This window comes from Herpailurus yagouaroundi, unplaced genomic scaffold (assembly GCF_014898765.1).
Source record: "Herpailurus yagouaroundi ecotype Mexico unplaced genomic scaffold, PumYag 205, whole genome shotgun sequence".
NCBI classification, from domain to species: Eukaryota; Metazoa; Chordata; class Mammalia; order Carnivora; family Felidae; genus Herpailurus; species Herpailurus yagouaroundi.
In genome coordinates this window covers 8,751,754-8,869,687 of record NW_024412436.1, presented here as the reverse complement: position 1 = coordinate 8,869,687, position 117,934 = coordinate 8,751,754, and the positions used below count along the sequence as shown (strand labels likewise).

Here is a 117,934-nt window from a genome sequence, read left to right as displayed (position 1 = left end):
TGAAAAAAAAATTAAAAAAAAAAAAGTGCATTGTTGGGGCGCCTGGGTGGCTCAGTCAGTTAAGCGTCAGACTTCGGCTCAGGTCATGATCTCACGGTCCGTGAGTTCGAGCCCCGCATCAGGCTCTGGGCTGATGGCTCAGAGCCTGGAGCCTGCTTCCGATTCTGTGTCTCCCTCTCTCTCTGCCCCTCCCCTGTTCATGCTCTGTCTCTCTCTGTCCCAAAAATAAATAAACGTTGAAAAAAAATTTTTTTTAAAAATAAAAAAATAAATAAAAAGTCAATGAGTCAACGTACTGAAGAAAAGAGGAATGCTGATTAGAAGTGCCCCCTCGCCAGCCTCACAAAAAGTAATGGCCAAATCTAATGTGTCAATTTCTAATTGGATGCTGGTTAGAACAAAACAAATAACATTTTGGGGGGACAAGTTGGGATATTTGAATATACATGGGAATTTAAATGGTATTATGGAATACTATCTTAGATATGATATTAATATTGTGGTTAAATGGGAGGAGAATGTTCTTATTTCTAAGAGAAGTAGCTGAGTTATTTTAGGGACTTTTAGTGTAGTGATACCTGCTGCTTTCAAGTTGTTTGACAATCTCTTTCTCTCTCTCTCTCACTCACACAGATGCACACACAGTTATAAAGCAAGAAACAGCAGATGTTAGATTTTTAATAGAGGTGATGAATATGAGTGCTCAGTATACATTATCCTTCAGCTTTGGAGACCGCTGACATTTTCATAACAAAAAGTTGGAAAGAAGGGAGCTTACAAGTACCGTCACTTTTTAGCTTCATCGCCCAATCCGACTGCAAACCCCGGAGGTCTAGGGCCCGCCTTGTACCTGCTTAGTCCCTGTAACAAGCCCAGGGCCCAGCACCTTGAAGGTTTCCAGCGATAATGCCTCAATACAGATGTCTAGTCATTAATCAGGAAGCCAGAGAGAAACTCGTACAGACTAGCAATTCCAAGTGTCACTGCAGTGGAAGGAGACACTGACATCCTTCACTCTTTATAGCCTTAGTTTGGAAGATGAGTGGGTGGTAATTGCAGTCATGTTCCCAATGCCTGCCAGGAAAAACAAACTTTTCTAACTTTGTTCCCAGAGCAGTTAATGCAAAAGAAAACAGAAATCAACCAGCATCCCAATTAGCATCACTCATGTTGATTGCTGCTTCTGCCCAAGGTGAAGCTAGTCAGCTAAGTAAGATCTTGAAATAAAATATAACCCCTGGGGTGCTGAACTCTACTTGTCTTAAGAAAGATTCTTGGCAGGTAGGCATTCCATTACGTAGGGGGCATTTTCATAACCAGCCCTGGTGGAGGGTGGTTTCCTGGGAATTTTATAAAATGTTTTTATAAAAATATCAGGGTCGCCTGGACCAAATAAGGGCAATCCTAAGCTAATATCATTGTCAGCTTTCCATGTTCTCCCTGACCTCCACTGCCAGGCGATGGAAAAAAGAATTGTCTTCTGCAAATGCATATTTCTTCATTTCGAAACACAAGTTGAATTACTTTTCCCCCACAGTATTGCTTTTAGGATTATGAGTGAGTGCTAGAAGTATAGCATGTACCTCAGGAGAAATGGAAAAGTAAGTGCTTGAACCAGATAAGCCTGTGTGGCCATTCCTCATTGCAAACCTTTGGGAGATTTCTAATTTCAAATGTTCCATCCTGTTATTCCTGTCAACTGGTAAGATGTCCTGGATATTCTTTTGTTTTGGAATTGAATCTATATTTCTCAGGTGGCTTGTCTCCAACCCCTTGTAATAACAAAATGCCCTTTTAATACACTGGGTCATACTGGTTTTGGGAAAATGTTGTCATTATGGATGTTGAAACACGATAGGCTACTTTCCTGATAGATAACAGCCCTGCTTGCTCAGCACGTCTGACCTCATGCTCTGAACTCCAAGGGCAGTGCCAGTTTCAATATTCTGCACCTCCTTAGCCATGTATCCAGACCCTGTATCCGTTCAATATATGTTGAACTCTTGCTTACAAACACGTGGTGTCCATTGGCTTGCCCACACCCGCAGTTACTGTAACTATAGTTAACTTTGTTAGCAACTACAGTTCATTGGTGTTCATTGGTCTAACCACACTGTAGTTACTTTGTTAGTAACTACAGTTCTGGAATCCAGTTAGTAATAGAATGCAGGCTTTGGAAAGACCATATTGATCATCATTAAGACTTCTAGACAAAACCAATCCCATCACATTTTTCACAGGGGAGAGAAAGCTGTCACAAAAATTAAGTGACTTGTCTCTGGTAGTGTTTCCTACGGTTTGGGTTTGGATCAGAGGAAGAAACCCATGTTCCAACAGATTTGGTAAACTCTAGGCCAGATCCCTTTTTCGGAGAGTCTCAATGCACATTAACATATTGAAAGCTTAGGAAGGCCATGCAAGAAAGAAAACTGTTTAACTGTGTTTAATTCAGTGTTTGCTAAATTTATGAGCCCATGAGATTTTTTTTTTTTTTAAGTTGCATAACATCAATTAATATCTCAGGGAACACACTTTGGAAAATGATGACCTATAGTAACCAAAAGATGAACACAGTATTCAGAAAAACTATGAACGCAATTAGCAAACAGAGTTTGCTCTGTTATTTGAATGCTGATTGAATATTTGATAATATTAATGAGCTGTTACTAATTTTTAAATATAATAATGAGATACAGTTCTGGGGTTTTTTTTTCTTAACTCCTCTTATCGCATGCTGAAATATTTACACGAGTGACTTTGTATCTGAGGTTTGCTTCAAAATGGTCTAGAGCAGAGCACCTTGTAATAGGTAACTTCATGAACCAACATCAGTTGAAAGTGAAGGATTTTTAAAATTTTAATTATTTTAATTAATTTATTTAAAAAATTTTTTAATGTTTATTATTTTTGAGAGGGAGAGACAGACAGACAGACAGAGTGTGAGCAGGTGAGGGGCAGAGACAGGGAAACACAGAATCTGAAGCAGGCTCCAGGCTCTGAGCTGTCAGCACAGAGCCCGACGTGGGGCTTGACCCACAAACCGTGAGATCATGACCTGAGCTGAAGCTGGATGCCCAACCAACTGAGCCACCCAGGCGCCCCTGAAGCTTTTTTTTCAAAGGACACGATCGTGTTCTTACACATTCTTTTCTGACATTGTAGATCTGAGTGTCTGGTTGTTGTGTTGATGGCATGAGGTTGCTTCAGAAAGTGTCTCCAAATAATTTCCAACTTCCACACTAGTTGTAGGATGGCTGTTTCTAAGCAGATGGTGAAGAGCTGACCTAGGAGCACTCCCCAGCACCTGGGAGCTGCAATAAGCACTTGCTCATCAATGAGATTGATGTGGTGGCTGAGCCGGGAGAGCAAGTATCCCAGTTTGCATTTCATTTATCCACATCCTTAATTTCCAAGGGTGGGACTTGCTATGATCCAACAATCTTTTTTTTTTTTTTTATTAAAAAAACACGTTTATTTATTTATTTTGAGGGGGGAAGGGTAAAGAGAGAGAGAGAGAATCCCAAGCAGACACCACACTGTTGGTGCAGAGCCTGACTTGGGGCTTGATGTCAGGAACTGTGAGACAATGACCTGAGCTGAAATCCAAAGTCGTTCACTTAACCAACTGAGCCACCCAGGTGACTCAGAATCCCACAATCTTAAGCTCATCGGCCAAAGATCTCACATAAGAAGTTCCAGCCAGGAGTTCCAGAGACTATCTTCATCATGGTTCCCTCCAGAGACTCAGAGGCATGGTGGAGTAAAGATTCCACTCGGAACTGAAGTTACAATAACGTCTTCTTCATAAAGCTGTTGTGACTGTTGAGTCAGATGATCTCACATGAAGCACTGGGTAAACATTTCACGACGATCCATCGTCGTCGTCGTCCCCATCAGCATCATCTTGCTGACTCCTCAGTGGCAGGGTGAGCTCAGCAAGGTCCCCTGAGCCCTGTGCCCTGACAGAGAGTGGGAAGTGGTTATGAAACCAGCGGAAACACTTTGTTGCCACACACACACGATTGTTTTAAAAAAGCACAAAATTCTTACATTTGTACTTACATTAGGAAATACGTTTTCTCTTTCTCAACAGTCTTCATGTTCAAGTGAGACAATACCATCCTGAACTAATTTATTGAAATAGAAGTTGGGTTAAGTTCTAAATATAAAAGTTGATCAGGAGTGTGTTACATACCATTGCTAATATGGATTATTCTTTAAACAAATTTTAAAGTTATTTATTTTGAGAGAAAAGAGAGAGAACGCACGTGCGTGCACGTGCCAGTGGGGGAGGAGCAGAGAGAGAGAGAGAGAGAGAGAATCCCAAGCAGGTTCCATGCTGTCAGAGCAGAGCCCGGCCTGGGGTTTAGTCTCACAACTGTGAGATTATGACCCAAGCTGAAATACAGAGTTGGACACTAAACCGATTGAGCCACCCAGGTGCCCCTGGATTCTACTGCCTTTAATAACAACTTTCATCATAATTTCAGAAATTTATCATCTCAGGAAAAGCAGTCAAAGATGATGTTGCAGAGAGGAGTTTAGGCACCCCGTTTATGCCTCTCAAGGTGTACGCAATCTTTGTGCATCTTTAATTTCTTGCACAATTCCTTCAAGAATTAAAAGAATCAGTTCAGATGATTTTAGGCAGTTAACATATCCATATGTTTAAAAAAGTTATGTTTTGGGGCGCCTGGGTGGCGCAGTCGGTTAAGCGTCCGACTTCAGCCAGGTCACGATCTCACGGTCCGTGAGTTCGAGCCCCGCGTCAGGCTCTGGGCTGATGGCTCGGAGCCTGGAGCCTGTTTCCGATTCTGTGTCTCCCTCTCTCTCTGCCCCTCCCCTGTTCATGCTCTGTCTCTGTCTGTCCCATAAATAAATAAAAACGTGGAAAAAAAATTAAAAAAAAAAAGTTATGTTTTTCCTTCCCCTGGAATGGACACAGTAATTTCTTAGGATTTGAAAGAATATCTGCCCGAGATATTCAGAGAATTGTAGCAATATAAGCACCGCCTGATTTCCAATCTCATCTAATAAGCAGCAGGAAAAGAGTGATACGATCCGAAGACTAGTCTTTGTGGACTAGTAGGCTTGCAGCTCCCTTTGGCCAAGCTTTGACTTCCTTATCTATAAAACAGTGTTACCTACTGCAGTGGGTGATCAAGAGCTGAAAGGTGCACAGTGTGCGAAGTTTGACGGGCTAAATGCTAGCCATTATCATCAACGTACAACTTTCAAATAACTAATAGACTTCTTAAAAGGTGTTAGCTTGATGGGAAGTTTTGAAATGCTGACTACTAAATCTACGGGTGTTTGTTCTTCTCTCATTTTTTGACAGTTATCTCCACTGCTGGCCTGCCAATGGGAGTGAAATAGTTGTATGGCCCTTTCTCCTTGGAAAAGCATGATTTTAGTTCATTAGGTTACTTTACAACATCTGCTCTCTGATAGACTAAGGAATGCTATTCTTTTTTTTTTTAATTTTATTTTAGAGATAGAGAGGGCTTGTGTGTGTGCACACACGGGTGAGTGAGGAGAGGAGAGAGAGAGAGAGAGAGAGAGAGAGAGAGAGGGAATCCCAAGCAGGCTCCATGCTCAGTGCTGAACCCAAGGCAGGGCTCAGTCTCACAACCCTGGGATCATAACCTGAGCCAAAATCAAGATTTGGACACCTAACCAACTGAGCCACCCGGGCACCCTGAACATTATTCTTTTGTAGACTGTGGCTTGTGGGTAGGAGTGACATTCTCTTGAGATTTTTAAATTCCTAAGCCAGAGAGGATGTCCCCATGGGGCTCCTTTAACACTGCTGAAGCGGCTCCTCCAACCACTGTTGAGACATGGTTCATGGAAAACGATTGTAGACAGCTAAATCGGACCCTTGCCCCCTAGCTGAATCATCTTGAGAACTGAGTGTCTTTAAAGAGGTTCTTTTAAAGGTACCTTTAAAATATATGGGTCAGGTTCTTAACCATTCAGTCTGTGCTTTCTGGTTAGTGAGCAGGTTGTTGGACACATTTCCTTGCAAACTCCAAATGCAGGCATGCTTAGTTATACAAACATGGATGCATCCAAGAAAAAGATGGTCCTGAGGGTCCTGTGATCTGTCAAAGAGGAGTGGGCTTTGCTTCTCTCCCTTTCTTCCCCTTTCTCTTTTATTTGCGGCTAAAACAAAGAAGCACAAACAAAACAACACCCTGAATAAATCAGTCACTCTACTGAAAGCTTCTGTTCCACTCAAAAAAGCAAATGTTAGTAGGTTTGTTTTCCCATTGTACCCTGAAGTTGGCCCACATGGATATAGTTTGTTTTCTCAATTTATAAGCAAACCTTCTTACGTCATAATAAAATGTAAATGGGTGACCAAGTCCACAGACACGCTTATCATCGCCAAAGGAAATTTCTAAGCTTTTAAATCCTTGAGATTGCTAGTTGTCCTGAATATTAAATGTCAGGACATTTATTACACTGTTTTATTACCTTATTATAATGGTATTATATAATTCTGGCCACAGGTATTCTTTTTACCTCTTTGACCTCATTATTCTCCTGAGGTCAGTGATAATGAGAGGAGCATTTAGATTAGAAATAAATACATTTGACTAGTAATTGTGCCCCGCACTCGTTATTAATTCCTCATCTCATACCTTAAAAGGACAGCTCTTTATTCTTACAATTCACTGTTGAGAGTCAGGGTGTGCAGAGTGGAAGTGGGACTTCAAAGTGGTTTACATCTGATGGTTACCATTGTCAGAGCTCACGGGGACAAATAGAGAGTGAATGTCCCAGCTTCTCTCAAGGATCCAATGCTCTCCCCAGGTGTGAGGAACCAACATTCATTCAACTAGCTGAACAAGAGTATGAAATTATTGGAATCAAGGTAGGGTCAGAGAGAGACTGAACCTCTCACTGGTAAAATACTGGGATCAAATGACCAATGAATTGTGGTCATACTCATTCTTCCAGGCTCTAATGGAAATACATTTTTCTCTGGCCCACTGAAGGTCCAAAAATAAAGAGTTCTTGGCCAAGGCAAAGACAGAGCTAAGCTTCCTGGTGATCATTTCTGATCATCACTGGTGATCATCGCTAGCTTAAAAATGAAATAGGTTTGTTTTGTGTTTTGCTTTTTGCTTTTTTTTTTTACTCTTAGTCCAGTCATATAATTAAAGGGGTGTATACATTAGAGAAAGAGAGAGAGAGAGAGAAAAGCCAATGTTGCAAAGAGTGAAGGGAGAAGGCTTAGCAAGTTCCAAAGCAGAGGCAGGCTGAGAGATAGTCCTAGAAAAATAGGATCTACTTGGGGTGCCTGGGTGACTTAGTTGGTTGGATGTCTGACTTCGGCTCAGGTCATGGTCTCACGGTCCGTGAGTTCGAGCCTCGCGTCAGGCTCTGGGCTGACAGCTTGGAGCCTGGAGCCTGTGTCTCCCTCTCTCTCTGACCCTCCCCTGCTCATGCTCTGTCTCTCTCTGTCTCAAAAATAAATAAATGTTAAAAAAAAAATTAAAAAAAAATAGGATCTACTTCATAAGAGCAGGGAAGAGCTGTGGGGTAAACATGGGGCCCAATTAAGAGTGAATCATGATTGTTTAGTGCCAAAGAATCTCCTCATTGCGGGCAACACTCTGGGATAAAAAGTTTCAAACCATGAGGCAATCTGCACCCACTTAATATGAAGGTTTGTTTAAAAAGCAATATCCCACAGGCGCCTGGGTGGCCAGCCGGTTGAGCATCCAACTCTTGATTTCAGCTCAGGTCATGATCCGAGGGTTGGGGATCAAGCTCCGCATTGGGCTCTGAGCTGGGTGTGGACCCTGCTTGGGATTCTCTCCCTCTCCCTCTGCCCTTCCTCCACTCACTCGCTCTCCTTTTCTCTAAAAAAAGAGAAGAAGAAAAGCAATATCCCAGATGAGATTGCCTTTTATCATCCTTTCAGAACTTGCTTGGTATCTTCAAAGGTCCAGAGTACTTTAGAGACCTTCGCTGTTGGCAGAACTCTCCATAACCTTCCAATCATTGGGGAAAGAGCTGCAGTGTGGACACTGACAACAGAAACCAGCCAGGGCAAAGAGTTTGGCAAAATGCCATGCCACTGCTATAGCACTGTAGCCCACACGTCTGGCCCGGTGGCTCCCCTGAGACCTGAGCTGGAAATGGATTCATAGATGCCAGCGAGCATTGGAAAAATCTCAGGAAAGCTGCCATTTAAATAGTTTGGTATGTCTGGCTGCACAGCTGCCTTTATTGTTCTAGTTGGCCTGTATACAGTTCTGGACTGTGATTAAAGGGAAGATAGAATTAATGTCCTTTGGACAACACCACCCAGCCAATAAGACTGGGATATAATTTATTTCTTAAGAGCACTATCAGGGACATCTGGGTGGCTCCATCAGTTAAGCATACGAATCTTGGTTTAGGCTTAGGTCACGATCTCACTGTTTGTGAGATGGAGCTCCACGTCGGGCTCTGTGCTGACAATGCAGATCCTGCTTGGAATTCTCTCTCTCCCTCTCTCTCTCTGCCCCTACCCTGCTCATGTTCTCTCCTTGTCTCTCAACATAAATAAATTAGGGGTGCCTGGGTGGCTCAGTCGGTTAAGCGTCGGACTTCGGCTCAGGTCATGATCTCGCGGTCCGTGAGTTCAAGCCCCGCGTCAGGCTCTGTGCTGACTGCTCAGAGCCTGGAGCCTGTTTCAGATTCTGTGTCTCCCTCTCTCTCTGCCCGTCCCCTGTTCATGCTCTGTCTCTCTCTGTCTCAAAAATAAATAAACGTTAAAAAATATTAAAAAAAAAAAAAGAGTGCTACCAACTTGAGCATGATTTGTGGCTGGCTTTCCAACTGGGCTGTAACCTTCAGGAGAAGTCCCCACCTCACCCTGGCAACAAATACAATCTTTGCCTTAAAGGTTCTTTTTATTTTAATTTTTAAATGTTTATTTTTGAGAGAGAGAGAGAGAGGGAGAGAGAGAGAGAGAGAATGGGAGACACAGAATCCAAAGCAGGCTCCAAGCTGTCAAAACAGAGCCCAATGTGGGGCTCGAACTCATGAACTGTGAGATCATGACCCAAGCTAGAGTCAGATGCTTCACTGACTGAGCCACTTAGGTGCCCTGCCTTAAGGGTTCTAAAACAAGTTTCAACCTAAGGTAGCCAGCAGAAGCTAAAAAGTTCCAGAACCCCCTGTCAGCCAATGAGACTGTTCACAGAGGTATATGGGATGAAAAGCAAGCATCATGATGTACTTACCACTCCATGCCCAGCATCTGGTGCCAAGCCTCGCGTGCAGTAAGCACTCCACAACAACTGATAAATACGTGACTGTAATAAGTGATTGGATGAATGAATTTAAATTGTTTAAGCTTTAGCCTCAAGCTAATTGGCAAGCTTCCTGATCAAGTTCAATCCACATGATTATATTATTCATATTTATCTGTAGCGTTTCCTTGAGCGTAAAGACAAAAACGAGGCATAAGATGGGAAGGGTACGACACCCTTTTTCTATGAAAACAGGCTGTAGTGTTGTCAGAAGGTCAAAAGCAGTGGTTCTTAGACTTAACTAATCCCTAGAAACAGCCAGGGAGATTTAAAAGGATAGATTCCTTAAAACTTCTACATAGTCCTAGTTCATTGGTTGGGGAAAGTGCCTAATTATCTGGATTTTTAAAACATTTGGGGTGCTTGGGTAGCTCAGTTGGTTAAGCTTCCGACTCTTGACTTCAGCTCAGGTCGTGATCTCACAGTTTGTGGGTTCAAACCCTGCCTCTGGCTTCATGCTGACAGTGCAGAGCCTGCTTGGAATTCTCACTCCTTCTCTCTCTGTGTCTTCCCTGCTCACACACTTGCTCACGCACTTGCTCTCATGTGTGCTCTCTCTCTGTCTCTCACAAAAAGATAAACTTAAAAAAAAAAAAACTACCCTAATGTATTCTGTTTGATGAGCGGGTATTGGGAAATATTGGGCCAACATGTTCTACCTTCCTAATGAATGTGAATATGGGCTCAGCACTGTTTCCAGTTTCTTTGCTTTTTCTGGGTAGTGGCACCATCCTGGTATGACTAGGACTAAGGATAAGGGATGATGTTGATTTTATTTATTGTTTATTTTTTAAAAAAAGGTTTACTGATTTATTTTGAGAGAGAGAGAAAGAGGGGGAGGGGAAGAGATCAACTTGTTCCCATCGGAATTATTATGGACCTTCTGGTCAAAATGCCTTCTCTAAGAACTCTCTTCAACTAGGTGCTCCATGAATTCAGGAATCTTATCTCATTTGTTCTGTGTCCTCAACATTTAGCAAAGTGCCTGGCATCTATGAGATGTGCAAGAAACCTTGTTTTCACAAGCAAGGTGATCATCTTGCTTCCTCTCGGACACGCTGGTGACTGACAGCTCATTACTCATTGACATGGCAATTTCCTTACTTAGCATAATGATTGGGACATATAATTTAATACATGTACATTACAACTAACTTACATTATGAGTACAATATTGATTAAAATTATAAGAGGAAATAACCAACTTTTATTTATAGCCTTGGAACTATCTTCTTTCTATTGGTTTTAGCTCTGACCTGTGAAAATAACTTTATCTCTCTTATATGCTCCCTTATTATCTAGTCATCCCATTAACTTTTGGGTCCCTGCAGTAAAGTAGGTAGCAGTGAGCAGATGTCGTGCCTGCCTTCACTTAGGTAGAAGGTAATGATGATCGATGATCTATAAATATCTCTATATTATATTTTTACAAATACATAACCAAAGACTGTGATAAATTTGATGAAGCAAATATATATAAGATGCCACAAAAAAGACCAGCAGAGACATTCTATTTAGAATGAAGACTCAGAGAAAGGAGTTTTGCAAAGGTAACATTTGAACTGAAACGTGATGGGTGAGTAGCCATTGGCTGGAGGTGGGGGGCGGATAAGGAAAAAGAATATTCCATTAAAGGAAGTGGCAGGTGTGGAGGAAGCTGGTTCTATCCCAAGAAGCAGAAGGTCCATGTGGCAGGGGGAGGAGGACTACGTGGGATTGGTCAAGGCTGGTGGTGAGCCAGGGGGTTTATGCATTTCAGATTATCACTAGCATTGTAGAAATGTTTTTGTCCCTGTTGGATAAACTCATCTAATTTTATATATTCCTTGTTGGAAGATGTAGTTTCTGGTCCAGGAGTCTTTTCTGACCCCCTTTGCTGCCAGGTTTGTGCCTGGCTTTAGCTCAAATGGGGCAATCCTTCCAGCAGCCTTAAGAATTCATGTATACATCCCTAAGGAGCTACTCTTGTATGTTCTATATAGAATCTTTGCGTGTGTGTGTAGCTTTCTCACATACGTGATGGGATTCTCAGCTAATAAGAGTACATTTACAACCATGAGAAAGTCAATTCGATGGCTTTGGCTACACCTTTTATGTTCCTTTATTAGTCCCCTGTGCTAACAGAGTTTAATCAGGACTTCACTTTCTACCTCAACTATTATTCCTGGCTATACCTTCACTCTCATCTTAGATTATAACCTTCTTGGGGTAGAATCCAGGGCTGAATCATTCTGTACACCCAGAAGACACTCCCTTAAACTGGGACCTCATCACTTACCTTTTTCTCTTGCTCTCTCCAGGCATTCATCACTGCTGTACAATTGTCAGAGTAAGCATAAGGTGAGTGGTTGGTTTTATCTTAGAAAAACATCCCAACTATGTTTAGTACATATTTTGGCCTTGAGGGGGTTTATTTTACATTATCTTCTGCCTTATTATAAGATATTGAATGGCTTGTGCTATAGGGATCTGGGGAAGGTGTCTTTCCAGTCATGCTTTGGGTTTAAGAAGAAACAGATCAATTAAGGGAGTAATGTGACACTTGGTTTGGAGAATGACAGAGACCATTAGTCTCTATAGAACATTGTTCATAAGTAAGATATACCTGGCATGGGGTTTAACATGTTTTGTAACAGTAATTGCCTTAGTTTATAGTTTTCTTTGGCTTTTTTTTTTTTTAAAGAAATGCATCACTTTTGACAGAGTTGCTGTCTTTTTTGAATTACTGAATTACATTTAGTCCATTGTAAGGAAAAGGATTGTCTTATTCAACACTATGTTCCAACACCGGGCACAGTGCCTGGGACATAGAGACACAGATATTTATTTAGATTATTATGGGATTCTAGGGCATGTAGATGCTTCCTGGAAATGTTTATGTTTATATTTTTGTGCTGGCTACATTGTATTAAAGCTTTTTTCTTTTTTTAAAAAAAATTTGTTTTTAACATTTATTTATTTTTGAGACCGAGAGAGAGCATGAACAGGGAAGGGTCAGAGAGAGAGGGAGACACAGAATCTGAAGCAGGCTCCAGGCTCTGAGCTGTCAGCACAGAGTCCGACGTGGGGCTCGAACCCACGGACTGCGAGATCATGACCTGAGCCGAAGTCGGACGCTTAACCGACTGAGCCACCCAGGCGCCCCAAAGCTTTTTTCTTTTTAAAGATATTATTTTTAAGTAATCTCTATACCCAACGTGGGGCTTGAACTCACAACCCTGAGATCAAGAGTCATGCACTCTACCGACTGAGGCAGCCAGGTGCCCCTGTTTGTATTGAAGCTTTAAGTGCATCTCATTACTTCAGGCTGTCATAAGGTCTCTAGATCCCCTGGTGGCATAAGGAGTTTTATCTGAGAGAAAGTACTCTGTCCTGTGCACTCCACTGGAAGGGAGTTCCTCACTGTTTCTCTTGGAGAACAGAATCTCTTCTTAGTTATATTCATAATAACTCAGCAAAGCCCTTGGCACATAGTAAGTGGTCAACATGTGTATGGATGGCAGAGAATGAAGACATCACTAAAGAAGGAATTGTATTGGCTCCACAGCTGTGACCAGTAGAGCAGTGAATGGTCAACTTTGAGATGTGCTTCCTGTTCTCTGTCAACTTCTAAAGATTCAGTTCTCAGTACTATTGTTGGCCACCAATGATGATATTGTCTGGAACAGTATTGACTCAGAACATTCAATCAATCTGCTAAAGGGGATCATATGGCTGCCTGGGGTTGAACTCTCTTCTCTTTCTTGGATGGGGACAAGTCATGTTCTTTTATGGGGGATGCAGTTTGAAAGGTCCCTCGCTGTCTCAGTGATTTGTGGTAGCCTTGGCCATCCCCAGAATCTGTGGCAGAGATCCGGCTGTCTGGCTTTGAATACAAACAAGTTTCTGCAACCCCTGTGGGAAATCTTTATAGGCAAGGCCAGAACAAGTCATATTTGTAGTAGAAACTGTCAAAATGCTGTGAATAGAGTGATAAAGAAAGCCTTTGGCACTCCCCACACACACAAGTCTACCTCCCCTCTGTCACAGAGTACACTTCTCAGAGACTGAGAAGTCTAAGATGACACATTTGCTAGTTTTCTCAGAGGCAGAAATTATTTTAGGTAATGTACCCTTATTTTTTAGAATCCTGTATTAGATTGAGAGAGTAGATGCCAGTGGAGAGGTAGGGTAGGGATCGGGGACAAAGCTTAGTACTAAAAGAGAGAGGGAAAGAAGACAAAGAGAAAGATAGAAGGAAGAAGAAAAGGAGTGTGTGTGTGTGTGTGTGTGTGCCCACACATGCATGCACGCATATGTGTTTGTGTGTGTGTGTGAGAAGAAAGAGAAGTGGAGAGAGAGGAGAAAGAGAGAGGGAGACAGAGACGGAAAGAGGTCATTTTATGCTAAATGCTAAATGAAGGCCCCAGGAATTGGAATACTAAATTTAATTATGTCCTCACTTCATACTTTTTTTGTTGTTAAATCTTAATATGAGAAAGGGCACAAATAAACTGAATATTCACATTTTAGTTAGCTAAACAAAAAATTGGCAACAATGTTAGAATTTTGAGGGCAGGAGTTTATTTATCACTGTATTCCCAGTGCCTAGAACACTGCCTTGACCCTAGTAGTCCCAGAACAAATATGTATGAGTAAAAAAATGAATTAAACACTACCCAACATTTCCAGAAGGATTAAAACCAAGTCCTTACAAACTTTTCCATAAAATAGAATGGGGAGCACATTTCCCAACTCTTTTGTGAGATCATCCTGATGCTAAAGCACAGACATCACAAGAAAACTGCAGATGAATATCTCTTATGAATATCAGTGCAAGAATCCTCAACAAAATATGAGTGAACCACATCCAGAAACATATACAAAGGATGATATACCATGATGAAATGGTATTTATCTTGGGAATACACAGTTGGTTTAAAATTGGAAATCAACTAATGTAATATCAATAGAATAAAAAACAAAATGCACAAGATCATCTCAATAGAGAAAGAATTGCTTTCTCATGATAAAAACATTCAACAAACAAGGAATAAAAGGAACTTCCTCAACCCAATAAAAGTCATCTATAGAAAATCCACATCATATTTAATGATGAAAGACTGGACGTGTTTTCCCTAGGAAAAAATGTCAAGGGTATCCATTCACACCATTTCTATTTGACAGTGTACTGGAGGTTCTAGTCATGACAATTTGGCAAGAAAATGGAAAAAAGTCATTCAGACTGGAAAAGAAGAATTAAACTATCTCTATTCACAGACAACCTGCTCTTGTACATAGAAGACTTCAAGGAATCCACTAAAAAACAATTAGAAGTAACAAATGAGATCAGCAATGTATCAGAATATAAGATTAATATGTAAATATTAATTGTATTCTTGTATGTTTGCAGTGAACAATCTGAAAATGAAATAAAATAAAAGCAATTATATTTACAAAAGAATAAAACACTTAGACATAAATTTAACAAAAAGTGCAAAGCTTATGTTCTGGAAACTGTAAGACATTGTTGAAATAAATGAAAGATGACCTCAGTAATTTGAAAGATAGTTCATTTTCATGGACTGGGATATTATTAAGGCCGCAAATTGATCTACAGATTCAATGCAATCCCTATCAGTGTTCCAACTGGTTTCTTGGTAGAAACAGACAAGCTGATTCTAAAACTTAATATGGAATTGCAAGGGACCCAGAATAGCCAAAATAGTTCTGCAAAGAACAAAGTAGGAGAATACACACTTTTTAATGTCAAAATTATTACAAACTAATGGTAACCAAGGGCATGGCATAATTATAGGCATGTAGATCAATGAAATAGAACTGAGAGTCCAGAAATAAACCCATGCATCTATGGTCAGTCGATTTTCAACAAGGGTGTCAAGACCATTTAATGAGGAAAGAATAGTCTTCAACACATGGTGCTGGGAAAATTGGATATCCCCAGGCCAAAAAATGAAGATGGCCTCATGCCACATATAACATTAATTCATGATAGATCAACCTAAATGTAAGAACTAATCCTATAAAACTTGTAGAAGAAAACAGAGGTAAATCTTCATAATCTTGGATTTGGCAATAGTTTCTTTTTTTTTTTGTTTTAATTTTTTTTTTCAACGTTTATTTATTTTTGGGACAGAGAGAGACAGAGCATGAAGGGGGGAGGGGCAGAGAGAGAGGGATTCACAGAATCGGAAGCAGGCTCCAGGCTCTGAGCCATCAGCCCAGAGCCTGACGCGGGGCTCGAACTCACGGACCGCGAGATCGTGACCTGGCTGAAGTCGGACGCTTAACCGACTGCGCCACCCAGGCGCCCCAGCAATAGTTTCTTAGATAGATCAAAAACACAAGCAAACAAGGAAAAAATAGACACATTGAACTTCATCAAAATTATAAACTCTTGTGCTCCAAAGAATGCTATCAAGAAACTGAAAAGAAAATCTATAAAATGAGAAAAAATTTTGCAAATCATAAATCTAAATGTCTAAATCTATATATACAACATCTAAATATGTAATATATAAATATATCTATGATATGTAAATAAAAAACCTCTTATAACTCAAGATAAGAAAGCAAATGTCCCAATTAAAAGATGGGCAAAGAATTTGTATAGACACTTTTCCAAAGAAAACATACAAATGTCCAATAGCACATGAAAAGATGCTTGACACCATTGGTTATCCTGGAGATACAAATCAAAATCACAATGAGATAGGCCTTCATACTAACAAGGGTGGCTATAACCAAATAGTCAGGTAAAAACAAGTGTTGGTGAGGATGTGGAGAAATTGGAACTCTCATACACTGCTGGTAGGAATGTGAAATGATGCAGGCACTTTGGAAAACTTTAGGACAAGCTTTCAAAAAGTTAAACCTAATGATACCATATGACCATGTAATTCCAGTTCTAGATATACACCCATGAGAAATGAAATATATATCTACATAAAAACACATACATGACTATTCATAGCATCATTACCCATAATAGCTGAAATAACCAAAAGTGAAAACAACCCAAATATCCATCAGTTGACAAACGAATAGATAAGATGTGGTATGTTCATTCAATGGAATATTATTTGGCCAAGAAAGCTTCATAACAATTAATGATGCCACAACATGAAACATTATGCAAAGTGAGAGATGTGAGTGACAAGAACCACAAATGATGATTCTATTTATATGAAATGTCTAGAATACGTAAATCTATAAGAGACAAAAAGTAGATTGTGGTTGCTTGTAGGTCAGTGCAATGAGTTTGGAGTGATAGCTAAAGGGTACAAGTTTCTTTCTGGAGTGATACAAAACAAAGTTGATTGTGGTGATGTTTGTACAACTCTATGAATATACTAAAAACTATTTCACTGTGCACTTAAATGGGTGAATTATATGGTAAATAAATTGTATCTCTATAAAGCTGTTATAAAAAAAGAGAATGGGTTAATAACTTGAAAGTTTTGAGATTTGAATAGAGCTTTTTATTTTTTTTAATTTTTTTTAATGTTTATTCATTTTTGAGACAGAGAGAGACAGAGCATGAATGGGGGAAGGTCAGAGAGCGAGGGAGACACAGAATCTGAAACAGGCTCCAGGCTCTGAGCTGTCAGCACAGACAAGGCACGAACCCACGGACCGCGAGATCCGCGAGATCATGACCTGAGCTGAAGTCGGCCGCTTAACCAACTGAGCCACCCAGGCGCCCCTGAATAGAGCTTTTTATATAAAGAAATAAATAAATAAAGTTCATACCCAAGTCCTAAAATTAATCAATAAAACCCTTGGAAATCAAAGAAGATTTCTCCTTCATTAAAAAAAATCGGTCTTTGATACAGGATTAGATTTCCTGCCTAACACTCAGACTCTATAGAAATAAATTTTGAGGAGGAGCCTCTTATTCGCCAATGTTGTGGTAAATAAAACAACACGATGCATTTGAAGGCATTTGCAACAGGGCAGAGTAGACTTGGACAAAAGTGTGACAGCCCCCTTAACTCCTAAGTTGAGCTCCCTGGTGGCCCAGGGGCTCAGCGCAGCATGGCATTCTCAGGAGCGCCCCTTGATATCCAACAGTATTTGAAAAGCAATTTCTGGGCACCTGGGTGGCTCAGTCAGTTAAGCCTCTAACTCTTGATTTCAGTTCAGGTCATGATCTCATGGGTTCATGAATTCGAATCCTGCATCCGGCTCTGCGCTGACACTATGGAGCCTGCTTGGGATTCTGTCTTCCTCTCTCTTTGCCTCTCCTTCACTCTCTCTCTCTCTCAAAAATAAATAAATAAACATTAAAAAAAAAAAAAAAGAGGGGCACCTGGGTGGCTCAGTTGGTTAAGCATCCAACTTTGGCTCAGGTCATGATCTTATGGCTCCTGAGTTGGAGCCCTGCATCGGTCTCTGTGCTGTCAGCTCAGAGGCTGGAGCCTGTTTTGGATTCTGTGTCTCAGTCTCTCTCTGCCCCTCCCCCAGTCACGCTTTGTCTCTCTCTCAAAAGTAAATAAACATAAAAAACAAATTTAGGGGTGTCTGGGTGGCTCAGTTGGTTAAGAGTTTAACTTTGGCTCAGGTCATGATCTCACAGTTCATGAACTCGAGCCCCATGTCAGGCTCTGTGCTGATAGCTCAGAGCCTGGAGCCTGCTTTGGATTCTGTATCTCCTTCTCTCTCTGCCCCTACCATCTCTCATGCTCTGTTCTCTGTCTCTCAAAAATAAACATTAAAAAAAAATAAACAGAAAAAAAGAAAAGCAAGTTCAATGTTATGAATAATTCCAAGCCATTCTTAAATACGAAGCAAGCTTACTGAAATCTCTCAGGGCAGGGGTGCCTAGGTGGCTCAGTCGGCTAAGCTTCCTACTTTGGCTCAGGTCATGATCTCACAATTCGTGGGTTCAAGGCCTACATCAGGCTCTGTGCTGACAACTCAGACCCTGGAGCCTGCTTTGGATTCTGTGTCTCTCTCCCTCCCCCCCAACCTTGCCCACTTTCTGTCTCTGTGTTTCAAAAATAAATAAATGTTCAAAAAAATTTTTTAAATCTCTTGGGGCGCCTGGGTGGCTTAGTTGGTTAAGTGTCCAATTTAGGCTCAGGTCATGATCTCATGGTTCATGGGTTCAAACCCTTTGTCAGTTTCTGTGCTGACAGCTCAGAGCCTGAAGTCTGCTCTGGAGTCTCTGTCTCTGTCTCTTTCTCTGTCCCTCCACCGCTCACACTCTGTCTCTCTCTCTCAAAAATAAATAAACATTAAAAAAGTTAAAAAAAAAAATCTCTGTCACTTGCTTCTCAGCAACTCATGAACATGACAGCTACCCCAATAATCCTTTCCTCCATCATCTGTGTTCACCCTCATCTCCCCCCAAGCTCTTTCCAATCCTGTCCCAATGGTTCTTTTTCCCCTCTCCCATCTCGTCTCTGTGTGTCATCTATATTCACTGGTCAATGATTACCTGTCATTTCTAGTGTCAATCAATTCAGCCCATTTTGATGACTTTTAATCCCCTCTCACCCATTACCTGATCCCTATGCAAGAAAGGTCACAAAGATAGAATGCAGTATAAGAGGCATTGGTCACCTTGCCCAAGACATCTAAAAATTAGAGACAATAGGTTAAGACTTGTGGAAAGAGAAGTGGGCCCTGCCCGGTACTTTCTGGAACCTTCTTGTTACCTGGGTGGCCAGGACATCAGCTGGAAGCAGGGGAAGGGGATTCAGTTCTCCTGAGCTCAGTGACTGTCAACCCAGTGTGAAGGCGAAAGTTTTTCAATTTTAAAAGACAAGACTCTTAACATTCACATTCCTCATCTGAGGTGGACTGACCCCAAGCCTTTGAAGTCAAGGAAATTATAAGGCTTCTTAAGGATCTAAAAGAATCCACAATGATGCAATTCTTTCCAACAGAGTTCCTGAGGGGGATGCTTCAAATGCCAAACTGAAGACAGGATGAAAGGGGTTAGAAAATCACCAATTCTGGGAGCATTCAGACTGCTTCTCAAGCTATTTGCTAGCCAATAGCACTGAGTGATTGTCCTCTGTATACCCAGTGCCATTAGCCTGTACATTTCGAGTTCTGTAAAGAGAACCCTCCCTCACCCCTGGGCCAAAGGAAGTGTATTTTTCTCTGCAAACAAACTCCTTCTGGGAGTTCCGCGGCATTCTGCATTCTCTGCACCAGAGTTAGAGGTCTGTGCTCTAATTTCACACAAAAAGAGGAGGCAGACTCTTCTCCTGGACTCCCCTGCGTGTTCTCCTGCAACAGTAAGAATATTTCACTCAGCCGGCACAGCCTAGACTGGCTTTAGAAGGTTCACTTGATTGAAGATGAGTTTCTGATCTGCTATCTCTCGACTTAGGTTGAAATCCTTCCACTGAGGAGAGACAACAGGAATCTCACATAGATCTATGGGTATCACTGTTTGCAATGTGGATTCTCTGAGGGAAGATGCCAGGTAAGGTGCCATCAGTTAATGAGCCAAAAGGCCTTTGGTGTTTATACACATTAGAGAGTAACATTTTAGCGGGGCAAGGAACCAACTACTTTCATTTGAACCCCATCTTCCTGTTTTCTTCTACCAGCCCACCTTTTGGTGGTTGTTTAATTTATTGGCACCAGTGAGATACAGGTTAAGGGAGAGATAAGAACAGTAAATCTCACTTGGTCAAGCTCAGGCAAAACAGTGCTGGGGGAGTGTGATTTAGTACAAGTGTCAGAGTTTTTCAGAAAGTATCCACGGCTCCTAGACTAAGTGTATGGCTGATGCGGGGCAGGGACAAGAAGCCAGATTGAGAAGTCTGACTTCAGTTTGGAGCTCGAGTTCATACATTTAATGGATGAATGATGTTGAGTCTTCCATCTGAAAAGGTAGATGCCATAGAAAATAAGTAGCTGGGCGATTCTGTTTTGATGGCTACAGGAAATTTCTTTACAAAATATGAAGAGGCTAAAAGAAGAGGGTTTTTAAAGTTTAAAAATAAAAAGCTTGCTGGGGCACCTGGGTGGCTCAGTTGGTTGAGCATCGTACCCCGGTTCAGGTCATGATCTTGCGGGTCGTGAGTTCGAGCCCCACATCGGGATCTGTGCTGACAGCTCAGAGCCTGGAACCTGCTTCAGATTCTGTCTCTCTCTCTCTTTCCGCCCCTCCCCTACTCATGCTCTGTCTCTCTGTCTCTCTCTTTTCTCTCTCAAAAATAAATAGACATTAAAAAAATAAGTTAAAAGCTTGTTGACTTCTGACAACTGAACACGATGTGCTGTTGAATTAGGGTGTCTGGGAGGGGTTGCAAGCATCAGTGGAAGGCCAGCAACACTGGGTGACGGGCTGTGTGTGACATTGCCCAGGGCAGGAGTGCCCCTTCCCATTAGTGCGTGTGTTGGAAGATGGGGGAAGGGAGGAGGAGGTAATGAAATGATTGTTGGCCTTCCAAATGTGTGGCTGTGTACTGTGGTTCAAATGTGTGTGGAGCTGTTGGTGACGGAGGATGAGGGCAAAATACAGGTTGGCACGCCACTTGCCAGGTGGAATATGTGATATTCCTCAGACACTCCTGGCTACCCAGGAACAAAGGAAAGGGGTTTAAGTGCTTGCCATGGTGATGTGGGAAACTAAGGCAAATGAAAAATTAAATTCCCTTCCTGCCTGCAGCCCACTGACAAGTCCTTGAAACCTCCCTCTAGGAGCTCAGCTGCCTCTATGATGACACTCTGTTGGGGGCAAAAGAGAACCATGGCTCAACATTGTCCCAACCTCGAGGACCCTGTAAGTCCAGTTTCTTTTTCTCAGCTGTCTCAGGATTTATGCCGGCAATCGTGCTTCAAGCTTATGGTCCCCTGATATGCATCTGAGGGGTCTCATGACTGAGGTTTTATTAAACGGCGATAAATGGTGTTTCCCTAGCAACAGCTAGCCGCTCAAGGTCCTGGAAAGCTTGCTTCCAAAATTCCTTAGAGACTTACTCTATCCCTGACCCTCTCCCAACCCGAGGGTATATAATGAGTTATCTGTCAGGACCCCCGTGCAGGTCTTTTTGCCTGTGGGTCCTGTCCCCATGCTTTAATAAAATCACCTTTTTGCACCAAAGATGCTTTCAAGAATTCTTTCTTGGATCCCACGAACCCTCCATCACCCCCAAACTCTATCACTGCCACGGGGGAAGCTGATCCCTCTGAGACAGACCTCATTGTAGTCTTTTTTTTTTTAAGTTTATTTATTTTTGAGAGAGAGAGTGAGACAGAGCGTGAGCGGGGGAGAGCCAGAGAGAGGGAGACACAGAATCGGAAGCAGGCTCCAGGCTCCGAGCTGTCAGCACAGAGCCCGACGTGGGGCTCGAACCACAAACCGTGAGATCATGACCTGAGCTGAAGTCGAGTGCTCAACCAACTGAGTCACCCAGGCGCCCCAATTTTTTTTAAATGTTCATTTATTTATTTATTTTTTGAGAGGAGAGGCGAGAGAGAGAGAGAGAGAGAGAAAGAGTATGAGCAGTGGAGGGGCAGAGAGAGAGGGAGAGAGAGAGAGAATTTGGAGCTGTCAGCACAGAGCCCAATGCTGGGCTTGAACTCACAGGCTGCAAGATTATGACCTGAGCTGAAGTCAGACACTTAACTGACTGAGTCACTTGGGCGTCAGTCTTCCTTAACATTCTAAAGCAATTTTCAATAAAGTGTACTGTTTCTACAGACGGAATTTTAATTTTCCATTCTATGCCTAGTTCGTGGCTAAGCCTGGTTAATAGCCACTTATTATTGTTAACGAAAGAAATAGTCGACTCTGTATACTACTTTATTTATAGGCTGCCCCGAATTTTATTATTTGCAGTTTTATTATGGCTATTGCCTGGATTCACTGTAGCGATTGATTATTAATGAGTTCTTAAACATTTATTCGGGATATTGCAATGAATAAGCACAGCCTGTGTCCTCAGGAGCTCATAGTCTAGCGGGGGAGGCACCTAAAGAGACAACCAAGCATAAAGCACCACAGTAAACACTGTGCTGGGATGTGGATGGAGGTCTGTTAAAGGGAAAAAGCACAAAGGAGGTGCTTCCCAGTGACCTTTTTCTCTAGACTTAAAAGACTCGTGTTCTCTGTAGGACACAGCCCTGTGGAAATGCCTGGGCCACCAGGGAAGACCATTTCCGCATCATGGTATGGAATGTTAGAATACTAGCTTCATCACAAAGGGCTACCTCAAGGACTCAGGTTTCAGGCCCAGGAGGATCACCAACGTCGCCAAATATTTAGATGCCTGTCTCTTAGGCATAGGAGTCACATCATCACAAGAAGAAGGGGGATGGGTACAGCCCTGCAAGATAGTTTAAGAGAGAGATCATGTCCACATAACTTTTATTACAGCATATTGTGATCATTGTTCTATTTTATTATTACTCGTTGTGGCCAATCTCTTACTGCGCCTCATTTATAAATTCACCTTTATCGCGGTTCTGTACATAAGGGAAACGAACATAGAACCTGTCGTGTTCTGGCTGTCTGCTGGATCAGGACTCCACTGCGGGGTCTTGGAATGTAACCCTCCTGTGAACTGCTTCTCAGGAGGCCTTGTTGACTTTTGGACTTGTTGGGCTTGTAGAATTCTGTGCCCTCACCCAGTACATGCCGCTGACCCAACAACCCCTCACCCCCCAATGCTGACAAACCAAACGCTGCCCCATATCTCAGATTCCCTTGTAAGAGCGGTGACTGAGTCACAATAATGGAAATCCTAGTTAGTAATCAAGTCAAAATTAATAAGTTGGGAAGATAGAGTGACTAGGGGTTCACAGACTAGGGGATGGGAGGCAGCAGAAGGAGGAGGCAGACAGCAGTCCGGTCTAAAAAGCCCAGCTTTAAAAAAACACATGAGTTGGGGCGCCTGGGTGGCGCAGTCGGTTGAGCGTCCGACTTCAGCCAGGTCACGATCACGCGGTCCGTGAGTTCGAGCCCCGCGTCGGGCTCTGGGCTGATGGCTCAGAGCCTGGAGCCTGTTTCCGATTCTGTGTCTCCCTCTCTCTCTCTGCCCGTCCCCCGTTCATGCTTTGTCTCTCTCTGTCCCAAAAATAAATAAACGTTGAAAAAAAAATTAAAAAAAAAAACACATGAGCATATGGGAAGGGGGAAAAAGAGAGAGAAACAAACTACAAGTGACTCTTAGGGACAGAGAACAAATAGGGTTGCTGGAGGGAGGTGAGTGGGGGATGGGTACTAAGGAGGGCACTTGTTGGGATGAGCACTGGGTGTTGTACGTAAGTGATAAATCCCCAAATTCTACTCCTGAAACCAATATTGCGCTGTATGTTAACTAACTGGAATTTAAATTAAAATCTGACAATAAAAAGCTAAATAAAAGTCCGATTCTAAACCCCATCACCGTCTTCTGCCGTCTCTAGAAGAACAAGTGAGGGGAAAGAGGGAGGACAGTGGGAACAGACATCAGGGGCCGAGACGTCCTCTGGGGATGTGGCTGCAGGTGTTGTCCAGGGGACCCTGTCCCTGGCGCGAGTTAAAGGACTCTGCTCGCAGGCTGTTGGCAGAGAGCAGAAGACAGGGAGCCACCCGTGGAGTTGCTAAGAGAAGGCAGGGCTGGGTCTCCGGCTTCAAGTGCTGCCTTCTCAGAGTGAGCAGGGAAGCCCAAAGCCTCGCTCGTGTCAGACGGCTGATCCCTGGGCTCCGTTTAAACGTTTCAGCCCGGGAAGGCCTGTGCATTTGCAACACTCTCCCTAGTCACCTTCTCCCTGGTAGCTTCAGAACCTTCCCGAACAGGGTCTCTGTAGGAATATATTTGAACATGATCTAGTCCCCAAAGTACTTTGGCTTAGGCTCGGCAGCTTTTGTTTTATTTATTTATTTATTTATGGTACAAGGGAAGTTTCACCCCTTTTCCCCAAAAACCCCTTTTCTTACCCCTATCGTGTCATGTATCACACCAGATATTTTGTTATATATTGTTACTTTTTTTTAGTGTTTATTTATTTTTTGAGAGAGGGAGAGAGAGTGCGTGCACACACAAGCCGGGGACGGGCAGAGAGAGGGAGACACAGAGTCCGGACTCTGAGCTGTCAGGACAGAGCCCAAAGTGGGGCTCACACTCATGAACTGTGAGATCATGACCTGAGCCGAAGTCAGATGCTTAACCGACAGAGCCACCCAGGTGCCCCTACATTATTGTCATCTTTGTCACCATGTAATCTTCTCTCCTGGCAGAAAATTGGGAAAAACTTTAAAAATTACAACTAAGAAAATAAAAGCGTCCTGCCATTGCCCCACATAGATAACCACTAACTGTGACCCTGTGGATCCCTCTCCACATGCTGGGACTTCTCGAGTGTAACCAGGACTTTCATCCACAATGCTCCTGTCCCGGGCAGGACACCTGGCCCAGCCCACACTCAATAAATGTTTGCCCAGGCTTTAGCTAGGCGCCTGGTATCGAAGTGAAAACTCTATCCAGAGATGTAAAAAGTAGCTGGCCCACTTAGGCGGAGACGTGAGGAACCTTGGAAACGTCTGCAGGGCAACTTTAAATCTCCAGGCATGCTCTCAAGATCCTGTCAAGACCCTCTGAGAGATCTTGCTCCTTTCCCAGACCTGTTCCTCGGACAGAGTGACATTCCATCTCAGCTGCACCGGAGCAGAGTTGTTCTTCATGCTTCGCTCTCTTCCAGAGTGTTCTTCCCCCAGCCGTGCACTAATCCTTTCTTCTAGTTCTAGCTCCAGTCTGAACTGCCGCCCAGGTGTCCCTGACCACCGGCTTTCCTGCCTCCCTTTCTGCTCCACGTTCTATAGCCCCTGAGCCTGCAGCTGGTGCTTCCCTGTGGCTGGCTTGAACCCTGTACCATAACTGCATCTGGATAGCCCTCCTTCTCCTCACAGAGGACCAGACAGGAGGTAGATGTGCAACAAAGATAGACTTGTATTTTAGAGTGATTACTCAGGACTGTGGCAGACAGCCCATCCCGGGTTTGGGGATGCTTTCTGGGTGATGCTGGAGGTGGGCTATAAGACATGCCCCTTTCAAGGAAATGGAGGTCCAGCTCCTGGCCTTTGGGGTGATTTTTTTTTTTTTTAACGGAGCTTAAAAGAGATACGAAATCCAGGGCTGGGTGTTTGGAACCGGTGAGTTAGCGATCGCTTGCGCCCTGAAATCTGCAGGCCCGTGGCAGGACTGAAGAGGCAAGCCTGCAGTAAGCCTGCGTCTCCCCGATGTAAAGGAGGTGCGAGGAGAGTGCCGTCATGCGACCCATCTGAGGAACCCAGAGCTCAGAAAGCAGCTCCAAGGGGAGCAGGTATTTCATGAGTCGTCTGTGGGCAGGGGAGGTGAGCGGAGCAGGAAAACCCGCCCTGCCATTCGCTGTGTACCGTTGCCCTGGTGCAAACCCACATCCGACCACCAGGGAGAAAGAGCACAGCACTTTTTTGTTCCTCCGTTGTTTGGCAGTTTTGCAATTACCCCCGCAAATAGGTATGCAAATTCAGCAGCAACACGGCGAAGCCACATCAAGGCCGAGCTTCCCCAGACGGCTTTCTGTCAGGCTTTCTGGAACAGGGCCTCTCAGCGACACCCTGGTCCAAGCCCGCTGGCATGGTCCGTGATGGGGTGAGTTAGCAGGTGCCTCGCGCACAAGTGCAGCCGGGGAAAGCCGCAGTGACATCCTGCGGGCCAGCAGGGGGGTGGCTCCTGAGGGTGGGGGTGGGGCACCTGCTGGGTCGCCAGGAGGGGGGCGCCGGGCAGGGCTCTGGAGGCCTGTGAGGTTAGGAAAGCGGTTCCTTGTACCAAACTGGCACCAAGAGAAACTACCAGAGTAAATGCGGTAAATTCCATCGGTCCCACTAGGGGAACACAGATCCTGTCTTCCTTCAGGTTCCTTTTTTGTGCATTTAAATTAGATAACAAATTAACTATTCCTGTGTAGCGAGCGAGTCAGCAGATGACTTATTCATAAGATGCCGTATCCCTGTCTTTGGAAGAAGCTTCCTGAGGCTGGCTGATTCAGAAGACTCAGGCTGCCCTTCCAGCCTGACGGATGGTGCTGGGGCAGAGACTCACTTCTGACATTTTCTCGGAGGCTGTGGTGTGTGTGTTGTTTGAAGCCTCTCAATGCCTGCCTCTCTCAATACATATTTCTTTTTCTCCCCCCTGCTTTATTGAAGTATAATTGACAAATAAAAATTGTGTGTATTTCAGGTGCCCAACGTGACGATTTGCTATGCATACACGGTGTGAAATGATTACCGCAGTCGAGTTAATTAACACATCTATCACCTCACATAGTTATTGCTTCCTTTTTTTGTGGTGAGCACGCTTAACATTTACATTTAGCCAATTTCAAGTACGTGTTATGGTATTATTACCTACGTCCCTATGCTGCACATTAGATGCCCAGGACTTATTTATAATTTGTATTTCTTGTGTTCCAATTGCAAGGCAGTGTCCTGGTGGTGGTGGTATGGTGTGTGTGTGTGTTGGGGTGAGGGTGGGGGAAAGCCCGAGATGTATAAAAAAACCTCTGCACTTGAGAGCTGCCATTAGCAGGGGAGACCGGACATGCCTACCCAGCTCCGTGCCAAGCAGAATCCATTTTATTTATTTATTTATTTATTTATTTATGTATTTTATTTATTTAAAAAAAATTTTTTTTTCAACGTTTATTTATTTTTGGGACAGGGAGAGACAGAGCATGAACGGGGGAGGGGCAGAGAGAGAGGGAGACAGAGAATCGGAAACAGGCTCCAGGCTCTGAGCCGTCAGCCCAGAGCCTGACGCGGGGCTTGAACTCATGGACCGCAAGATCGTGACCTGGCTGAAGTCGGACGCTTAACCGACTGCGCCACCCAGGCGCCCCAAGCAGAATCCATTTTATATGGTTAGAGGTAAAGTGCCGTGGGGGCGTCAGGAGGAGGAGGATCCTGGGGCCTGAGGGACTGGGAAAGGCTTGGCATCTGAGGCCGGTTTTGAAGGATGAGGCGGATTTGCACATTTGGGGGGACTCGGGTGAGCAAATGCAAGCCAAGAAAAGCTCCAAGGTATGAAACCTGGAACAATCAGTAGGTACATGAACATCAGTAGGTAATTTCAAGTACACGTTATGGTATTATTACCTATTGTAATAGGTAATAATTGTAATAATACCTATGGTATTATTACCTCTCTCTATAGAGAGCCAATGAGGACACCATATGGAGTGGTGGGTTAAGAGTTGGATTCCAGAATATGCTGGCTGGTTTCACGTCTGCCTCTACCTTTCTAACTCTGTAACTTTAAGCAAATTACTTAACCTCTCTCAGCTGAAGTACCCCCATTTATTTAAAAAAATTTTTTTTTCAATGTTTATTTATTTTTCGGATAGAGAGAGACAGAGCATGAACGGGGGAGGGGCAGAGAGAGAGGGAGACACAGAATCGGAAACAGGTTCTGAGCCATCAGCCCAGAGCCTGACGCGGGGCTCGAACTCACGGACCGCGAGATCGTGACCTGGCTGAAGTCGGACGCTTAACCGACTGCGCCACCCAGGCGCCCCTGAAGTACCCCCATTTATAAGGAAACTCTCGGTGCTGCCCACAGCATCTTGTGGGTCTTGCCATTTGTGACCAGCGAGGGCACCACCTTGGCCTTGACAGATGGTGGGTACTCTAGCACCCAGATGATGGCCCTTCTTTCCTCATCAAGTCTCAGAGTGTGTGTGGCAGTGCTGGAGAGCCTCTTCTCTCCCCAGCTCTGCCTTTCATCTGTCCTCTTCATTCCACTCTGTCCGCCTCAGGGTCCCGGCTCCTTCTGTGAACAACATTTCTGGCTTCAGATGCTCTGGGTATGAGTGGCCTCACGGCTTTCACATTCTGTAAGTTATAGCGTCTGTAAAACAAGCCAAGTTTTCTCTTGCTCATGTTGGTCAGCTCCTCAGAGACATTAACAAACGCAGTCTGTGGCTATTTATACTAAGTCAGACCTTCTTTCCACTCAGTGGAAGAAGGGGAGGAGGGGCAGGGGTGAAAGGGACCAGAACTGCCTTCTTCCACAGGCAAAATAGAAACAGTGAAAATACTTGCCTCATCGGCAATTCCCCAAATTCAAATGGCAGTAATGGAAGCAAAGCCTCAGCACAGCGCAGGGCACAGAACAATCTTTCAAGAACCATTAGTAGTAGGAGTACTATAGCTGTCTCCTGGGGGCTGGAGGGCCTCGGATGGTTGAGATGCTTCTGTGACAAACTCTTCTAGAATCTCTCTCATAACTGTGCTAGGCCTTTTGTTAGCTGCTTTAGTTAAGCCATTTCTAACAATACTGATGGTAAATATTGCATTTGTCAAGATTTTGTTTTTTTGGTTTGCAAACAACCACTTTCTTAGGCAATCGTAGCAAAAAGAGGAAGGAGTGTGGAATGCCCTGTCCCCCATGGAATCCAAACTGTTGGACCACGAAGATTTGGAAGAGGTCAGAGCCTGGGCATCCCCAGGGGTCTGAGAGGCAGCTCTTTGTGAATCTTCTCCCCACAGCCCCATCTCTGGGCCTCAGTTTCCTCATCTGTTAAATGGAGATGACAACAGTCCTTGTACGTAGATTGGTTCTGAAGATGTAAACAATAATAGCACTTAGAATGGTGTCTGGCACCCAGTAAACCCTATCTGTGTTCGATTTAGTGTTCTTGTTTAGTACTGTTGCTGTACTAAGACACCTGTTGTTGAGCCAGGTGTCACCTGTGTCACCTTGGGATGAGTTGGTTGAGGCAGAGGTGGAAAGGTGACTTGGTACAGGCATGGCTCTTGGGGACCCACAGTGCTGTGTTTGCAGAGAAGGCAGCTACCCCAGGACGTGTTTACTGAGTCACTATTCCCATTGTAGAGATGAGGCAACTAAAATTCAGACACATCAGGTTACATGCTCAAGGGCACATTTTCATCAGTGAGACGCAGAGTTTAGATTAAATGCAAATTTCCAGGGGCACATGGGTGACTCAGTTGGTTAAGCATCAGATTCTTGATTTTGGCTTAGGTCATGATCTCACAGTCATGAGATCGAGCCCCAAGTTGGGCTCTTCGCTTGGCATGGAGCCTGCTTTAGATTCTCTCTCCCTCTCCCTCTGTCCCTCCCCTGCTTGCTCTCTCTCTCTCTCTCTCTCTAAAAATAAAATGAAATAAAATAAAATAAAATAATGTAAATTTCTATGCCTTTTAAAGCCTACCGTCTCTCCAAGTACCATCTACTCTGTTGCCACACCCCACCCCCACCCCGGCCCCTGTGTCAGTCTGGGCACGTGTAAAGGGCTATCTTTGAACCAGACACCGTGATGGGACGGGTTCTTCTCGCTGGAAGGAGCCACCCGTGATAAATGACAGCAAGAACACAATAATATGCTAATACCGACCTCACAGCAAACTGACGAGCGACAACGTGAAGTTCACCCTTACATTTTAAATTAGGTTACACAGGCCATTAAGCCGAATCATAATAGATGTTTAGATCTTTGGACAGAGTGCACAACAGCCAGAACTTATTGTTATGCAAATGAAAACCAGACATTCAAGGTTAAATACCTTGAGTCCAACTTAAAACTAACCTTGTCACCAACGGTGGCTTTGCTGGAAAGTGTGGAAAAGGCTTGTAGGCTTTTATCTTGACTTGTTTTCACCACATACTTATCTCCTAAATGCTTTCTATTTGCAGTGGAAGGAGTTTCTTAAAGTTACAAAGAAAACCATTGTCAGGGAATAGAATTTGTCTTGTTTTTAGAGCTGGTCCTGATGGTGGGTCTTCTCATTACAAAAATCATTATCTCAGTGTAACCCTGTCCCTGTCTTTGAATTTCAGGACACTGTGTAGAACATTCTGCATGTTCTGGGTGTTCATGGGTTCTTTTTAAAATCCTCAAGTTGGCCAGTGTATGTTCTTGAATAAGAAATGACAACAGGAATGAATATATTGCGTGTAGATTTTCATTCTCTAAGCACCTTTTGCCCAATCAGTGTTTCTCAAGGGGAACTGGATTCCAAGAACTTTGGCTTCTATTATTTTAATGGCTCCATACTCAAGAGTAGCCAGGAAGAGCAGATAGGATTATCAATATCCTCGGAGCATGTCAACCGAGGGAGCAAAAAGCCAAGTTACCTGTCCCAAAGTTAAAAAGCCAGTGAATGAAAAAGCAGAGGCTGGCCCTGGGCTCCTGTCTCTGAGCCTGTCCTCATGAGCCTGGGGTCTGTTTCCCCAGCTACCACAGCACGAATTCCATACACGCACGGACCCTCCTCTCCACCCCTAAGGGAATGGATATGAAAAGTTTTAGAAAACTATTGTCTTTAGCTGCTATAAATTCCTTGTGTGAATGTTCCAATATGAAAATATTTCAGAATTGGTAATGAATTAAAAGATATTTGGAGTTGATTTGAAATCATTCTGTTTTCCCCAAACCAAGCCAAACATTTCCTAAATCCACAGTGATTACATTTATTTTCTGTGATATTTTCTTGTCTTTATGAGAAGTCATCAGGCTCATAATTTGTTTATAGTTTCACCGTGATCAATAATCAAGCAACCACACGTTTCCCCTAATCATCTTGTCTGCTGAACCAAATTCTGAAACTTATGACAAGTATGTCCAAACTCCAAGCATTGTCATGATATTTAACAAGTGTTTGCCCTCCCCAATTCGGGTCCCAGCTTCCTGAAATTTTGTATTTCCTCATAGAAATACGTTTCCGATTTTCTTTCCATCTTGATGTTATTTCCTTCCCTAATTCCTCCTAGTCTGGGTATTTGAGGTACAGTCAAGAAGCAGTTGTATATTCTAGAGACAGCTCATACTGGCTTGTTAGAGCCAACTGGTAAGTTGTCAGGAATTTTGCAAGCTGATTTTTAACCCACGACCCTGAGATCTAGACCTGAGCTGAGATCAAGTGGTGGAGGCTTAACTGAAGGAGCAACCAGGCACCCCTGCAAGCTGATTATTGAACATAGCTATTATTAAAACTTAAAACTACTGAAGCTTATAATTAAGTAATATTAAAAACAGGTAATAAATATGTAAAATTTATTACTTTCTAATTATCTTACTACATTTCGGTATTATGCATGCTCTTAAAGTTATTGTTCCATTGGTGGAATGAATACATAATGGTATATGCTACTTGCTCTCCATTTTTCTCTACTCTGTGTTCAGTGATGTCATGAAATAGCCTGAAATAGGCTTTGGTGGGAGCATTTTCACCATGGAAATTGGCAAACTGAACAAAGCAGGGATTTTTCTTCTGTAGAGCCGGTTGTTAGACATTTACTAGCACACCAACGAGTGCAGCATGAGGGTATAGCCTCGGGAGAGCGACAGAGCAGGCTCTCAGTCTCTGGTCAATGGCTGTGTCACCTTGGGTGAGATGCTTAGGGTCTCTGAGCATTATTTCCTCATCTGTAAAGTGGGGTTGTTGTGAGGTTCAGTCAGTGCCGTGCATATGAGACATTTATCACAATTCTTAGCTCAGCTTATGGAATGGGCTTTAGAAATGATGGCTAATACAATTAGCAATAAAATTAATATAATAAACAGTTTCAATCTTCTCTGCTTTCTCTGCATAGTAGGAAGATAGCGTGTCTTTCCAAATATATTGGCCACTGCCTTTGTCCTCTGCAGAAGGACCGTAATTTGTCTCAGGGGTGGGTTTTCCCAGTGGTTGATGGACCCTGAGGGGCCTTGTGTGGGTGGAAAAGCGAAACTTCCTTGACACAGCTTGTTGGGCAACATTAATTACAAGGTAGAACTGAATTCACATGCACAGTAAAGGGAGAGGCATTTTGCGATGTTTTGGCAATCCAGGAAGGAGGTGTGAAAAGGCAGCAGGATTGGACTGAAAGAAACTGCACAGCTCTGAGTAGGGGGAGGAGGTGGAGGTGAGATGAAGCCAGTGACAGGGACTAGCCAAGCACCTGAGCACAACCCCCTCGGGGAGAAAAGCTCTCTGATGAGGGAGGGTGGTACGTCTGATTTTCAAGGTGAAGCTGGTTCTGGGCTTGGCTTGATTTTTGCTCCCTACTACCACACATAAAAGTATGGTACATCACGTTAGGGGTGCTTTGGGGAGTCAAAATGAACCAATTATGAGGGTCTTAGAAAATTCAGTGAAAGGAAAAATCGTGATAATGATGATATCTGCATGTCCCCTGCCTTGGGAATCTATAGAAGAAGTGAGCTCCCTGTGTTTCGCACTGCACATGAGAAGGAAACTTGAACCACCTTTCTTAACTATCACAGTCTTCGAAGACATTTGGGCAGTGGACTGTGGGTTACGGGTAGCAGTCTTGTCCAGGATGCACACAGTTATTGCTCCAATCTATAGCTGACTCTCATCTTTCTCAAGCTTCAGTCTGTCTGTCCAGCTGCCTGGTTAGCCTTTCTACCTGCACCTCAACATTAACAGATGAACACTGAGGTCAATAACTGTCTCCCACAAACATGCATCTCTGGGCTGGTCATTTTATTAACTAACCTTTTCCATCCAAGATGTTTAAACAACCTCTTAAGAACAGCCACCTGCCAGTTCGTGTCTCCCAAAGCCAATACACAGATGAAAAGGGTTGCTACTGATTTATGTGTTCCCTTTTCTGTAAAGGATTCTTGACAGTTTATAAAGCATTTCTCCCCAAACTACCCTCCATGATACAGACAATAATTTTGTAAACCAACCAGTTTCTATGTGTGGTCTTCTAAATGATAATTGGTTGGCCACCAACGATGTACTTGTGATTCTAAACAATCAAAATCATCCTTTTTTTTAATTTTAGAAAGAGAGAGAGTGAGGGGGGAAAGGGGCGGTGGGGGCGGGGAGAGACAGAGAGAGAGAGAGAGAGAGAGAGAGAGAGACAGAGAGAGAATCTTAAGCAGGATCCATGTTCAGCACAGAGTGCAATGTGGGGCTCCATCCCATGACCCTGGGATCATGACCTGAGCTGAAATCAAAAGTCAGATGCTCGATTGCCTGAGCCACCCAGGTGCCTCTAGCAAGAAAACTTTAAAGTGAAGAATCAGGATGCTCTCAGAAATGATTTGTGTTATTTTGAGGTGGAATGGGGGAAAATAAAACCCAGGTGTGCTGGTGGGCTTACAGGTGAGGTACCTCTTTCCTGCATAAATGAAGGGGTTCTTGCAAGGGCAGATCCGTGATTCTCAGTGTACAGGGACTAAGTCAAGTGTAGATTCTTGGCGAGGACCACCTGGGACTTGGTCTGAGGCTGGAATGAAGGGGGCGAGAATGACACCCATAATTATGAGTCATTGTTGGGTCACTTTCCCCTCCAAATCCCCATCTGCTTAACATCTAAGCTTTCTTCAGACCCAGAGCAAATATCATCTTCTCCTACCACCTTCCCCGAGGGGCCCTCCTTGACTCACCCAGGCCGAGCTGGTTTCTCCTTTGCTGTGTTCCCATGGCATCCCATGATACCTCCCTCTTTCACACGGTGTTGTTTTATTTGGGCAGTTTCACAACTGTTTCCCCAGATGGATTCTGGGCTTGGGTGGGCAGAGATGATTCATCTTCATGACCCAGGGACTGCCCGGTGTCTACCACACATGAGGTGCCCAGGAGATGCTTCTTGGAATAACTGGCTAATGAATGGAAGGGTCAGCCGAGCAGGGTGGAAGACGTAGGTAGTAGGAGTGCTTGAAAGAACAGGGTGCAAAGAACTGTGCATATTTCGTTCTGGTTAAGACTTCATCTTGAAAAATGACGTCTTTGAATTGAGAAGAGAGGGGACAGTATCTACAGCCAAATGGCTCTTATGTGCCAAAGACAGTGACTGAAGGCAACTTGAAAACACATTAAACGTAAGAGCTCTTCCGTGGATGTGTTGGACGTGACCTTATTTTGTGCTGGAATAGAAAGATGAGAGAGGTTGGGAAGGAATATCAGGCTTCGTATCCGTTATCCAGACACATGTATCGCACAAGTGACACAGATACTCAGGACCAACTGTCCTGGCATAATTATCTCACAGAAAGATGTGCCTTTATTTGTTGATTTATTTATTTTAATGTTTATTTCTTTTTGAGAGAGAGTGTGCAAGCAGGGGAGGGGCAGAGAGAGAAGAGGACACAGGATCTGAAGTGGGCTCCAGGCTGTCGGCACAGAGCTTGACGCGGGGCTCGAACTCACAAACGGTGAGATCATGCCCTGAGCCAAAGTCGGAGTCTCAACCGACTGAGCCACATGCCCCAACATGTGCCTGGACAGGACGTGGCCAGGAAATCCAGAAATCTAGTCGCAGGCCAATGTGCTGCCCCCAAATAGCCAAGCTGTCAATTTCTCAGGTCTTTAGTGATGTCTCCTCAGAACGTCAGCAGGAGCCTCGCACTAGGTCACACGCTTAACGTCATTCGCCTCACGCCGTCTGATCACATCCGCATTTTACCATCTCACATCGTCACAGTAAGCGTGAGTGCAGTACAGTGAGATAGTCTGAGAGACCCCTGCGGACAGCTCTACCACAGAATATTGTGATAATTGTTTTGTTAGTTGCTGTAGTTCATCTCTTCCTGTGCCTGATTTACAAATTAAACTTTCTCATAGGTATGTACGTACAGGAAACGACACAGTAAATATGGGGGTCAGGACCATCCCCGGTGTCAGGCATCGCTGGGGGTCTTGGAGCGCATCCCCCATGGGGAGGGGAGCATGTGCAAGAGCAGCCCCTGGACACACTGTTCTCCGGCTTCTGTTGGCATCCAGCCGTGCTGAGCAGTCTCTGTCCCTCTCACTGGCCAAGCAGTACATTTCGTTGACACTCCAATTCCCGAGAGAGCAGAAGACATTAAGAAAGGAGCTTTGCTGGGGCCTCACGTTTTAAGCTTCAACAGGTCACTGAAATTTCCTTTGGATGGATTTCTAGTCTTCTCCTGCAGTCCCGCTGGGCCCCGGGAGAGGGACGGGCAGGTGGCTGCACAGAGACAGCAGGGTTACGGAGGTCAAACTGAACTTCCCGATTTGGCTCCGAAGACGGCGAGGTGGTGGCAGTGCGAGCAGTGGCCAGACCTGAGGTCCGTGCCAGTTGTCTGGCCGAGTCTCCTCTGTCCTCAGAGGCTGTGTTAATATCCACCCACAATTTCAGTCTGAGGCATTTGGTTCATCAACCACTCCCTGTGTCCCCTCACATGGAAAGGAGAGAACAGGAAATAGGAAGCAAATTACATCCTTCCTAGTTGAGCGTGTTAGACTCATTTTCAGATGTTTATAGTTACCTCTGCACATAGGAAGAGAAACAGAGGAGAATGTTTTTCATAGACTATCTCTTTTCTCTTAGTTTTCCTCTGGTCTGGAGTCTTCCTTTGTTTTGCAATTCTTTTCTCCCTTCCTTCCTTCCTTTCTTCCTTCCTTCCCTCCTTCCTTCATTTCTTTTTCTTTTAGAAATTTTTTATGTTTATTTATTTTTGAGAGAGGGAGAGAGACAGAGCTCAAGCAGGGGAGAGGGAGAGAGAGAGAGAGAGAGAGAGAGAGAGAGAGAGAATCTGAAGCAGGCTCCAGGCTCAGAGCTGTCAGCACAGAGCCCGACATGGGGCTCGAACTCACAAACTGTGAGATCATGACCTGAACCGAAGTCGGATGCTTAACCAACTGAGCCACTCAGGCACCCCCCTTCCTTCATTTCTTAATTTATTTCTTTTGTTCCCTCTCCCTCCCTCCCTTCATCCCTCCCTCTCCTTCCTTCCTTGCTTCCTTCCTTCCTTAATTTCTTTCTTTTCCTTTCTCTCTCCCTCCGACCCTCCCTCCCTCTCCTTCCTTCCTTTTTTAATTTCTTTCTTTCTTTCAGTCTCTCTCTCCCTCCCTTTCCTTCCTTCCTTCCTCACTTTCTTTCTTATTTCTTAATTTATTTCCCTCTCTCTCTTCCCTCCCTCTCTCTCCTTCTTTTCTTTCTTTCTTTCTTTCTTTCTTTCTTTCTTTCTTTCTTCTTTCTTTCAAATGTTTATTTATTTATTTTGAGAGAGAGAGGAGAGAGAGAATCCCAAGCAGGCTCTGTTCCATCAGCACAGAACTCAACACGGGGCTTGATCCCACAAACTGTAAGATCATGACCTGAACCGATTTCAAAAGTTGCAGGCTTAACCAACTGAGCCACCTAGGCACCCCACCTTATCTTTTTTAAAAAAGTGTATTTACTTATTTTGAGGGGGAGAGAGAGAGAGAGAGAGAGAGAGAGAGAGAGAGAGAGAGAGATGAGGACAGGGGCAGAGAGAGAGGGAGAGAATCCCAAGCAGTTCCACACTGTCAGTGCAGAGTCAGAATCAGTGCGGGGCTTGAACTCACAAACTGTAAAATCAAGACCTAAGCCGAAATTAAGAGTTGGACACTTAACTGACTGAGTCACCCAGGCACCCCTAAAAGTAACCTTATCTTAACAGCAGCTAGCCCCTCAAGGTCCTGAAATCCTTGTTTTCAAATTCCTTAGAAATGTATGCTATCACTAACCCCCACCAACTTGAAAGTGTACCGTCAGTCTCTCCTCACAATCCTGGTGCAGCTCTTTCTGTCCATGGGTCCTGTCCTCGCGCTATAATAAAATCACTTTTTTTTGCACCAAAATGTCTCAAGAATTCTTTCTTAGCTGTCTGCTCATGAACCCCACTTTATAATGTCATCATGTTGACGCCCTTATATGAGGCTTTGAGTCTTTTCATCTGGACCCTGAGCCCCAGAGCAAACTTGGTGATTAATTCCTCTTCTGTTCCCTTACTCTCATTTTGGGGGCTTTTCAAGGAATATGGTCTTATTGGAACACTTTCATGTCGATTGCTCAGGCTGTAATCCTCTAGCCTGCGGCTACTCTACAGGAAAGAGAAAGCCTGCCCTTTGGCTGGAAGGTAGTACCCTGGCCAGAATGGTAGGTAATAAGACTCAGAAACTTAATGCCCTCTCTTTATTCTTATTCTTATTACAAAATTATCTGTCTTGGGCACAGTACAGCCACCTAAGTGCCTCAGACGGCTGCCAATCTTAAAGACTCCTGTGTGAGTTTGCCTCCTCATTGCTCTAATGTGATCCCCTCCACATCTCTCCTCTAGCTGAGACCTCTGCTCAGAACCCGTCAAAAACACTACCTGACTGAATCACAACCCAACTGGGGACCATTTCCAAGGAAAGCTGGCTGTGAAGACTACATGTGTTGGAATGTCGCATAGACCAGGATGGGTTTCTAGCTTTATTATTTTTCATCAGTCCCCCTACTAACTGCTGAAGTTACTTCTTCTGTAGGAAACAAAGCAAATGGACTGAGGTTCCCTATGTCCATCCCTGAGTGGCCCTAAATCAGGACCCTGGTCTAAGAACCTCTTGTAGAATGTGTTTGGCCACTTACCAGGCTGCTACCCTCCCTCCTGATATATTGGATGATTGTCTAAACAGGCGTCCTCCCTAAGGAGCCTTTTCCCCTGTTTATTCTCGCCCTAATACACTTGGTGCCTGTGCTCCTAAACTTGTTCGTGGGTTCCATTCCTCAGCTCCATCAGAATATGATCCTGCATTACAAGATCATGTCACTTTCTTGCTGGAAACCCTCCAGTGGCTCCCCACTGCAAGTCTGATCAACCCAAGGTCCTTGCTGGTTTACAGACTCCTGGGTGCACTGACCTTTGGCTACTTCTCCCTCTCTGCCTTCCATTCTCTCTGGTGCTCGCCATCCTCTAGCTCACAAGCTTGCCAATAGTTTTCCTGCCTCAGGGCTTTGGCACATGCTGTTTCCTTTACCTGGGATGCTCTTTCCCCAGACCCACTGTATGAGGATACCCAGTTTTATGCATATCATCATGTAAACACATTTGTGAATTAAGGCTGGCGTCACCCTTTATTATTTTTTCAAAACATTTGTGACTCTCTGAAATTAATAACTTCATTTACTCGTTTATTTCACCTCTTTTCGCTAGAGTGTAACAGACTTTAATCTGTTTTGTTCATCCCTGTGTATCCTACAATGTTTAAAATAGCACCTGCACAATAGTAGGTACTCAGTATTTATTTGTTGAAAGCATAGGCCCTCTTTATTACTTAAAAAGCAAGAGCAACAATAGGAAACTGGGTTAAGATTTGGGGTGAATAATCCAACAGCTGTCCGTATGGTATCTTAAGCCTTAATTATTTTAAGGACTTATGCTGCTACTTAAGAAACAGAAACAGAGTAAATGCAGTTATGTAACATTATTCTCCAGAAGAACAAATTCATAGCAAAATCAGCCCATCTGAATATATGCTAAGTTATGAGGCTGTGGAGGTTTCTGCCAAAGTCAGTATTTATAAATTCATAATATTTATTTAATATTTAATACTAAAACCAAACTGCAGAAATTTACTGAGATAATAGCTTTCATTCTTTGGGGAATATGGTAAAATCAAGCTATAAAAAGGAGCTTCTCTTTTTATTGTGAGTTTCTGCTTCTGATAAATTTCTGCACTGTCAGTAAATAATAGGTGAATGAGGGGCAAACTTTGTGGCATGAATGAGAAAAATTATGGCTGTAATTCTGAGAGATAACTACTGATTTTCTCTTCTCCGGGAAACAGCACAGCGAGTTACCATTCCATGAAAAAGGTAACACGGTGTTAATAATAACATAAAGAGGGTTTCATGGATGAATTTTATCTTCACTCTCAAGAGTTTTGTCATCAAAATGCTTCCAAAAAAGTCCACCAGGAAGTTTGTTTCTTCCTCCTATTTACAAAATTTCTGCCCCTCACTCATTGCGTACCTTAACTCCTGTAATGTACACAGTGGGGCAGACAGCACAGCTCTTTTCTCATTTAAGAACAAACACAATCTCTATTGCCAAATTGGCATGAAGTTTTCTTCCAGTGGCTTCTGCCACATGAGTTCAGAAAGAGTCATCATCTGGGGAGACAGGGTCGACAGACCCTCTGGAAGGGGCTGAGCAGGTTTGGAACCCATCCCCACTGTGCAGGGGGGGTGTGAGTTACCCTATCACTGTTCTTTTCTTTCTTTCTTTTTTTTTTTTTTTTTTTTTGGTATTGATTTCTTGGAAATAGGTTTGTCAGTCCCCTGGAGGCATTCCCTGTTGAGAAGGGACGTTAGCTGTGTCTACATGAGGTCGCTACAGTTGGTTTCAAAGTGAAACATTCCGTCAATCAGCCTTTATCTTTAGACCAAGGAGCCTAACCTCCCACTTTACTGACTTAGCTCCACTGAGGAAAGTAAAATTCTGCCCGAATCGATGAGTCCATTTAAGACCGAGAAAATTTTGCCCACACTGCAAATCAAAGTACGGTTGGGGCGGGGGTGGGTGGGGGGGGAGGTTGCGGAATGAGCAAGAAGATTGCGTAGCAGGTGTATCGGGAAGAAACTTCGCTTGAGTTTTATTTTATTTATTTATTTTTCCAACGTTTATTTATTTTTGGGACAGAGAGAGACAGAGTATGAATGGGGAGGGGCAGAGAGAGAGGGAGACACAGAATCAGAAACAGGCTCCAGGCTCTGAGCCATCAGCCCAGAGCCTGACGCGGGCCTCGAACTCACGGACCGCGAGATCGTGACCTGGCTGAAGTCGGACGCTTAACCAACTGTGCCACCCAGGCGCCCCGAGTTTTGTTTTAATAGAAAGTAACACACCTCTGAGACTCTGGTACTGCTTCAGGCTTGTGGGGGGCATTGCGTGGCTGGCTCTTTTCCTTGTGACCCAGAGTGGGGCTGTCCTTCACTGTGACCTCCTTGCTCAGCAGCCTGGCTCCTTACTGTCCTGCTGATTGGCCATTCTCATTTCTTCCACCGTGCCTTTGTTTACCCTGAGCCCACCTCCTTTTGTGCAGTACACAGATCATGGGGTCTTGAGAATGTGAAACCAAATTATCAATGTTCTGGTTAGATGAGAAGTCAGCGCTGGAGTCAAATGGGCATCTTTTTTTTTTTTTTTTTAAGGTTTTATTCATTTATTTTGAGAGAGAGAGAGAGAGAGAGAGAGCACAAGTGGCGAGGAGCAGAGAGAGAAGGAGACAGAGAGAACCCCAAGCAGGCTCCATGCTGTTAGCACAGAGCACAGTGTGGGACTCAGTGTCATGAACCATGAGATCATGACCTGAGCTGAAACCGAGTCGGGCACTTAACTGACTGAGCCACCCAGGCACCCTGTAAAGTGGGCATCTTTTAAAGAATTTTCTATGGCTCATGCAAGAGTCTTTTAATTGGAGGACTAGGTTTCTCAAATGAACCTGAAGGTAAAAAAGGCACAGGGCCTATTGAATGTGATTCTGGGAGACTGGGTGAGAGGTGGGGGTGGGGTGGGGTGGGGGTCAGGATCCCATTTTATTTTCTTTATTTTTTAATGTTTATTTTTGAGAGAGAGAGGGAGAGAGAGAGAGGCAGAGCATGGGTGGGAAGGGACAGAGAGAGAGGGAGACACAGAATCTGAAGCAGGCTCCAGGCTCAGAGCTGTCAGCACAGAGCCGGATGCAGGGCCCAAACCCACGAACCATGAGATCATGACCTGAAGTCAGACGCCTAACCGACTGAGCCACCAGGAGCCCCCTCAGGATCCCATTTTAAACAAATATCCCACAGGGGTCTTTAGGCAGACAAGTCTGTCAAACTGAGCTGCAGTGGGAGGTGGATGGTGGGGCGGGAAAGCCAAGATGTTAGTGAGGTGCTTCTATGACTAGCTGGTGAAAGTGCTCAAGGTTATTTCTGGGCAGTGGCTGCCTCAAATCCTCTGTGCTGGGCCATCTAAACCAGCACTTGGGATTGAGGTTAGTCCTATGTCTGGAAGCACAAAGTTTTTATATTGGAAGCCACCTTGAAGCTAATGCTTTGCCTTCAGTTGACAGACAAGGAGACGGAAGCTTCCCCGGGAACTTGCCTGGCCCGCACAAAGCATCGGAGGGAGGAGCCCACGTCTCCAACTCAGGGCTGGTTTCATGGGCTGTGCCCTCCCGCATGCCTCTGGGCTCTAAAGGGCTCTACACCAGGGGTTTAGTGCTCTGCTGTTGTCATTTTAAAATCCTGAGCGATGTTATCTGTGCATGTGTGTTTTGTGAGCGGGCAGGGGTGGGTGATAGACACACGCATGGCTGGAACAGACATGCATGATCCACGGGGCACCTGGGTGGCTCAGTGGGTTAAGTATCTGACTCTTGATTTCTGCTTGGGTTGTGATTCCACAGTTCATGAGTTCAGCACATTGGGCTCTGTGCTGACAGTTGGGAGCCCGATTGGGATTCTCTCTCTCCCTCTCTCTGCCCTTCCCCTGCTCTCTTTCTCTCTCAAAACAAACAAACAAACAAACAAAGAAATGCACAATTCGCTGGCCCACCATTCTGTGTCCCACACGCCCTGCGTATCCTGATCCGCAGAGCAGAGGGTTCCCATACAGCAGGTGCATAGGAGTTCATGAGTCTCCAGGTGCGTATGTGCTAAGTGTGTGGCCGAGGCTGAGTGAACAGGGCACCGAGAGCCCCAAAGGCCAGCTTCTACCCCAGCCACAGTTTGCTTCCAACACAAATGGCTGTTAAGGAACTGGCGTGGCTAAGGAGCCCTATCATTTCCTTTCTTACTGCTGCTACTTCTGTCTGCACTTCCAATGGGCGTTCTGAAAATGAACAAGGTGAGCAGTAAAATGTGTCCTTGCATGTAAAAATTTAATTTCACTTTATTGGGGCGCCTGGATGGCGCAGTCGGTTAAGCGTCCGACTTCAGCTCAGGTCACGATCTCGCGGTCCGGGAGTTCGAGCCCCGCGTCGGGCTCTGGGCTGACGGCTCGGAGCCTGGAGCCTGGTTCCGATTCTGTGTCTCCCTCTCTCTCTCTGCCCCTCCCCCCGTTCATGCTCTGTCTCTCTCTGTCCCCCCCAAAAAATAAATAAAACGTTGACAAAAAATTTTAATAAAAACAAAATTTAATTTCACTTTACTTTAGAGCAACATTCACTCGCAAGTTGAGAGAGACCATGGAAAGGAGGATAGAACTTTCTATGGCGAACTTCCAGGAGGGGTCAGAAGGGCAGTGCCCTGAGGAGGCGGGAGGGAGCCACAAATGTCTCCTCGGCACGATGCTGTCACTCTGCCTTCCACAAGGAAATTCCGTGCAGCTGCTTTACCTCGGTCTCCATGGAAACTGGGAAAGTATTCAAATGCAGAGTTAAAACACCTTTCCGCTGGCTCTCCCTCAGGAAGGAACCTCCCATGACTGAAATATGTTAATAGATGCAGCCTGCTACTGGCCCCTGCCACTGGAAGGGGACATGGTTTTTCGAGCACAGGCTCCCACGAAGAAGTCACCTGTTCCTGTCACTCTCGCGGACACCAGACCATGGCATTGTATCCCGATGAGGATAGGCTTCTCTGAAGACACACAGCTGAGCTGCGGCATAGCCCAACTTTCTGGACCTGCTGTTTGATTTTCTAAGAGTTGGGAGAAGACATCTTCTAGAAGGGTTTCTTTATACTTGGGTTTCAGTCAAGCTTGGAAGACCAAACTCGCTCCCAACGTTGAGTTTCCTGTGGGGAGAAGGAAGGGAGTTTCCAGATTCCCACCTACTGTGAGCTTCAGAGGTGCCTTCCACGATCAAGGAAGAAGGCCACCCAGCGCCACAGGGCCACTGGGTGCTACTAGCTCTGGAAACGTTTTGTTCTCTGTCTGGCTGTGACCCAGAGACTTCACGAGTAGTTCTCCCAAGAGAACATTAGGGAGGACACTGCGGTATGACCAGCCCCCCTCCACGGAAATGCTCAACGAGGCTCTCCTCATGAATTCAGTCAACCTGGCTCCTAATTTTCAAGATGATAATTACCCTAGGGGCACCTGGGTGGCTGAGTCGGTTAAGCATCCGACTCTTGATATTGGTTCAGATCATGATCTCACAGTCGTGGGATTAAGCCACGCATGGGACTCCACACTGGGCATGGAGGCTGCTTGGGATTCTCTCTCTCCCTCTCTCTTTACCCCTCTCCTGCTCATGCTCTCCCTCTTTCTTGCTGTCTCTCAAAATAAATCAATAAACTTAAAAAAAAAAAAGAATGATAATTACTCTATAGCAGAACGGGAAGCTTTCAAAATTATTCATGGTGAGTTTTGGAACTACACAACCCTGGCCTCTGAGATTCAGACAAGCCCTGACGCTCGTCCTGCCCAGTGGAAATACATAAACAAAGAACAGCATCAGGTATGGCTTCACATGAACTCTGCTCTATGTCCACAGCATAAGAAGTGCCGTACAACGAAGCAAAGAGGAACAAAGCAAAATGCCCCTGACCCCCACCCCAGTCTTCCCCCACAACCACATACCCCCGGCTGCTTTGCTATGCACCAGGGGACAGGGGGGGAGAGGGGGCTTACCTGTGTTGCTTCCTGGAGCCCTAATAGTGCATTTCTGTGGAGAGGAGATAAGTGTCCTAATTAGGAAGTCTTCGAAAATGAGTGATTGAGGAATTATTGGATCTGATTTGCAACATCACTGCAGTCTAAAGCCTGAACACATTAAATAGCAATGCATTAGAGTAACGGGTAGACTCGGCAGAAAGAAAGAAATGGAGAAGGTCTATTGGGGAAGAAAATCCTTAATGAGTTTTCTATTGAAATAACTGATGAATGGCTTGTTAGAAATAGGTCAAGAGAAAGTATATATTTATATGTTCACTCACCATCTATCCCTCATGTCCAGCTTGCTGTCTAGAAAGCTTTAATTCTGTGGACTCTTACCATTAGAGCATTAACACAAATAACGGTGCCTGTATATAATGGTTTTCAACATGGCGGAATTTTCCAGAAGTGTGGTGTGCTGGGAACCAGGATGATTTCCTTGTGGGGATCCCTATTTTGTCCTTTAAATCCTTGGTGAGGAAACAACTCCTTTGTGAAGACTGGGCTCTCCTGCTTCTCACTATGCATACCTCTCTTACTTCCCATATCCTAACAGGTTTCAAAAGCTTTTAAAATTATTGTTTATATTATTTTTTGAACTTGCTTCTGTTATTGAAATGAAGTCATGCGGCAGTAGAAAAGGCATGGAGATGTGTTATCAAGCAGGCCTGTATGCAAAGTCCAGCTTTCTCCAATACGAGCCATGCATTTTTGGACCAGACATAACTCTTGATTTCTTCAGCTGTAAAGCAAGGATCAAGACAATGTCTACTTGGACTGTGGTTATAAGATTTTAGTGAAGGGGCATCTGGGTGGCTCAGTCGGTTGAGCATCCAACTGTTGATTTTGGCTTAGGTCAGATCTCACGGTTGTGGAATTGTGCCCCATGCTGGGCTCTGCCAAAGGTATGGAGCCTCCTTGGGATTCTCTCTCTCTCTCTGCTTCTCCCCTGTTCATGCTTGCTTTCCTTCACTCTCTCAAAAAAAATTAAAAAATAAAAAATATTTCAATGAAATGAAATATGTAAAATGCAGAATGTGCATTGTTTAAGAATAAATGTCCAAGATAATTGTTTAGGCATTAGTTCCTTGCACTATTGTGATGGCTTGTGATCCCTGGAACTTGTGAATACATTATCCTACATGGCGAAAGGGATCTTGCAGATGTGGTTAAATTGAGGACCCTGAGATGAGGAGATCAAACCCTGGAACTTGTGAATATGTTTCTCTACGTGGCAAAAGGATCCTACAGATGTAGTTAAGTTGAGGACCTTGAGATGAGGAGATCATCCTGGACTTTTTAGGTGGGTCCAAGGTAATCACATGAGTCCTTAAAAGTGGAAGAAGGAGACAGAAGGGTGTGAATAATGAGATGTGGGGATTGCACTCACCATTGCTATGTCAAAGATGAAGAAAGGGCACCAGGAGCTCAGAAATCCGGGTGGCCTCTAGAAGCCAGAAAAGGCAAGAAAATGGATTGCCCCACAGAGTCTTTCATAAAGGAAGGCAGCACTGCCTACATCCTGATTTTAGCCCAGCAAGACCAGTGTCGAGCTTTTAACCTACGGACCCGTAGGATAATAAATCTGTGTTGTCATAAGCCACCAAATTGTTGGTAGTTTGTTATAGGAGCAATAGGAAAGTAATAGACTCACCTTAAGTATTACTCTCCACCCACAGCCACAGGGAACTTTTGAGAACCTTGGACAGATCATGTTTCTTTTCTGCCCAGGACCTCCAGTGTGTCAGACTCCCAAGTCCAATGACAGTCCTCAAGACCCTATAGGATTGGGTCCTGCCACACCTCCTGGACCTGTGTTTATAAATCTTTGCCCTCTCACTTTTTGGCTGCTCCTGAGACATAGTAAGTTCTCTCCTCACCTCAGGGCGTTTGCCTAACTTTCCTTCCACCTGAGACCCTCCCTCCTCAGGTTGGCGTGGTGGGATTACCCATAGGCTCCGGCCAGCCTGCCTGGGTTTAAACCACACCTCTGCCGCTTGCCAGACAAGACATTTAGCTCTTCTGTGTTTGCAGTTTCCTCATATGCAAAATGAGGCTAATCACATCACCCACAGAATATGATTTTGATGATGATTCAAAGAGTTAATCTGTGTAGAGACTTTACAACTATACCTGTTTTAGCTACACTCCTCGGTAACTGTTCCACTATGTCTATGTGGCTCAGGGCATTTCCTCTGTCTGCTCTGCTTACCACTTGCTATCATTCTCTGTCACTTTATCCTTCTTTTCTTCCCTGCGCTCACCACCACCTGACATATTATGTGTTTATTTGCTAGTTTCTGCTCTCTCCGCTAGACTATGAGCTCCATGGGAGCAGGGCCTTTCTTTTGATCATTATTGAATCCTTAGCCCCTGGAACAGTGTGTGGTTCCAGTAGGCACCCGATGTTTGAGAACGGGTTCATTCCTATTGGGAATGCTGGGCGGGAGCACCTGCAGTGAAGCTGAGGTTGAACCGGCTGAGACCTCTAGGGCTATTTCTGTCTCCAAGATTGAAGATGTTCTCACATTCATAGCAGTAAGTGACAGAACCAGCATCTGAGTCCTGGGTGTATGTTTGGTATCCCAAGCAGTTTGTTATAGCTAGTTTTCATGTCCCTCCTCTCTGATGCCTTTCCCAGTAGGCCCTCCAGTGAGGTTGATGTTCCTTCCTCCGGGAAACATTTTACTTGCTTGAGTCTTTAGGGACCTACATGGTGCCATGTCATAGTTGATAACCATGCCTTCATAAAACCAGTTATAGCCACCAAGGGAGCACGAGGCCCTAAAGGAGCTAAAAATTCCCATGACCTCAGATTACCTCTGAAGCGTTGACAGGGAGGTGAACAGGAAGGAATAGCCCTATAGGAGATTCCTAAAGTCATGCCACGAAGAATTGACATTTGCAGCTCTTATAGTGGGTTACAATTTGTCAGTGGTGCTGTAGAAACTGGTAAGAAGGAAGATGTGGCTGATTTGGAGACGTAAAGTGGTATTGAGTATTGAGAGTAATATTTGAAGACTTTTGTTCCTCGATATTGCCACCTGCAGACTTTGTGCACACAGAAATACTAGATCAGGTATTTTGAATAAGCTGAGTATTCAGCCCATTGATAGATTTTTGAAAAATAAAACAATGACTTATTTAATTGAATTAAGAAAATCAACCTGTTGACTTGTATACCAACCATGGTGTAGGTGCAGATAATAAGCACCATTCTATGTCTCTTTTTTTTTTCTTTTGGTAAAATATGCATATATTAAAATTTGCTATTTTAACTGTCTTCTTTTTTTTTTTTTTTAAGAGATCATATCCTGAGCTGAAACCAAGAGTCAGAGGCTTAACCCACTGAACCACTCAGATGCCCCACTCTTTTAACTATCTTTAAGTGTACAATTCAGTAGCATTAAGTACATTCACAGTGTTGTGCAACCATCTCTACTGTAGATTTCCAGAACTTGTTCATCAGCCTAAATAGACACTCTATACCCACTCAATAATAACTTGGCATTCACTGCAACCAGAAGGACTCTCTTAGCCTTTGAGCAGGGCAGGTTTCATGATAACAGACTCCCTTGGCTTTTGTTTGACTGGGAATGTCTTAGTTTTGTCCTCATGTTCACAGACACTTTTGCAGATGTGGAGTTCTCCTTCAGCACATTAAGTGTATCATCCCCACTGCCTTCTGGTCTAAAAGACTTGTGCTGAGAAATTCACTGATAAATCGTGTGGAGGACTCTCGAGTGTGACCAGTCATGCAACAGTCATCTATTTCCCCAATCCCTAATCCTTTCCTCTACTCTCCACATTCAAACCAAATCCTCTAACTTTGCCTACCCCCATCCCCCACCCCTCCACAAGTCCTCTAATGTCTCCTTCTCTCTATCCTCACTGCCACAAATTTGGCTCATCAACTCTTGTTAGGGTTACAAGGTGCTTCCTAGCAAATATGCTTTTGCTCTTCCCTGAAACATTCTCTTTGTTTCACAAATTTGACTGATCAGAGATAGTTATGAACATGAAGTTCACCTTTTTAAAATTGTTTGTTGGTTCCTTATTGCTTTTAGCCGAGTCCAGACTCCTGTCCATGACACATAAGGCCCTGGGCCTCCCGCTCACCAGTCCCTCTCTGTCTTTGCCCCATTTTCTTAGGCTCGCTCAACTACCAGCAGTTTCATGGCAGGGTTATGGGCATCTTTTGTTACCACTTGCCTGAGAAGTACTTTCTTTTCCTCTTCACTGGGACAATTCCACTCATCACTTAATCCTTGGCCTAGGACAATCTGGAAGCTGCATCACACCAATTTCTCTCCAGCACAGATGAAATATTTTTCATGCTCCCAGAGCCTCTTGTACGTGATTTTGTCACACCACTTAGCTGTCTAGATTGTACATCCTTTTGTCTATGGAAGTGGTTTCCCACTGTACAGTAGGGAAGGGACATTTTTTATTTAATTTCATGTTTTTAATGCCTAGAAAAGCATCGGCTCTATAAATCCTTGTGGAATCAATAAATGAATGAATCGTCACCATCCTTGTTGGTGGAGAACATTTTTAAAAAATCCGTCAGCATTCTTATCTTTCTTTAGAGAAAATAAAAAAAATGAGTTGCCCTATTATTAATTATCCAGTAGGTGAATACATGGGAAGAGTCTGGCTAGTTTCTATGTCTTTCAGGAGAAAGAAATGGAATTAATGTTCTACAGGTAGATTCTTTGTAGACTTTTTCTTTGATGAATAATCCATTCTTCTTTCATTTCTGCAGGGCAATAAACACAAACCATATTTTTCTCTCAGCCAATTAGATGCTTGTACATTTGTACCCATTCACATGTCTCCTACTAAACTATCCTGTTATTCTTTTTTAGAGAGAGAGACAGCACAAGTGGGGGAGGAACGGAGAGAGAGGGAAAGAAAGGGACCCCCGAGGAGTCTCCACACTGTCAGCATAGAGCCCGATGCAGGGCTTGAACTCACAAACTGTGAGATCGTGACCTGAACTGAGATCAAGAGTTGGACACTTAGCTGACTGAGGCACCCAGGTGCCCCCCCTACTAGTATTATTTCCCATTTTCATATCCCCTTCCCAGCCCCCCTCACCAAGTGTAGACCCCAAAGCAGAACTTTCCCTTTACTGAGGGAAGCCTCATGACATTGTACTCTTGTGTCTGTTGAATGTTTCCACAGCTTGCCTTGCATCATTGCTCTTCCTTATGGCTGGGTTGTCTTTCATTTTGGTTGTGATGGCAGTTCATAATCTAATTATTCAGGAGTACAGTGCTGCATTACCTCAGAGCCGGAGAAAGACCAGAGGAAAGGGTGCTAAATCAGATTAGGCCACGTCCTTTGAGAGAGAGAGGCATGCAGCACCCCTACAAGCTGACCGGTCATGTCCACAGTTGTTACTTTTGGGGAGGACAAACAAAATTAGATCCTAGAGAAGTGGCATTGTCTAGATAAAGGGAAAAAGTAGCTTTGAATTTCCATGGGACCAACTGCATACATGTATTCCTTGGAAAACATAGGCCACTACAAACTCTATGCTACATCAGTTTTTCCCATTGAGCTCACTATACTTCAGCTAAGTTGGGCTACTCATTCTTTCCCAGACATCTCCTGAGCATCTCTGTGCTTTTAAATCCTCTCTTTGGTTGCCTTTCCTTGGGAAACAGCCATTAGTGTCCTATTTCTCTGAGGCCTTTCTAGAATACAGCTGCTACATGGAACTTCACAGGTTTTCCACAAACCTGTGGAACCTGTTCCTGCCTCTATGAGCCCAAAGCACTGTCTTCAATCCATTCCTTATTATATACTTTATGTTGAGGTTATTAATTTTTGTATATTACACACCTTGCAGTCCTCTGTCTGTGCCCAGTATGTGCCTTGTGTCTGATAGGTGCTCCATGATTCCGTGTTGTATGGATGCTGTGGAGAGCACCAGGAGAAACTCGGTGTAGGGCAGATGGCATGAGGGATGTCAGAACTGGGGCTGCATTTCCACAACTGAGGTATGGAAGAACAGGGGCTGAGTCAAAAGCTGCATTAGAAACTTCAGGGCTTTGATGTATTCCTGCCCTTTGGGAAGGGAGGAAAGACGTGAGAAAGAGCCAAACTGAAGTCCGGATGTCCTGCTCTGTTCTGCCCTGTTCCGGAACCAAGTTATTTTGGGAAGAGAAAGAATATGACTGAGTCTCAGGGAAGGTGAGGAATCCCAGCAGACAGAGGGTTTTACATTTCCTACATCGAACACATTGACAAAAATGACCTAAGCTTTTTCTATAAGGAGACTTTTGGGTTATTTTGGCAACCCTCAGGGAGCCCCCGGTATTTGGAGAGCGGGTTCAGGTAAAAATAATGTCAGTCATATACACCCAGCTGTCCCAGTGATCTGGGTCTATGTAACATTTGCAATAGCAAAGTTTGATTTGCAAAGTCCACTGTCAGCCCTGGTTTCAACCTTGGACTCTGGGGTCCAGGGCCGTTTTCCGTACCTCAAAAATCACAAAGGAATGTACATGTTTGCCCATGGTGGACTGCTCAGGCTAACTAAAATGTCAGGTGTTTTTACTTTGGACTGGAATTATTTCCACTCTAGGTAGGAACCCTCATGCTAATTTGAAGTTGATTGGTAAAACATGAGCTCGTTTTTAAAAATGCAATTTTTTGGGGCGCCTGGGTGGCGCAGTCGGTTGAGCGTCCGACTTCAGCCAGGTCACGATCTCGCGGTCCGTGACTTCGAGCCCCGCGTCAGGCTCTGGGCTGATGGCTCGGAGCCTGGAGCCTGTTTCTGATTCTGTGTCTCCCTCTCTCTCTGCCCCTCCCCCGTTCATGCTCTGTCTCTCTCTGTCCCAAAAATAAATAAACGTTGAAAGAAAAAATGCAATTTTTGTAGATAGGCTCTTTCAACTATGGGTTTTCCATATTTATCGGAGCCAAGACTTCAAAGTATTTTTTCCCTTTTGTTCTGTTAGGAGATATTTTAACCCTGCAGCTCTGCAGTATCTGCATTCCTCTATATTGTTACTATTTGTACAGGTCTGACTTTCTCTTCTGTTCCTTTCTCTCACTTCACCTGTCTTTTGCATATTTAAATAGCTAATTAGCATCAAACTACTTTTGTAAATGCAAGTTTGCCAACAGTTTCAGGCTTTTGTAATCTGCTAGAGCCATTCATCTAAAGAGACAGTTTACTATTTTCTTCTGACAGTTTAAAACACTTCTGAGGATAAAATACACAAATATGTAAAAAAAAATTGTAGTGATATTTTCATCACTACATCTGTAAGAAGACTATCCCTACATTTATTGTTTCTTCTTGACATTTGAAGTCAAATGATGAGGTAGCAAAAAATGATTTCAGGGAAAAATTGTCTTACATAATTCCACAACCCAAAATGGTTTCATTTCTGCATTTTATCCTTTAGAATTTGTTTATATGATTTATAAGTTTTTTATTTTATTAAAAAAATTTTTTTTCAACGTTTATTTATTTTTAGGACAGAGAGAGACAGAGCATGAACGGGGGAGGGGCAGAGAGAGAGGGAGACACAGAATCGGAAACAGGCTCCAGGCTCTGAGCCATCAGCCCAGAGCCCGACGCGGGGCTCGAACTCACGGACTGCGAGATCGTGACCTACTCACGGACCGCGAGATCGTGACCTGGCTGAAGTCGGACGCTTAACCGACTGTGCCACCCAGGCGCCCCTATAAGTTTTTTAAAAAAATGCTCATTTATTTATCTTAAGAGAGAAAGAGAGAGAGGATGAGTGGAGAAGGGGCAGAGAGAGAGAGGGTGAGAGAGAGACCCAAGCAGGCTCGTGCTGTCAGCTCAGAGCCCAACTCGGGGCTCAAACTCACCAACTGTAAGATCATGACCTGAGCCAATATCAAGAGTTAACTGAGCCACCCAGGCGCCCTGATTTATAAATAATTTTTAGTTGTGTTGTAATCATTGTATGCCAGCCATTTTGTTGGTATTCTTTAACTAAACGTCCCACAGTCTCAAAATAGTCATTTATCTACAACAAACAGGATGAGAAGTCAAGATGATAATGATAGAAAATAGCATGCTGAGAATTGGGGGAGGGGGAAGGCTGATAGATCAAACAAGGAAGAGAGTGGACGAGGTCAATATGTCTAAATTTTTTTATCATTAAACTTTAAATAACAGTTTTTTGATAATTAGGCTTTACATCACAGTTGGTATGTGCATGACAATGTAAATAATATGTATGGAAGCTATCAACGTCAGGATGCAATGAATGCTTGGAGCCCACCACCCAACATGGGATCTTGAACAAGTATCCATCATTTGCTTCTGTGTGTTCTACTCTCATCTCATCCTGCTGCCTACACCCCAAAGACAATTCTTCTCCAGAATTTCATGCTAATTACTTCCTGGCTTAGTTCAAAGTTGAGGTAATTGGTGACGTAGCTTTAGGCATATAACTTAAAGCTAAGTCTATGTAGAACCTAACCCAGACTACAGACCTTTCAAAATCTCAAGGAAAAAAAAAAAAAAATCAAAGCATAAAATAATATAAACAAAAATAAAATACAAAGAAAACAACAAAGAGGACTTAGAAATAGAAAAGAGATATAAAACAAAATACAAAATAAAATGAATAAGAAAACTGAACTTGTTTTCACAGCAGAAGGGAGGGAACTTACCTGCTGAAAGAAAAAGGCTCTGAGAGTGGATTTAAAAACAAGCATCCAGCAATCTGTTGACATAGCGAAAATGAAGTGACTCACACATTGGAAGGAAAATGATGCACAAGAGTTTGATGGAAAAATATAAAGATATTAAATAGCCAGGAGGGTTATTGAGGAAGAGGGTTTGGTCCTCAAGGAGGCTATTAACACAATTCTAAAAACCAAGAGTTTTGGAATACAAAAAGCAGATATCTTTGGAAATGTAAGTGAAAACTGGTAACAGCACAATAATTGTGACAGCTCTTAACATACCTCCCAGTCCTTGATAGATCAAGGAGACAATGGCAAATATAGGATATGAATGACATAATTTTTTAAATGTTTTTATTTATTTTAGAGAGAGAGAGAGAGAAAGCTCATGCAAGTGGGGGAGGGGCAGAGAGAGTGATGGGGGAGCACTGAGGATCCAAAGCAGGCTCTGCACTGACAGCAGAGAGCCTGATGCACTCACAAACTGTGAGATCATGACTTAAGCCGAAGTCGGATGCTTAACCGACTGAGCCACCCAAGGGCCCAAGAATGGCATAATTTTTGATACTAATTTGAATTCATTTTTTTTTAATTTATTTTTTTTAAGTTTTTATTTTAAAGTAATCTCCACACCCACCATGGGGGCTCAAACTCACAACCCTGAGACCAAGATTTGCAGGCTCCAATGGAGCCAGCCAGGTGCCCCTTTGACACTGATTTTAAAGAAATACATCAAATTTTATACATTGCAAACAGAAAATACAAATTATTTCCTACTACTGATTAAATTTTTACATTGACCCTATATTACATTAAGTTAGTTAATTAGTTTTTTTGTATAAAACTGGCACAGGCCACTCTGGGTTTAATTAGTTGGAATTAGAAACACATAGTAAAAGTAGAGTTCACAGCCCCAATAACAAGTTTAACATCCTTTCCTAAAAAAACCTCCTCAGTCAAAAAAGAAAAAAATCACAATTCCAAAAGAGCTAGAAAATAATGAGAATAAGAATACTGCATATGAAAACCCATAGATGTGGTCAAAGGTATAATCAGAAAAAACGCAGAGACTTGAACACTTGTTTGTCAAAAAAGAAAGAGTGGAAGTCAGTTAATTAAGCACTGAAATCATAAATTAAGAGAAAGACGAACAAACAGTAAAGTAGAAGTAAGAAAATAAAAGATAAATGCAGAAATTAGTGAATTATAAATAAAGAAGCTCACTTAAGAAGTAAACTCAAGAGGAATATAAAGCAACCATAAAAGAAGTTAAAACACCACCTACACCAATCTTAAAGATAAAAAAGGGGCACCTGATGGCTCAGTTAAGCATCCAACTTCTGCTCAGATCATGATCTCACGGTTCACAGGTTTGAGACCCACATTAGCCTCTGTGCTGACAGCTCAGAGCCTGGAGCCTGCTTCAGATTCTGTGTCTGCCTTTCTCTCTGCCCCTCCCTTGCTCATTCTCTGTGTCTCTGTCTCTCTCAAAAACAAATAAAACATTAAAAAATGTTTTTAATAAAAAAATAAAAAAGAGAGAAAACACAAGTACACAAAAGCAGGGATTAGAGAAGCAAGATTGCCATCACAAAAGAAATTATAATTTATAATTATAAGAATTATTATAAGACTAATAATTATAAGAAATAATACTATAATAAATATAATATTTATAAGAATAATTATAAGATAACTATAATATACAATAATATGAAATATTCTGCTCTTACATTTGTAACTGAATGAGAAGGAAGTTTTTTTTATTAAAAAAATTTTTGTTAATGTTTAATTATTTTTGAAAGAGAGACAGAGTGCAAGCAGAGGAGGGGACAAGAGAGAGGGAGACACACAATCCCAAGCAGGTTCCAGGCTCTGAGCTGTTAGCACATAGCCCGACGTGGGGCTCAAACTCACAAACTGTGAGATCATGACCTGATTGATCCACCCAGGCACCCTGAGAATGAAGATATTTGAGGAAATTAGAAACAAGCAAAATTCACTTAAGAAGAAATTCAAAACCAAATATGACAGGCGTTTCCAAGACCAGCTTCAGACCGATCATTTGCTAGAAGAATTCACAGAGCTCAGAAACACTGTTTATTGCAGTGAAAAGACACAGATTGAAATCACAGGAAAACGGTGAATAGGATGAAGCCCAGGAGAAACCACTGCCAGCTTGTCCTCTCCCAGGGACTCCCACAGACAGCAGCTGTGTGGGACCAACACGGGCAGAGTATTGCCAACCAGGGATGTTCACCTGAGCCTTGCTGTCATGTGGGCCTGGGGTGCCCCTGGGTCTGACTTTCATATTTAGTTTCCAGCCCCTTCTGAAGTCAAACTGACACACCATGGTCCAGGACCCCAGATGAACAAAATTAGGCACTCACCATAAATCACATGGTTAGCACAAACTCTGGCATGGCCTGACGCCTCCAGTGTGCAGACATACTCTTCAGGCAGGATAGCAAAAGGACTCAGACATCATGTCCCAGGAGCTGGTAAAGCATCAGTCCTGAAGACCTTTGGAACGTGCAGGGTCTAAACAACGTATTCCCACTGAGTATTCTTCACTGCACACAAAATAAACCAGTTATTGTGTCAAGATCTACCATTCCAGAAAGCACTAGGCGTCTCTATAGCTTTATAATGAAATTCCTTCAAACTTTAAAAGACTATTGTGCTGTGATTCAACCCTTTCCAGAGTTTATAGGAGAAAAAAATTCTCATTATTTGTATAATTTCAGCATGGAAACATACTACCAAAAACAAATGATAGTGCAGAAAACTGCAAATGAATCAACTTTTGGATATTGATGCAAAACCCCTAAACAAAATGTCAGTCAATAGAATTCTAGTGGTACAGCAAAAGATTAATACACTGACACATGGAATTCATTCCAGGAATGCAAGTGTGGTTCAATATATAGAAATGAATCACTATATGTCACTCTATTAATAGTTCAATGGAGGGGGAAAATGTATTGTCCCAATAGCTAGCAAAATAATATTTGATAAAGTTCATTTTTTATTTATCATTTCAAAATAGAGTAAGAAAGTATTTCCTCAACTCAGTTAAAAATGTACATCTCAGGGGGCACCTGTGTGGCTCTGTTGGTTAAGCATCCAACTCTTGATTTGGGCCCAGGTCATGATCTCCCAGCTCATGAGATTGAGTCCCCCCAGTTGGGCTCTGTGCTGACAGCGTGGAGTCTGCTTGGGATTCTCTCTCTCACTCTCTCTCTGTGCCTCACGGCAGCTCGTTGGTACCTCTCAGAAAGGAGATTCTACATTTGACCCTGAGCCCAGATCTCTGCAGCTGTTGCATGGGGGTCGCCTCCAGATCTCCTGATGTGGAGACCAGCACTGTTTACCATTGCAGCCCCTCAGGACTGTGTTTATTTGCACACTTTGAAAGCGGCTGCCTGAGGGTCTGGTTTCCAATCAGCCTGAAACTGGGTGCTGGCTGAGATCCCTCCCTGGGGAACACCAGTGTATTTTCGCACACCTTCAACAACTGAAGCCCATACAAAGAAATCAGGCTACTTAGTCCCAAAGGTTCTGGAGACAACCAACAGCAAGGCAAGGTGGAAGGGTAAGGTTCATCTCCTATGCAAGACCACTCTGTCAAGAATGGGAGAGGCAGCTCTTTCTCCTGGTACTAGAAACACAGAAAGGCAAGCAAACTGAGGAAACAGAGGAATATGTTCCAAACAAAAGACCAAGATAAAACCTCAGGAAAAAACCTTAAATGAGACAGGGTTAAGTATTTCACCTCACAAAGAGTTCAGGGTAACCGTCATGAAGATGTTAGAGTGGCTATTATCAAAAAGACAAGAAACAACAGGTCTTGGCAAGGGTGTGGAGAAAAAGGAATGCTTGGGCACTGTTGGTGGGAATGCAAACTGGTGCAGCCACTGTGGAAAACAAAATGGAGGTTCCTCAAAAAAATTACAAATAGAACTACTCTATTATCCAACAATTCCACTACTGGGTATTTATTTGAAGAAAACAAAAATATCTGCACCCCCATGTTCATCAAAGCATTATCTACAAAAGTCAAGGTATGGAAAAAACTCAAGTGCTCATCAACGGGCAACTAAATAAAGAATATGTGAGTAGATAGATAGATAAATAGATAATAGAATTTTACTCAGCCATTAAAAAAAATGGAATCTTGCCATTTGCAACAACACAGATGGACCTAGAGGGTATTATGCTAAGTGAAAGAAGTCAGACAGAGAAGGAAATATATCATACGATTTCACTTATAGGTGGATCCTAAACAAAACAAACAAAAGTCATGCGCATAGAGAACAAAACACACAGAGAACAGAATGGTGGTTGCCAGAGTGGGGGGTGGGCAACGTGGTTGAAGGGAGTCAAAAGGCACAAACTTCCAGGCATGAAATAAGTTAGTCATGGGGTCTAAAGTCCTTATTTTTTTGTGTGTGTGTACTCTGGGGAATCCAAGTCTGTAAGGACTGCAAAGAATTAATGAAGCACTTCCGATACGTAGACCAGAAGCAATCTTTGAGGACAGTCATGGTATTCCTGTTCTTTTTTTTTTTTAAAGTTTTAAAATTTATTTTTGAGAGAGAGATTGAGAGAGGGTGTGGTGGAGGGACAGAGAGAGAAAGAGAGAGGGAGAGAGAGAGAGAGAGAGAAAGAGAGAGAGAGAGAATCCCAAGCAGGCTTCACAGCGCAGAGCCTGATGTGCGACTTGAACTTAAGAACTGTGAGATCATGACCTGAGCTGAAATCAAGAATTGGACGCCCAACCTAACTGAGCCACCCAGGCACCCCGATAACAAATATCTTCTAATTAGAAATAATGAATCTATTTTTGTTTAACCTCTGGTGGTCAGAACTGTTACTTTCATCTTCCGAAAATCAGCAAGTGGAGAAACAAGGCTAGGTTTTAGGCTTTGAACTGGGGCTATAGTGGGATGAGAGTCTTGGGAAGGTTGGGAGCTGATGTACACAACCTGTATAGTCCTCTCTTTTTGAGTGTAGGTGGAGCTAGTGAATATGACGGCATATTATTCACACATATTAGTTCACATGTTAATATGTGAAATCAATATTAATTCACACATATTATTCAACTGGTTACTAGCCAGTTGACTGAATTAATTTCGAAAGGAGATTATCCTGGGTGGGCCTGACCTAATCAGGTGAACCCTTCAAAGGAGTGATACGGAAAGAGTCAAAGTAGTGGGGACATTTTCTTGTGGGCCTTGAAGAGACAAGCTGCTATGAGAGGCCAAGATTATGGCCTTGTGACACCTGAGTTGAGGGGATGGCTGAGCCCTGCTGGCCCTTCTGAGCTGCAGGACTGACAGAGCCAGTGGGAGTTGTGCTCAGTTGTGTTTGTGGTGATTTGTGGTGCAGAAATAGAAAATCCACAGTGTCTGAGTGGAACAACACAGGGATAGTGACGTGATTTGTTTTGGCTTTGTTTTGTTTCTTTTAATTTTTATGTGAAGTTTATTTATTTATTTTGAGAGAGAGAGAGAGAGAGAAAGAGAGTGAGTGAGAGTGTGTGCAAGAGGTGGGGAAGGGCAGAGAGAAGAAGAGAGAGAATCCCAAGCAGGTTCGGAGCTATGAGTGCAGAGCCCAACACAGGGCTCAGTCTCAAGAACGCCCAATGTCATGACCGGAGCCAAGATCAGGAGTCAGACACTCAACCAACTGAGCCACCAGGGGCCCCTGTTTTTTCTTTCGAGCGGTAATCATAGTTTTAGTGTTTTGTGTTTGTGCTTGCATTCTATTTCCTCCTGCCCTCCTTTCTTCCTGTTTCTCTCCCTCCATCCACAAACCTTCCTTTGAAGTATCCCTTCCCTGTCAGATTGATTCCTGTTTCTGTCGTGACAGGTGATGGTCATACAGTCACATACACTTGGAATGTGTGTACCTGGGTGAGAGCTCCACTGTTGGTTAGCCCCTGAGCAACATCCATGACTCACTTGCAGATGAGTGGTTTGGTTGGGCCAGAATGTGTCCGAAGTTCCTATTTGCACAGGTGTCTCAGGATGCTCTGACCTGCCCACATCTGTGTGCAAAGCGGGAGAAAATGGTGTCACTGTTTCTGGGGTGCTTGAAGGATGACATAAATGGCTCCATGAGCAGTTTGCCTTGAGCTTGTGGCCACCTCCTCCCGGAACAGGCTCATGATGTTCCCAAGTCAGCACAGCCTCATTCAAGAGCCTCAGGCAGCCCATGAAGGTTGGGCTTTCATCCCAGCCTGTCATTGATGCTGCTTTTCTTACCAAGAGTGTAGAAGAGATCTAGAGGAACAGACGCTAGAAAAATGGGCAAGAATACAGTCTAAGAGCGATCCTCTTTTCTGACGACCTCTTCTCTGGAGGTTAGAACTGGCCTCTGTGAATTCCACCAATATGCCGTCAGCACTGCTCTTTTAAGTGCTAAAGATTAAAAGGTAAATAAATCAGAGCCGGGGCGCCTGGGTGGCGCAGTCGGTTAAGCGTCCGACTTCAGCCAGGTCACGATCTCGCGGTCCGTGAGTTCGAGCCCCGCGTCGGGCTCTGGGCTGATGGCTCAGAGCCTGGAGCCTGTTTCCGATTCTGTGTGTCTCCCTCTCTCTCTCTGCTCCTCCCCCATTCATGCTCTGTCTCTCTCTGTCACAAAAATAAATAAAAACGTTGAAAAAAAATTAAAAAAAAAAATAAATCAGAGCCCCAAGAAGCTTACATTCTACTTGGTCCAGGTTTGTACACGACCTCAAACAATGGTAGGCACCTCAAAACCTCAACATATTATGGAGGTTCAGAAGAGGGAAGTTTTAGGATTCAGACTTTGCAGTATTGAACCCCTTCCCACCTTGTGGGTCTGAAGGGATGGAGGGGCGAGAGTTTGTGGATTAAGTCACCACTCCTCACAGGTGTTCTCTCCTCCAAGCTGTGAGCCTGATCACATCCCAAGCAGCTTGAGGAATAGTGAACTTCCGTCTGAGTCACCTTGAGGAGCTGAAATGAGTGGAAACTGAGGAAGGCTGGCTTCTCTGTGACTGCGTAAGTGTGACCTGCCTGGCTGACCGCATTCGAGGGCCATACAGGGTCATGAAAGGAGTCAGCATGATGTTATTTTACATCCTTATAGAGAGGCCTGCCTGGACAGGGGGCCGGTGTCAGCAGAAAAAAACTTGGAGGCTCTGGATTTCCAGGGCTAAAGAAGTGATTCTCAATTTTTCTGGCCTCAGAGTCTCCTTACACCCTCAAAAATAATTGTGGACCCTGAAGAGTTTTTGTTTATATGGGTTATAGCTACTGATTCTTACCATATTAGAAATTAAACCTGAAACAATTTTATTTTTTTTATTTTTGTTTTTTTTTTTTTTAATTTTTTTAACGTTCATTTATTTTGGGGACAGAGAGAGACAGAGCATGAATGGGGGAGGGGCAGAGAGAGAGGGAGAGGGAGACACAGAATCGGAAGCAGGCTCCAGGCTCTGAGCCATCAGCCCAGAGCCCAACGCGGGGCTCGAACTCACTCAGCGTCCCTGAGCTGAAGTCGGACGCTTAACCGACTGAGCCACCCAGGCGCCCCAAACCTGAAACAATTTTAAATGTTTATTTACGAATTCATTTAAAAAGAGCAGTAATCTTGGGGTGCCTGGGTGGCTTAGTTGGCTAAGCGTCCAACTTCGGCTCAGGTCATAATCTCAAGGTTCATGAGTTCGAGCCCTGCCTCGGGCTCTGCGCTGACTGCACAGAGCCGGCTTGGGATTCTTTCTCTCTCCCAGTCTCTCTGCTCCTCCTCTGCTCGCACTCACTCTCTCTCTCTCAAGATAAATAAAAATAAAACTTAAAAAATGTTAAAAAATAGCAATCATTTTACTCATGTGAATAAGATTCCCTGGATGGGAATTCCCTGAAAGGGTCCCAAGAATCCACAGGACTTCCTGGACCCTTCCTTGGGAAGAGATGAGCTACAGGAAAGGGAAACCAACCAGCCAGAGTAGGGATGCATTTGTTCCACACGGAAAGTCTCTTGGTGCCGAGGGAGGCTCTGACGACACATTGACCAAGCTCAGAAAATACTATCCGTGTAAGAACCTCTCTGTTTCCCTTAGCTCTTCTCTGCCCTCAAGAGCCAACCAGGAAGGCTTGGAGACACAGTTCATCAATGTGGAGAAGGGATAGAAGAAGGGGACGAGAAGCATTCAACCACTGCTGACCACAGTCAAGAGGCAGGGAAGGGGCAGGAGCAGAAGCCTCGGCTCTACGGTCGACCTTTTGAATGTAGCATTTCCGGGGTGCCTGGGTGGCTTAGTTGGTTAAGCATTGGACTTCCCCTCGGGTCATGATCGTGTGGTTGGTGAGTTCAAGCCTGGTGAGTTCGAGCCCCACGTGCGTCAGGCTCTGTGCTGACAGCTCAGAGCCTGGAGCCTGTTTCAGATTCTGTGTCTCCCTCTCTCTGACCCTCTCCCGTTCATGCTCTGTCTCTCTGTGTCTCAAAAATAAATAAACGTTAAAAAAAAAAAATAAATAAATGGGGGCGCCTGGGTGGCGCAGTCGGTTAAGCGTCCGACTTCAGCCAGGTCACGATCTCGCGGTCCGTGAGTTCGAGCCCCGCGTCAGGCTCTGGGCTGATGGCTCAGAGCCTGGAGCCTGTTTCCGATTCTGTGTCTCCCTCTCTCTCTGCTCTGTCTCTCTCTGTCCCAAAAATAAATAAACGTTGAAAAAAAAAATAAATGTTGCATTTCAGTTCATTTCCAGGGAACCTTTTATTACTTAAAGTGATCAGATAAGAAATGGTGTCCACCTGAATTTTTGTTTGGAGCGGAGGAGAAAAAGACCCCCATAGAATAAATGTAAAGACATAGTGAGTGGGAAATAAAAATAAATTGGCCTGAGCAGCATTTTTGCCAAACACACTTTAAATACATAAATGCACAAGGAATTGTGTAATTTCTTTTTTTAAATGTTTATTTACTTTGAGAGAGAGAGAGTGTGTGTGAGAGTGGGGGGAGGGGGGACCCGCAGAGAGAAAGGGGGAATCCCAAGCAGGCTCCGAGCTGTCGGCACAGAACCTGATGTGGGAGTCAATCCCACAGGACCATGACCAGAGCCAAAATCAAGAGTCAGACACTTTAACCAACTAAGCCACTGAGGTGCCCCCAGAATTGTGTAATTTCTATGAAAGAAAGCGACAGGGTGTTTTAGAGGCAAATGATATTGTTACCTAATCTAGTCTGGGGAAGAGGACCTGGATTGGAGACGAAGTTGAAAAGATGGGCTTGGGGTCATAGTGGACCAGAGTTGAGCTGCCCTTTTGAGCCATGCGTGTTCAGCTTGCTGGGCAACAAGGTGTAGCTAGTGCTGTCTGAGAGGCTTTAGACAAGGTTGCTTTCCTCCTTATCATGGAGAGTAGAGGCTGAGAAAGCCTAACAATGGAGCATGTTTAACAAAGCTTTTATCCCTTTTTCCACGATCACTTCTGAGCCTTTCAACTATACTTAAAATCTGTCTTTCTACTCTCACTTCGGATGTTGGCAGCTTAAACTCTCTTGGGTTCTGCTCAGGAACCTTGCTCCCGCAGGATGTGAGAAATGCTGTCACTCTGGGTTGAGTAAAGTCCTGAGAAAGGTGGCATCTAATCACATTGGCGGACTGTGGTCTTTTCCTTTTCATTCTTTCTGTATGCACCGTCCCCGCGCCATCTCTGTCCCTGCTTCCCCTCCCGACCTCACCCCTGCCATCTTTTCCCCTGCGGTAGCTTCCCCAGCCACAGGAGTCTGGAGGGCATGGAAGCCTTAGAGCCACTTCAGCATCAGAGCAGAGCAAAGACACAGGTCTAGAGCCAAGTAAATTAGAGGCTTATCAGGAATCAGGTCATGGTGTGCACCTGCTGCTCCCAATGCCGCCCATAAGAGGGGTGATGCCCTGGTTGTGCCCTGTCATAAGACTCAGGGAGTAAACCCATCCTGGCTCATGTGCAGAGAAGGCCTTGTATGCAGAGGGCTGCACCTAAAAGCACCAAAGAGCTCAGCTTCTTGGGTCAACACAGCTTCCTTTCTAAGCCAATCTACTCGTAAAGAAGTAGGCGGAGGGGCACCTGGGTGGCTCAGTCAATTGAGCGTCTGACTTTGGCTCAGGTCATGATCTTGCATTCGTGGGTTCAAGCCCACACATCGGGCTCTGTGTTGACAGTTGGGAGCCTGGAACCTGCTTCTGATTCTGTGTCTCCTTCTCTCTCTGCCCCTCCCCCACTCACACTCTGTCACTTTCTCTCAAAAATAAATAAAAAAACAAAAAAAACAGTGGGTGGGGAAGAGGGTTTACAAAAGGCTGTTACTTAATGCCCGACACTGGATTAAATCGCCTCATGTAGTCCCTCTTTCTCTCCCTTTTCTTTTTTCTTTTTTTAGAGAGAGTGAGCAAGAGCGAGCAGGGGAGGGGCAGAGAGAGAGGGAGAGAAAGAATCCCAAGCAGGCTCCACGCTGTCAACATAGAGCCCAACGCAGGGCTCAAACCCATGGACCGTGCGATCATGACCTGAGCCAAAATTGATAGTCAGTTGCTTAATCGACTGCGCCACCCAGGCGCCCCCATCTCATGTAGTCTCTTAAGAAAACTCTGCGGAGGTGGGTTTTCTTATCTTCACACCACAGATAAGTAGGGCACTAAGAGATTAAACAGCCTGCCCAGGCTGCACCCCAGCAAATGACAGAGCCACACATTCACCAGAGGTCAGCCGTGCCTAGGGGCCACTGCTGTTCCCCGCTGCTGTTTGTCAATCAGTTCGTCTTTCTTATTAAGAAGGAACTTCTTACAGAACACGATCAGTTCCAGGTTTTCCTCCAGTTTATTACACTCTTTTGGGGAATATTGCTTTTCGTGTTTGCTTTTTTAATTTGGAAGGTAAGAGAGGAAGAAAAGCTGGGGTGGTTACTTTTATAAATGGATTCTGAGAGGTATTTTCTCCTTGCGGGAAGAAGAGAGATCTGTGTGTGGAAAAATAAATCTGGTCTTTGTTACCTTTCTTTCTGATTTCTCTAAAAAGTTTTTTGTACTAAAAAGTTTGAAAAAATATAGGAAAGTAGGAATAATAATATAATGAATACCCATTATCTACAAATTCTCCTTCCTAGATGAAAAACAAGTTATTTCTAAAAATACTTTACCCGTGCCCTTTCATGCCTGCTCCCAAAAGAGAGAAATTGTCTTCCGACTAAGGCTTTGAATTAAGATCTGATTTTAGTTCCTTCACTGGCAGACACTGAGTTTCTAATAAGATGGCTCTTTCTGGAGTTTTGAGATCTCTACTTTCTATCCACTTACTACTTCCCCTTCATTCTGAGACATAAGAAAGCTCCTTCGGTAGCCATCTTCACAGGGAAGCTTCTAGAATTAATGAGCTGAGAGAGATGCCATTTTGAGCTTCTTTAGTAAAAAAAAAAAAAAAATTAATGTACAGCCTATTTCTCCCGCTTCGCTGTATTTTTAGAATAAGAGACTGTCTTATCATTCTCTTACACTTATACTCAACAGACACCACTCCAGGATTTACTGCAGGATAGAAACTGGGGCATGGTTCTAATTGAATAATGATAACAAGAAGAGATGCAGGGCCATTCTGAGACATGAAAGTATGAAGAATAATTAACTGATAACAGAAAGGATAAAGCCAAGCTAGTTCTTCATTTATTCAAGTAGCAAGCGTGTACAGAGCACCATAAAGCTATTTCTTACATCAACATGCATTTGCTCATTTATTTTTGGCTTTGTAGCTAAACTTTAATTATTTTATATGATGTCACAAAATAGCGGAAGCAAAGGTGTCCCAGCTCTACTTTTATTAGTTGTGCAACCCAGAGCAAGTAATTTCCTTTTGGGAAGTCTCGCTGTCCTCAAGTGCAGCGTGGGGATAATGAAGGGACTCATGTCATCGGGTGCTGAGAGTGTCAAATGAAATAACTCATGCACAGTGCCTGCTTCCTAACAGGTGCCCCCTGCATGGGTACTGCTGTTTCTGTGCTGATTGCATGGTTTCAGCCATTGTTTGGAATGACATTTACAATTTACAAGACTCCCAGAAATCCACAGAATGACTCTGTGCTTTCCGTCTCTGCAACTCTGGATTCTATAGGGTGAGAGATGCTGGTACCCAGAGGGGGCATACTATTGCCAAGGTTCCCCTTGAATTTTGAGGTATGGCTGCCTCCTGAGCCCTGTAGACAAATTGTGTGGATGACAGACAAGAAGAGGTGTCATTGTTTTGGTAAAGGTCATTGGCCTTGAGCTTCCGGAGGGGACAGGGTTGCTGTTGTACAGGGGTAGGGAGGGATCTGTAGGAAACCAAGATGATCCACTTGGGTGCTTCTTGGGACTGTCTTTCACAACTATGACTGCAAATGGACAGAGATCGTAACCTTGGCCTGAGCAGGACATGTTTCAGAAGTGATGGTCTGGTTCATGGCCCAGGTAAGCTGATGAGATCAGCAGGTGTTCATCCTTTGTATACATCTTGCATCCAAACTTTCTCAGCATTTGCTTCTAGAAAACTCCACCTGTGACAGCACCTGTTTCCATTTGGAACCAAGGCACTGGCTAATTCCATACACCACCTGCCCCCTGTTTTTGTTCTGTTCTTTCTAATTTTATTGGGTATGATTGTATTTCTTATTCATAGTAATCATTGACTATTTTCCACCAATGTCGCTTAGCGTCATTTGCAAGACTTATGCAAGGATTCATTTGTGCTATAAGTTAAGAAATAGACATCAATTCTGGGCAACTAAAGGGGAAAAAAAAGGAGATGAAAATTTGCAAGACAATGGCACAGCCCACAGAATCCAAGAAAAAGATGATTCATCTGGATCCAGGGAAGAAACGATCCTGTGGGAGTTCTAAGGTATCTAGGAGCAAGAGTTCCGGGTCTCTTTTCTGGCAAAGTACTGTTATCGGCTCAACTTCCACCATTACAATGTTCCACTCCAAGCTTTTCATGCACAAGAAAGGAAATGTGACCCACCAGCTTGTGTCTGTTTCAAATTGGGGATCACAGAAGGAGCTGTTAGAGTCCTGTAGCTGAGAAAAGGCTGCTCCCACAGAAGGGGACCACATGACGACAGCTATTCCAAGAAGCATTTATTAATTTTGGTAACAAATCAATGATGGGGTGAGTTTCAAAGACATGCTTGGTTGCCAGAAACTGTGTTAACAGCGTTGAAAAAATATAGGAAGGTTAAAAGCTTGATTTTGGTGCTTCTTTTTCTATTGTAGTTCTGCTAGTCTCTCTCTTCTTTGCTTGGTCTTTGGTGAGACGGTCCTCTGGCTCTTTTGTACCTAGAGACAGTGTCTTTCCCAGTGACCTGGCAGCACATATTGTGGAGATCTTGGTTTTTCTTCCTCTGTCCCAGGGTGACCAGACTCTTTCAGGTCAGTAAACAGAGCATAGCTCCAACTGCTGTCATCTCCTTCTTAGCTCTGAAGAAATGATTCTAAAAATCTTGGGCCTTCTGTATTTTGGTAACTTTGATAGAGGGAGTCATTGTTTCTAATCCATTCTATTGTTTCAGGAGTAATTGCATTCCTGAAGATAAATTTATGAGCCGTGTAATGTTATGAAGCCAAAGCCAGATAACCACAACATATTTCTCTTTTCACTTTCAATCATAGAAAAGTGAGGTCCATAATAATTTTCCAAATGGAAAAATTTGTTCAGCTCCGGTATCTACTAGCACCAGCTCTCTCCTTTCCCTTTATGTGGGCTCCTTTTTGCTCTATGCTTAAATGTCCCATTGTGCCTTTGCGCTACATGCCAAAACTGTGAGCTAGCCCCAGGTCCTTCTGGAAGCACACAGTATATATGTCTTTAAATAAATAAAGATAAGCCATCTTTTCTCTTCCTTCCTCCAAAATAGAAAATAGCCATAGTGGTTTATTTTAGAGATAAGAAAATGGAAAGGTTTTGATGAAAGGGAAGTGACCAAATTGTAGATAACTGCTGGGCCTTCCACAGAGTGAGATGGACATTTATAGAGAGCACACAGGTTCTTGGCACCAAGAAGGAAATTTCGAAACACACAGCCTTTGTCGGAACTGCCACTGTGACAAAGAGCCACCATGTCCATCTGACATCATGGGTACCCATGTCTTGTCTTCTTTTTTTTTTTTTAAAGCAGTTGAACAAAAGACCTGTCGTCTGTATACTCTGCATTCACTTTATCTGAGAAAGCATCCAAAAAAGGGATACTTTTGGGCTAATTATCCCTCTTGGCAGAAATTGGAGTTGTATTGATATGTGTAATTTCTGTGGTGAAAGCTTCTGTGTTTTGGGCACATAATTTTCAAAGGATATAACTTGCACTTCCCTTCCTTGGACAGTTAACATGTTTAGGTGGATGACCAGAGTTAAGGGGGCCATCAGTTCTGGCAGTTTCCATCTGTGGACAGAAGATGCTGTCCCAGTGTCTCCCTGTTCCATTCCATAGGCATAGAGTTCACCTGTAGTCCTGAGTAACCTCCTGTAAGCTACAAGGTATGGGGCTGGGGAAGAAAGTTCTCTGTGGTTGAAGAGAACAATGAGGGTAGTCCTCCAAAGTCTGCTGAAGGGATGGATTTTGAAAACCAGAGCAGGAGGAGGCACATGAAGACACAGTGGGGGACGAGCTATTTCATTTCATCTCCTGGTGCAGCGGATCCTTCAAAGTGCTACGACTGATCCACCACCATTCCAGATTCTCCTCAGCATGGCTAATACTTGTGCTGGTCTAGACAGCTTGTCGGGCTAGCTGATCCAGATTTTCATCCATGAGGGATCAGAGTCCTTATTTATCATACCTTTGTCAATCCATGGTTGCTTTAATTGTCTCTTCACAGTTTAAACTGGACATGAAGATATCAAGATATTTCCTAGTGAATATCTGTGTCATAAATATATTCCTCTTTGCCCCCGTTATGTAGCAATAACCCTACCAATGGTAGATTACCCTTGCTGATACAATTTCTTTGTCTGCTGGTCTCCCAGTGTAACCTGAAATCACCTGACAAGCTATTAATTTAAGTATAGAGGACCCTTATAGTCCCCAGGTGGAGGAGTTCCTCTAGACCTTCAGAACTTATTTGCCTCCAGTGGGACATTAGCAGTGATGATAAGAGTCTTTCCACCCCTTGGTTGTTAGACTGTTGTATTCTACATATGTAGAACACAGAACCATATAAAGACCACTGGTTTAGGATACGTACTTCATTCTGAAGGACAGTGCATCAACATTGCAGAATGTCATCTCCATGTGAGTGCCTCAGCTGCACCTTCAAATGACTGCTTCATCATCATCCAGGCCGGTGGCATCTGTGTGGTGCAGCACAGTATGGTGTATGATCATGGAATACCATAGACCATGTTCATGGTTGCATGTCCTTTGGTAATAAGCCAGTCTCTTGGTCCAGGGTGATATTACATGAGATCCCACTCTGTACATAATTGGACATCGTAGTACCCTATTAATGTTGACTAGTGCTGTTACAGGTTGGATATGCAGCAGTGGCAGTGGCTAGATAAGCTTTGATGAGAGGGAGCTTTTGGTTTGGGGCCCAGGCATGGCCTCCATCTGTTAGACTATGGCTGAACTCTGCCCTGGCCCATTTTGCAAGCACTGGGATTGCTAACACTTACTGGATGAGTCATTCTGTCTACCTGGTTGTTTAGCCCCTCTTATGCCGTGGATACTGTCTGGTGAGCAATAATGTGGAGCACGAAGAATTGCTCACCTTGAGCCCACTCCCACATGCTTCTCCATATGCCTCTTCTCCAGGTTGTTCACTACAACCCTATGACAAACCAGCTAAACACTACCCCAAAGGCGGGAATGTGTGCATATCCCTTTTTTCTCTCAACAAAATGGACAACCAGATGCCTTCTGAAGCCCCACCCACTGGGAGGGCTTGCTCTCATCGCAGGGGTTCAGGCTCATGCTTGAATGAAACCATAGTACAGCAGCAATATTTGTTCCAGCTCACACCAGCATATCAAGCTGACCCTTCTGTAAGCCAGCCCCAGGATTTTTCTATGTCTGACAACTGGTTGTAGAGAACTGCAGTAGGAGGCCATAGATGTGAGTTGAGGGAGACACATGGGTGCAACAGGGTGGGTAATGCTAGAGCCTGGCCACCTGTTCATGCAGCTTACTTGTGCTCAATGGCCCTGCTTGTGCCCAATCCACAATGTACTGCCTCCATTGTACAACAGATTGTGGCTTTACGCAAGTGGCTTTATGACTTGGTTGGTCTGATAGCACCCAGCTCATGATGGGAAGCTCCAGTTATGTGGTCACTTGATCTATGGTCAGAGCTCAGTCTCCAGAAGGACCCAGTCTGCCACAAGATGCTTTCAAATGGTCTTACTCCAGAATCCTAGGAGCCTGCACTGAAACTTTCCTATTGGAGTTGGCCAGATACCCAGTTCAGCGTCTGTCTATTACAAATAACACTAACACCATGGGATCTGCTGGCCCACTGTAGAGCTTTCTTTTGTTCTGGGCTCCATTCAAAGCTGTAAGACTTCTGAGTTTACTGATCAATGGGTTGAGCAGTATTCTTAAGTTTGGTGTATGCTACATTGCACTCTGAGGAGGCTACTCAGAGCAGTATTTCTCACTTAGTGATAGAAGCTGCAAGATGTAGTACTTATTCTTTTATTTTTGCTTTTTTAATTTGAGAAAGAGGGAGAGAGAGAGCACAAGCAAGTGAGAGGGACAGAGGTAGAGAGAGAGAGAGAAAGAGTCTTAAGCAGGCTCCATGCTCAACATAGACCCAGATGTGGGGCTCTTTCCCACGACCCTGGGATCATGACCTGAGCTGAAGTCAAGAGTCAGATGCTCAACTGACTGAGCCACCCAGGTGCCCCAGTAGTACTTATTTTTTAACTTGGAAGGGAGATATCCTGGCATGCCCTAGACCACTAGACCCCCAAAACTTCACCAGTGTGCTATGTCTCTGAATCTTTGTTGGGTTTTTCTACCCTCTCTGGACTGCATGTGTCTCATCAGGACATCCAGAGGGACTGCCACTTCCTGCCTATCAGATCCAATTGTTAATTGGGCCAGTGTGCTACTCTGTAGAATGTCTAAACAATCAAGTTCTCTTTAGGGAATACTATAAAGAGAACAGGAGTGTTAACAGCCCTGGGATAAGATTTAATTTTTATTGTTGTCCTTCCCAGTGGAATGTGAACTGCTTCTGGTCCTCTTTCCAGGTGGCTTATTGACAAGGATTAAATTATCAGATAGATCCACAGACACATCCTGTGTAAGATGCTGTGTTGACATACTCTACTAAGGATAAAATTGCCCAGCAACTACAATTAGGACATTTCTTGATTTGGTTTGCAGTTGTCTCTATCAAGCACTATGACCCATCTGTCTACTTCAGTGGTCAGACTGGGATTAAGGGGGGGGAGGGTATGATGAGGTTCCCTACTACTGCAAGCTTGAAGTCTTTGAGAGTGGCATGAATGTCTGCTAGTCCATCCACATAAGAGATAGTGTTCTTTTTTACTGGCAATCTTGGTGGGACAGAGGGAGGAACAGTTTTAAGGGCTTCTTCTTGGCTTTTCTTAATGATGGCTCTTACCTCACAAATCAAGGGGCTAGTGTGAAGATTCTACTGTATGCAAAGTGTGTCCACCCTTCACATCGTTATGCACTTGGGACCTGGGAAAGGACCCCTGTGGATGCCCCAGAGCCAGGACCCCATTCATCATCTGTCCTCTACATGACTCCACTCTCACATGGGACCTTGATAACTTTGGATTCCCTGTTGAGGGTCAGAAAAGATGCTGTATCCAACAGGACCTGTCCTGTCAGAAGAAATAAAGGGGTTGCATTCTATCTCCTCTATAACCCATTTCTACCAGCCCTGTTTTTCAACATGTCCTTTGGGGTCTCTTTGGCTTGAAGGGGCACTAATGAGCTGAAATTTCCAAGCAGAGCTTAATCCAAAGTGTGTATTTCTATCTGAGCAGTTAAAATCCAGGGCAAAACCTCTTTGTCATAATCGTTCTAGACCTCTGTTTCCTTATCTTTTCCACCTTTATAAATCTGCATTCTAACATAGAAAGGGATGTGAACAGGAGGTGATTTGAGAAGCAGTGTGCTTATGAAGTGTAGGGGGAGAAAAAGAAATTATTGTCTAGCAAAGAAAGTATCTGGTTCACACTGAAAGGCCCCCAAATTGGACATGTGTTTCTAGCCCCAAAGAGCTTTTTTAAAATAAGTAAATGCTTTTGCCTTGGACTTCTACTTAATAGAAGTAAAGCAGCTTTAGGACAAGGCCTGCTTTTGGAGAGATTTGGGTGGTTATTAGTTATATATCCAAGAAAAGGAATATTTTCAAATTTGGGTGGTCGACCTATAAAATGAGCTGAATTGATCAATAGATCCTTTCATTAATTTATTCAATGAATATATATTAAGGAACCTACGATGTTCCCAATTCTAGTAGGCACAAGGGACTCACTAGGTCAGATGTAATGACATCTGATGAGTGTGGTGTCAGGGTCGACAGGGACAATCTGGGAGAACAGAACCAGGGTCCAGCAGTGGGAAAGGTTGGACCAGTTGCTGCTTAGATATTGGAGGTAAACTAGTGATAAGAAAATGTCATTTTACTGATTCAGTTGTTCTGTTAATCTCTAAAGTCTATGTCACTATCTTGGCAGCTATGTCCTCTAGGGACATGTGTGGAACATGAGATCTAGCATTACTAAGAAATAAGACCAAAGCAAATGTTCCCTTTGCACTTTCTGTTGGAAGGTAATACGATTTGGGCACTAAACTGACTGATAGCTAAAAGCAAGACTTTGCTGGCATTATTCAACTCCTTTAAAAGTGCTCAAGACCATTACATTTTTTTCTAACACACCTTCAAGATGTTTTCATAAGTTTGGGGCCAAGTTGTGCTCCCTCCCTGATTTTGTCTCTCCTTGCTGTCTTTCTTTCTGTATTTGGCCATCTTTATAGCATTCTATAAAAATTTCCTGTGGTTTTACATATCAGTATCTTCAGAAATATCTTGAACGCCATATTTCAACTCCATTCTGCACATGTTTACTCTATATTAGGGATCTGTGTTACTGACCCTTCTATTGGTCACATCATTTCTGTTCCCCTGCCCAGTCCTTCTGGATTAATGTTTCACTAGGACTCTATTCTGGAGTCTTGCTGTGACTCTGCCTCTAGATATCACCTGTGGCTGTCTCTCCCAGCTGCATTGTCCACAGCCCTAGCCTCAGCCAATTCTAAGCCCAACCTCTCCGAGAACCTCTGCACGGTCAGCTCCCTAGCCCCCACCTACAGCAGAGGGGTTCGGACAAGTTCAGCTTCTACTATACACTCTTCACTCTACACTCACTATAAAATAGAAGCTGATAATTAATTTATTCCAAGCAGTTCATGATTGGAAAAGATACAGCATCTAATATCTATATCATGAAGTTTTAACTTCTAACAGCAGCTGATACTTTATTTTTTTATTTATTTTTTTTATATATGAAATTTATTGTCAAATTGGTTTCCATACAACACCCAGTGCTCATCCCAAAAGGTGCCCTCCTCAATACCCATCACCCACCCTCTCCTCCCTCCCACCCCCCATCAACCCTCAGTTTGCTCTCAGTTCTCAACAGTCTCTTATGCTTTGGCTCTCTCCCACTCTAACCTCTTTTTTTTTTTTTTTCCTTCCCCTCCCCCATGGGTTCCTGTTAAGTTTCTCAGGATCCACATAAGAGTGAAACCATATGGTATCTGTCTTTCTCTGTATGGCTTATTTCACTTAGCATCACACTCTCCAGTTCCATCCACGTTGCTACAAAAGGCCATATTTCATTTTTTCTCATTGCCACGTAGTATTCCATAGTGTATATAAACCACAATTTCTTTATCCATTCATCAGTTGATGGACATTTAGGCTCTTTCCATAATTTGGCTATTGTTGAGAGTGCAGCAGCTGATACTTTAAACCAAAGCAAAAGAATATGATAGTTATGTTTCAGACAATATGAGAAACTAACGGAGGCCATACTTTAGTGCAAGATGATCACATTCTTCTAGAGTGGCTCACTACTGAAATGTCTTTCCTTGTTAACATGTGGCTTAACATAATTCATTTTGAAAATGCTTTCTTTTCTGTAGTCATGATGGAGGGTTTTCAGCTTCCCATTCACATTTTGGAGAACCAGCTCGCCCTGAAGAATTCAGCCATTCAAAACGATACATTTGGCCATGTGAATATAGTGGATATCGATTCACCAAATTGGATGAATAGCTATCTTTTTGTGGTAAGGTAGGTAGGTGTGTGTGAGTAGAGTGAGTAGGCATCTGTGCATGCGGATAGAGATGCATGTATGAGTAGCAAGAACCTGATGGAAGTGATGAAAATATCGGCAGGTGCCGCCATGCTTGAATGTGTGCTCATTTTGATTCACTTGCTAGTCAGCCCAGCGGGATCTTGAGTGGTCAGGGCTGTATCTTGTCATCTATCCTTTCTTCGGGCTCTAGGACGGGGCCTGGTACAAGTTCAGATTTGGCAAATATATACAGATGGCATGAACTGCAGCAAGTGGTAGAAATGTCATAGAGTCATAGGGGACCTCAAAGGTCTTCTAGTTTAAATCCATATTTTGCAGAGAAAACAGTGCAGCCAATGATGAGCGTGCACATCTGTTACAGTTTGTCGGTGGCAGATCTAGTCTCACACCTAGACTTTCTGGCTCCAAGTTCAGTGCTCTTCATGTTGCTCTGGGACTGAAGAATTTTTAAAAAACAGTTTGAAAAATTGTTAATCAGATAACATGTAATATAATGCAGGTTTATTTCTGTTTAATCTTCTGAGCACAAGGCTTTGGGATTGTCAAGCCTTTGAAACCGAGTGCAATATTTGAAATTACCCATTTTCTTCTGATCAAGACATTTCCTTAGGGAAGAATACCAGAAACGCTAGTGGAGTTCACCTGAAATTGCTTCCTGGTAATGTCAGCTATTGCTTCTTAAGCCCCGGAAGGTAGATTGATAGATCTTGAATGGCTTGACATTAACAATTTTCTGTGACCCACTTTTATATAAAAGATCATGTTTGAGGGTGAAGAAAGAAACAGACAGATATCTAAATGAAGAAATACCTATTAATGGAAAAAAGGAGGTCTGAGCTTCTTCTTTCTAAAATATATTAAGGGAATTGCAAAACACAATGAGAGGATGTGTAGTGCTACAAAGAAGAAAGTGGAATATAAATGAAAGTCAGCTGAAAGACATTTCATGCTTTTTTGTCCTTGCTTCTCTTTGGTAGAGTGACTTCAAACCATGGTCCAGTAATATTTTCAATGAAGTAAATGTTATCTTTATTCAGATGTGAAAGGGTAGATGCAAGAGTGATTGAGTGAGAGAGAGATAGAAAGACAGAAAGAGAGAGTGACTGAGGATAGGAGTGAGATTTTATTTTTAGGAATCTTATTTGAAAAAAGTGTTCATAACCTTCAGAAGAGTATGATGTTGAATTCTGGCCTACAAATCACTGTATACCACTGTGATCATAACCGCACCCAAAAGCATTATTAAACTGTGGGATCGAAACCAAAAAGACCCAAGATACTAACCAGAAAACCATGATGATTGCAAAGATGTAGGCTTTCTAACTTTTCTAACATATTCTCTTGGTATCTTTATTAGTATAGTTAACCAATAAAAAATCACCAACTTAGATTCAGATCCAAGAATATAGGAGATGAAAATAACTACAAATTATGCTTCCAAGCAATGAAACGATTATGGAACTGAATCATTATATGTACCAAGTGTACAATAATGTTATTTCTTTCTTTCTTTTGTTTTATTTTACAGAACAACAGCATGATCAGGGAAGAGGGGCAGAGGGGAAGAGAGAGAGAAGCCCAAGCAGGCTCCCACCTCAGCACTGAGCCAGATGCAGGGCTCGATGCCACAACCCTGAGATCATGACCCGAGCTGGAATCAAAAGTTGGATGCTCAACCAACTGAGCCCCCCCAAGCACCCCTACAATAATCTTATTTCTTATTTTCTTCTGATTTATGCTTCTTCTAAACTTGTGGGATTGACTAAAACATAACAACTTCATATCTTTGCTCCAGAATAATTTCTAATAATCTTCACTTATCCATAGCTTAAAAATGGAGATTCCAGTAGTCTATGGATTCTTCCACATTCTGATGGCAAATTGGGGGTGTATAAATGATTTCAGATTCTTAGTTCAACACTCAGTGAAATCTGCCAAACAGGGTCCTCTCAAATGCAATTATACTTTTGTCAAAGTTATAGGGTGTTTCATACATGAATGATGAAATGATCCCACTTTTACTTTATAGAAAAATTATCTCTCTGATCACCAGGATTTGTGGAATTGCTCCCCGTAAAGGTTTATTGACAGGATGCCACTGGCTGATGTAAGATTATAAGAGAAGAATAAAAATCACAATGTGTTCTGTATGTCAGTTAAGATGCTGGTTTGAAATGATGGAACCAATCCTGGAAAATTGTCTTAATCAGCAGTAAAAATTTTTCCATTTGATTGAATGTTGCTGAAGAAGTTCATGGGTTTGTAAAAGAGGAGAGCAAGAAAAGACTTTAAAAATAATCATAAACCTTTTCCTTTTTATAAATCAGGAACCTTGGAGATCAAGGTTAAATAACTTGTCCTGAAACTCAAAACTAATAAGTAGCTGGAATAGGAAATAAACTCTTCTACCTTCCAGACTGATTATCTTCCCCAAGTCACTTATTCTTCACTTAATATTGGATAATCCGTCTCCATATGAGCATCAGCAAAATCCACTCCCTCATTTACACATGGCTTGATAAATCTAAGCCTAGGTTTATGGACAGGATACAAAGGCAAAAAACTCAAAAGGCCAAATTTTTCTAACCTGATCTTTCCTTATAGACATTATTTCAGGCAAGTTCCCTGCAAAAATACATCCCGAAAAGTCAAGAACAAAAAGGTGACCACAGTGTAATTTTAGCATGAGGGTGGGGAGGTTGAATTAATAAACTTAAGGTTTATATGTAAATCTGGATTTAGTCTTGGGTGACAGTTCTCAAAACTTTAGCACCACACAGCACTCTAACTCAAAAATAGGACTTCAGAAAAGGAATGAATGACCCTTGTTGAAATCTGAATGGGAACTTTCTCTTTCTGGCATACTGAAAAGAAGGGCTCTTTCCAGGGCAGAGTTCTTACAAATCTTGGTATTTATGCAAGAAGTGAACTAACACAGTTTAACAATGTTTTTAACAACACAGATTGAAACAAAAAGGAATTCTCTGCTCAATCTGAAGCGAATCAGAACATTTAATTAGCCAAAATACTCTGAGCATCTGGATTAGTTCAGTTTTTAGTGGCAGAAAGATGGTGAATTGGATTTACACTGAATTGGATTTACATTTGGATGCACAGTGGGATTCAAAGCAGGATGTGTTGTGTACTGAATTTGGAACTGGAAAACAATCTGTCAGGTGCTGAATTTCAGGAAAGTCTTTATCATTGAAGAAGATGCCAAAGGGCATTAAAGAAGGAAAGCAAGGTGACATCATGATCATTAGCAAATCCATGGAGAAGCCAAGCTCGGAACACTGCACGTGCCACTGGCTAACGTGAAAAATTTGGCGAGCTATAGTCACTTTGTCTGCAAGGAATAAAACAGTCTACTGGACATTTCTTGTTTTGTGTAAATTGATCAGTGTGTCAGTGCTGGGCATGTACAATGTAGCTTTATGCCGTGACATGGACAGAGCTCCACGTCTTACAGTTGTGATTGGGCTTCTCTCTCTGTGGGAAGAACTCCCTAACCTTATCCCTTAGCCTGTATGAAAAAAAGTCATGATTGCTTCCTTGCTGTGTTATCAAAAGATCTTCGGCCTACATCACTTTTCAATGTTTTCATTAAATAATACCAAACCTTGAGTTTCATGCTTATTAAAAAATTTCAACTAAACATTAGTTATTTTATGAAAGATATGGAGTTTAGAAAGTTTGTTATTAAGCTTGGGTATGAAGTTGAAGAGAGTAATCGCTTTTGGGCATAGAACAATAGAATTTGGGCTCTTTCTGCGCCTAGAAATGTGCCGGGCCAGAAAAATCAAGTGTGTCTATAAAGTTCACAAGTCCTGATGTGCTCAAAAGCCCTGGTTGTTGGAATAAACTTGTCCTTCGATCTCCCACCCTTCTTACTGATGTACAACAGGGCAACAAAAATAAATTTCACAACTGTGACATCTGCCCTGCCTATGCTTCTCCATCCTGAAAGCTACATAGGGTCCCTCTTCTATAGACTCACAGTGGACCACTTCAAGGATGATGTGTAAGCTCCACTTTCTGAACAGGTGCCATGTCCATGTAGTGAAATCCTCCTTTGTGAATGTCAGGCAGCACAGGGCCACCAGCATGGAGGGAATAGTGAGCACTGGGGCACCACACCAGCCTCTGGGATCATTACCTTACTGTTTCTGATGTTTGCTCTGAGCTAGAGTCTGGGGGAAGAGCCCTAGTTGTTTCCAGCTCTGAACAAGGAGTTTATGACAAGACACACAGTCCCTACTGTAGCCAGTATCTTAAGTGCCAGTTTCACTGCCAGCTCCCCAAGCAAATATTATTGCAGAAACCAGCTATTTTTCTTCTATTTTATTAGAACTGCAGGGGAAAACTCATTTTTCTCAAAGATTTTTATTGCACAAAGGTAATGAGATTCCTTTATACCATACCAGGATCACAATAAATACTTTTGAGTACTTTTAATAAGCAGCAAGCCCCGTTGGAATAGGAAAGGTAGCTTATTCAGCATTAAGACAGCTATTAAAAATGCTTCCTTCCAATTACCAAGGAATAGCAGCAATAATGAGAGTGGACCAAATCTCATCTGTGGAGATGGGTTGGTATTTACAGTCATGGCTTGAGTACCAGCTTCTCATTTGTAACATCCTTCCCCCAAAAGAAGTGATATGGGGTTGAAAGTAAACCTATGCATATATGGCAAATTAATCTATGACAAAGGAGGCAAGAATATACACTGGGGGAAACGACATTAAACATGTTGTTGGGAAAAGTAGACAGACAGATGCATGCAAAAGAATGAAACTGGACTACTATCTTACACTATACACAAAAATTTACTAAAAAGGGATCAAAGTCTTGAATGTAAAACCTGATGCCATAAAACTCCTAGAAGAAAACGTAGGCAGTAAGCTCCTTGACATTTGTTTGGTAATGACTTTTTGGATCTGACTCCAAAAGCAAAGACAACAAAACAAGTGGGACTACCTCAGATATGCTTCTGCACAGCAAACAAACAAACAAACAAACAAACAAAAAAAATGAAAAGACAACCTAGACAAAATACTTGCAAGTCAAATATCAGTTAAGGGGTTAATATCTAAAATATATAAAGTACTCATATGACTCAACAGCAAAAAAAACCCCAAACAATCTGATTGAAAAATGGGCAGAAGACACGAACAGATATTTCTCCAAAGACATCCAGATGGTCAGCAGACCCATGAAAAGAAGTTCAGTGTCAGTCATCATCAAGGACATGCAAATGCAAATCCAAACCACAAGGAGATACCACCTCACACATGTCAGAATGGCTAAAATAAAAAATACAAGAAACAACAAGGTAGGTGAGGATGCTGAGAAAAAGGAACACTCGTGCACTGTTGGTGGGAATGCAAACTGGTGCAGCCACTGTGGAAAACAGTATGGAAGTTCCTCAGAAAGTTAAAAATGGAAATATCATATGATCCAGTGATCACACTACTGGGTATTTACCTTAAAATAAAAAAACAAAAACAAAATTCAATACAAAAATACAAAAACACAAATTCAAAGGGATATATGCACCCCAATGTTTATAGCAGCATTTATTTATAATAGCCAAATTATGAAAGAAGCCCAAGTATTCATCAAAAGATGAATGGATAAAGAAGATGTGAGATATATATATATATATATATTTATTTATACACACACACATACATACATACATATACACACTGGAATATTATTCAGCCATAAAAAATGAAATCTTGCCATTTGCAATGACAGGGATAGAGTTAGACAGTATAATGCTAAGTGAAATAAGTTAGAGAAAGACAAATACTATATGATTTCATTCATATGTGAAATTTAAGAAACAAAACAAATGAGCAAAGGAAAAAAAAAACAAAAAGAGAGAGAGAGAGAAACCAAAAAAAGACTCTTAAGTATAGAGAACACACTGATGGTTACCAGAGGGGAGTTGGTGGGAGGGGTGGGTGAAATATAAGATGGGGATTAAGGAGTAAGTACACTTGTGATGAGTACAGGGTAATGTATGGAATTGTTGAATCACTGTGTTGTACACCTGGAACTGATATGACACTGTATGTTAACTATATTGGAAGTAAAACAAAAACTACAATGAGATATCCCCTCACATCTGTTAGAATGGCCATTATCAAAAAGACAAGAAGTAGCAAATTCTAGGGAGGCAGTGGAGAAAGGGAACCCTGTGCACCATTGGAGCAGCCACCATGGAAAACCGTATGGAGGCTCCTTAAGGAATGATAGTAATCATATGATCTAGCAATGTCACTTCTAGACATTTATCTGAAGAAAACAAAAACACTAATTCAAAAAGATATATGCAACCCCATGTTTAGTGCAGCATTATTTACAATAGCTAACATGTGGAAACAATGGATGTTTCCACATGGAAGTGTCTACCGATGGATGAATGGATGAAGATGTCATATATGTATCGATACAGTGGAATAGTATTCAGCTAAAGGGAATGGAATCTTGCCATTTGTGATGACATGGTAGAACTTGAGGGCATTATACAAAGTGAAATAAGTCAGACAGAAAAAGACAACTACCATATGATGTCATTTTTATTGTGGAGTCTAAAATGAAACAAACAAAACAAAACACAAAATACCAAACCCATAGATACAGAGAACAGGTTGGTGGTTGCCAGAGGGGTGGGTGGTGGAGGTGAGGGTACAATGGTTCAAAGGGGTCCAAAGAAACAAACTTCCAGTTATAAAATAACTAAGTCATGGGGACATAATGTACAACATAGTGACTATAGTTAATCATACTGTACTGCATGTTTGAAAACTACTAAGAGAGTAAATCCTAAAAGTTGTAATCACAAGAAAAAAGAAGAAAAAAATTTCTGTAACTATGTTTGGTGACAGATGGTACTTAGAGTTTTTTTGGTGAACATTTTGCAATGTATACAAATATCAAATCATTATGTTGTGCACCTGAACTATTAATATAATGTTATATGTAAATTATATTTAAAAAAAAAAAACCCCAACCCCAGAATAGTCTATTTCTTATTCCGGTAAGGATTAGTTCTCATAAATGTTATAACACTTCTCAGGGATTATTTACCCTTTGGTACATGTGATGAAACTTCCCACAGGATTAAAGCTACATGGAAAAAATGTCCAGCTCTATAATTATATATATATATATATATCTCATATATATATATATGTTATATATATATACGTTATATATGCATATATATATATCATATATATATATAAAACAATCTGTGGCAGAAACAGTCAATTCTCCTTCAAGCCTACCACCTCCCTTGGATAGTGTACAAGGAAGAATTGCCTTGGTTCTAGAGTCTTAACTTAGAATACTGGTTTTCAACCAGAGGTGATTACCCCCTCCAGCAATATCTGGAGACATTTTTGGTTAGCACAACTTAGGAGGTGCTACTGGTATCTAGGATGGAGAAGTCAAGGATATTGCTAAACACCCAATAATGCATAGACAGTCTCCTCCCCAAAGAATTGTCTGACTCAAAATGTCAATGGTACTGAGAAACAGTATTTAGAACAACAGTGAGGGCTTCAAATGAAAGCATTCAGGAACAGATATTGGGTGGCCTTAATCATACGTGTTTTAATAATTGGAGTAAGCTGGAGGGAAAGAATGAAGAGAGGGAATGTGCAGGAGCCTTCTCACGAAGGCTTCAGTTTGTCTCTCTGTTTGCAGGGCCTGATTCCATCTACGACCAGGCACCAGGAGTTGAATGGGCTGTGGGACACTGACTGCGAAGATAGACACACTCATGTGAAATCAATGGATAAGCCAGGTCAGGATACCTTATAATTGTAAATATAATTTGCGAATAGACACTTGAATCATCTTATCAGGATAATCTCTCCCTGCAGGGATACTGACATATAATCAGAAGATTTCTTGGTAAACATACACTCAGAAAGGGGGTTGGCATATCCTATGTGAGTTTTCTGTCTCTGAGTCCACTGTTGATATACCTGTCAAAGGGACAAGATACTTTTTTATTCATACATACAAACAGTGAACGGATTACCACAGTCAAGCTAATTAGCATATCCATCATGGTTGCCACGCATGTGTGTGTGTGTGAGAGAGAGAGAGAGAGAGAGAGAGAACTTAAGATCTACTCTCTTGGTAAATTACTACTACTCTCTAGTAGTAGTGACTACAGTCACTAAGCAGTGCATTAGATCTCCTGAACTCAGTCATCATACATAGTTGGAACTTCACACCCTTCCACCAGTACCTCCCTGTCCCTGGTAGCCCCGTTTCTACTTTCTGCACCTGTGGGTTTGAGTTTTTTAGATTCCACATATAAGTGACATCATGCAGTATTTTTCTTTCTGTGTTTGGCTTATTTCACTTGGTATCACGTCTTCCAGGCTCATCCATGTTATCACAAATGGCAGGAATTCCTTCTTCCTTGTCTTTTTTGAAAGATTTTATTTTATTTTTAAAAATTTTCTTCAATGTTTATTTATTTTTGAGACAAAGAGAGACAGAGCATGAACGGGGGAGGGTCAGAGAGTGAGGGAGACACAGAATCTGAAGCAGGTTCCAGGCTCTGAGCTGTCAGCACAGAGCCCCACCGGGGCTCGAACTCACAGACCTTGAGATCATGACCTGAGCCAAAGTCGGCCGCTCAACCGACTGAGCCACCCACGCTCCCCAAAGATTTTATTTTTAAGTAGTCTCTACCTCCAACGTGTGACTTGAACTCATAAACCCAAGATCAAGAGTCACATGTCCCACCGACTGAGCTATCCAGGCGTCCCTTTCTTTTTATAATTTTTTTAAGGCTGAATACTTTCCATTGTTCCCTTTTCTCTGCATCCCCACCAGCACTTGTTACCCACAGCTCTTGCCTTCTCGACTGTAGTCATTCTAACAGGTGTGAGGTGACATCGCATTGTGGTTTTGATTTGCCTATCTCTGATGATTGCCTATCTCTGATGATTTGCCTATCTCTGATTAGCAATATTGCACACCTTTCCATATATGCATGATTTTTCTGTATAATTTGTATAATATGTATAATTTCCCCTATAATTTATTATAGGAGTTTTATGGTCTTGGGTCTCCTGTTTAAGTCTTTAACCCATTTTGAGTTGATTTTGTGTATTGTATAAGATAAGGGTCTGATTTAATTTTTTTGTATGTGATTATCCAGTTTTCCCTGCATCATTATTCAAGAGACTATCCTTTCCCTGTTCCGTGTTCTCGGCACTCTGTTGAAGAGTAGTTGTGCCATTTTCAAATTCTTTCATCAAGGTTTTATAGTGTTCAGAGTACATATCTTTTATCTCCTTGGTTAAATTCACTCCCAAGTATTTCCTTCTTTGTGAGATTATTGTGAATGGGAATGGGACCTTTTCTCTTGATTTCCTTTTGGATGGTTCCTTGTTGGTATAAAAAAATACTGCTGCGTTTTGTATGTTGATTTTGTAACCTGAAACTTTACTGAATTCATTTATTAGCTGTTCTAACAGTTTTTTTAATAGAGTCTTTGCATATAGAATCATGTCATCTGAGAACAGAAATAATTTTATTTCTTTCTTTCTGATTTTGATGCCTTTTTTTTTTTCTTGTCTAATCGCTCTGGCTAGGACTTCCAATACTATGTTGAAGAGAAGTGTCAAGAGTGGGTGTCCTTTGCCTTGTACTGAACCTTAGAGGAAAAGCTCTGTCTCTCCCCCCCTCCCCCATTATGATATTAGCTGCGAGATTTTTATAAATGGCCCTGATTATGGTAAGTTCCTTTTATACTGATTTTGTTGAGAATTTTTATCATGAATGAATGCTGAACTTTGTCAAATACGTTTTCTGCATTTATTGAGATGATCATGTGGTTTTTCTTTTTCATTATGTTAATGTACTGGGAGACATTGATTGATTGGAATATATTGAATCAATATTGCATCCCAGTGATGAACCTCACTTGGTCATGGTGCATAATCTTTCTAACGTGTTGTTGAATTCACTTTGCTAGTATTTTACTGATGATTTTTGCATCTATCTTCATCAGATTTAGTGGTTTATAGCTTTTTTTCTTTGTAGCATTTCTGTCTTTGGTATCAGAGTCATACTGGCCTCATAAGATGGGTTCAGAAGCATCTCCTCTTGTTTCTGGTAAAGTTTAATAAAGATTGGCATTAATTCTTCTTTGAGTATTTGCTAGAATTTCCCTGTAAAGCCATCTAGCCTTGGGCTTTTCTTTCTTGGAAGGTTTATAATTACTACTTCAATCTTTTTATTTTTTTATTGGTTTGTTCAAGATTTCTAATCCTTCTTGATTTAGTTTTGTGCATTGTATGTTTCCAGGAATTTTCCATATCTTTTAAGGTATACAATTTGTTGGTGTATAATTGTTCATAAAAGTCCCTTGTTATCCTTTTTATTTCTGAGGCATTCCTTGTAGCATTTCCTTTTCATCTCTGATTTTATTTATCTGAGTCTTCTCTCCTTTTTATTAGTCTGGCTATGGGTTTCATTTTTCTTTTTTTTTTTTTTTTTAATTTTTTTTTTCAACGTTTATTTATTTTTTTTGGGACAGAGAGAGACAGAGCATGAACGGGGGAGGGGCAGAGAGAGAGGGAGACACAGAATCGGAAGCAGGCTCCAGGCTCTGAGCCATCAGCCCAGAGCCCGACGCGGGGCTCGAACTCACGGACCGCGAGATAGTGACCTGGCTGAAGTCGGACGCCTAACCGACTGCGCCACCCAGGCACCCCTGGGTTTCATTTTTCTATTCTCTGATTTTTTTCTGCTTTAATATTCATTGTTTATTTTCTTCTGCTAACTTTAGGCTTAGTGTCTTCTTTTTCTAGTTCCTTGAGGTGTAAACTTAGGTTGTTTACTTGAGATATTTTTTTTTTCAATGAAAGCATTTATTGCTATAAACTTCCTTCCTACTGCTGCTTTTGCTGCAACTCATAAGTTTTGGTATGTTGTATTTTTATTTTCATTTGCCTCAAAATATTTTGAAAATTCTTTTTTGATTTCCCATTTGAGTCAATGGCTATACAAGAAGTGTGTTGTTGGTTTCCATGTGATATGTGAATTTTCCTATTTTTTTTGGTGTTGATTTCTAGTTTCATTCCATTGTGGTCTAAAAATATACCTGTAATAATTTCAATCTTATTAGCATTTTAAGACTTGTTTTATGACCTAACATGTGATATATCCTGGAGGAGAATGTGTATTCTGCTGCTGTTTTGTGGAAAATTCTAAATATGTCTGTGTGGTTTATTTGGTCTAGATAGCTCTTTCTTTATTGATTTCCTGTCCGGATGTTCTTTGCATTATTGAAAGTGGAGTATTAAAGTTTTGTACTATTATTGTGTTGCTGTGAATTTCTCCCTTCAGACCTGCCAATATTTGCTTTATATATTTAGGTGTTCTGATGTTAGGTGTATATAGATTTATAATTTTTATATCTTCCTGTTGAATTGACTCATTGAGCATTATACAATGACTCTCTTTCTCTCTAGAGTTAGTTGTTGACTTAAGTATAGCCACTACTGCTTTAATTTGGTACCATTTTCATGGAATATGTCTTAGGGACAACATACTCTTGATGGATAAGGGGAAGGCTCATTGGATGGAATCTGAAGACCACCACCCAAGATGCCACTAGAATAGCTCTATTTTTAGTTATTTTATTCATTGGGTTTTGTTTGAAATTTCGTTAGGGGAAAAAAAAAATGATTCTACTGCTTATAAAGTTAGAAAATCCCCTTTGTCATTCCCCGGTCCATCCCTCCTCCTTGACATACTAACATGTGTACTCTCTGGCTGGTCTTTCACAGATGCTCTAGGCTGAATCCTGTTGTGTTCACAGAGCTCTTTTCTAGACAGGTCACTGAGGATACATCAATTACATTTTGGCTTATTAAACTTTACTTCTTATTATGGATTGAATTGTATCTCCACAGAAGTCTAAACTCCTGGTGCCTGTGCATGTGACCTTACTTAGAAATAGGATGTTGGCAGATTGAAGGTAAGATGATCCCCTTGGCGCAGTATGACTGTGTCCTCATAAAAGGGGGAGACATTTGGACACAGGGACAGACATGCACACAGAGAGAACACTATGTGAAGATGAAGGCAGAGATCAAAGGGATGCGTCTGTAAGCCAAAGGATACCAGAGATCACCTGCAAACCACCCCATGTCAGGCAAGAGGCCTGGAACAGATCTCCTACCACCACTGATCTGATCTCAGACTTCTGACCTCTAGAATGTGATAATGCAGTTTTGGAGCGGTGGTGGGGGTCTGGAGCTGATGTTCAAGAATGAATTCCTGAGACGTCTTTGGTGCAAAACGGTGATTTAATTAAAGCACAGGGACAGTAAGAGCTGCACTGGGGTTGTGAGGAGTGACTGATTACATACTATGGAGTTGGGGGAGGTAAAGGCAAAAGGGAGGTTTCTAAAAGGACTTTCATATGCTAAAGAGGGCTCATAGATACTGGAGGCCTAGCTATTGGCAAGCTAAGGTGGTTGTTTCCTCTAGTAAGGCATTAACATTAAGACAGTAGGGAGTTCCTGGAGAAATGTCTTATTCTGCCTTTCTCAAGTATTTGTCAATGGACTGCAGGTTATAAAGAAATTTAATTTTACCTGCCATTTCCTTCTTGCCTTTGTTCCCCACATTACTGTGGAGGGGAGAGTGATGTTGGGGCTCCTGGAAACTGAGTTTATGGATTTCTGGAGATTAGGCTACTGATAAGACTGCCTTTTCCTTGTAATTGACTAAGACACATGTAAAAGATGGAGACTCATGTCCTGCATGACATCAGTTAACCATTGGCTTTTCCCTTTCCTTTGTTCCTGGGCAGCCAAGAGTGCCTGAGGCATGTCACTGCTGGTGGGGTAGGGCGGCTGGGTGGGGAGGCTTTGTTAGCTTGTGCTTTGTTCTCAGTTTGCTTTGGCTCCCTCATCAATGACACTGTAAGTTTCTGCTGTTAAACAACCCAGTTGGTGGCACTTTTTTTGGGCAGCCATAGAAATCTATGGAAGCCCACAGTCCAGCCCTGAGTTTACTCCCAGGCCACTGAGATTGGAGTTTTCAGTGTTCCCAGACCTTGTCAGTTGCACACGGACAATCATCTCCGGGACTATTTTCGCCTCTAGCTAATCTCATTCAACCGGGGGTGATTTTTCATTAGCTCCACTTTAAGTTGGCAGCCTTATTTCCAAATTCCTGAAGGGGTGGGGCACATGCCTCATAAATTCTTTCTTTCTTTCTTTTTTAAAATATTTATTGGGGCGCCTGGGTGGCTCAGTCGGTTAAGTGGCCGACTTCGGCTGAGGTCATGATCTCGCGGTCCGTGAGTTCGAGCCCCGCGTCGGGCTCTGTGCTGACAGCTCAGAGCCTGGAGCCTGCTTCAGATTCTGTGTCTCCCTCTCTCTGCCCCTCCCCCGTTCATGCTCTGTCTCTCTCTGTCTCAAAAATAAATAAACGTTTAAAAAAAAATAAAGTAAATATTTATTTATTTTTGAAAGAAAGAGAGACAGAGAGAGAGAGAGGGAGAGAGAATGAATGGGGAAGGGGCAGAGAGAGAGGGAGACACAGAATCTGAAGCAGGCTCCAGGTTCTGAGCTGTCAATGCAGCCCAAAGCAGGACTTGAACTCACAAACTGCAAGATCATGACTTGAGTCAAAGTCAGACTTAACTGGCTGGGCCACCCAGGTGCCCCTCATAAATTCTTTCTTGTACCAAGAAAACATCATATATCAGGGCTTCCTTTTGGTCTGTACAATGCAGAAGTGAGAGAACCAGTGAGAAAATCAAGTGAGAAGTAATCAAGGCTTATTAGTAAAAAAAAAAAAAAAAAAAAAAAAAAAAAAAAAAGACCTGGGTCACGGTGGGCTTGGACTACAAGCAAGGTCATCTTACCTTATTCTTTTCAGAAGTAGATATTTTATTATTATTATTATTATTATTATTATTTTTTTTTTTTTACCAAAAAGTCAAGGGAACAGGAGGTTCAGAAAGTTCTTAATTATCTAGTATACCTAGTCTTAAATTGGGGAATGAGTTGGCAAAACAGAGCTGACAGCAACAATTCACGTAAGTTGGTGCAAGATTAATAGGTTTCTAATTGCCAATTTCCATGCAAATGTAGTTAAGGCAATAAGTGCTGGCACCCTGCTGGCAGCTTTTTTGCATTGTTTTCTAAGACCCTTGGCAGTTTTGCAGGTCGTCAGGAGTTTAAAAGCAATAGCTAGTTACCTATAGGCTTCCTCATGCTGGGGCTCAAAAGCTGAGGCCAGCACGAAGTTAAACCTGGCTCTCAGAGTCCCCCAGCACGGACCCAAGTAGCCTCCTCTAGGCTCTCTTCCTAAGAACCAAGTATCTCCACACTGAACCTCTTCCAAGCTTTTCTGCCTTAACCATTGACACCTCATCCACTGAACTGTTCCAAGTCCTAAGAACCATCCTGATGCCTCCCTCCCTTGCCCTCTCACAGCCAAGCCATTTCCAAGTGCTGTCATTTTTGATTCCTAAATAACTACCAAATCCATGCCTACCTCCTGACTGCCACCCTTCTCCAGCAAACTGTCATGACTTCTCACTTGAAAGACGGTAGTGACCTCCTGACTGGTCCCCTTTCATCTCTTCTTGTTCTGATGTGAACAAAGACATAGTTCTAGCCCTCATCCAGCTTAGCCTGGAAAGGGTGTGGGGGGGGGGGGGGGGAGGAAAACCATTAATCAAAAAAACTACATAATTTTTTGTAAAGGTCGAATTATAAGAGTGATACATGCAAAGGAGAGGTACACGGGCTATAAAAACTTACATCAGAGCAACGGATCCTATCAGGGAAGGTTTCCTCCAGAAAGTGAAGGTTGAAAGATGAGGATTAACCCAGGAAAAGGGCAGAAGGTGTGTAAGCCCCTTGCATGAGGTAGCAGGGCTTCCTGAGGAAAGAAAAGTCAGTGTGGCTGGTGCAGACCCAGTGGGACAAGGTGAAGGCTTTGGATCTCTATCTAGTCTAAGAGTGGTGGGAACACAGCAAAGGGCTGTGTGGGCGAGTGTGTGTTGTGAAATATCAATTAACAGGCGTCTGATCAGATCTGACTTTTGAAAAGATCTCTCTTGCTGTAGGGGAGTAAGTAGATTTGAGGAGAGGAAGTAGGAGACTTCTGCAGAAGGCAGGGCCAGAGACGACAGTTGTGGACCAGAGCGTGCTGGCAATAGAAGTGGGGTAAGTGGCCAGACATAGGGGGCAAATTAATGGGACTTCCCACTGCACATGGGACAACCATCTGGTGTGTCTTGTGAGATCACGTAAAGCTTTTTTTTTCTGGAAATAAGTCTGGGCTGAGACCTGAGACACAAATAGGGATGGGAGACAGTATTAGGGTGAGAGTATAGGAGGTATAAAGTCTCAGAAACCTATCTATGAGCGTCTAGAGGGAAGCCACGACCATGCCTTTTTGCATCTAGCCTTGAACCCGGCACATTCTGAAAGCAAATGGTGGTTGGATAAACACGAGTGAACTTAGAAACTGGTATTGAAAACCAGTCTGTTCGATGCCAAGACCCAAGCTCTTTTCTCTCTGCCAGGCTGCTTCAGTTAGTGTCCGTATAATATTTCTATGTCTTTATTATAGAATAGATGGGGAAACTAAAATTCATAGAATTTCAAGCTTAAGTAGGAGAAAAGACTGACTTCATGGCCGATTAAAATGGAGGTGATTTGAAAAAGACAGGCTTTCATCACACCTGCAGATCTATAAAGTTGTAAGTTAGTAAAAATCAATACTTTTTTTTCCCCCCAGAAGAACAAAAGTTTGTCTCTACCTTATACATCAGAGCCCTAGGGTCTGAGTTTAGTGTTGGGATCAAGAGGAGGTTGGAGGACTGTTATTAGGAATTTGGGTTGTTTTTTAGGGGGAAGAGGTCCAGTATGCTTATAAATATTCTCCCTAAATGAGAGCAACTGCCTGTATGTGAGTTAGAATACACAAGATTATAATATGGTAACAAAATAAACTTCATATTTCAGTTTCTCTTTTTTAAAAAAGGAACTATTTAATTATTTATCTATTGATGTTCTTTCTTAAAAAGATTGAGACGTAATTGATATACAACAATTACTTTCGGGGGTACAACATAATGGTTTGGTGCATGTATATATTGCAAAACGATTATCATGGTAGGTTTAATTAATGTCTACCACCACATGTATGCATTTCTTTCTTGTGTTGAGGACTTTTAAGATCCACACTCTTAGTCACTTTCAAATATACAGTGCAGCATTGTTAACTAGCTTCACCATGCCCACGTGATACCCCCAGGGCTCGCTTATCTTATAACTGGAAGTCTGTACCTCTTACAATTTTTTTTAATGTTTATTTTTGAGTCAGAGACAGAGCATGAACGGGGTAGAGGGGTAGAGAGAGGGAGACACAGAATCCGAAGCAGCTTCCAGGCTCTGAGCTGTCAGCACAGAGCCTGATGCAGGGCTTGAACTCATGAGCTGTGAGATCATGACCTGAGCCAAAGTTGGACACTCAACCGACTGAGCCACCCAGGCACCCCAGAAGTCTGTACTTCTTGACCCCCTTCACCCATTTGCCAACCTCCTTCCCCCACCTCTGGTAACTACCAACCTGTTCTCTGTATCTATGAGTTTATTTTATTTTTTTAAGACTCCACACATAAGTGAGATCACACAGTACAGATGACCCTTGAACAACAATAGTTTGAACTGTACAGGTCCACTTATACGTGGATTTTTTAAAAATATGGATTATTTTTTGATAAATACCCTATGGTACTATAAATGTATTTTCTTTTCCTTATGATTTTCTTAATAACATTTTCTTTAATCTAATTTACTGAATTGTTAAGAATATATTACATAATACATATAGCATACAAAATATGTGTTAAGGCATCCAGCCAACTGTAGGCTATGAATAGCTAAGTTTTTGGAGAGTCAAAGTTACATGAGTTGTTTTGACAGTGTGGGGAGGGTGGGAGTTGGCACCCCTAACCTTCAGATTCCATAAGATCAACTGTGTTTGTCTTTCTTCGTCTGACTCATTTCACTTAGCATAATACCCTCAAGGTCTATCCATGTTGTTGTAGAAATCTCAGTTTTTTTAATAGAGCAAAAGGTAATTTCTTGTGACTCGGCGAACCAGGCTGATGGGTACACTGATACCTCAAACAAACAACCCTTATAACCATGAGAAGAGAAAGCACAAAAAACAAAAACAAAAACAAAGAGGACTAGAGATTGATGCAGGCAGGGCCTTTGACACACAACACTTGTGCTCACATCTCAGTACCCAGCTCTGTCCAACTTCACTGGGGCCTGGGAAGTACAGCCTCCATATAACTAGAAAGGAAGTGAAAACTGGGTATTTTGGCAATTACAGCATCTCTAATCTCATTGAGGTGGCATGGTTCACGACTTTGATAGATCCATGCAAAGTATCTGCTCAGAAGAAGGAACAAAGTGTTCTCCATCTCACTTCTAACGAAATCAGATAAATAGTTGGTGCCAGGGATGAGAGGAAGTAGACACAGATTTTCTTCTTAACACCTACTATGTGCCAGACACTACCCCCAAAGACTTTACATGGCTGAACTCATACAGGAGGGAAGGAACTCATTGTGCTGGCTCTTATTCTTGTCCAGGGCTGGTCTTTTTGAAGACAGCTGCCTTTTGCCATAATTTCAGAATTACCCTCAGTTAGTGGCTCTCATTAGCTTATGATGTCTATAAACCGACTTAAAACAAACACAGACCACAAGTTTAGGTACACCTATATATTTTTAAAAGATTCATCATAAATTTGAAATATATGTAAATTATATTATTTAAAATAAAGATAAATATGATTTCACATTAGTGAGACGAAGTTTTCAACTCTAACCCAGGTAAGCCTATTGAGTTTTAGGGCAAGGAATGTGAGCCATAGATTGAATTCCACGTCCACTTCTTATTTAGACCTTTTATTTCTTCTAAATTAGAAATGCCAAATTCACAATATGTCCTCTAGAAGGGTTGCAAGTACTTGGTGGCTGTCAGTGCTGAGAACTGGTCACAGTGAAACACTAGAAAATTCAAAAGTATAATTAGGGAGAGAGGAGAACATAGATTACGAATGAACTCACTGATTGCATACTGCTCTGGAAGTTAAAATGATATTTTGCTCAGATATTTAGATGTGGTCTTACGTTTTTTCATGGTCCATGATTAATTTCTTCCTCTAATAAGTGAAATAAAATATAAAAATAGTGGGATAGAGTTGAATTCTTAGCAATTGACTTATTTAATTCATTAGTTGGACTTCTTATAAATCCTGATCAAAATCGTGATGTAATATGTGCAGGTTATTTATTTTTTTATTTATTATTATTTTTAAATATATGACATTTATTGTCAAATTGGTTTCCATACAACACCCAGTGCTCATCCCAAAAGGTGCCCTCCTCAATACCCATCACCCACCCTCTCCTCCCTCCCACCCCCCATCAACCCTTAGTTTGTTCTCTGTTCTCAACATTCTCTTATGCTTTGGCTCTCTCCCACTCTAACCTCTTTTTTTTTTTTTTTCCTTCCCCTCCCCCATGGGTTCCTGTTAAGTTTCTCAGGATCCACATAAGAGTGAAAGCATATGGTATCTGTCTTTCTCTGTGTGGCTTATTTCACTTAGCATCACACTCTCCAGTTCCATCCACGTTGCTACAAAGGGCCATATTTCATTCTTTCTCATTGCCACGTAGTACTCCATTGTGTATATAAACCACAATTTCTTTATCCATTCATCAGTTGATGGACATTTAGGCTCTTTCCGTAATTTGGCTATTGTTGAGAGTGCTATGTGCAGGTTATTTATGACACCACATATATTGCTGAGTTAATTTCTTCAATTGAGCCACTCGAGATAGCAGAAATTGCCTTTACTACAATTGCCATGTCATGAAAAAATGTTTTCTTATTTCTCCTCTCATTTCAGAAACTCTCATGGTCATTTTGCCCTTAGTAGTTGGCAAGGTCTTATCCTTATTGCCCTTTCTTTGCCCAGCACCTACAAAGATGTACTCTAAGGGAAACATTGTTTCAACTAGTTTTCACAATTTTCTTCAACACTGGATCAAGAGGCACATTACTGACCCCCAACCGTTGTCTGTTAATGAAGCAGCAAGTTTACTTAGAGAGACTTACAGACTTAGAGACACCTTCTATTCAGGAGGCTAAGGACTGATGCTCTGGTAGGAAAGGTGCCAGCACACATTTTTTTTTTTCAATATAAAAATCAGACTGATAAATGATTATTTCTACTTTTAATGGCACTGATTTTCAATGCTAAGCAGATAAAAATCCCTCTATTATATGTTTTATACATTTTCCAAGTGCTGGTTCATGCTTTGTACAACAGTGGGATTGTTTGTCCCCAAAGCAAACTATATTTCTTGCACATATATGATGGTGACTATTTCTCCACACTGAATGCCATTACTTTGCTAAGAGTTCCATGTCCAAAAGGATTTGTGCCAACAACATGTTCTGCATTCTCTCTGAGCATCATTTCATAAACCTTTCTCCCGTTTTGTAAGACTTTTGGCAATATCCTGAAGCTGGCCCCATTTTTGCTATAAGGAATGCAACGTTGAATGAGGACTTTGTGGTTTTGGTTTTCTTCTCTACTTTCTGTGACTAAAATCATTAATTTTGTGCTAAAAAGCATTTTGAAGTTATTCGCGGACAACTTGATGGACTCACAAGTCAGGGCACCGTCCTTGTAAGTGACGAAGAATTCTTCAGTGGCTTCTTACCCACATTTGACAATGTATCATAACAGAACACCAGAAGCACTAGAAGCAAGTAGTCAATACAAGCTCGTTTGTGTTTTCCTTATTATGCTCTCTGTTCACCTGTTTCCTTATCAGCTGCTACAAAACCCTCACCTGTCTCAGAGCGTGCACTGCACTGGAATTCTTATTCCTCCTCATGTTTATTGTGCTATTCTGAGTTGTGTTTGGGTTCTATTTTCATTGCTACTTTCATGCATCAATGCACCGGTTTTGAGCCAGCCATCCCTTTTTGCCACTTTGGGGATATAATACATCAACCTAATAATGAGAAAAAGTGTAAATTAAACAACATAAAACATTATATGCTGTTAACATGAAAATATATTAGCCAAGGTGCCCCGGGCCTTGGAATGATAACCAAGATAATCTAATTCATTCAGCTCCTTTAGTGGAAACAGATGGTTTAAGAATATAATCATTATCAAAATGAGAAACTATTTTTGTTAAAGAATTTATTAATTTTGACATTTCAAATGCAAAATATGGATGTAAATAAGCTTATTTCACAGTTTTTTGCTCCCCAATGGCTACACAACCTGCAAACAACTTGACAGATTTCCGGGGGTTTCCGGGAATAGCCTGAAGTTATAGAACCACAGGTGGATAAGCTCTGACGTGGTTGGGAACAGTGACAGCTGTGGTCCCCTGCCCAGACACCCCTTCCAGGCTAGAAGCTCTATTTCCGCAGGTGACAGGATGTTTGCCAGTTGGTTGCTCTAGGCTGTCTCTCTCAGGGACTTGCCCTTGGCTGAAGAGAGCCACCTTGCCAGTCACAGCCCTTCTAAGGTCAACACCCATCCAATGACTAGTGGATGTTGAATACACATACCTAGTCCTCATCTCAATTCGGGACTGTTTTGAATATCACATTTCTCCATTCTCCTGCTGATGGACACTTCAGTTGTTTCCAATCTTTTGCTCTCGTCAATTAGGCTCCTGATGGAAACATCCACTCTCTTCTCAGGTATAGATCTAGAAATGAAACTGCTGACTCATATGTTTGGCGTTAGTAGATAATGCAAAGAATTTTCCAGAGTGGTTGAACCAATTTCCATGGACCACAGAAATATTTGAGAGACTGCCAGTTGTTCACGTTCTTCCCAAATTCGATATTTTCTTTTTCAATTTAGCTATGCTGATGGGAAGGCAGTAGTATGCCATTGTGATTTTGATTTGCATTTCCCTAATATGGATTGATTTGGGGGAGCTTTTTCTATGCCTGTTTGCCATTTAGATATCCTCTTTTGTGAAGTGCCTAAGCCTTTCACCTATTTTTAAAAATTGGGCTTTTTCGTGTTAAGTTGTAGGAATCTGGATATAAGCTCTTTAGTGTGTGTGTGCATGTGTGTGTGTATAAAAATATAGATGTATGAGAATATAGATAATCTGTAAGGGTATAGATAATATGACATATATGAAGGTGTGTGTGTGTATATATATATATATATATATGCTCATTTTATATGCATTTTATATTTCTCAGCCTATAGCTTGCCTATTTACTTTCTTAACGATGTCTTTAATATGTAGATTTGATTTATTTCATTGAAGTTCTATTTGTCAAAAATTTTCCCTTGATGTTTAGGGCCTTTTGTGTCTTAAGAAATCTTTGTTTATCGCCAAGATCATGAAAATATGCTCCTTTGTTTTGTTCTAGAAGTTTTACTCCGCTGGCTTTCACGTTTAAGTCTGTGAGAATTCTCAATTTAATTTTTTGTGTAGGGTGAGATGGAGTCAAAAATAATTTTTCCATATAGATACACCATTGCTCTGGCATTGTTTATTTTTTTGTTGACTATCCTTTCTTACTAAACTGAATTGGCAACTTTGTTGTAGCGAATTACCTTGTAATGTGGATTTATTTTTGGTCTTTCTTATTCTGTTCCACTTTCATGTCTTTATATCTTGAACCAATATTCTATCGCTTTATTTCCTATAGCTCTATGGTCAGTTCTAAAGTCTGGCACTTTGAATCTCCTAATTTTGGTCTTCCTTTTCTAGTCTTAGCTTTTTCTGGATATTTTTGCATTTCTATGTGAATTTTATAATCAGCTTGTCAATTTTTTAAATTTTTTTTTCAACGTTTTTATTTATTTTTGGGACACAGAGAGACAGAGCATGAACGGGCGAGGGGCAGAGAGAGAGGGAGGCACAGAATCGGAAACAGGCTCCAGGCTCCGAGCCGTAAGCCCAGAGCCCGACGCGGGGCTCGAACTCACGGACCGCGAGATCGTGACCTGGTTGAAGTCGGACGCTTAACCGACTGCGCCACCCAGGCGCCCCTCAGCTTGTCAATTTTAATGAGAAACAAACCTGTTGGAAGTTTGGCTGAGACTTCATTGAATGTATAGATCAATTTTGGGGAGATTAATATCATAATGATAATGAAACTTCCAATTTATAAACATGATATATCTCTTGATTTTCTTCAATTTCTCTTAACCATAATTTGTCTTAGTCTTGCACATATTTTCTTAGATTTATTTCTAGAACTTTGATGATTTTTAATACTATTATAAACAGTATTATCTTAAAATTCAATTTTTCTAATTAGTTTTTGCTAGTGTATAATATATATAAAAATCCTAATGATATCTATCTATTAACTTTGCTTCCAGAAACTTTGCTAAGTTCACTTATTGATTCTAGTAGGTTTTTATGTAGATTCTTTGGACTTTTACATATAAAATAGTGTCATTTTGCAAGGAAAAAAAGTTTACTTCTTACTTTTCTACTAATTTCCTATAGCTATTATAACAACTTACCACAAACAGTGTGGCTTAAAACTAGACATTTATTCAGTCATAGTTCTGGAGGCTTGCAGTCTGAAATCAAGGTGTTGGCAGGTTCTCACCTTCTCTGGAGGTTCGTAAGGAGAATCTGTTTCTTGACTCTTCAATTTCTTGTGGCTGTTGGCATTCCTTGGCTTGTGGTCACATCCCTCTGGTCTCTACCTCTGTCTTCACATCTCTTTCTTCTGTGTGTCTGCATTCTCTTTCCCTCTGTCAATTTTTATAACTTTTTAAAATGTTTATTTACTTTTGAGAGAGACAGAGCATGAGCAGGGGAGGGTCAGAGAGGAAGGGAGACATAGAATCTGAAGCAGGATCCAGGCTCCGAGCTGTCAGCACAGCTGGTGCGGGGGTTAGCACTCACGAGCTTAAACTGATGAGCTGCGAGATCATGACCTGAGCTGAAGTTGGATGCCCAGCCTACTGAGGTGCCCTCATCTTTCTTTCTGTCTTATAAGACACTGGTAAAGGCATGCAGGACCCACCTGGACAATCCAGGATGATCTTCAGGATCCTTAATTACATCTGCAAAGAACTTTTTCCCGAATATAGTAACATTTTCAAGTTCCAGGGATTAGGTCTTTAAAGACCTTATCTCAAAATACAGTCACATTCTGAGGAACTGGGGATAAAAATGTCAACGTAAGAATTTCAGGACACAATTTAGCCCATAACAGGTTCTCTTTGATTTTGATGGATGGGCTTTAAGTAATAACAAAAACCTAGCACCCCTGGGTAGCTCAGTCAGTTAAGCGTACAACTCCTGATTTCGGCTCAGGTCTTGATCTCACAGTTTGTGGGATCAAGCCCCATGTGAGGCTCTGTGCTGACAGCTCAGAGTCTGCTTGGGATTCTCTCCCTCTCTCTCTACTCCTCCCCTGCTCACTCTCTGTCTCTCTCAAAATAAAAAAATAAACTTAAAAAAATAACAAAAACCGTCCCATAATGTGGTACCAGAAATGCAACCCCCTGGGACCAAATGACTATGTCCTGTTTCTGATGTGTAACCACGCAGAATGGCAACCAAAGAAAGTGGTTAAGACCACTGCATTCTGCCTATACCTGGCTTTCAGTTCTACCACTTCCACTGTCATACACTCTGGGTCTGGAGTTCTCTCTTATCCAGCGAGAGAGCGGGCACAGAATTAAAATGCAAGAGAGGTTAATGTCTGGGAGGAGACCAGAGCTCCAAATAAGGGTCCTTGCTTTGTTTTTATTAGGATCAGAAGGCTTACAAGTGTGATGGACGTGCACAAACAGACAACGAAATTGTGAATATTAATTTATGTGTGTGAAAAAAAGGGGGTTTCAAAGATCTGCAGTGTTAGGGTTTAGGTCAATACAAAACAAAATCCCAGTGCAGGGCAGATGGTTGTTTAGGACAAGCATGAGGCACCATGTCTGTTTATCTTAGCTTGCCTAGGGGATAAGACAGATAGAGCATACTACCTCGGGGTCAACAAGGCACTTTTCTTTGGCCAATTAGCTTCCTTCCTCCAGGCAACTTCACCCTGCTGTGGTCTATAGCCCTGTTTACCTGTTTACCTATTCTGGTCCTTCTCTCCTGTGAAATCAACTTTCTGCTATTGTACTAAGTTGGGGCACTTCTGCCCTGAATATCTAATAATCTTGGATGCTTTCATCCTGTGACTTCCTATTCCTTTATGCCTTCGTTCTGTATTGGGGGTGTTTCTGCCCTGATTACCTAATCTTGGATGCTTTCATCCTAAGCCTTGTTAACCCATTGATGCAAGCTCAGGGAATTCCTAAACTTATTCCTCCCGCTCCACCTAGGTGACATCAAGTTCATTCAACTCTGTGTTTCAATTTCCTCACTTAAAATGGGATGAATGATACTTCCTGGCTGATGACATTGAATTATTGTGAGGATTAGATGAGTTAGTATTTGCAGAGTACTTCCAGCACTCCTTGAAAGAAGTGCAGAATTTACAGTATCTTGGAATTCTTTTTTTCTTTAGTTTTCAAAATTTATTTTCTTATTTCAGAGAGAGGGAGAGAGTGCGAGCAGGGGAGAGGGGCAGAGGGAGAGAGAGAATCTTAAGTTGGCTCCATGCTCATCACAGAGCCCAAAGTGGGGCTCAATCCCACAACCCTGGGATCATGACCTGAGCCGAAATCAAGAGTCCAGAGCTCAAATGACTAAACCACTCAGTTCCCTCCTCATGCCTTTGATCGCTCCTTTCCCGATACTTGTCTTTTCTGCTCTGATCCTCATTCACGTCTGTCCTGGAACATAATCTGGCGCAAACTCCACTTCTGTTGGAACCATGGATCACACAGAATGACTGAGCACGCTTTGGGTTTGCATCCTTCAGAACTTGAATTTGACTTGTTTTGGTATTTATTCCTTTGCTCCGTGCAACGCAGTTTTATCCTCATATTGTTCCACCTGTTTGATTCCCAGACTAAGTTATAAGCCAGTTGAAGAGGGAGAGCTGGCTCCTTCTCCCCTGGCTCTAGGGGAGTGTAGTACACTGCTTCTGTAGTGTGCCTTCAACTGACCAAGATTTAATAGAGCATTGCTGTAAATCCGGAAGCTCACTTCCTTTCCCTTCCTTTCAGCTGCTGGTCAAGTCAGCTACCACAGTTTTCCATTTGCCCCGTGAGAATATTTTCCTTCTTGAAGACAGTGTTTATCATTTTCTTTTGCCAACTGACAGACTTACATGAGTTACTATTTAATTTTCAACGACAAATGAAAGCTTTCCAAAGAAATGCCTAATTTTGTGAGCAATTGAGTTTTAATATCTCAAATGGCCTCCGCGTTTGCGTCCTCTGAAATATCCCTTGTCTTCACTGCATTTGTGCATGGGGTATAGGGACAGTTTTATATAAGGATAAGGAGTTTATAAGTTTTATATAAGGATAAGGGCTTCCAAGATAAAAACTACCTACCGCAAAGTGTTGTTTGTGTATTAAATGAGATAGTGCTGTAAAATACTTTGCAGAGTGCCCAGACCGTTAGAAGGTCTCCATAAATGTTAGCAATTGCTGTTATTACTCAAACCTTTAATGCTATTTACATGCATTCTCTTGCATTTCACAAAGAGAATCGGTTTTCAGGTGGTTCTGGTTCCCTTAATTATTGTATTCCTCCAGGGTAAGCCGAGTGGTCACTTACCCCGAGTGGGGCTGGGTAGGGTGAATACTTACTTTAGAAAGAGCCATATGCCAAAATTCGAGGGTTTCTAAATATTTCCACACTGGTTAGTCCCCACGTTGCTCTTCCCCACACATATTGAGTGAATTTTGATTTCTTGCTACACTTTCTTTTCCTAAATATAAGACACATGTCATGTTAAGCAAGAATTTCAATTATTTTTTTATCCAGGTTAGCAAATAAATCCTATCTCTTGTATCAACTTCTGTTGATTGGTAATGGAAGATTGGTCTTGTGTGGAAAAATGTTCTGAGGCGTTGGTTCCTGGTGTGGGAGAGTATTTGCCCAATTACTACTATCTGTGATGGACGTGAGAATCAAGGACGCAGCATGCTTGTCTTGTGTTTGCTGAATTGTACATCTGCTGAGGTCCGACTCCCATATCAGAGCCCTGGGGGGGGTGAATCAGGCATCAAAATTGCCTTTGTTCTGACTGTGAATGCCAAGAGTAACAGAAGTGAGCGCACAGCCTCCTCACATAGACACAGCGGAGAAGCCCAGGGAGATAAGGGAGAGCCTGTGACCAATAAAACCAGATGAAAAGTGACAGCTTTTTTTTTTTTTCAAACTTCAAAAATTTTATGACCTAACATAACTTTTTTGGCAAATTTTCTTTTCCAATGGCATCAACGTCATATTAACATTAGCCCGGGTGTCCTTTCCTTCTTTGGGGAGAGAGAAAATCTAGATGCTGAGATATTAGTGCTGTCAAGGCATTACATGATTCAGGGACAAATAGGCTCAACTTATGTTGAGCCCTCCTCACCCCACTTGGTTTCAGATAATCAGCTCTAGGCTCCCAACTCCCCCACCCTCTTTCCCAGCCACATGGATACCTTTGCTACCTCCTTGGTCTTTCATATATGGTGTCAGGCTACACCCATGCATGAACACCCTTCTCAATCTGCCCAGAATCCAACAGTCCCTGCCAGCCTGCCCCTTTGTGAGGATGCCTTCCTGATGCTGCTTAGTCTCTTGACCCACACAGGTCTGGCCCCCTAGTATGGACACCCCCTCACCCCACTCAAGCTCTGATGCCCAACATGAGACTGTCCTCTGCAGAGGTGCCCTTCTGTCCTTGTTGGGACTCTGACTCTTCACATCACACTGCCCACCTCATGGACAATCCCCTTTCCTTGCTTGGGCTCCAGCTTTTCCTACGTGATGCCCTCCTCAGCCCACGTGGGCTTTGATACCTTGCTTTGAGGCACTATGGCCCATCCACCCCTACCAGCCTATCCTGTTCTGCCTTCACAAACAGCTCGGGGACTGGGTTGTTTGGAAAAGAAAGGGGAGGGAAGGAAAAGAGGAGCAAGTTTAAAAAGTTGATTCTGAAAGTACTCACTGAAAATGTATAAAAGCCAAAAAAAGCAAAGGTAGGAAACACAAGTTGATGACAACACCCCGAGATACCCTGGAGAGAACGACTCAGAGACTGATATTTTGCTGTAGATGCTCTCTTCATTTTCTGTGCATACGCATCTATATCTGAAACTAATCTGCACTCCATCTCTGTCTATCTGTATCCATCTTGTACTTTTCTGAATGCTAAGTATGTTAGTTGCACCAAAACACAGAAAGCAAAAGGGGTATCTTGGCATTTTTAAAGGCTGAGACTTCACCTATGATGCTAGGACCAGTTTCTATAGACAAAGTCTGGGACTTCATCTGCCCCCTGCCCCCACCTTCCCGCCCAAAGATTTTGGTCAAGGAATTGGCACAGGAGCTGAGTCAGTCTACCCCAACTATGTATGCAGGCATCCTCTCAGTAAAAACAGGATAAAATCCTTGTATTTGACATGCTTTTGGAATGCTTTGAATGCATTTTATGAAGATGGTAAGTGTTCAAGAAATATATATAGCTTTGAATTTTAAGAGAGAGAGTGTGTGTGAGTGCAAGTAGGGCAGGGACAGAGACAGAGAGAAAGAGAGAGAATCTTAAGCACACTCTACGTTCAGCACCAAGCCTGCTGAGGGGCTTGATCCCACAACCATGAGATCATGACCTGAGCTGAAATCAAGAGTCAGACGCCCAGCCAACTGAGCCACCAGGTGCCCCAAGAAATATTTAAATAAAGGAAGTGATTTAATGCATTTTTACTCATCTTCTGGGGGTCACAGCCATCTCAATAAACATGTAATCAGCCTTAAAACAAATATCAGGATGCTTAAAAAATACTTTGTGAATTTAACCAAATTTCAATTATAATTCAAAACATACAACATGTTCTAGGCAAGAATGTGGAAGGGCAAAGCCAGGGTTTTAATAATGTTTTACTGGACTTAGATCTATTTGTAGTGTCTATTTATAAATATTTGAGTCACCAAAAAATATATATATATAATAAGAGAGAAATGTGCTTCTCTTCTGCAGATCTGTGGATGCTGTTTTGAGTGGACACACACTGTTGGTGCTGAGGGAGAGATGGAACCAGGTACAGCTGTTTTATAAGCTTTTATTTTTTTATTAAAAAAATTTTATGTTTATTCATTTATTTTTGAGACAGAGAGAGTGAGTGGAGGAGGGGCAGAGAGAGAGGGAGAGAGAGAATCCCAAGCAGGATCCACACTGTCAACACAGAGCCCGATGTGGGGCTTGAACCCACACACTGTGAGCTCATGACCTGAGCTGAAACCAAGAGTTGGATGCTTCACTGACTGATCCACCCAGATGCCCCTCTTTTATAAGCTTTTAGGGGAGAAAAGGCAGGAACCAGAATTCACGCTTCTCACTCCAGATCCAAGCCTGGAAGGAACGAAAAGCCAATTCACACACCCGAGGATAGACCCCTGATGAAACGTGTCCCACGCAAATGTTCAGCAGAAGATCCATGTCACAAGTATGAGTAGGGGTAATAGTCGACCTGATTCTGCGAGGACACTCACTGATTTCCAGCAATCGTCCCCTGGAAACGATCAGGACAATTGCAACAGCAGGCTCTCCAGACCCAGAGGCTGCGTCCTGCAAGCTGTCATCAGCTTGAGTGCATCTCTGGCTTTGAGGGACTCCGGGGAACCATGTTTCTGAATGCTGGTCCTCACATTCCCTCCTGGCACCCCGTTATCCAAATCAGTACCTCTTTGTCCTTATTAGCTGCTTAAATATTTATATTACTAAGCATCAGAGATCCTGACATCCTCAGGATGTCATCCATACATCCTGTCAGTTTGTAACCTCTGTGGTGGTACTGTGCCCTGTGAGCTTCCTGGAAGGGACTACACGGCCAGGGGCAGTGGCAGAGTTCAGGATGCTCACCTGCTCCATAAACAACAATGCTCTAGGCCAGAGTGGTGGGAGCAGGAAGCAGAAGCAGGAGAGACATTGCCAAAGATGGGTAAAGAACCCTAGTTCCGCCTCTGGCTCCAGGATCTCCCTGGATTGACCCCTTAAGGTGACAGATGGCTCAAGTATGCCTTGTTTGTCTTATTGCATCTCCCTCCAAGTATTAGCTCAAGTTTTAACTCTTTAAAATTAAATTATCTCTGCTTCCCATCTGCCAAGCTACTGTTGACCCACCGAAAAATTCTGTTGTCACAGTTCTTGTGTTTCTAGAGGCTGTATGTAACTTAAGGTAATTACTCCATTATAACACAAGAGAAGGGCTTTCTCTCAACCTATGAACTAAACAGCCAGGGCACAACTCACACGTCCTGATTGCCTGAAAAGTAATACAAGGACCATTAACAAATACTGACCAAGCTTTGTGATCTTCTTCCCCTGAAAATCCAAATTTTGGATAAGTATATTTCTACATAGACAGTTTCAAAATTGAGAATATGTTTAGAATATCTGAAACTTCTATCTATTTAAAAGAGAAATATCATCCAAGATTAAGAACGTTTCTCCTGGAGAGATTCCCGTTTCTTCTCCTTCCTCCCCCTCCCCCTTTTAAATTTAAGACTAACAAAGTACATTTAAGGACACGTTGCACCAAATGAAGCTAACATTTGCACCTCACTCCATCCCACATATTAGCTTTATTATTGCTTCATCCTCCTCTAAATAAGCCCTCTCCAAGTCTGTGTGATAAATTCACATTTTCAGAGAGATATGAGTCTGTTGCCAAGAAGTCAGCAAAGTGCCAAGGAGAAACTCCTTGTGATTTCATGTCGTGTTTGACTTTGAGACCTTCAAGTGTCTGAGGAGGAGGGCCTGGATGAAAAGGAAGACAAGGGTTTTGGATTTCCCTATTCCTAAAAGAAAAAAATGGTGCTGTCCATAGACTCTTTAGATATTCTCAGAGCAGAGGGGTGGGAAACCAAGAATGAGATGTTGACAGGGAAACAGGTCTGTTCTCACAGTTAAGTTTACTCTTAAGATCGTGGTTTGCTTACAAATGCTTATATTTTATATTTTGGTATTGAATCAGTTAAGAACTCTTATCAAAACTGGCTTAGGGAAAAAAAAAGTAAAAAACAAAACAAAACAAAACAAAACAAACAAAACAAAACTGGCTTAGGAAAAGAAAAAAAGGTAATTTACTGTCTCACATAACTGAAAAGATGTAGATTTCAAAAACAAGACTTAATATAGGACTCAAAACATACATGCCAGACGCCTTTCTCTCCTTCCATTTCTCAATTCCACCCTGCTGGTGTTCTCTCTGGGTTTCTTAGCCCAGTCTCCGAACTGAGACAGTCTGCTCTTCTGTGGTCCTTCCAGAAGCTTCTGGGGCTGTAATCTATTGGGTCTAGCAGGACACGAGCTGAGTCGTGGCCATGAACGTAAATGGTCTTGATTGGCCTTCCTGGAGCTTGTGCCAACTCCTGAGCCAATCACCTTGGTTGAAGTGAAGGGACTCTAAGATTTGCCTTAAGCCAGTCAGGGCTCATTCAGGGATGTGCGCCCATTCAATAACTCCTGAATCGCATGACTCTTATGTGTATGGTGAAAGAAGTATTTGGCTTTGGAGTATAAAGACTTTGGTTCAAAGTTCAGTCCCATCACTTAATAGCTGCATGATCTTTGTGAATTGTTTCCGGTCTTCTAACTTCAACTCCCTTTAGGGTTCCTTGGGGATAAGAATAATAGTTATTTTTATAGACAGACTGTTAGGATTACATGAGATAATCACTGTTAAGTGCTGTGCACAGTGTTTGGTGTGCAGTGAGTGCTCTGACTTCCTTTCTCCCATGTGTCCCTTCCAGCTGTTGGATCTTTGCCAAGGCCACAGGAGACCATTTGACAAACTTCCTCTTGGAAGCTTGGGAAGATACATTAGGCCTCTGACAGAAATTTGGACTTCAGCATGTGCTTGTACCAAGCAACTTGACATCAGATTCCATTCTGATCTTTGAGGCCAATTAACCCGATAGCCTTATGTCCCCAACTCCATTAGACTGTGCAAACTTCTCTCTCTGTGTAGGCATTCCCAAAGAGCTTGAAGATTCCCGATCCCTGACTCATCCTTCCAAGACCATTGTCCTCCCTAGCAACAATGCCCTCCATGCTACTAGCCCTGCCACTGCCCATGTGGATGTGGGTGTTGGAACTAAATGGTTCATCCAAAATCCCTGCAGAAATTTGACCTCTTTGACATCATTATCTTCCATCTTGAATCCACCAGCCCATCTGAGGACTCCCATATTCCATCATCGTGCAGAACTTTGCCCTCATTGAAGATCTGATCTGCAATATCATATTTAAGATGACAATCTGTCACATTTCCGGTTCTCCCAATCTCATTTCCCATCTTATCTGCTAATCAATCTCACACAAATTTTAGTCCTTGTCGCCTCATTTTTTTCCTCCAAGTTAGTAAACACTTTCAAATCCTCACATTTTCCTCGATCCAGTGGTTTGTCATTTGAACTACTCTGTTAATCCTGTGAGATTCAGCTACCCTTGGTCTAACCTCCAATCCAAACACTTGTCATCTCTGCTCCTCTATCCATGTTGCTAAAGATTTCTGAAGAACATCAAAATTTATGTGAATTGCTGCTATTATGATGTCATTGTCTCTGATCACAGGTACACCCTCGGCAATGCCTAGCAGCCCTCAGGGGAGTTCCTAGACAGTTCCTTCTGCAATCTGTTCAAAATATTCACCATTCTTGGGACGCCTGGCTAGCTCAGTTGGTGGAGCATGCGACTTGATCTCAAGGTTGTGAGTTCAATCGAGCCCCACATCCGGTATGGAGATTACTTAAAAATAAAAAATCTTTAAAAAAATTCACTCTTCTTTTCAAATCCCCTCTTCTACTCCCTCCTTCTCACTTGTGTCACACTCCTCCTTCTTCCTAGAGAAAATATTCTCTAAGTTCCTGATCATCTCTAAAGAAATGTTCCTGAACTTCTTTGTGTAAGTTACTCTTTCCTTTTCTGAGATAAAGCAAACTTCACCAGGCTTTACCCCTCCCTCATCAACAACTAGTAATTTAAAAAAAATTTTTTTTTTCAACGTTTATTTATTTTTGGGACAGAGAGAGAGACAGAGCATGAACGGGGGAGGGGCAGAGAGAGAGGGAGACACAGAATCGGAAGCAGGCTCCAGGCTCTGAGCCATCAGCCCAGAGCCTGACACGGGGCTCAAACTCACGGACTGCGAGATCGTGACCTGGCTGAAGTCGGACGCTTAACCGACTGCGCCACCCAGGTGCCCCAACAACTAGTAATTTTATCAATGACTCCCTTTCTTCTGACATTAGCCTCTTCTCTCTGAATTCATTTCCATCAGCACAGAGATACGATCTTTATCTTCCAGATCTAGCCATCAATTGATCTTTCTCTTTCCACTTACAGCCATGATTCTCCCAATTTTAGTGAAATCCTAGGGGTTCTCATTTATTTAACTGGAAACATTTCTTGCTGACCTTATCAATGACCTCCCCGTTATCTAAGCAAGGGAACATTTTCCAGTCCTTTTGAACTCTGTGATATTTGGTAATGTTACTCATTCCTTATTTTGATCTGGTCTTCTGGTCTCATGGCTATTATTTTTCTTTGCAACATATTTGCAGTTCTAACTAGTTCTAATTAATACATAAGTAAATTTTTATTAAATTGGAATGTTTCAAATAAAACCAGTGTCCCTTGATATACAGTTCTTAAGTACAGTGGTTTTTCTCAACTCTAAAAGAAAGAAATAAAAGCATTTTCTTCAAACACAAATGTATGCAGAAACCCAATATTTGTTCCTTTGTTCATTCATTCCACTTATTCAATTGCTAAATACTTACTGAGTACCTACTTAGGAAGCCCTCAATATTTTAGGCACTGAGAGTATCATTATGGAGAGTTACTTATTGATAGTTACAAATATATAGATTTGTGTCTAGGGCTCACCCCTTGTACTTCCTTGCTGTTCTCTATATAAACTAATTACCTGCATGAGCTCATCCAATCTCACGATGTTAAATGCCATCCACTTACTGATGAAGCCTCCATTTGTGTCTCTCACCCAGACTCGTCCCTGAGCTGCAGACTCCTAAATCCATTTGCATGTTAGACACATCTCCTTGGGTGTATAATGGGTATCTCAGGTGTACCATGTTCAAAGCCAACCTTCTGATTCCTTTTCTTACAAGTGTATGTCTCCCACAGCTGTTGCCATTTCAGTTCATGGCAGTCCATACGTTTGATTGATCAGGATGACCACCTTGGTGTCCTTCCTGAACTCCTTTTCATCACTTCTCACACCAGGTAACTAGTGAATCCCATGGTTGCACCTTCAGCGAACCTCCAGAATCCAGCCACTTCTTACCATTTTATTGCTACCAGCCTTGTCTAAGCCACCACCATCTGCTGCCTGCATTATTGCAACGGCCTCCAATTGTTGCCCCTGATTCCCATTGCCCCCGCTGTCCATTTTCAGCAGCATCATCCTTCTCAAAACCCAAAATGCAACACTCCACTTATGTGTTCAAAGCCCTCACACAGCTTCCCACCACACACAAAGTCAAAGAAATCTTCACATGATCTAATCATGCCCTGTCTTCCAGTCCTCTCCCTTACTCCTCTCTAGCTGCTCTGGCTTCCTTACTTACTCGAACAAACCAGTGAGGATCTTTCCTCAGGACCTTGACACCTGATATTCTGGAACTCTGCCCAGGATGCTCTTCCCTTGGATAGCCTTTTAACCAATGTCTTACTCCTGTCAAATTTTGCTCAAATGCCACCTTCTTAGTGCGGCTTACCCTGATCACATTTACAAAAAATATAGCCCCCACTCTTAGCTTTTTTTCTCATAAGCACTTAGAACCTTTTAACATTCTACCTATCATCTATCTATCATCTATCTACCTATCTTTCTATCATCTATCTATCCATCCATCCATCTATTATCTATCTATCTACCATCTATCAATCTATCAATCTATCTATCTATCTATCATCTTCTATCTATAGTTTTTCCTCTCCCAGACTAGAAGTAAGTTCCATTAAGGCAGAGACTTTTGTTTTGCTCACTGATGCATACCTGCCAGCTAACACCTAGTAGGTGCTTAATGACATTTTACATTATAATATTGCACAAATATATAAAGTTCATTTATCCATTTTTTTTGTAGATGACCTTTTTTGTTGTTCCCATGTTTCCACCATTGCTGCAATAAACTTGTCTATGAATCTTGGTGCAGTTTGGATGGGTTTCACTCTAGGGTATTGTCTCTATTTGGTTCTTTAGGAAGGAGACTCTGACATTTACATATAGAGGATGCTACTATGCAGTGCTCTTTGGAACAATACCTGCAAGGAATCGAATGAAACAGGACTGAGTAGAGAAAAATATTACACTGAGATGTACTTACAAAAGAAGCCTCAGCTCTGCAGCTGATGTGGACATTCAAATTGTCCCAAGGCAAGTCTTGGACTCTAGATCCCCAAGTTGGATATTGGCTGTCCCCAGCAGGTCATTATTGTTGGGTGAGGCAGCTCCCTTCAATAAGAGCAATTTCCCGAGACAAAATTAGTGCCTGAGTCCTAAGGGGCAGGATCCAAGCCGTGAACCTCAGCAGCCACAGGCATATTTTAAGAGGAAAATTTTAGGTAGAGAATGTGTGCTTCTTCAATTTAACTAGATTTTGCCAAATTGCATTTTTTAAGTCTATATATTTATTTAGAGTGAGAGCAGGGGGGAGAGAGAGAGAGAGAAAGAGAGAACGAGAGAGAGAGAGAGAGAGAGAGAATACCCCAAGCAGGCTCTGCACTAGCCCAGTGTGGGGCTTGAACTCATGAGCTATGTGATCATGACCTGAGCCAAAGTTGGACGGGTAACTGACTGAGCCACCCAGGCGCCCTTACCAAATTGTATTTCCAAGTGGTTGTACCAAGTTCTGCTCCTATCCACAGTATATAAGAATTCTTATTGTTATTCTCTGTATTCTTTTTACATTTTCTGTATATTTTTTTCCTTGTGCTATTTTCTGGATAGTTCCTACAGATCTGTCCTCAGGTATAAAAACTATCTCTTTGGCTGTGTGTCTAATCTACTTTTTACATTATTGGGGTTTTAATTTTTTTCTTGAAGTTTCATTCCTTTTAAAATATATTTTTTCCCTTAAAAAGCAAATTGTTTCTTTCTTATGCTCTAATTTATTATTTTAATTTTTAATAATATAAAGCTTATTTATTTTCTATACTATAGTAAGTCATGTATTATTTGAGGTTCTAAGGCTCTGATCTCAGTCGTTGTTATGTCTGGTGATTCTCATGTGGGCTTGTCTTTTCATATCTGTCACTATGCGATTGTGAGCACATAACTGTGAGAATTTGGTACTGCCTATATTTTTCCTCCAGAGAGATCTTAAACCTACTTCTGCCAGGAAACCCAGAACCCAGTCTCTCTTCTTTTAACAGACCTTAATTTTTGGAGCAGTGTTAGGTTCACAGAAAAATTAGGCAGAAAGTACAGAGTTCCTGTATACCCTTCCCCCACCTCCGCCCTGCCCAACTGCCTTCACCACTATCAACATCCCCACCAGAGCAGTACATAGGATACATGATGGCTCAAAGTCCATAGTTCACATTAGGGTTCACTCTTGGTGACCCTTTTTTATCTGGAAAATGTTAAACATGCAGAAAAAATATAAAATATTATAGCTTCATGCAAAAGTCTCGGTTTCAACCCTATGGTCTTGCAGAGGCCGAAAACCTTCTTCCCAGTCTCCATGGAGTAGCTGCTATCCACCCTGCTTGTCTCTGAGATCAACAAAATATCTTCACAAAATATGCTCACCCCTCCTGGTTTCAACTTCCTCTTCATTTGCATATTTGGAGCTTTCTCAATTTATTAGAAACTCAACTGTGCATTAGAAATAGTCTTGTTATATATTATACAGTTTATCCAAGTGTTTTGTAGCAGAAAGTGTTTCTGGTGATTTACTCCACCACATCTTCAGAATGGAAGTGTCTTGTGACTTTCCCGCATTTTTTAAAGTTTATTTTTGAGAGAGAAAGAGAGAGTGGAGGGGAGGGGCAGACAGAGAGGGGGACAGAGGATCTGAAGTCGGCTTTGTGCTGACAGAAGAGAGCCCGATGAAGGGCTTGAAGTCACGAAGTGTGAGATCATGACCTGAGTCGAAGTCAGATGCTTAACCGACTGACTGAGCCACCCAGGTACCATAAGATTTGATTCTCCCATATGTTAATTGCCACTTTCTACTTTCTACTCTTTTCCATGGGGCTCCTCTTATTTCCTCTGCCCCCTGAAAGTGCGTGACCCCCACGATTCTACCTCAGTTGTCTTCTCTTCTCATCTGTGTCCAAGCCTCCAACTAAGTTGGTAATTCCCAGTGAGTGATTCCAGTTAAGACTTTGTTTCTGACACAGACTTCCTACTGCTTAGTGGACACCTCCATCTGGTGTCCCACAGTTACCTGCCCATGTGTGCCAAGTTCAAAACTGATTTTATTATTGTCTTCCAGTGACTGGCCTTCTTAAGTTATTGTCCTCCGAACTGAACATCTAAAGTCACAGTTCATGGAACGTGTACCATGATTCACTAAACATTACAGATGGGAATATGAATATAGGTTCACAATGTCTGAAGGCCTGTCAGCCTTATCCCCATACAAGGTTACAGAGAAGGTTTATGGGGGCGCCTGTTCAGGGAGTCAAAATTAGTCCCAGAATCCAGTCTTTCCAGGCACAGAGTTGCCTTCCCTTATAACTGGGGAAAGGGAGCTTTCCAAGTCAGACAACAGCACATCTGACTAAGGTCAGTGCACACTGGCAGGACTTCTCTTCCTCAGCATTGTTCTCATTCCCAAATTCATGCAACCCCAGCTTTCCAGTCTTTACATCCCTCATTCAGAAAGGTGGACTCTGGTTTATGTCTGGTGATTCTCACACGAGCTTGTCATTTCATGTCTATGACTTCATATCTTTGACTGTGATTATCATAAAAAACAGTGTTTTTCTTTTTCTCTGCCTCAGGATTATCTAGCACATTGCCGTCATGTAGCAGACTTTTAACTACTTGTTGAGTTGGATTGAATTAATTCTAATTCTCATGACCACTTAGGAAAGGCCATCTGAACTAGTGTGGAAAAAATGTGTGGCTTTATGGTGGGATATGATGGACTCTGATATGTTTGTGTATAGAAAGGTAGATCAAAACCACTATAGAAGTCAGGAGGAAACATGTAAAATTGTTGCTTTATCTAAAAATTCTTCTGGACTATATTGACCTGTGGTCGTCACATATATGCGATGGGCATGATATTCTGTCTCAAAAACAGGGAGAGAGACGAGCCAACACTGAGACATTTTTCTCAACAGAACTGCACCGAATCACATATTAGATCAGCTGAATGCTTTTCACAATTTAGCAATTTATTCTCTGCTTTTGCTTCTAGTTCATAGCTCGGTTAATCTGCTGCCAGATTTTGATGAATAAAGCAAGGTGTTCTTGGGACAGGAACATGAACATCTATAAATCTGAAACCTTGAGGCACTGAGATGTCAGATGCCAAGTGTATTGTGCACACCAGGGTTGGGGCAGACAGCTGAGTTTGACCTGTTTTTTCCTTTTCCCTCCCCCAAGCTTGTCTTGTGTTTCTAGTTTCTACCACCCTGTCAGTTATCCAAACCAACATTCCAGATTCTTCTTAAATGCCTTCACCTGCCTCACTCGCCATGGTAGATCAATCCTGGTCTTATTGATTCAGTGCCTTAGCTGGGGACAGGACCATCACCCGGAGCACTCCATCAGTCCCCTAATTAATACCTCTTTCTCGTTCATTTACCACTGCCTAGGTAATCATTCTAGATGCAAGCTTGAGTATTTGCCTCCCTTACTTAAAATCTTTGAGTGAGTCCCCACAAAGCGTTAAGGACCAACTCCAAATTTCTTGGTCCCACCAGAGATTAGCTACCAGTGTTGTGTCCTCTCCTGTCACTTGTCCCTCAGCTTCTCCACCTTGAGCATGCTGAACATCCACAACTTCAGGGTCCCCTCCCTGTGTCCTTCCCACAACACATTTCCCCACGTGTCCCTCTCTTCTGAGGCTTGGCTGATGCTCTTCTCTGTGACCGACGCCACCCTCTCTACCATCATGTGCTTGATCTGTGGCAGAGCTCAAAGCTAAATCCAGGGCCTCATTTTCTTTGGGATGTCTTCCCTGATTCTTCTGTTTGGTGTCTGACCGCATACTGATCTCCTACTGTGTGCCAGAAGCCTTATTTAAAATATCATATTTGATTTCCACCAAAGCCCCATGAGACAGGTCCTACCATTCTTATTTTACTGATAAGGAAAATACACCAAGAGGTAAAGTTATTGCATATACAATTCGGTGACAGAGTGGAGATATGAATCCAGATCCCTGTGGAGGGCAGAGCCTATGTCTGAGCCACCTGTAAAGTATTAGTGTTTCCCTACATCCGGTAGTTGGTATTGTTTAATAGATATTTATAGGTTGAATTGACACTGACACTTTGTCCTGCCCCAGTCTAAGGCAAAAAAATATATTTGGGGGGTCTTCAGCCTCCTTTTTAGGGACCCCAATTTTCCCTACAATGTTTCAACCTTCTCAATACATATGCGACTAATTCAGATTTGGTGATGACCAGTGTATTTTAATGTACTCACACTTTCTGGCATAAATCAGGTGTTCATTGATTCAGGGGTCTTTGGAGGCACATTGCCCTGGGATCCAGTGCTCTCATGCAGGGGCAAATAGGAGACAGAGGTGTACTGGGTATAAGAAAGGTCTGGGGACAGATCTGTCAAAGACAAAACCTTCTAGAGAGCCTCAAATCACAATTCTATGTGGCTCCTTCTGTAGAACAAAAGCAGCTTTGTTTGCTTCATATAGAATCAACTAATCAGCTCATAAGGGCACCAATATAATAAGTTCAAGGTAAACAAACTTCTATATTATTTAGTGACAATTAAAAGACCAATCATCAGAAGAGATGTACCCTGCAGCAAAGCAGTATCTGCTGATCACCAATAAAAGCTTGGGCTCCACCGTTTCATGGGCTGAGCTTGGGCTCACATCTGTTCATTGGGATTAAAAAAGTAAGTGAAATACCACTTTGGGATGTTCACTATATCCATTTCAGGGGGAAATCAATAGCCACTTAATTATCATATTGTTGGGAAATCAATACCCACTTAATTATCATATTGTTGATGTTGACTATATTTATTTTTGGTAACTGAGCAACTAGAAGGGTTCCCCTCATTCATTCCCTGTTTAATGATGAATGAAGACTCACACCTCAGAGGCATTTTAACCCCAGCTGTAAAAAGCAACAACTGCCTGTCTGTCCTGAGATTGTGAGGTCATGGTATATCCCTCAGCTTAGTAGTGAGGTGGCAAGGACAGCTCTAGTGTCCCACCTCCCAATATGGCGCTCCTGAAGAATACAACTACAGTCTAAAATTGGACTTCCCCCTGTGTGTGTTTCTCTCTTAACCCAAACAACTTCTTTGATATAACCAGGATAAATAAGGTGACTTTTAAAAAGTGAGACCAGCTTTTTGTTAATGAGAGAGAGACAGAGATGGAGTGACAGGAAGAGCTGTCCAGAAACATCTGTCCCAATCTACCTCTGCTGATATCCCTTCCCACCCACCTCCTCTCACATGCCATTTGCTTGCCATCTTTCAGTCTTTCTAACCACTCTGATATCTATTTTCAAAATTTTTGTTGTTTTATTTCTCTTCCTGACATATAGGTCTGTGCTCGTCTTTTAAGTCTCAGCTGAAAGGTCACTCTTGTCCACCGCAGAGCTGGGCACGTCCTTCTTGGAGATCTCTCAACATTTACCCTTACTTCCTTCATCCCACCGGATTCTGATCATGTGCGCACCCTGTCTGTCCTCTGGCCTGGGCTACAAGCTCCTGGTGGCCAGAAGCTGAACCCTCATTGTCACAGTCCCATACAACAGCCCACTGCCAGGCAGAGGGACTGTCCAGAATGAGCCTCTGGAAGGAATACATGACCCCTGGAAACCCTGTGGTCATTTGGGTAGGGGTATGATGCCTGATTCAGCTTGAAATGAAAATGGAAGGCAAGGATGCTGCTATTAGATATCTTGTTTCCCCTGTGGCAGTGTTTACAAGATGTCCAAACTAGAGGAAAAGAAAGATAGCAGTCATTGGTTGGTAATTTTGTGTAAATAATGAACGGCTGTTGGACTCTTTGCTCCTTTGACTGAGTTCTAGCCAAAAGCAGGACCCCGAAAAGGAAAAAATAGACAAATTTGGACTCATTAAAATGAAAACTTGTTATCTACAAAAGCCCATGTGAGGAGGCAGAAAGGACAGGCTACCAACTACAAGAGAATACAGGTGCACCTCATGTTACTGCTGGTTGCCTTTTACGGCACTTCATGGGTACTATTTTTTACAAATTGAAGGTCTGTGGTAAACCTGTCTGGAGCAGGTCTGTTGGCACCATTTGCTCAACAGCATTTGCTAATTTTGTGTCTCTGGGTCACGTTTCAGTAATTCTCACATTATCTCAAACTTTTTTCATTATTATTGTATTTATTATGGTGATTCGTGATCAGTGCGTATGACCTGCTGAAAGCTCAGATGATAGTTAGCATTTTTAGCAATAAAGTCTTTTTAAATTAAGGTATGTGCATTGTTGTTTTATTGCACACTTAATAGGTTACCGTGTAGTATAAACATAACTTTTATTTGCACTGGAAACTAAAAAAAAAAATCCTTTGACTTGCTTTATTGCAATATTCTTTTTCCTGCAGTGGTTTGGAACTGACCCTGCAATGTCCCTAAGGTATTCCTGCATTTCCAAACCATCAAAACTCAACATTAAAAATCCAAAGAATTCAGTTAGAAAATGGGCAAAAATATATAAACTGACCAAAGAAAATATACAGACAGAAAATAGCACATGAAGGGGCTCCTGGTGGTTCAGTCAGGAGAGCATTCTTGTCTAGATCTCAGGGTTCTGAGTTCAAGCTCCACGTTGGGTGTAGAGCTTACTTTAAAAATAATTCACACGTGAAAAGTTTAACATCATTAGTCATCATAAAAATGCAAATTAAAACCACAATGAGCTATGTTTATCTACACTGATCAGGATGGCTAACATAAGAATAATGACAACAGCAAGAAACCTGGCAAGGATGCAGAGGGAGGAACTCTTCCACTTCTGGTGGGAATGTCTAATGGTACCACCTCTCTGGAAAATGGTTTGGCAGCCTCTTACACAACTAAAGATGCTTTACCATATGACCCAGTCATTGAACACGTGGGCATCTATCCCAAAGAGATAAATATTTCTGTTCACACAAAAACCTTTATGCAAATGTTCATAGCTTTATGCATAATAGCCCCAAACTGGAAATAGCCTGGAGGTCTTTCAATGGGAAAAATGGTTATATACAATAAAAATTTCAACAAAAAAGGGAGGGCTTATTCCTACCCTTTATATTTTCTGTCTAGCAATTTCTATCTTTTCTTAGAGAAAATGGTGGAGAAACTTTCAGAGATGACTGTGTTTCTCTCCCCTAAATTAAAAATCACAGAAACTGAGGAGAATGCCACCAGTCAGAATTTGAGCTAGAGTGTAGTACTAGAAAAGGAGACGGTCCTTTTATGTAGATCTTCTATTATTTATGGTTTTAGATTGGTGATACAAATTTAATCCCAGTATTTATGTGTTTATAATCCAAACAGAACAATCTGTGGTTTTAGAAAAAGTCTCTTTAGATTATTGTTTGCACAATGTTTCAAGAAAAGAAGTAGAATGATTATTCTAACCTCATGTTTTATTTTATTTCAAAAACATGTGTAACATATAGAAACATACAAAATGAGTTACCCCAGATAAACAAATATTTGCCTCAAACTTCTTTGGGTTTCCTTCCCCAATTTCATATATTTCCCACCCTTCCCAGAGTTAGGTATAATTATGAATTTGGTGTTATATAGTCCAAGTATTTTAAATTTTAATACACATACATACACAAAATTTATTATTATTTTTAAAGTTACACATGTAGTATATTACATGTAATATTCTGCAGGTTTTTTTTTCTGTACCAAACATTCTGTCTTAGATTCTGATTCTGTTGATAAATGTGCATCTATCTCATTTTAACAATATTCCGGACACCGATATACCATAACTTACCTATTCTATTAATGGTATTTTTTGATCTCCAATTTTTCCCTCATGCAAATGTAAGACAAAAATTTCACACTCACAGCAGCCCTTGCCTAAGAGCTAATCAAACCAAGTAATATATTTCTCTGTGATTGTTTCTAACTATCTAAATATGTGACTAGATGCTTGGAGTGACTTTGGTATATCAGTGAACTGATTAATTCTCTTTCTTGATACTAAGAAAAATTAAAGTACCCTTATTCTTAGAAGTAAAAGATAAATATCAGAACTGGTTTTAAAGTGTATTTATTTAATCAATGATAGACTTATAGCCACAATAACAAGTAAGCATCAGAATTGGCTTTTAAAATCCCTCCATTAAATCAAAGGCAACTCACTTCAGTGAAAACACCTCTGTCAGTGACAGCTTCATGCTTTGAAAGGCAGCCAATCGGCATCAGACTCCAGTTACTATGCTTCTAAGACTGATGTCACCCCATTCCCACCTCCACAACTAATCTAAACATGCTCTGTAGGCAACACAATCAACCCATGCTTCTGAGACTAGAGCCAACCTACTTCTGTATCTGTAACCATCACTGCCCAAAGTAAGCTTCCCAAAGGACCTTATACACAAGATGAGCAGTTTGCTTTGCTTAATGACTGTATATCTGACCAGCATACCTGCCCCTCTCTTAAGTAAGCAATAAGTTGAGCTTTCTGGTTTCAGATATTGGGTGACATTTTTCTTCTTCAACATTTACTGCTAACATGTTTTAATCAACTGTGCATGGCTATGAAGTATATTAAAATATTTAACTCTATCTCTAGTGCAAGCTCCAGTGTATAATTCACATGGATTCCATGAGCCCTGTCCTCCCCTCTTTCCCATTATAGAACTACTCAGTGAATTACTTGACTTGCATGTCTTCTCTTATTAGGAAAGTAAACAAACTCTTTATTAGTCACTATGCTGGTCATTATCTTTCCTTATACAAACAGTACTTCAATGAACAATCATTTCCATGTCTTCTTATCTAGATACAAGACAGAAAGAACATAGCTTTATCAGAAATTGCCAGATTGTTCTCCAAAATGGTATTAATAATTTATAGCCACAGCATTAATAGTGTTGCTCTCACCAACACTTTTATCATCAGTCTTTAAACTTTTGCTAGTCTGATGACAATGAAATGGTAGCTTAATGTGTTAATTTATGTTCCTTGATTACCCAAGTGTGGTTGAACTTCTTTGGCTGTTTATTAGCCATTTAGGTTTTTTTCCTGTGTGACTTACCTATTCTTAAACCATTTTTCTATTGTATCATTTGTCACTTTCTTATGAATTCTGGAAGAGTTCTTTATGAATTCCAGATAGTAATCTTTTGCCATCTATGCTGTATCTATTGTCACCAGTCCATTTTTTAAATTATAGTTGACAACGAAAATTGTATATGATCAGTTTAACCAAGTATTTGTCTTTGGGATTTGTGGTTTTCCTTATCTAAGAATCTCTTCCTTATTCTGGAGTAACAAATATATTCTGCTGTATTTTCTACCAATAGTTTTTTTCCCTCACATTTAGTTTTTAAAAATCAGTCTAGAGTTTATTTTTGAGTAGGGTGTAATATCTGGAGACCTAATTTCATGTCTTTATGTTGAAATACAATTTTTCCCTGAATGGACTGTAGCTATGCATGACATGAATGTACCTCTACAAAGTTGATGTTGAGTGAAAGGAGCAAGTCCCAGCAGTCCTGACAGAATGTGCTAGTACACCAGATTTAGAAGTATTAAACAATTATGAGATCAAAAAAAACCATTTTGAGGCCCATATTCAATATATCTAAAATGGACTGTGATGTGGTTATTTTAATATTTTAATATTTAATATTAAACTAATAACAATCCCTGTTTATCATAATACTTCAATTTAGTAATGCTTTGCCATTTACAAAGCATGTTATAAGAAAATTACTGCATTTGAAAACTGTGCTTACAGTAGTGATTTCCAAACCTCAGACCAGCATCATCATCGTCACCTGGGAGCTTGTCAGAAGTGCCAAGTGTAGGCTTCAACCCAAACCCTGGGAATTATTATGCACATTGAAGTCTGAGAAGCACTGGGCTGGGGGATTTATTTTTAAGAATCTCCCCAGGTGCTTCTAACAATGAATCTGACTTCGGGACAAATGGCCTACAGTGTTTTCTTCCAGAAAGTTCAAATAGTTGGCATAAGAAGCAGACCTATAAATATAGAGAACAAACTATTGGTTGTCAGAGGGGAGGAGGTGGGACCACGGGCAAAATGGGTGAGGGGAAGAGTGGGATACAGGCTTCCAGTTATGGAATGAATAAGTCATGGGAATAAAAGGCACAGTAGATGGAATGTAGTCAATGGCATTGTAATAGTGTATGGTGACAGATGGCAACTACACTGTGGTGAGCACAGCATAACCTGTAGACTTGTTGAACCACTATGTTGTACACCAGAAACTAATGTAATGTTGTGTGTCAACTATACTTGAATTATTAAAAAATTTTTTAACTTTATTTTTTTATTTTTTAAAATTTACCTCCAAATTAGTTAGCATATAGTGAAGCAATGATTTCAGTAGGTTCCTTAATGTCCCTTACCCGTTTAGCCCATCCCCCCTCCCACAACTCCTCCAGCAACCCTCAGTTTGTTCTCCATATTTATGAGTCTCTTCTGTTTTATTCCCCTCCCTGTTTTTATATTATTTTTGTTTCCCTTCCCTTATGTTCATCTGTTTTGTCTCTTCAAGTCCTCATATGAGTGAAGTCATAGGATTTTTGTCTTTCTCTGACTGACTAATTTCACTTAGCATAATACCCTCCAGTTCCATCCACGTAGTTGCAAATGGAAAGATTTCATTCTTTTTGATTGCTGAGTAATTGTGTATATA

General features: G+C 42.2%; 1 long non-coding RNA gene across 1 annotated transcript; it reads left to right on the top strand.

Annotated features, from left to right (window-relative positions):
- Nucleotides 1-19,356: 19,356 nt before the first annotated feature.
- Nucleotides 19,357-72,603, top strand: LOC121014985 (uncharacterized). The gene is made up of 3 exons (XR_005783549.1): nucleotides 19,357-19,564; nucleotides 19,660-19,755; nucleotides 72,463-72,603. It is a non-coding gene; the product is annotated as an uncharacterized LOC121014985 (long non-coding RNA).
- Nucleotides 72,604-117,934: the final 45,331 nt, after the last annotated feature.